Source organism: Lontra canadensis, unplaced genomic scaffold, assembly GCF_010015895.1.
Source record: "Lontra canadensis isolate GAN:19392208 unplaced genomic scaffold, GSC_riverotter_1.0 scaffold11, whole genome shotgun sequence".
Lineage (NCBI taxonomy): Eukaryota > Metazoa > Chordata > Mammalia > Carnivora > Mustelidae > Lontra > Lontra canadensis.
In genome coordinates, this window is record NW_022631005.1 from 5,889,736 (window position 1) to 6,033,914 (window position 144,179).

Consider the following 144,179-nt stretch of genomic DNA (forward strand, 5'->3'; position numbering starts at 1 on the left):
GCAAGCAAACAAACCAAAACCCAAAATAGTTTAGACCACATCCTCCCATATTTTCTCAGGAATAAGACAGAGGTTCATCAAGGAAAGGGCTGAAGGATGAGGTTATTTGCTTAGATTTGCAGTGGAGCATGGCAGTGGGAGATGGGGATGCCTGGGTGGTAGAGTCTTTTAAGCCCCACACTCTTAGTTTCAGCTCAGGTTGTGACCTCAGGCTCTTGAGACTGAGCACTGGTTGGGCTCAGGGGGGAATCTGCTTGGGACTCTTTCTCCCTCTCCTTTTGTCCCTCCCCCTACATACGTTCCTACCACACCACTCCTCATCCCCGAGTGCATGCAAGCTCTCTGTCTCTAAAAGAAATCTTTTTTTTTTTTTTAAAGATTTGCAGTGTAATTCTGGGAAAACACTTTGAAGACTGCTATAAATGTAAGCATTCCAAATTCCAGCGATTGGGATAGATTGTAGTACTTAAGAGTTTAAGAGCTGGGTAGGATTTCCAAGATCACCAAGTTAGGCATATCCTTCTAATTTGAAGAAACTGAATGAAGCTTTTTCCTCCCTCTTTCTTTAATTCACAAACACAGGTTAGGGCTAAAGAATTTTTACAGCTTTGCCTGGCCCATTTATCTTCTTGGTATGGTCCAAGCTAGTCATATAGCAAGATTTACAGAATATTTGAAGCCTACATGCTAAGAAATATTTATTTTTTATTGTGACCTTCTTTCATTAAAGCATCCATTCTGTTAGTGGAGTCTACTCATTGTGCAAATATTTCTCAAATTTCTGTCCTGTGCACTGTATATTCTTAGCTGATGGGTAAATACTGAAGTAAATAAAATGGGGTTTCTTCTTTCAAGACAATTATTTTCTGGGGTTGCATGGGTGGCTCAGTTTGTTTAGCATCTGCCTCTTGATTTTGGCTCAGGTCGTGATCTCATGGTCATCAGATCAAGCCCCATGTCAGCTCCCCGCTGGGCGTAGAACCTGCTTGGTATTCTCCCTCTTCTCTCTCTCTGCCTCTTTCCTCCCTAAAAAAAGATTATTTTCTAGGTCAGAACAAAAGATAAGAGTAAGTCAAATAGCAATTCAAGAGCTTAGTCAAGAAAGTAAATAAATGCTTCCAAAATGAATTTTAGGTGAGAGGGGTTGGAGTTCAGAGGAGGGAAGGAGTGCTGTAGGAGCATTGAGATAGACTGATCCATGACAGGGCAGGGCAACTGAGGCTGACATGTAAAGTATTTGAGTGAGGAAAGTAGAACAGAAGCACAGAGCATGGGCAATAAAAGGACTCAGTACCAACGGATGATTTATTGGAAAGAGGACAGAGTCCAGGTTTAGTGTGTGATACCTACATTAAAGCCATAGTCATCCACTAATAAGCTGATAGGAGCAGTGATAACCTCTTATGGTGGAATGGCCCTGAATTTGTTGGGGGGGAGGAGGGGAGATGGTCAGGAGACAGAGGTTCATCTCTCCTACACTCCAGAAATAACGGTTTTGGAGGAGAAGTTAGACTTTTCCTGTCTTCATATATCTTTTCCATTCTTCAGATGTGAAATAAGGGGTTTGCGTTGGGTGGTTTCCAAAATCCCATCCATCTCATTGTTTCTAAGGGATCCATTTTGATGAAAGGAGGATAGTGGGGTAGTTGCCGAACAAAGGGATGGCAGGAGTCTAAGGAAAGGGGGTTCTAAAGAGGACCAGAAGGGAGGGGGAGTGATTGGCAGCACACCAAGAAGTGGTGAATTAAGGAGAGGCAGGTGTGTCTAGAGAGGCATTTCTGGAGTTTGAAATGGCATCTGGGTCTGGCCTGAGAATTGGCACCACTCTGTCAGACTGCCTTCTGTTATAGTACGCCTGTTCCCTAATACTTTCTTCTCTCTCCCGCACTTCCTTCAGGGTCCTTTCTCTGCCCCCTTTTTTCCCTCCCCAACAATGTAGTACCAGACAGTAAAGATGAGAGCACAGAAGAAATGGTTATGTGCTTTTCCCTTTTAGATTTGCATAGTTTGAATTGCTGTTGGTGGTGGTAACTGCAGCTCTGCTACTTTGGTTTGCATGTCCAAGGCCCATAGCTCCAGGACTATTTCCTTCAAAGCTTCCCAGTCGCACCTAGCAACCACATTTTCAAGTATCTCCAGCTCTGTGTGGGACAGAGGGAAGGTTAGTTAGGAGCAGGGACCAAAAAGAGACCTAGTGAAGGTGCCTCTAGGGATCCCAGGGGAAAAGGACTGCTTATCAAAGAAGTAGTAGCAGCTATGGCTTGGGAGCCGGCCTCAGTATGCAAAGCAAAGTGTTTCTTTATTTGCTAATTGCAACCGTATGTGGTAGTTCCATTAACATCTATTTGTTGAGTATCTACCATGTGCCAGATACTATTAAAGCTGCTGTAATTCTCTCTTAGGTCAAGTCATTATGTTAAATGAAAATGGAGTGGATATACTTTCTTTAAAAGGGATTAGTATTTTAAAATCTCTTTGTATTTCATAAGTTAGCATTTAGAACATTCACCATTGTGAAACTCTGTTAATATCCTTTTTTTTCTCCTTGGTCATGAGCTATATATGTTATTGAAAGCACCTTGATAGATTTTGTTAACACTTCTCTTTTAAGTGATCAATCTTTAAAATATTTCTGAAGAAGTATTACATGGATATGCTTGCCATTTACTTTTATTGTGAGAGAAATGGCTCCTGAAGTTAAAAATCATCTTGTTAATGTCTCCATCTCATCCCTGGTCAGGATCCTCTGTACTCCATCAATATGAACTGGCTGCTGTTCTCAGAACATACTGTATGATGTTGTGCCTCTGGATCTTTGCATATGCTGGACTTCCAGTGGGGAATGCATTTCCTTGCATGGAAAATGCCCATGCGATGTTCTTATAGTTCAAAAATCTCCTTTGGCCAATTCTTTCACCCCCAGTTAGATTGCCCATCTCCCCACTGGGGCCCAATATAGTCTATATTAACTTTTATTATCCTCTCACATGCTGGACACAGTTACTGGCTCAGTTTTCTTTCCCCAGCCAGATTTTACGACCTCCAGGGCAGGGACTATGTCTTATTTGTGGTTGTATCCTCAGGACATGAAGAAGAGAAGCTTAATATACATACATCTAATAATTTAGATGAGTGAATAAATGGATGAGTGGATGATCAAATAAACGACATAGGCGTGCATATCTTCACCCCCTAGGAACACATTGTGCTAGTATTGTGAGAAATGCAAAGAAATATGAGATGGATCCTGTCCTGAAGGTGCTGTTAATATCCTTTTTTTTGCTTACAAGACGCAATAGGGATGCATTCTAAGACATGCATGGACTGGTTCCTGGATAATAGGTCTTAAAGGAAGAAGCCTTCCTTTCTTAAAAATACAGTTTATTATAAAAAGTCTTGGTAAGGTGGAATAAATATTTTAAAAAAGCAGAACTCTGTGGTTAAAATTACGCAGTCAGAATGCTTCACTACTCCATGTGTGGAAGTAGTGGGAACACTAAGCCGACTAGTGTTAAACACTACCGTTGACTTCTCAGTTTTACTAATTGGTGGCTGACCTGAACTTAGCACGTTCTGTGTTAGATTGCTCAACCTGTCTGCTCCACACAAAGCCGCCTCCCTAACCACTACTTGCTTTCTTTTTTCGAATTAGCCTACACCCAAAGCCACCGTCAGATGTCACAGGGATGAGACTTCACAAGGTAAGTTAAAACAAAACAAAACAGGAACAAATGCTTTTCAAAACAGAATCTGGTGAAAGCACTGGCTCAAGAATGATAAGCACCACTTTGCAGGGTTCCCTAGTTTTGGGGTGTGGAAGGGACATGTAGCCCTCGATTTGGTGGAATTAAAGATGGTGTGAGTGAAGTGAGACAGAGCCTGGGGTCCCAAGTGGCGTGTCTGAGAAGGAAGCAGGTTATGTTGTCTAGACAAGAAGAAATGCGTTATTTTTTTGATGGAAGATGATTGGAATTTTAAAAGTCAAATGATAGGACTAGAAAATATAACTGATGTTTTATTTCTTCTTTTTGTTTCATTCTGAAAGTCGGTCTTTAAGTCCAAAATGGAAGTTTAAACTTATAAAGTGATCCACAGAGACACAGGCCTCTTGCTCAGCAGGGATCCTCTTTTTCTTCCCACATCAGGAGTTGTAAATTTGCGATGGATTCAAGACCATGTCTAAGATTTTTCTTACTCTCCTTTTGGTGAACACAGAGTACATAGATATTTTAAATGGGGGTTTGATACTCATTTAAAATGCTGTGTATGTTTCAGAGTTTGAAATCATTTCTTTTTTCCATATTGTCGGTATTAGGTTACTAAGGCATCCTTAAACCTTCTTTTTCATGAAAAAGGAACACAGACTTGGCAGGTTATTTGCGGTTTGTGTTCTTCAAGACCCTGTCTCCCATTGAGCTTCAGGGCTTTTATGCTTTTTCCAGGCTGCTTCCACTTTTCCCCTTTCGTCCCTCATACAATGTAAGGTAGATCAAGTGAGAAAGAAATCCAGAGGTTCTGTGTAAAGACGACAATGATAATTACAAAGGGTCCTTTCAGTGTTGATATTTACACATCTTACACATTTTTATTGCTATAAACTAGTTTATTATCATTACACTTGAAAGTCCACATTTTGGCATATTTCAAAGACTATTTCCTACCAACCCAGACAATTATATCTTGTGTTGATACGTGTTGGGCCTTGTAGCAAGCTCTCCTGGCCAGGAGCTTTGTGTTATATTTGTGCCAATTTAAAGTCTCCAGTTCTGGCTCTGGTATCTATTACTACAAAGGCCAATGGACCTGAGATGACACCAGAATTTCATTTTTATTCTCAACCTGAGATGATACTGTTGTTCACATAGTGAAACTGTCCTATTTCTCACCAGTGGCTCTAATATCCACACCTCTCTTTGGGTTTGACGGACATGATAAGCTAAGGAGAAGAGTCTGCATGTGTATAGCTTTTCTGTACATGTTTTCTCTTCTTCTAATACTCTTTCAGGTTATCAGCAGATTTTATAGAATAGCAAACTCAAATGCCTGGCAAACAGCTGTGTGGACTCTATAGAGCCAGGCTGCGTACATTTAAATTCCTAACCCACTACTACCTAGTTATGAGACCTTACACAAGTTACTTAACTGCCTTTTGCCTTAGTTTCCTCATCTGTAAACTAATGGTTTCTATCACACTGGGTTGTTAAATGAGAAAATTCATGTGAAGTGTTAACAACAGTGTATGTCACATAGTAAGGACTCTTTACCTTCTTATCAAACAGAAATAAGCAAGTGTTCAACTTCCCTAACAGATGGGGAAATGAAAGTTAAAGTAACAAAAGATACCACTTTACACACATCAAATTATTAAAAGTTAGAAAATTGCACTTGGTATCAGAGAACCATTATACTTATAAACAGCTTGTAGAAATGTCAATTGTGACAACCTGTTCAGAAACCAATCTAGCAAGATCTGTGATGTTTATTGTGGCATTTTCTTAAGTGCCTACCATAGCCTACCACGCCCTACAGCATCCGGGCCCTGGGCGCGATATCTTGCTGATGCATTTGCCTCCATCCTAGTGCTCATTGCGCATCAGTCACAAGGGCATTGCCGAGTTGCCCTTTGTCTTCAGTCACTCTGCGCATGCTCTCCCTTCAGACCCGCCATGCTGTTCTATTCTCAGTCACTCTGTGCATGTGCTCCCCTTTTTAGAGACCTGGTGCTGTTCGGTCTACTTGGTCGCTCTTCTCCTAACACTCCTCCTTGTTTACTCTCTCAAACCTTTCAGGTTTCTGATCATTTGTCTGAGAGCAGTTCCCCCTAACTCTGCGTTTAAAGTAATAAGTAATTTCCTGTAACCTTCTATTTCCTTATTTAGCTTTAGAAAAATATCACATTATGTTACATAATAAAGCGTTGTCCATCCCCTCTTCTAGAATGGATGTTCTGTGAGGGCGGGGACTTTGTTCACTGCTGTTCCTGGAGTCAAACCAGATGGTACTAGGGGGCCATCTGATAAAGACATGTTGCCTGAATGAATTTTTTGTAGTAGCAAATGAACATATAAACAAAAGGTAAGAGAATGGTGATGAATTGTGACATATCAATAACATGAAGTATTACCAACTCCTGAGAAGAATGAATTAGAGCTATATCACTGAGGGGTTTCTAAAATGTATTAAGGAAGAAGTCAGGAACAGAAATGTGTATATAATACGGCCCCAAGCAGTGATCAAACCTTATATCTATACATGATTTCATGGGAATGGGTACAGAAACACACTCACCAGGTTGTAAATGTTGATTATCTAGGGAAGAGTGTACAGGATGATTGTTGAGCAGGATGTAGAAAGGGAGCCAGAAGGCTAAAAGTTGGAGGAAAGACAAATAAAATGATTGCCAATATGGGATCCAGCTTCACACCAGCTTCGGTCACATCCTTCTCCACCCCCACTCCCACCGAGGCTTAGTGTCAGGCTCTGACACCAGGTGGCTGATTCACCCCAGTTCAGTACTCTCCTTTGGGAGTCAGTGTTGATGTTCTGGTAGAGGTTGCAGGAAGTGTACACAAGTCTTGCCCTTGCCTATCACTTGAAATCTTGATTCTCTGAGTAAGCTATTTGTCTTTTACTGAGTACTTTACTTTTGTTTTTCATGCAAGGAGTCCTTGATGCTCTGTGGTTGTTACTTATCACCTTTTGGGGGTTCTGAAGAAACACTATGAAGTTGATTCCTGACTGCTTGGGCCTTTTCTGTTCACTAGGGCCCATAAGGCTCCTGAGCCAGGGAAGTGTACCTGGGAGGATGACAGCATTGATTAATGGTAATGTGCTTTGCATACCTTTGCATACATATAGGGAACTCTATGGAGCTCTTAGAAATTTTGGGAAAAAATATCAAATAGAAATGATAAACATTTTTTATTTATTTGTTTGTTTATTTATTTATTTATTTGACAGAGACCACAAGTAAGCAAAGAGGCAGGCAGAGAGAGAGGAGGAAGCAGGCTCCCCACCGAGCAGAGAGCCCCATGTGGGGCTTGATCCCAGGACCCCGAGATCAAGACCCGAGCTGAAGGCAGAGGCTTTAGCCCACTGAGCCACCCAGGCACCCCAGAAATGATAAACATTTTGAAAATAAAGCAGCATTACCTTAGAAATACAAGAAAGCAGAGGCAAAATATATGGTTTAAATCATTAACAGTACAATTAATGACCAGGAAAAAAAACCCATATTTTCAGGTAAGAATATATCCCCTTTATCATAGGGTTCAGTCATCTGAGCTTTATATTTATTAGTCTGATTATATTTTCTACCAGCTCTAAGGATGGGATTGTGTCCCGTTTTTACTGACATTGGACGGCAGTTTACATTCATCCATTTGTCTTCACTTTAAATATAATAATTTAGGGATGCTAATTCTAAACTTAGGCTCCCTGAAGGCAAGATAACATTTCATAGTGACTGATTTTAGAAGACACAAATGGTTTTGTTACAATATAAGTGTGCTATTACTTCTATCTTTACAGAGTTTCTAGCTTATTACTGTCTTAAAGATGAACATCAATGGTATAACTTGAGAAAGACATCAAAAATTATCCTAGTACAAAAAGAAACTGGGCCAACACATGCCACAAGCCATTTTGGACATTTTAAGTTAGTTCAAAAATTATTTTCCTAAGAAGAGAAAAAGATGTTTGAATTCTGAAGTTGAGAAAAAATTCCCAAGAATATATATCTGAGACATAGGTTTTCTTGAGCAGTTTCTTCCATCAACATATTTATAAAACTCAACTCTTTCTTTTTCTAAAAAAAAAAAAAAAAGAAAGTACATAATATGAAGAGGAGACATAGGGGGTGATAGACAAACATCATGTAAAAATTCTGAATTTCAAACATGCATGCTTAATAATCATCAACCACCAACAAATTGCAGTTATTAGTAGTTGTTTTCTTTTACTACAAATGCTGGGATTTGATAGTCACTTGCTTAGGACAGAAGTCTCTTGATTGTGTGAACTAGCAAAACTCAAAAGAAATATATTAATAAATCAAAAAAATGGAAATACCCTTTTCACTTTTTTTTTTTTAGTTATGTTGGAGGAAACCAGTATATAAAGGGCAGTAGGTCAGACTGCTGCTCTTTCTGTGGTCCCATGATTGATCTTTCACCTTCTGTTGCTTTAGGTTAACTCCTCTGAAAAGCTGTTTGTATAGGGGTAAGGAAGAAAGGGCTGGGGGGTTTTGTAGTGTCCTTTTCAAGATTCATGAGCTAGACTTGAATAAGAAAGCCACGCTGAAAGCCCATGCTATTAGAATTATGGGGGAAGTTTACATGTGTTGATTAGCTGAGAAGCTCACTTTCAGTATTATCATGCTACAGTCATTCCACTTGTGTTCTGATAAAAGTCAGTATAGATATTAGACATCAGCTCAATGACTCCTGACAAGACCTGTTTCTATAGAGCAAACCCTCTAGCACCCTAGGGTTTTGCTTCATTGTAAAGTCTAACATCTTTACCCTTTTTAAGATCTTGGAACCTAAAACAATTAAATAATGTACTTCAACCTTATTAGTAGAGAAAATAGTAGAGAAAATTAGTAGCGGAAAATGTATTGACTAACTACAATGGCCTTTCATCCTGAACACCTAGCGTCACCCTGGAGAATCTTCACAGTAATTGAAATAAAAGCCTTAGCGAGCTCTTCCCTGTATTATAAATGTGTCTGCCAAGCAATACGCTCAGAAGCATATTAATGGACAGCTGTTTAAGATAATATTCTTTATAAATGTCATTGACCTATCTACTCCATATTTCTAGTCTCTTCTAAGATTTATAATTTTCTGTTCTCATGTTAAAACTACATGAATATAATTCATTTCCAATAAAATGTCACCAAAGAATAATAAACAGAATGTCTGTCTTTTAACTATACATCTGTACTGATGTTATCTGCTACTCTAGAAACAATAGGAAGTGCTGAGAAATAAGTTGAGAAATAATTTCACTTGGAGAGCTCACTAAATGTTTTAACATGATTCAGATATGAAAATCATGAAACTAAAAAAATAAAAATAGGCAGGTTACCAAGAACATAATGAGCAATATGTAAGTATTTTCACCTGTGAATATGGAGATCTTGAAAATAAGCATTTAAAAAATTCATAACTAAAATTTACTGAGTGGAGTAAAACTTTTAATATTTTATGATCCACACATCATTTTATTATAAAATTAATTTGCATAAATGTTTAATTTCTGTACCATCTCTTAATTCCATTCTCTTATATTTTCTTTCTGTATACCGACACATACACACACACACTTTTCTCTTTACTAAATACAAACATGGTATATTCTGGTGAAAATTGAAAGATTGAGGTCAGTATATAATTTCAGATAATGGCAGCTATAAACACTAGAATTTTATTTAGAAAATACAAAGGAAGTATTCCTAAGAAGTGAAAAAATAATTACTTTGTGCAGGCTAATTTTACATGATTATGGAACATATGGATACAAATATACACCAAAATTATTCATAAACTGTGATTTTGATGACGAATTTCTTCAGTGAATAACTTTATATAGAAATGAAGAGCAATTTGCTTTTGTGACAATGAGACACATTCTTCCATTAGTGGCATCTATGTGAATAAAGACTTTGCAAATCCTCTGGGTTCCCTAACCAATAAAGTGGATCTCATTGTAGATCTATCTGGGCCTTGTCCCCGGCGGATGATGCTGCAAGAGTCAGCATGTTAAGTCGGCTTCATCTACGACAGTGACGAGTCCCTAAAGTGAGGAATAGAGCTTCTCTGGGCTTCAGCATAATGCTGTAACCTCTGGTTGCAGATTATACCTTCATTTACTTTTGTTTACTTTCAACTAGACAGGATGTCTGTAAGATTCATGTAGAATGAGCCCTGGCTCTTGGCCACGAGAAAGTTCAAATCCTTTCTTGTATTTTACTTTCTAGAGCTCTCCCCCACAATTTTTATGTATTGCTCCGTAACCAACAACCACAAGTTTATATTTGCTTTTTTTTTTTTTTTTCTGAAATCCCCCCAAGTAAATGTGTTAGAAATTGGAACAGATTGTCTGATTGTCACTTGCCCTGTGATTATTAGTTTATTATATTTATTATTTTGAATGGTCTGTTTGTGCTGTTTTGCTTTTACTTAAGATTTACATTGGTATCTGTTTCCACTGAGAGAAATCCGAAAGGAATTTTTGCTTTTACAAAAAAAAAGGGGGGGGCAAGAAACAAAAATAGCGTTCAGCGTTTGTTTTGCAGTGAGTGAGGCAGGATAGATAGAGGCCGTGTTTACCCCAGCTGCGAGAGCGACCCCACCAGCTTCTCTAGGAACCACACCCAACATCTCAGCGTCTGCCATAGCTTTGAACTGTGTCTGAGAGTATCTGACTTCAGATTTGTTTTGTGGTTCCATCAGTAAGATGTGGCCTAAGAGAGGTTTTTTGGGGGGTCTGGAAATGCTCAAAATCTTTTCACTATAAATTAGTAGTAATTGCATCTTTGCCTTTTCTCCATTCTGGCTTATAAAATTTCATGGGCACACTCTACTTTAAGGTAGTGGGGGAACCTGTATTTAGTGAAGTTTATCCTTTGCTAACAGACTTGCTTATTGTTGAGTGGACATGACTTCTAAGCCATTAAAAATAATGTCTTGATCTGCATCTTCCAGATCCAGTATGAATTAGCCAAGCAGCTGGGCTGGGCAAGGGTGTTTCTGGCTCCAAGAGAGAGAACAGTCTTTCTTTCATGGAAATGCACATAACTTATGAAGCTGGAGGGAGAAACATGGACAGGGACAAGATTGTCCAGGAAGAGGGAAGATAAAGAAAAGGGTACAAAGTAGCAGTCTGCTGATTCAAAATTTAAGCTGAGAAGGAAAGACTCAGAAACTGAAAAGGAATAGCCAGCACAGAGAGGTGGGATCCCAGAAGGACGAAGGGAGTTGTGAGAAGATTGGAGCCATCTGTAGTGTCAAGTGTTGCAACAAGTTTAGGAACGGGAGAGCAGGGAGAACAGACAAGCAAGCTCAGGGAAGCTGGTGCCTGAGACTTCACGGGGGGCTCCCAGAGAGCAGTTTCAGAAGAGATGAGAGGATTGGGAAGTGAAGCCACGGGCCACAAGCAACACCTGCAGAAATATCTGGTGATGGGGAGGAAGAAGTAGCGTGGATAGGCTGAGATAGAAGCCTGAGGGAAGAGGTGCATTGGATTTTTTTGTTCCTGACAGTAAAATTCCAATTCTGATAAAAATATGAGGATTTCATCTAGAAGGTCTCAGGGCTTTTGCTTTAATATAACAAAATAGAAATGAACAAAATAGGAAAAGTTAATTTAAGTCACTTGACAAAATTATATTAAGCTTAAACACAATATTTATTTATGAACTCTAATGAGCTTAATTTAGGATACACTGACACTTAGGAATATCAGTTAAAATGACAATGTTCACACTTTCTGTTTCTGTGAATACTTTGTATCAGTACTCTGTTGATGATACATGACAAATATAATGCTCTTAGTTCAACATTAAATTAAAATGCATTTTGTCTTCGGAATATGCTAGCATGTTTCAGGGGCACCTGAGTGGCACAGTTGGTTATAGCACTGACTCATGTTTGCAGCTCAGGTCATGATCTCAGGGTCATGATTATAGAGCCCCAAGCTCTATGTGCTCAGTGTGGAGTCTGCTTAATATTCTCTCTCCTTCTCCCTCTGCCACTCCACCCTTGTGTTCATGCACTCTCTCTTTCTCTCTCTCTCAAAATAAAGAAATAATTCCTTTAAAAAATATGCTAGCATGTGTCCTAGAAATATAAGAAAATATTTTCTCTATAATGGAGAGTTTCGAGTGGAACTTCTGAAAATAAAATTGGCAGGGGGGGACAAAAGGCAACTTCTGTAAATTAAGATCAATAATAGTGTTAAATAAATACTAGGGACTAACAAAAAGGAACACATGTAAAAAGACACAAGAACGGTTAAGTTTTACGTTCTCTTAAATAAATCTATATTCCTACTGGTTCAGCCTGTATGATGATGAGATGCTTTAAACTTGATATTGGCTGGATTTAAGCAACTTAAAAAAACAAAGTGTTTGTCAGGAGCTTCTTCCTCCTAGACATCAATTTTTGGTTTTTCTTAAGGCAGTATCCTAGGTCCCCATCTCTCTTGGGAGTACTCCTTCCATGTGTGGCTTCATTTGTTCCCAAGGTTTGGAGTATTGTCTACACACTAATGACTACCACGTCTGTATCTGCAGCAAACACTTCTGCGCCAAACTCATTGTCTGCTTCCTTTTCCTCCTTGTCCTCCTGCATCTCCTCCTTTTTCTTCTCACAGCTTAATCAAGAAATAATAATTGGCAAGCAATAAATGGCCCATATTTAAAATGTATAATTTGGTAAGTTTTGACATATGTATTTGCCCATGAAACCAGCACCACAAATAAAATAGTGACTATAATGATCCCTCCCAAAACTTCCTCATGCCTTTCCCCCACCCCCTCACTAGTCCTCAGGTGACCAAATACCTGTTTTGTCACTGTGTATTGGTTTATGTATTCTAGAATCTTACACAAATGCAGTGATTTGGTATAAACAGTGGAATGATCCTTTAGCATTTAAAAGGTTTCAGTGCTATAGCTTTAAAATGACAAAGCACAAATAAGCAAGGTTACTTTAAAGAGCTATTTGAAATAAATTTTTCAATCTTTTTTTTAATCTGGCGTTTTTTCACTCATATTGATTACTCTGATTCATCCATGTTGCTGCATTTACCAGTAGTTCATTGCTTTTTATTGCTCAACAGTAGTATTCCATTGTACTGGTTTTCCATTGTATGAATATCCATTTACTTACTGATGGGTATTTGAGTTGTTCTAAATTTTGCCTGTTACAAATAAAACTGCTATACATATTTGCATAAGCCTTGGTATGGACATACGTTTTAACTGATTTTGGGTAAATACTGAGGGTTGGAATGGCTGGATCACATGGTAGGTGTATGTTAAAAATTGGGGGAAGCAGCCGAACTGATTTCTAATGCAGTCATACCATTTTTTTTTTTTTTTTTAAGATTTTACTTATTTATTTGACAGACAGAGATCACAAGTAGGCAGAGGCAGGCAGAGAGAAAGGAAGGGAAGCAGGCTCCTGCTGAGCAGAGATGCTGAGAGATGGCGCAGGGCTCAATCCCAGGACCCTGGGATCATGACCTGAGCTGAAGGCAGAGGCTTTAATCCACTGAGCCACCCAGGTGCCCTGCAGTTGTGCCATTTTTAATCCCTCCACCAGGGTATGAGAGCTCTAGTTATTCCTCATACTTGTCAACACTTGGTATGGTCAGTGTTTTTATTTTAAATCTAATACGTGTGTACTGTTAACCTCATTGTAGTTTTAATTTGTATATTCCTAGTAACATGATGTTGAGTGTCTTTTCTGTGTTTATTTCCTACATGTATATCACTTTTGGTGAAGTATCTGTTTACATCTTTTGCTTATTTTTTAATTGGGTTGTATCTTACTGAGATACAAGTCCATTACTAGATACATGATTTGCAAATACTTTTTCCCAGTCTGTGGCTTGTGTTTTCATTCTCAACAGTGTCTTTCAAAGAGCAGTTGTCTTTTATTTTGATACTTTTGGTGTCATATTTTTAAAATATTTGCCTAAACCAGAGTCACAACAATTTTCTCCTATATTTGCTTCTAGAAGTTTTATAATGGTATATTCTACATTTAAGTGTAGGGTCTGTTTTGATTTTTTTTTTTCCTTTTTGGTATAAGATATTGATCAAAGTGCATTTTTCTGCATATGGATATCTAGTTTCTAGATATGCATGGGACCACTTTTTGAAAGACCATCCTTTCTCAATGAGATGCCTTTTCACCTTTGTAAAAACAAAACAAAACAAAACAAAAAAACACTGTCCATGTGTAGATCTATTTTTGTACTCTATTCTGTTTCATTGACCTATTTATTTTCATGCCAATATGACACTACTTTCATTAAGTAGTTTATATCCATATTGAAATCAGGTAGTGTTACTCTTATAACATTTTACCCCCAAAGTTATTTTGGCTTTTCTAGGTCTTTTCATTTCCATATGAATTTTAGAATGACCTCAGTGAAACTGTTTATTTTGTGATTCTCTTTTTTTCTCATTCCTTCATTTTGATGATTCTTATTAGTTGCCATATCTTTCAGTCCACTGTGCCTTTTCTTTTGCAAAGACTAACCTCCTTTTCATACAATTCAGAATATTTTTCATCACAGACATTGTAGTTTTCATCTCCAGAAGTTTTGTCTTTTATTATATCTTCATATCTCTCCTTGAGTTTTTGAAAATATGGAAAAAAATTCTATAATAATCATTTTAATATTCTTGACTGCTAATTCTATCATCTGTGTCATTTTTAGGTTAGTTTCATTGATTGGTTTATTTTTATTTTTTTCCTTATGATGGATGAGACTTTCCTGATGCTTTGCATGCCTGGTAATTTTTGAATTGATGCCAGGCATTGTAAATTTTACCTTGTTTATGTGAGATATTTTTTTATTCCTATAAATAATTTTGAGCTTTATTTGGAAAATATTTGATTCTTTTAAATCTTAAAGATTTATTAGAAGGGATCAGAGCACTGTTGAGGGCAATGACCATTACTATAGCAAGATACTTCTGCGTACTTACCTAATGCCCCATAAATCATTATTTTCCAGTCTGTCTGTTGTGTACAGGACTATTCCCAGCCCATGTAAACTCTAAGTTAAATTACCTCTCAACCTTTAGGTGGTTCTTTCTCAGTGCTCAGGTAATTTCTTCAAATGCATGTGATGGTCAGTGCTCTACTGAATAAAGGAATTCTCTGTAGATTTCCAGGATTCTCTCTCAGTGCTGCTGTCTTTTCTTCAGTTTTTTTGTCCTGTGAACTCTAGCCTTCTTGATTTTTCTGGACTCTTAGCTTCATTTGCTCCACACAGGGCATCTACCAGAGTTCCCTTCCCTGTGCCATCTTGTGGGAACTCTCTTGGGGATTTAAGTAAGATCATCTTAAGACTTACCTCATATATTTCCTTTATCCTAGGGATTACTCTCCTGTTGCCTGATATCAAGGGTCTTGAAAACAGTTCTTTTATGTATTTGTTAGGTTATTTTGTTCTATTTTGGTTGTATGTGGAAGCCTTCTCTAGCTAGCTTTTGGATCTCTCTCCTTGGTTGATTCACATTAAGTTTCATATTAAACTTAATATATCCAAATGAGAACTCTACCTTCCATGAAAACTCTTCTTTTCCCATCTCAGTATATATCATCAACCACAAATTGCTCAAACTTAAAACCTAGAAGTCATTTTTAATTGCTCCTTCTTCATGACCAACACCCAGTCCTTCAGCAAGACATAGATTACACCTCCATATTATACCTTCAATCCATTCATTTCTCATCATTTCTACTCCGTGATCTCATTGAGGGTACAGTCATCTTTCATTGAGATTCTTGTAATAGTCTCCTAACTGATCTCCGTGTTTCCTCTTTGCTTCTTCCTTTATCCCACCATAATCATTCATTATATGGCATTGTTGTGAACTTTAAAAACTATAAACTAAGTCAAATCACACTTATAAAAATCCTTTAAAGTCCTCATTATACATAAAATAAAAATCCAATCTCCTTATAATGTCTTACATGATAAAAAAGATTGACCAACTTTACCTTGAACTATTCACATCCTTCTTAACTATGATCCAGCTACACTAGCATTTTTACTTTCTAGAAAACTCCAAACTCTTTTCCTACCTTAGAGCCTTGCCACCACGTGGAATGTTTTTTCCTTAGTTTTGTGGTATGACTGATGCTCTCTTATTTTTCATGTCTCAACTTAACTAATAATAACTCTGCAGACAAGCTTCCACTAACTTTTCCATTTAAGTACTTTGTTTTCTATCATCATACCCCACCTGTTATCTTCATGGAACTCGATCACCTTGCACTTATATTCTGTAATTATATAGCTATTAACATATTTATGTCTGTTTCTACTAGATTGTAAACTTTGGGAGGTCTGAACCATATTTCTTTGCTCATTTCTGTATAGCCACTACTTAACACTGCCTGTCACATAGCAGGTATTCAATATATTGCTGATCAATTAAAGAAAATGATTGAGTTGAAATCACATTTGTTGTGGTTTCCTAATGCTAGAAAAATTATTGTTGCTACTTTTTATAAATTGCTAAATTCCCACAATTAGAGAATAATCTCTTTAAGAGTTAGTACTTTGGGAAAAATTTTCACTTTTTAGATTTTCATTTAGGAGATCATTTCCTTAAGATTGAAATCAGAGGGTAGAGTAAATATGTGAATACTGTAAATATGTGAAAATGAGGAGGATATTCAGGGGAGAAAGAATGGGAGAGTGGAAGAAAGAGGCAAAAAAGATTTGGGGACATAAAATACAAACACAAATTATGTCATATATACTCACTTAGGTGAATCCTAATCATTATATTATTTTTTAAAAGATTTTATTGATTTGTTTTAGAGGGAGAGCAAGCATGAATAGTGGGAGGGACACAGGAAGCAAGAGAGAGAATCTCAAGCAGACTCTGCTGAGCGTGGAGCCCATCATGGGGTTTGCTTTCATGACCCTGAAATCATGACCTGAGCTGAAATAAGAGTTGGGTGCTTAACCTCCTGAGACATCCAGGTGCCCCATTATATTATTTCTATATTTATATTTATATATTCCAATGGCTGTAGTATAGTTAATGTTTATATAATAGCTACTATATCTCATTTAATTTTCATAACCCAGTGAAAAACTTAGTTTTATTATTTCCATCTTATAGATGGGAAATGAAGTTCAGAAGATTATTCTCTTCCCTCAAAGTCATGAAACTAATACTTGCCTTCAAAGTATGAGCTTTTTGTTGCTCAGTCCTAGTGCCAGACAACCTGGAGTTCTTGAAGTCTTTTTCCAGATGCCTACAAAGAATCTTCAAAATATAGGTACTATGACAGACAAGAGACATGGCTTAGAGATCAGGCTGTTGTTTGTGTATGTTCAAGAGCACTGCTCTCATTCTAAGAGAGCTCTCATATTAGAAGTGCTATTCATATGTGTAAAAATTGTCAAGATTCTGTTACTTGCCAAATCTTCGGTAGCTAACATTAGCTAATTACAAGTCCCACACTCCTGTGATATTTAGAATTGCTAAAAGCACAATTATTAAGCTAACATCAGCTTTTGTGCTGAGTATTATTAACTTTTAATATCTGAAATTCTGTGTGGACCTTACTTTGTCAAAGTTTTTTATCTAAGTTCTTGGCCCTTTCTTCCTTTTTGTACATAACAGATTGTACTGACTAGATTAGAAGTAACCATGGTTTAATCTTTATTCACTCTGAGATACCTTGATGCCCAAGAAGCTTTCAAACTGCTACAGTTGGGTGGGCTGATCTTATTGCCAAGTTGAGGTTGGTATCTCTGTTGTATAAAATTGTAATTTCTATTTTCTCTCTTTCCTACCTTACTACATTGTCCATCAAGTTCTAGCTGCAGGGTGACCTACTTTAGTTTCTTGTTTTCCCATGAGGTTTCATCCATTCATAAATTATCTATGGAGTGAGTACCATGTGCCAGGTTTTTAGTGCTAGATACATGGGTAGTAAGCTAAAAGATAAAAATATGTGTTTGTGGTTTATATTCTAGCAGGGAGATAAACATGAAAAAAGACAAATAAGGAAGTGATGTAGCATGTTAGAGAGTGTTAATGTTAGAAAATATAGGAGGAAGGGGGAATTCAAGAGCCTGGAGTGGTTTGAGATGGGAAGAGCTGCAATTCTAAATAGGTTAATCAGGGAAGGCATCACAGAAAAGATGACGAGAGGTAAGGGAAGGCCCCATGTGGGTGTCTGGGCAAGAGCTTTCCTGTTAGAAGAAACAGCATGTGCTCTGAGGTCAGTGCATGCCAGGAATATGCCAGATGCAGCAAGGAGGTCAGAGGGGAGAGAAGAGTGAGCAAGTAGAAGGAACTATAAGGTGGAGTTAAGAAAACACACACACATACACACACACACACACACACACACACAGAATAGTAGGTGGTTTGGCTTTATACAGCATTGTAAGTACTTTGGCTTTTACTCTTGAAATAAGAGGCCATTAGAAGGTTTTCACCAGGGGCGCCTGGGTGGCTCAGTGGGTTAAAGCCTCTGCCTTCGGCTCAGGTCATGATCCCAGGGTACTGGGATCGAGCCCCACATCGGGCTCTCTGCTCAGCGGGGAGCCTGCTTCCTCCCCTCTCTCTCTCTCTGCCTGCCTCTCTGCCTACTTGTGATCTCTGTCAAATAAATAAATATCTTTAAAAAAAAAAAAAGGTTTTCACCAGAGCAGTGATATAATATGAATTTTAAAGGATCACTTTGGCCTCTGTGTTGAAAATAGACTCTAGGGGCCAAGGTTGAAGTAATGAGACCACTTAAGAGGCTATTTTAGTGTTACAGACAAGATGAAGGTGGCTGGAGCCTGGAAGGCAACAGAGAAAGTCATCAAACGCAGTGAGCTTCTGGGTATATTTTGAAGGTAGAGCTGACAGGATTTGCACTAGATTTGATATGGATACGAAAGAAAGGGCAAGGCAAGAATGACTCCAGGATTTTTTGTTTTGATCCACTAGCAAGGTGGATTTGCCATTAACAGAGGTGGGAAGACAGAAGAGTAGCTCTCAGAGGGGAGGCTCAGGAGTCCGGACATGTCAACGTGGAAATAACCCACCTGGATTTTTGTTGTTGTTGTTGTTGTTGTTGTCTTGTTGTTTTGTTTTGTTTTTAAGGTTTTATTTATTTATTTGACACAGAGAGAGAAAGAGAGAGTGAGAGAGGGAACACAAACAGGGGGAGTGGGAGACGGAGAAGCAGGCTTCCTAATGAGCAGGGAGCCCAATGTGGGGCTCGATCTCAGGACCCTAAGATCAGCGTCTGAGCCAAAGGCAGACACTTAAAGACTGACCCACCCAGGTGCACCTCACCTGGATGTTTAATAGGTCTTAAGTCAGCAGTTTTTCAGTTAGAATTTGGAACCAAGCGAGGGGTCCAGCCTGAATAGATTGTATTGAGAGCTGTGAGACTGAATGAGATCACTTAAAAAAAAAAAAAACATAAAGATAAGGTGTCTAAGGTCTGAGCTCTGGGGTGTTCCAAGTTTGCAAAGTCATCTAAATAGATGAAGGGGAAGATTAGTGTTGACTTGAAAGCAAGGTGAAGAAAGGAGGAAGAGGTGATCACCCTTGTAAAATTTTGCCGATAGAATCAATGAGAAGAAGCTAAACACTAACCAGTGCATGAGGCAATATGGGGGTCCTTGGGGGTCTTGGAAATAGCGGTTTGGGTAAAATGGTCGAGGCCAAAGCTTGAGTGAAGTCAGTTGAAGAGAAAATGACAAGAATATGCATATGAGCCCTTTGATTTTTATTTTGATTTTTTTAAGATTTTATTTATTTGAGAGAGAGAGGGAGAGAGAGAGTAAGCGAGCACGAGTGCATGAGTAGGGGGAGGAGCATCAGGCAGAGGGAGAAGCAGGCTCCTGATTTGGGGCTCAATCCCGGAATTCCAGAATCAAGACCCGAGGTTTAACCTACCAAGCTACCCAGGTGTCCCTGGGTCCTTTGATTTTTAAGCATTAGGGTCATTTAGAAGATTCTTATTCCTGACAACAATAGAATCCACACAGATAGCTCTTTTCTGGAGTATTTTAGCTTATCCATCACTGCAAAGCAAATTTTGGGCTCTCTTTCTGTCTGATCATTGTGCATGACCTCTGCGCTGAATTAGCTGTTTTTCCCTTGAGGAAATTCCTCTTTCCCCCAAACTGTGGAGCTTTCTCTCAGTTTGCAGTGGCCACTCTTCCTTGCTCAAACAGAAGAAATATCTATTTGTGCCTTATAGAAAAGTATATGCCAAATAAAAGAATAAGAATATCCATGTATTTCTATATTAGTGGTATTTGTCTGGCCTTCTTTTGTGGATAGAACTTTTCTTCAAAATGGATAATGTCGTTAGCAAATGACAGAAATTAATGCAAAACGGTTTCTACTCTAAGGTGGTATTCGTATATGTCCACAAGTTTCGGTGTGAAAAACTAATACATTTTTTCCAATGTTAAGTGCAAATATTTGTGAGAGAAAGAAAAAGACTAGTCAAAAACTGACTCTCAAGTATTTCCTGTGTGTGTGTCTGTGTGCGTGTGTGTAGGTATACCTACATATATACACACATAAATATGTGTATGTGTGTAAGTTTATTTTGAAATAATTCGGAATTTACTGAAAAGTTACAAGTCCAGTACAGAGAACTTTTCTGAGAGTAAATTGACACCATGTTGCAGCATCACCCCCAAACACCTTAGTGTGTAATTCAGATAAACAAGGATATTCTCCTGCATTACCATAGTACAACCATCAAAGTCAAGAAATTAACACTGATATGTTACTACCATTTAGTCCACAGAACCTATTCAAATCTTACCAGTCGTATCAGAGAATCCTATGTAGGGTCATGTGATATATTTAGAGGTCACACTTCCTGAAGTTCCTATCTGGAAGAGTTCTTTAGTGATTCCTTGATTTTTGTAACCTAGACACTGGTCACCTATTTTGTAGACTGTTTTCCAGTTGAGTATGTTTGATGTTTCCTCAATATTAGATTTAGATTGTGCAGTTTTTTAAAAAGATATTATTTTAGAGATAGAATGAGTGGGGCAGCGGGGAGTGTGTGGAGAGAAGGAGTCTCAAGCAGACTCCCCACTGAGCTATGCCCAGCAGGGGCTCAATTCCAGGACCCTGTGATCAGGACCTGAGCTGAAGTCAAGAGTTGGATGCTTAACCAACTGAGCCACCCAGGCGCCCCTAGCTTATGCAATTTTGGTGTGAATATCACAGAAGGGATGCTCTGTTTTTGTACCCTGTTACAGGATATTGCATAGCCCAGTGCTTCACATTATTTATCTCAGTACTGGTGATGTAACTTTGGTCTGTTAGTTAAGGTTGTGTTTGTTAGTTTTCTCTGGTGTGAAGTTATTCATTTCCTTTCATAATTGAATCACTATTTGTATGGAGATAATTAGAAACTATGCAAATATCTCATTCTTTATTGAACTCTCTCTTTCCCTAGCTTTAGCATTCATTCATGTTTGTTTTTTAAGATTTTATTTATTTAGGGGTGCCTGGGTCCCTCAGTCATTAAGCATCTGCCTTTGGCTCAGGTCCTGGGATCAAGCCTCACATTGGGCTCCCCGCTCAGTGGGAAGCCTGCATCTCCCTCTCTCACTCCCCCTGCTTATATTCCCTCTCACTGTGTCTCTCTCTGTCAAATAAATAAATAAAATCTTTTTTAAAAAAGGATTTTATTTATTTTTTGATAGAGCGAACAAGCACAAGCAGTGGGAGAGGTGGGGAGAGGGAGAAGCAGACTCCCTGCACAGCAGGGAGCCAGAAGAGGGGCTTGATCCCAGGACCCTGGGATCATGACCTGAGCTGAAGACAGTTGTTTAAACCACTGAGCCACCCAAATGCCCCTCGTTCATGTTTCTTTACTGAATTACTATAATGATGGTTGACAAATGGTGCTTTTCTAATTCTACCATTTATTCTGCCTTTATTAGCTGTAGTCTACCACAAGAAAAATCTTTGTTTTCCCCCATTTAATCATTTATCTATTTTTATTACTATGAAGTTCATGGGTTCTTATTTTATTCAATGATTTATCATTTACTAATATGATTACTTATTTTGATGATTATTTTGTCCCAGATTTGGCCAGTGGGAGTCTAATCTGGTTTCTATGTATTTTTAGCATATTCATTTAATTCACTGAGGACTTTCTTACTTTCTGGCACAAGGAGGCACATCTTGTACTTTCTCTGCCCTGGCCCTGGAGTTAGCTTTTCTCTAAGCATCTCTGCTTCCTTTTATAAAGGGTGGTATTTAGAAACCAACACCTGGGTGTTAGATGTGTTTATTCTTGCTGGAGTGTCAATTCTCCCAGGTTCTCCTAGTCAAGAGTATTAGGGAATATATGCATATATGTATTTATTATAATCATATATAATAAATTATTGTGTATTTGCACTTATTTTGTATTTTCACATCTGTCAGTGACTATTGAAAACCTTGAGTTTGCACTGATACTCTAATTCTAGTCCAATACCATGAAGTTCATTTCAGTGTTCTCCCTTTCCATATGGAAATTGTACGTATAGTGAGAAACCTGGCTCACCATACTAATATGATCTCCCCTCTATGTAAAATCTCCTACCTCCATAATCTCACTACCACTACCCCCTAAACAGTAACTTCCTTAACTTGTCCTCAGCCTCCAGCTATGCTCCAGGCTGGTGACCACCATTTCCCCTTCCTCCTAGTCAACCTCCTAGTCCCTTCTGGGCTCCAACACCACAATACCGTGCACTGGGCTGGGCCAATATGGTCTTATCACTCTCCTATCAACTCCTACCTCACTAAGAAGGAAGGAAGGAGGCAAGGAGAGAAAGATTAAATGTATTCAGGTATAGAATATATTCCATGACCTTTTAATGAACTGTTAACATTCATAATTCTGAGTGTTCTTGAATCTACAAGGATGACAAATTTAAGAAGCTGATGCAGTTTTAACTCACATCAGTCTTATGATTACATTTTCCATAGTAAATTGTGTAAATGTAATCTCAGATACATTTATTCCTTCTCAGCTTCAAAGTCTTTTTTCAACTAATTTTATGAAATACTTGTATTTTCATCTTTGAGAGAAAATAAACATTTTGTCCTTTTATCCCATGTAGTCTGATACTTTTGAGTGGAGGCACTTCTGGGAAGCCATAGCAATTTCTGTATGAAGTTTATTATCTGAGAAGACAGTGACATATTCCTCAATTTTAGTAATTGTGGAAAAAATGCCACCATTTCCTCTGGCCCCAGTCCAGCCAAAAAAGATTAATGTCTCTGTCCCTTGATAGATCAAAAGGAAAACCTGGGGATCAGTGTCATTTTGACTATGAACACTTATTTATTATAAGTAAATAATACTTATTTGACTATGAACACTTTGTATTTTTTATTCTTTGTAATTCCCTTTTTATTGTTATTTCCAAGTGTAGGTAATATGCTTGCTCTTTAAAAAATCAACAAATGTTAACTCCACATATAATACAAAAATGAATCCTATAACTTAGCAGAAAATTTTTTAAAGACAGGTATATAATTTTAAACATTTTAACTAAATTTATAATTTTTTATTAATGTCATATACAGTTAATATACTACATTATATATTTTTTAAAGATTTTATTTGTTAGAGAGGGAGAGAGAGAAAGAGTGTGTGTGTGTGCATATGCAGGAGGAGCAGCAGGCAGAGGGAGAAGCAGGCTCCCTGCTGAGCAGAGAGCCCAATGCAGCACTCAATCCCAGGACTTTGGGATCATGACTTGAGCCAAAGGCAGACCTTAAACGGACTGAGCCATCCAGATGTCCCTACATTATATGTTCTACATGCAAACATACCTGTGCTATAGAAAATCAACATAAAGAGGTGAGGAAATAGTTTAAATAATGAATTTTAAAAGGAGGAGAGTTCAGAAGAGCCTAGCTTCTATTTGGAAATTAGGTGATGGTAGGAGTCCAATGACAATGCCGGTTCAGTTGAACAGTATGGAGAAAAGCCACATTCTGGGAGATAGGTCAAAGTGGAAGAAATAAAGATCGAAACTGTTCCAGATACTACTTAAGTTTCAGGTGACCGTTCCAACACCACTTCTTACAGGAAGCCTCACCTGAGCCCCCTGCTGGCCATTGCTTCCTTAGCAGCCTGCTCTCTTTCTACCAGATCACTCACTAGATCTTTTGTTTTGTTTTTTTCCTGTAAGTATAGAACAAAGACCGTATCTTCACTCATAAATCTCGTAACACAGTGCTTGGCCTATAACAGGTGCTCGGTAAATTAATTTTAGCTTGAAAACAATAGAAGAAGAGTTTGAGAGAGCAACATGGTCCTATATTCAACTACAATGAAATAACCCAGAAAAACGCTTGGTTAATTTCCTCCATTAAGATCTTCTAGATACAATGGAAGGAGAATGGATTTTAAAAAATTAAAGTTTCCTAATCAAGCAATGAAATTAAGCAAAACTTGAGACCCTGTCAGTGGTATTGTAATAATGTTGTATGGTGACAGATGGTAGCTACACTTGTGGTCAGCATGGTATGATATCCAGACCTGTGGAATCACTATGTTGTACATCTGAAACTCATGTAACATTGTCTGTCAACTATACTTAAAAAAGAACAGCTGAGACACTAATGCTAAATGTTGAGGTTATCATAAATGTTAAAATGAAGCAATATACAGAAATGAATGAGAGAGCACTGGGGAATCAGATCATGTTGGTTTGAATTCATACTGTACTTATTAGACCTGTGATCTTGTGTTATAACTTGTGTACCCTACAGTTTCCTCATCTTTAAAATGGAGATCATAACAATCCAATGACAAGATTGTCATTAGGTGTGGGTATGTGCGTAACTTGTATATATAGTAAAATCTCAACAAACACAAGGTGTTCTTATTCCTACCTCGGTTTTCCAATCTAGGTTCTTTATTTGGTTTAAAATGATTGAATTTAGTACAAGAAAAAAATTCTCCAAATGTTATTGATAACTAGTACACAGAAACGTTCATATTTTGGACTTCTTAGTAAAAGAGGCATGAGGTCCTAGAGGGAAAGAACGCTGTCTTGTCCTCCAGGTTATTTCGTGTCTGGCACACACTGTGTACTACATATAGAATTTTGGCACCAAATAGATAATAAATATAAAAGAATTCACCTTTTTAAAAAAAAACTTCTGGTCTCTTTTTCTGTAATTGTGCTTTCATATGTAGAAAAAATTAAGCCTGAATGCGAGAGTGCAGTTCCTGATGAAAAACTGAGATTAGTGTGGAGTTAAAAATTTGAAGGACTTAAAACTGAAGTACTGAAATAAACCAGATATCTGGTGGTTGGTAGGTCTGCATCAACATTGTTTGCCAACTCCAGGTTTGATCTGTTAGATAGTGCAATTACCCTATCTACCATCTAACCTCACAATCTCACTTGAGTATTAGAGATAGCTCAGGTGTCACTTTTTAAAAATTGGAAAACAAATTGATTTTGTATGTCTGCACTGCCACCACCAAAAAGCAGTCCCACATGCCTTTCATTAGTAGAACTGTGTATTTAATTTACACATAAAACTATCATAGAGTTATCATCCTAGACAGTGTGCCTGGGGATAATGTGGGAATTACGCTCTTTTGTGTAACTGGGAAGGTCTCCAAGATGAGTGCCATTTCTTGGAACAGCAAAATTCTTTTCTCACATGAGCTACATGACAGAGGAGTGTTACATAGCTCACCCATGGATGCTGGCAGCTAAGTGACACCCAAACAGAGTTCTGATTCTGCATTATGTAATTGGAAATCCCTGCAGTGCAATAACTTTCAATGTGCACAATGATCTAAATTAATGTATCACTTCTACTCAGGGAGAACTAGGCTGCCAATGATTTCATTTCTTTCCCCCCTCTTAGTTGAGAGATACAATTTGTCTCAGAGAAAATTGTCATGGATGTTCCTGCATGTCTGTTTTGCAGAATGAAGATATGTTTTGGGCTGTCCTTTTTGTTTTTTTGCTTAATCCTTTGATATTTGTGAGCTTCATTCATTTCAGTGCTATTTGTGTGTTGGTGTGTGTAGGTGTCTGTGTGTGGGGGGGGGGATGTGTGTATTTCTGCATTAATTCAGTGGGTGTGAGATACTATGAAGGTGCCGTGGCTATTGTATATGTTACTTTTATGTCTTAGGTATGGTTGCTTAGTGGCCAGACTATGGGAGATATTTTTCCTATGGCAGTAGATAGTCTTCTGGCAGATTCTCAAAATGATGCCATTGGCTATTTTAGAATTATTACTCCTGGATCTGTTTCCTACAATCCTTTCCCTTTCCTGAATGTGTTTGTCTTTCTTTCAGCTTCAGTTCAAAGGTATTACTGTTCTTTGATCTCGTTTTTCATAAGCGATTGTTTACCCATGGTGTTTTGTGCTAAAAAGAGTATTTCAATGGAAATTACTTCCTTTGGTTCATTTTCAGTACGTGTTTTACAGTAATACTTTGGCTTTCACCAAAGGGAGATGGTACTGATTATTTAGAAATGGGCATTTCGATAGTTCCCTCGTTGAACTCAAATGTCTGTAAAAATCCTTTACCCACCATTAGCCTTTAGTTGGATTCTCTGGAGGATTTCAAAAGAAAAATGTCTTTATATGAAAAATGTGGCTGTGCAATTGGAGAAGAACGTATGTTTTCTGGGAAACCAAACTCTTCCTTTATCACTTATAAACACATCGAGCTCAGCTGCCCTAATCTAAGCTTTCATATTCTCTTTCTTGAACCCCAGCAATAGTCATATAAATGGTTCTCCACATCTGCTCTGACCCCCTCTAAACTGTTCACACACATAATTCATATTGGATCCTATCAACCTCTTCCTCTCCTCAAAACCAACCACGTACCCAGGCTTAAAATTCCTCAGTGGTTTTCCTTTGTTTCTTATCATGGCTTTCAGGGCCCGGCTCAGCCCCCAGCTTCATGCCATCCACCCCATGCTTCTCCTTCTCCGAAGTCAACTCTCCCCATCTCCCTTCAGGCCCACAAGGGCCCAAGGTCCCTCCTACCCATACCCAGATCCTTAAAATTGCAGTGCAGTAGTTTACACTTCTCCTGTTAACTCTACTCTTTCTTTTGATATTAACTCAATTTTCATTTCCTCAGGGAAGCTTTCCCCATGGATGTAATTTGTTTCTTTTCCTTTAATGTCAGACTCCTACAAGCACTAGATTTTTCTCCTATACAGTACATTTTACATTTTATATTCATTTTGTGGAGTGATTTGGATTAATATCTATCTTTCTTAAGACAGGAAGGCAGAAATTATTTTTGTGTGACTTTATATCCCAACACCAAATACAGTGCTTGGAATGTGACAGGGGGCTCCAGAATTTTTTTTTTTTTTTAAATGAATGAAGAAATGAAGCCACATGGCAAGAATTTGGAATAAACATTTACTAAGTCTGTTGTGATGGTTTAAGACTAGAAAATATGACTGCTAAGCTATTAAAGTGTGTAGAGCTTTTCTTGGTGAGTTGATCTTGGTTATCAAGTTCACTGGCTACAGTGGAAAGCAGGATCGCTTAGATTTCATCTGAAAAGACTTTACAGGGCAAGTGCCCCAACTCATGAAAGAAAATGAATCTGGGGTGCATTCTTACCTCCTTGGTGTTTACAAATAGAGTTTGAAAAGCGGTCAGCATGTCTGAAATGCCTATGGGAGGAAATATATAATCATATTGTAACAAAAAAACATTTATTGAGATATTACTAGGTGTCAGACAGTGTACTAAACTCTAAACCTTTGATAACTCATTTATATTCATAAATCTTCCGAGGCTTTGGTACTATTATTTACCTGCTTTTCACAAGTGAAGAAACCGAAACATGTTAAGGAATGTACCCACAGTCACAGAATTAGGAGGATTTGAGAGGTTCGTAAGAGTCAAAGACCCAACTTCTATGCTGCCTTATTAAAAATAACATTACTAATATCTGTTTTGTTGAGCAAGTAGAAGATGAACATTTTGTGTTTTGCCTAAGAAGTAGGAGTAGGAGATGAAAGCTTACCTTTGAAAATAAGTGCGGTGCCTGGGATGAAAACTTATCTTTAGGAATAAGTAGGGTGACTCAGTTAAGCATTCAACTCTTGGTTTCAGCTCAGGTCATGATCTTGGGGCCGAGAGATCCAGCTTGCTGAGCAGTCTGCCTGACATTCTCTCTCTCCCTCTGCCCCTCCCCACTGCACTCTCTTTCTCAATCAATCAATCAGTCAATCTTTTAAAAAAAGTGCAGATGTTTTGCTCTTCTCCCAGTATGAATATCATCTGTATTACATTTAAAAAAAAAAAAGAATAAAAAGGAAAATAGTAGCCTATTTTATTCTGTCTACTCACTTTTAACATTTTTTGTATTGTTTGAATCTGTACAATACAATCCCAATATTGTCCTTGGCTTTAAAATTCAGGTATTATTAATAATATGATACCTTCCATTTATGTGCCACTTTACAGTTTATTACGTATTTTCATTTACATGCTGAATTTAATTCTTCCCACTACTGCCTAAAATAAGAATTATGATATCCATTTTAAAGATGTGAAGGTGAGGATTCAGCTCTCAAGCATAGAGTGGATGGCTAGATCAGGGCTGCACTCCCCATCTTCTGACCCCAAGATCAGCACACGGGCTCGTTATCACAGGGCCTCTCGGTTACCCCCAGATCCCAGGATAATCTGCTCCTGTGACACGGTTCCAATGACAGGACCTATGTGCTAGTCAACATATGCTGAAACACTTGGTTGCATTGTGTTCTGTTTTGTTTCATCTCTCAGTAGAATTTAAAATTCATTAGACATGGTTTCTTTTACGAAAAAGAGAAAAACTGAAATGTTTTGTTTTTTATCAAAAAACTTGGCCCATCAACTTAGACACACATGCATATTTACTTTATGTATAATTTATATATATGTGTTAACCCACTGAGCCACCCAGGTGCCCCAACTTTATATGTAAGTCTTAGTCATTACTTTACAAGACTGCAATGGAAGTATGATTAGTGACATTTTCAATACAGCTCATTAGTATGACTTCTAGTAAAAAATGGTCTCAAACCGAGCTTGACACTATTTTCTTATTGTTAGCTGCTGGGAATTCATGAATACAAAATGTTTAAATATATGGTAAAACAATTAAAATGGCATTTTTATGATAGGTCGTATTATCAAGGCACAAATGCTGACATTTTTAATGTCGTTTATTGTCTTTCCTTTTCTGAAAGTCTGTTTTTGAAAAGCTTCCTTTTTAATCTTGCTCTGTTTACACCAAATGATTCAAAATACCTTCAGTGTAATATTAGCACAGGAAATTAGTGACAGCAGGGTAGCCTGCCTGACCTGAAGACCTCCAAAGATTTTACTTTGAAGGCCTTGGAGGGTGCAGTGAAATTCTACCAGCATATACCAAAGTTCAGGGCAGATAAACTGAGAACAGACTTCTTCAAGGTTGTATTTTTTTCTTATTTGATTGCCGAAACTATAATATGATTTAGATTTCCCCTCAAGTTTTGATTCTTTTCTATAGTGTATTATATGGATAAGCCTCCATACCATCTCCCATGGTGGCTAGGAAGACGGGAATTTTATGAGCCTGCAGAAAGAGAATAAAGAAACATTTCAGTATTTTTTCATTAAAGCATCGCTAGATGTAAAATGACAAGGTCAGCCAGGAGTTGTATCAGTAGTTACAGTTGGTTATCTAAAATCAAAATTACAGGACACGGTGTTCTTAAGTTCTGAGTTGAAAGTGCAAATGTTGCAATCAATGTGTGTTTCATTTTGCAAAATACTGCAGTTCCTTCTTAACCGTTTTGACCTTTACAAAGAAATTTCAGGAGAGACCAACCAACCAACTAACCAACAAAAATGCTTTTGGAGTCCTTCCTCAGCAGAACAATAAACTTTATTATATATCTTACTTTCCACAACTGTGGAAAGCCTTTGCTGTGTAAGGAAGGAGAAAACTCAGAGGCTGAGAAGACAGGAGGTGTACCAGAGCAGTGAACAGGAGCTCAGAAGACCTGGCAGGGAGTCTTACCAGGCCTCAGTCGTGAGTAGGCCTGCCACTTACCAGCCTTGAAACCAGCACTTGACCTGCTGCATAGTTCACGATCCCCAGCCTCCCAAATTTCCCGAGTTATGACAGGGCCATGAGGTTTTCTAAGTGAGAGTTCTGTGAAGCCTTATGCCAGTGTTAGATGGTATCTTCATCATTTTTACCCTTTACACAAATTAACAGTTCTTTTTTCGCATGTCCTAACATCAGAGTTGATGAGTTCTCAGTTGCAAAGTCAATGTCTCAGGAAGTACAGATCTGAAAAAACCAGATAACTACACGTAAGTTTGGCCAAATCAGCAATGTTGTTACGGTATATGTTCTTCATTGACATCTTTGTTTTTACTTCCAGCCCTTTTTGGTGCTTTAGGTAGCAGAGTTTTTAAGAATGGGTATCCATATTACCTTGCTGAGGGTCAAGGTTAAGCTTTTATATAGGATGGTGGTGATTACTTGTTGGTCGTAGCAGGTTTCCTCCTTATGTCTCTTAGAAATTGTCAGTAGTATTTATGATTTTGCTGATCAAACATGAGCACCCAAATGTCTTGTGGTGGTCTGATTTGGCTATGTTGTTATCATTATTAACATAAAATGTGAGGGCACCTGTGTGGCTCTGTCTGTTAAGTGTCTGCTTTCAGCTCAGGTCATGATCTCAGAGTCCTAGGATCGAGTCCTGTGTCTTTGATCAGTAAGTGGGAGTCTGCTTCTCCTTCCCCCTCTGCTGCTCCCCTGCTTGTGCTCTCTCTCTCTATCAACTAAATAAATAAAATCAAACATAGAATGTAGTGTGTTTTCTAACTTCTGAGAGTTAAGAACCCTAGAACCCAGTGTCATCAAGGGCTGGCAGTGGTGGTGGAATAACCCAGTAAGAAGAGGCATCTGATTTTGCTATCTTTTTGCTCTTAAAACTCAGCTGGCATCACAGCGAAGAACACACTTGGTCTACATTTCTTACCTACTCCACACATGGATCAAGAAGATCTTTTCTTCTTCTTCTTCTTTTTTTTTTTTTTAAAGGCTAACATGCTTTTTTAGTACATAATACATTCAAATGATTCAAAAATCAGAAGGTATACAAAAACACATGAAAAGTCATTTTTGGCTTCCTGCCTGCATGCTTAATTCACACACATCTTTTTCTGCCATGGACACAAACAAGGTAACCTTGTCACAGGTTTCTTGTGCATATGTACAGTGATAATAATATATATATTTTTTCTTAAACACACAATTGTCAACATAATACACATGGTTTGGCACCCTTACTTTTACTTAATAGCTTACTTTTTCGGCAATACTCCCTCCTGTGTTTGGGTGTGTGAAACTTTTCCCTTGAAGGGTTAGGTTTCAGGATATACTCTGTAATTTTTTGTCATTTTCCTCAGTGAAATAGGGGAAAGCAAGGTAACTGGTTCTTCCGGAAATTGATCAAAAAAGTAAAAAGAGGCATTCTGTTTTAAGGATGGGTCTTCCGACTATGGTGTTTGAATCTCTTGGGTGCCCACTGAACATCTTTCCTGTTTCCCAAGAAAATGGTAATGGATATGTTTGTATCTCCTCTAACTCATCGCAATGTAGGTGTAATGATCTGACATTCAAAAAAAAAAAAAAAATCAGAAAGATCTAGTCAGATGTTCCTGTAAGATAGACGTAAGACAGGTCCTGGGCAAAATTTGATGTTCCTCATAGAGTTTGAATTACTAGGCATTGCCTGCCTTTCTCTGTTTTCTGTAGGTATAAGATCTGTGAAGAGAAAGCATAAGGTTTTTCTGTCTTGGTCCTAATGTAGCACATGAGCACATGTTTTCAGCAAAGCTTGGCATAACTTCCTTTCACGAAGGATAGAAAATGAAAGTTTAAACACAATTTATAAAATTCAGAATTGATAATCCTAACTAATAATAAAAGTATATTGTAATTAAATTAATATTTTTACAATATTTAATCTGCTGGAAAAAATCACATACTGGTCATGAATACTGTTTCAGATGGTTTTTAGTTATGTAAATTATTTCTCTCCTGACTGTGTAATTACATGATGGACTGTTTTCTAGGGTATCATATACTTAATGTGAGTTTCTAAAAATGCTTTAATCATATAATTGCTAGTTTATCAAGTAGAAAATACAGGTCTGAGAACACTATCATTATGTCATTATTCTCCACAAAAAGACTGTGAAACACGCTGAAGAGGCCATTATGAGGCAAATAACAGTTTTCTGTGGTGTCTAAATTTGCAAGGATTAAAAAAAAAAGAAGAAAAGGAATAGCAAAGAAAATGCCTCAGGGTAAAGAGTTTAAAACCTAACCAGGCAATTTATCTTGTGTCTCTATCTGAAAAATCAGTGTGGACAAAGGAAGTGAATAGGTAATACTTAGAACAGTGAAGCTAGTAGATTATCTCACTCCACGAGGGACACTAATATTTAATAATTGATTCACTAAATTCCATGTAGATGTCTAAAGGAAATAAACCCAAGGCTTACTGTTTGCATTAGAATCTGGTTGTACTGTTCCATGCTTGTTCTTATTGGGTGTACTGTGGTCAAGGGTGAATGCAATAGATAATGATTTATATTCACTTGGTTTATACCCAATAGGAACCCAGAAATGTAATCTGGAATGGCTAAGTGGTTAAATTCATATCTAATTTTATAGAACTTGAAGATTAAAAAAAAAATCTTTTTTTGACTCAATGGGTGTCATGGGCCAGAAAATCTATTTTCAGCAAAGTCTAGTGAGGTCCAAGGTAAAACTGCTTCATTTGTGGGTTTGGTACAAGAAGACAAGGCCTGTAAAAAGTCCCTCTCTTTCTGTCAATGTATATTTGTTAAACACACACACACAAACACACACCCACCCACCCCTATACCTTTCCCTGCTCTCCCATTTAAAATGGTGACAGCTACAACTCTGAGAGAGAAGAAAACCAAAGCCTGGATGTTAGCTCTATAGGTAGATGGGAAGGGATGAAGTGGTTCCTATGTTGTAACCTCAGAATCCGGTAGTTATTCTGTTATTGTTGATTCTGCTCTCGAATCTGGTTCATGATTAATATAGCCAGCTGATTTGTATTTTCATGCAATAAAATCAGTTTTTCTCCATAAAGGTCAGGGTTTAAAGAAGGTTGTTGAAGCACATACATTTTGCTGTTGAATCTTTTGCTTTCCCCTCACCTGTTAAAAAGCAACTAAAAGTTGCTTTTAAAAAAATGTGATTTTTTAAAATGGTAAGTTTTAAAAGATTGTAGTTTGATGAACTGATTGAAAATGGGTTAATTCCTAACCACTCAGGTGTCTCAAGGAAACCTGACACTTGATGAGTTCTGTTGGTGACTGGTGTGCTTATGCTGGCAACAGGCTAGAAAAGCACTTTAGTCAGAATCTGCCCACCCAGAATGTGTCAGAATGCGTGGGTTTGAATCCCGGCTCTGTCACTTGCCTCTCTGTGACTTTGACCCTCTTAGTTGGCCTCTCTGTGCTTCAGTTTCCCCATTCCTAGAATGGAGATGGTAATATTAAGTATGTCATAGAATATTAAAGGCCAGTCTCTCTGCGGCCCTTATAATACAGTGGGGCATGTAGTCCACCCTCAGTCAGTGTTCTTGGTTTTTTTCCTGATAACCCCTCCTGTTAGGACCTTCTTCGCAAGTCATTGCCCCTTTCAACAAAATAGTCAGTACTCAAAATACAACCACAATTTGTTTAAAAAGTGTCCCTGCCACTCCGGGGTGCCTGGGTGGCTCAGTGGCTTAAGCATCTGACTCTCGGTTTTAGCTCAGGTCATGACCTCAGGGTCATGAGATGGAGCCCCGTGTTGGGCTCTGCACTGAGCTGGGTGCGCAGCTTGCTTGGGATTCTCTCTCTCAAAAATAAATAAATAAAATTAAAAGTGTCCCTGCCACTTAACATCTGGGCAATCTTAAGACATTTCTTTTTATTTCTGAGGCTAGCTTTTCTCATTTGTGGATTCTCTTTTCTTGAGAGGATCAAAAGACATATTAAATGAGAAAATGCTTTAAAAGCTACAAATCAGTAGAGCTTATAGTAAGAGGTATGAACTACAGAAAGGTAAAAATATTAACCTTATTCATTTCTTTTTTTGAGCAGAAGTAATTTTTTCTATTTGAATAGATCTCTATTTTGGAAAACTGGAAAATCCAGAAAATCAGGAAGAAAAAAAAAGCCTATATTTCTTTTCTTTTCTTTTCTTTTTTTTTTTTAAAGCCCATATTTCTTACACTCAAAGAGACATTAACATCTTAGTGTAGTGCATTTTATTATATTATTAAGTTATACCATAGAAATATAATTTGGTTTTATCACATCTTACTTTGATTTTTGCATATTGCTAGTGTACCATTAAAATGTAATCAAGGCCCTATTTCTTTAAGTCACTACTGTCAATTTCTTTTTATAGCATTTATATGTAGTGTGTATGTACAATGCAAGTTTTTTTCCTGTCTTATTTGTATGTTTTATATGCCTTGTAGAGTAATATATGCATGGCTTTTATATTGTACTTTGGGAGGTGAAGAATTTTAGATGCTAAAAACTTTCATAAGAAGCCATATTTGGCTTTAATTTAATCACCAGATCAAGTACCTTTCTGCACTGCTGTATTATAAACAATCCAAATGTTCTGCCCTTCGGTGTATTTGTCTATACGCCTTAATTGCTGCAAAATTTGTTATGAAAATTTGGGTTGAGGAAGGGTACTTAATGAAATCCTGAGCTATAAGAATGCAGAAATTTGAAATATCCATGGACTAACAATCTGAAACCAATAATCAATAAAACTGATTTGTAAATTGACATCGATTTTTGAATCTATAGGTGGTCAAAATGGGTGTGGATGCACATGCTTTGAAATTTTAAGTTGGTTAAATCACAGTTATCAAAACTGCAGAGCATTTACAGCTATTTAAGGACAATTGTTAAAAAAAACATATGTTGTGTATTTTTTGCCAACCATTCTACTCTAAACTACATAATATTCTATGAGAATTTAGAGAAAAAAAAATGAGGGGGGAAAAAAAGAACCCAGACAATGTTTGGTAAGGTACAAAAACAAAATACAGAAGGGAAAAACAAACAAACAAACAAAAAAAAACCCACCCCAGACCCTCAAAGAAGCAGAACAGTAGACAATTAAAAACAAAAACAAAAACAAACCACACAGCTTAAAAGAGATGCTCAGTAGAAAGGAAAGCTGTAAGACCAGATTTGAGGTGGCAGCAACCACAGACATGCATATTAGTGGAGTTGAGTTAAATCTGGATGGTTCAGATGAGCTTACTCTGAATATATTTAGTTTTTTTCATTGGCAAAATATCAATTGCTCTGTGCCAGAACATCTAAGACATTCAGATTTAAAAATAAAAGACAAAGTCAGCCCTCCAGATCACAGTGTAATGATGAAGTCAGATTCGTACACAAATAATTAAAATGTAACATGGCAAAGGCAGTGATGGTGTTAGGCAAAGGTTATTATGACATCCAAGGGAGAGAAATTGTAGGCACATGCAGCTGGGGTGGGGGGGGTGTTGGTGGGGGTGGGGGAGGTGAGGATGTGGAGAAGGATTCCTGGGGAGGTGCCATTGAATTGTCTGACCTTGAGGAGTTAGGCACCATGAAGGGTGAAAGACCCATAAACCAAGCCCAGAAGGGACAGACTGTCTGCTGTGGTAGTTCTGTATTGTCAGTGCAGAGTCTGAGGTGGGAAGACTGGATCAGTAGGCCAAGAATAGATTGTGGAAGAGCGTGGGGGTTATGTGGGACTTTCTTTGGAAGGGGAAGGGGAAAAGTGTTTCAGAGTTTTCAACCTGCAACTTACTTACATGTCAGATAGGTTATCCTGCTGTCTCTGTGGAGGATGGAATTGAGGGAAATGATGCAAAAAACGGAACTCTTATTTTCGAGGACAATCTAGAATCTCCTCACAGATCTTCAGAAAATTAAGGGAGGAATCGAAAAATGGCCCTGTCCTTTTTGCGTGATAATTTTAGCTCTTCTCTGTGGATAGAGAAGCTTATGGAGGGTGGGGTGGGGAGAGAACACAGTCATAGGGAAAGTAATGAGATTTTCCTCTCAGGCTTCACCTGTAGTTAGGGAAAAATTGACACTGTGTTCTTTGGGGGACCACATAGGTGAAAATGGCTTAACATTTTCTGAAACAGAGTGGCTGTTTCAGAGGCTAAATCTTGATTTGGGGAACTTATTTAGGGGTCACTAATTTAATTGATTTGGTAATCCAGTTTTTACTTTTTAATCAGATGTCTTTTTTTTTTTTTTTTGAGACTTTATTTATTTTAGAGATAGAGAGTTCAAGTACGGGGAGGGGCAGAAGGATAGGGAGAGACAGAATCTCAAGCAGGCTCCACGCTCAGGCCAGAGCCTGACACAGGGCTTGACCTTATCACCCTGAGATCCTGATCTGAGCCAAAACGAAGAGATGCTCAACAGACTGAGCCACCCAGAAACCCCTGTCATTTATGTTTCTAACATTCATATTGAAGACCTAGAAAGGATAAATGTACAGAGTGATAAAAGTAAGGTAGAGGAGTCTAAGTTAATAAACTTTTTTTTACTGACCATAAAGAATTGTAAGCTATCCTATGGCTAATAATAATAATAATAACAAAAAGTAAAATAAAATAAATTGCCTAAGAACAAGTATGAATCTTGTTACTAACAGTGTTTTTCATTATGAACAAACCAATTTACAGAGAGCCCTAAATTACATGAGATAAACATCTTCTAAAATTCTGCAGCTTTCTCATTATACATTTCAATGGTAATACCAAAATATTCCCCAACTGTCTCATTCTCTCTCCCCATCATTCCTCTGGTTTTGTGTGGGCACGAAAACCCTCTACATATGTTGGAGAAGCTATTTTGTCAGTGGTTGGTAACTGGCTTTAAAAAAGAAAGAAATGATTTTACTTTAAATATAAAGCACTATCACTAGCATCCATTATAGATTAGTGATGGCGATGTTGTTTTATTGAGTACTGGAGTAAAGAAAGCAGAGTGAATGTTCAAATTTATGTATGGTATAGTCTTTTCTGGCCAGGAAAATCTGAGAGAAGAAAAAACTGCAGACTCTGAGAGTGAGCAGATTATGGCCAGTGGCTTTTGTATAGACAAGTATTAGGCTGTATTTGTGGAGAATAATTAGAACTTGATTTCTGAACTGATGGACATCTTGTAGATGATTTTGTTGTTGTTGGTGGTGGTGGTGGTGGTGGTGGTGGTCAAAATTGACTCAATATTCTTTCACGATCAAAAGGAAATCCTGGAAGTTATTAGAAAAGCTCTTTGAAGTCAGCCAAAGTATTTTTATGAAAACATTCTAAAAATGAAATTTTGAAACCTACGTTATCTATATTTTGGATGTTTTCCATCAAGAAAGCCAATGAATTGCAGAGAATGAGGGGTCATTTCTTATAGCTCCACGCAAGAATCTTGAAGACCTAAAGAAATTAGTCAATGTTGGAATGGTCCAAATGGTGGTGGTCCAAACTAAGACAGTATTAAAAAACATTGTTTAAATGTTGAGGTAAACTTATAATGATACATCGTGGTAGACTGTTTAAAGACTCCAGGCCAATAGAACCTTCCTGTGCAATGGATATAGGCTTTCCGTTTGGGAGTTAGAATGAATTGTATTTGAGCAAGTTACTCAAACTAAATTAGAATCTTCTTTTTCTTGTAAAGTGAAAATAATGAATAGTGCCTACACAATAGGGTGAGGATTTAATAAAATAATATATGTAAAGCTGAGGTTAAAGGCTTGTATTTACCACTTAAATATAAGCTTCGCACAGAACAAGTACTTTATAGAATGGTAGCTGCTGTAATTATTACTACATCATCCTTATGTAACAGCCCTGGCACAAAAGTGAGACAGGTACCTGAGCTAAATGGGCCACTGATTTGGTTTAATAAGCCATTTCTTAGGTATACTCTTGTATGAGTCTGCGCAGACTAATTGCGCTAATGAATGACTCCCAGATCTGAGTGGCTTCACACAGCAAAGGTTTATTGCTCAAGTTCCAGTGCAGTGTGGATGGCATGGTCTTAGTAGAGCAGAATATCTAATTCATGTAGTTATTTAAGGACATAATTCTTTTTGTTTAGTTCTGCGCCCCTTCCCCCGCCCCCCTCAAGGGCTTTGGAATCCTCTCTTGGATCTCTGGCATTGGAACAGCTGCTAAGGGAAAAAAGAAAAATGGAAGGTGTTGTGGGCCAGCCCTGAAGAAGGCTCTGTGCATTAGTTCTGCCCACAGTTCATCATCTGGAACTTTAAATACCTTGCCCACTATAACTGATCTGGATGCTGGGAAACATCGTCTGACTATTGACCCAAAAGGGAAGGAAATAACTGTCACAGATTTCTTCCTGAGCTTTCCTTTACATGTCAACCAGGATAGAAAATGGAAAGAAAAAATGGCTACTGTGCATTACCACATCATGCTCACAATATGAAGCAAAGGGTTCTTTGATTGTATTTAGTGATAAATAATTCTAATCACTAACCCTTGTATTCAATTATAACATTTAATAAAGTTCTTTAATTTACAAAATGCCGTCATATCCTTTAGGTAAGGTGGCATAGTGAAAAGAGCATAGTCTTTGAAATAAAATAGGTTTGGGTTTAATTTATGGCTCCCACACCCACCACCTGTGTGAGCTGCAGCTGATTAGTTATCTCTTTATGCCTTCATTTCTCATCAGAAAAGTGAAATCTGAAGAACCCTTACCCTGGGAATTTCGAGGTTTAAAAGAATTACAAGAGTAAAACACCAAGATTAGTGCCATTCTTTTCTTTCTTTCTTTTTTTGTTTTTTGTTTTTTGTTTTTTAAATAGTAATTATCGGGGCACTTGGGTGGCTCAGTGGGTAAGTGGCTGACTCTTGATTTTGGCTAGGGTCATGATCTAGGGTCCTGGGATCTAGCCCCTCTGTGCTTATAGGGAAATCTGCTTCAGGATTTTCTTTCTCCCTCTGCCCCTCCCCCTGCTCATATGTGTACTCTCTTTCTCTCTCTCTCTCTCTCAAATAAAAAAATCTTTTAGAAAATATGTTAAAAATTTTTAAAAAATTAAATTGTGATTATCATCTGACTGACTTATTCAACAATTTTGAGAAATTTTATTAACTCCAAGAAACTTAGATTCACATAAAATAAATGATTTGTTAGAGTTTGGCCAGAACTAAACCCACTTTTCCTGATTTCAAATCCCATGATCTTTATTTTACCAAGAACATATATCAGAAATGTTTCAATTACCATGGTAGAAAAGAACCTCAAAGGCAAGCACCTAAAATCTTTATGGAAATTTATCTAACTGTAGCTTACTTTAAAAATTAAAGCAACTCTAAAGAAAAGAACTAAAAATTTCAAATATTTACCCATCATTTAAAATTCTATGTTCCACACTCCTTCCAGATTATAAATTAAGTTGTGTCTTCCTACAGAGACATACTTTCTGTCTCTTGGGAATGAAATGGATAGTGTGATTCTTTGTGGTTCAACTGTAAGTCAAACACAGCAGAGTTCTGGGATATCACAATGGCCCAGCTGGAAGCTCCAGGCGGCTCTTAGTCAGTAACCCAATGTGGATGTGTATAGCCTTTCAAAGACTACTATTACTAGTATCACTATGGAAATTACATTATTTCTGAGTAGGAAGTATTTTTAAGGCCCAGTGATTCTTAGTGTGGTTGGCAAGAGTTTTGTGTTTTTTTGTTGTTGTTGTTGTTTTTTAGGAATCACAGCTGTAAACATGCATTTGATTATTTTACACCCTGTTTTACACTTTTTTCTGCAAGCATTTTAAGTTATATTCACACTTATTAGTAAACTAATGCCTGCATATCTTCTCATGCTTGCCCTTGTATTTATTTTGTATACATTTTTCTCATCCACTTCTAATTTAGCTTCACACTTTTTTTTTTTTTTTTAAATACTAGAGCTTATTAGTTTTACTTCCTTTATACTCTGCCTGGATCAATGCTTTCATGTCCAGTGAAATAGCCTGCTCTACAAAAAAGCAAAGTGGAAAACGACATTTCCATTTGAAATCATTGCTATATATTCTATACTATTATGAAATGGTAAAAATAAGAAAAAAGAGCCCATTTCTGGCAAGTTAAAATCTCAACTTAAAAAATACAAAACCATCTTGTCAGAAGGGAGACAAACCATAAAAGACTCTTAATCTCAAAAAACAAACTGAGGGTTGCTGGGGCTAGAGGGATAGGGAGAGGGTGGTTGGGTTATGGACATTGGGGAGGGTATGTGCTATGGTGAGTGTTGTGAAGTGTGTAAGCCTGATGCTTCACAGATGTGTACCCCTGGGGCTAATAATACATTATATGTTAATAAAAATAAATAAATAAATAAATAATACAAAAAACAAAACCAAGCATCAGCTTATCCAATAAAAGTTTCAAATTGTCAAATTTACATTTTAAGTCTTCTTTGCTGGCAGAGAAAATGGAAACCTATTTGTGAAAGCAGGTATTTGGATATCCAAGCTGGTGCATGCCTATTAAAAATCAAATGATCTTTTTAAAGCTGATCTCAGTCCTTTGAAATAAAAAGTTCTTGAATAAAAATAGCCTTCAGTCTCCCTTATTTAAATACTGTGTTCCATTAGACTGTGTACTTTTATCTGGGCAGAAACAAGTTTATCCAGCCCAAATATTAAATTAACCTGATGTAGATTAAAAATGAATTAAAGGTGCCACAAAGAAAAGATATGCTATTATTTCTAAACCAAATGCTTAAAATAAGTGTGTTAGGGCCATTTATTAAAAAACTTCAGCTCTACCACACAAGCACAGGAAATTTGAGCTGTATATATCATGCAAAAGGGTTACTAGTAAAAACACTTACCAACCAGTATAGCACAGGAAACAACTAATCATAGCGGATACATATTATTTGCTGTATACTCTTCTGGGTGATACTGTTAGATCTCCATCAACATCAAAAAATTAGCAATACATTTGCTGGCAAGTTATCATATTTTTATGTTACCAAACCATAGCTTAACATTGTTTTCAGTAAAATGACTAGTCTTATAAGGAAAATTTTATTGTATCTTTCCATTGTAATTAATACAATTTTCTTTAACAAAAATTATTGCCACATCTGCTATTGGCAGAAATAGTCGTAGTTCTTCTAGGGCGGCATAATTAACCGGATCATTATTAGTTAGACTTGTGGGGAGAAGCAATCATAATGTGAGGTGCTATACAGATCTGGTACAAGGATGTTTTCAAAGTATGAGATAGGACTAAAATGTACTGACTCCCATTCAGTTATATCTACAGAACACCTTGATTCTCAAGACTTCACACTTTCAGATTATTAAATATATAAATTTCTTAGACATCAGATGCTGTAATTATATAAGCATTGCATATATAATGTATGTATTGGATTAAATTTATGTAATTTCTAATGTTAAATATATAATTTCTAATTTAATCTTATATAATTTCTAATATTTAATGTGATTCAAAGTATAACATACATATTATATGTTATAGGAGTATATTATACACATAATTATATGCTTCTAATGTATGATTATAATGTATATTATAATTGTGTAAACATACGTAGTTTACATAGTTTACACAGACATATATGCACAGAATTTGAATATTCTATATTACCTCGTTCTATTAAAGGAGAGACAGTAGGGGAACAGTTTAGTGTAAGTAACGGAATGTTTCAGATCTTAGGTTTGCCCTTACTAGGTACACAACCTAACTTGCTTTATTTCTCTAAGTCTTCGTTTTTTAAACTTTAAATGGGAAAAATAATACCATGTTAGAATTGTGAGTCTGAGGTATATGGAAGACTTACTGGGGTAGCTGGTATTGGATAAGCATAAAACACATTGTCTGGTAAAGCAGAAGAGGAGGGAGGGTATAGATGAGAGCAGCAAGAAGCAGCTTTTAAGAGCTACTGTGTTTACTTAGTTTCAATTCCAGCGATCACACTGAACTACTTTATAATATATAACTGGAGTTTCAAAAGCAGAGCTGGATTTAAAATTTTTAAAATAAGAAAAAATAATTTGATGATCTCAAACCAGTTGTGAGGGGCTGTTTCTTGAATCACTCAGGGCCGTGAGACTTACGAGGATGAAAATGACCAACGTGAGGGAAGCTTTGCAAACACATCAATTGTAGTGTGTGTATCGCTTCTCGGCCTTTTGGCTAAGATCAAGTACAATTGTAGTGTGTGGGTTGTGATTACAGAATTCTTACATGGTGGGAAAATGCTGATTTCAGATGACTCTTCAGTTTTACGGAGTTCACAACAGGGTTAAGACTAGTGAACGTAACATGAGAAGGTTGATGTAGAAAACCAAGCCGCAAAGTCAAAGCTCCCCAAACAGTATTTGGCTGAGCCCTTTACAGTTAACAGAATTCTCCACAGGGCCTTCTCAGTCCCGCAGTCAGAACTCCCACCAGAAATGCTAATGGAGATTCCCGGAAACAGAAACAAGCATCATTGTGAAAAGATTTCTGCTTACTTTGCTTCTCAAACTTGGAAGTGGGTTAGCATTTCTGGTTTGACCACCAGATGTTTAAGAAAGGAAAATAGTCTTCAAGAGTCTTAGCAAATATTCCAAGCATAAACGACACTTAGTATTTTTGTTTCATAAAGGATTAATATTTGTGCCAAGAGAAAACAAAAATATCTGTTTCAGATTTCTCAAAAAAAAAGTTAATTCGGTAGACTTAGGAAAGGGAAAGAAAAAAAGGATATAGCGATGTTTATATTGATTTTTATCATCATTTTGAACGTGTCTAGGACATGTGGATTATTTAGGGTATCATTTTATCTAAATATGCTATATTTGCATGATTATTTTGTCGAAATTCAGAACACTTGATATAAGTTTAAAGCTCTATGTTTATATCAGAGTGCCAAACAGTTAAATTTTTTTAACATTGCTGTAAACAACATTCTGATGTCCTTCTGCATAAGGCTTTCAAGATATTGAAGAAATCCCAAGCCCTTTCTTTTCTTGCCTTACTCTTTAAGGGAAAGTATCGTCTACTTTCTTGCTGGTGGGATATTAGAACACTCCTGAGGGCGGTGACGTGTGTCACGTTCATAAAGGCAATGGCATAATCATGGCAGGTATTTAAAAGATATAAAAGGTGGGGGCGCCTGGGTGGCTCAGTGGGTTAAGCCTCTGCCTTCGGCTCAGGTCATGATCTCAGGGTCCTAGGATCAAGCCCTGCATCGGGCTCTCTGCTCAGCAGGGAGCCTGCTTCTCTCTCTCTGATTCTCTGCCTACTTGTGATCTCTATCAAATAAATAAATAAAATCTTAAAAAAAAAAGATAAAAAAGGTGGATCCCCAATCCCATAAGGTCTATAAACATGTTGACATAATGGATAAACCAGCAGGTAAACCTTACGATACTAAGTGGAGGATGGAGAGTGCTTTATATAAACAGTTATAAATCGACAGTTTTTGAGGCAAGTTCAGAAACAGATTTTCTGTGGGAATCAAGCTCGGGTAAAGCAGCAAGTAATTCTGTACTTACATGGCATTCATTGGCATGCATCCCCCTGTATGTATCTTATCTTCATTCTTTTTTTTTTTTTTTTTCCTTAAGATTTTATTTATTTATTTGACAGAGAAAGCGAGAGAGCACAAGCAGGGCAAAAAGAGCAGAGGGAGAGAGAGAGGGAGAATCAGGCTCCCCACTGAGCAGGGAGCCCTACACATGGGAATTGATCCTAGGACCCCGGGATCATGACCCAAGCCGAAGGCAGAAGCTTTAACCCACTGAGCCACCCAGGCACCCCTTGTCTTCATTTTTTAAAGATATTTTCACTAGATATAGAATTCCAGTGTCACCAATTATTTTCCCTTCAACTCATGAAGGAGGAAGGTTGTCCGTATTCCTAGCCCTAGTGTCTCTGCTAAGATGTAGGCCATGATTTTAATTGCAGGTTCCCCTATATGAAGTGAGGGCTTTCTCTCTTAATCCATCCCCACTTTCCAGCAGTTGTAATTGTCCTAAAGTTTGTCCAGTGGTTTAAGTCTTCAGACCATGCCTTTCTATCTGAGTTATAGCCATCCCATATATTATGCCCCTCATAGCAGCAGCCTGCATTTGGGTTAAAAACAAATAAGCAAACAAACAAAACCAAACCAAAAAACCTGTTTAAAAAAATAGGAAAGATATCATGACATTTCCTTCATCTAAGTATTGAATCCTCTTCACTAACCATCTTATTTTTGTTCACTCTCCAGAGCCTTCAAGTAGTTTTATTTTTTGTTTTATGCAGATTTTTGTAGTTTTATCTATGGAAGGGTTTACCTGAGAGGAGCTTATTTGGTCATGACAGGAAATAGAATGTACACAGTTACGTGCATGCTGTATTTCTCAGACTAGACTAGATAAATGATTAAAATACAGTCATGGCAATAATTTTAAAGTAATTTCTAGCCACACCATCTACTCAGGGGGAATTTTAGCCCTCAATTTAGCCCTCAATTTTCTCCCAAATTATTTGGAAATCCTCAGTAGGTGTTTCATTTACTCTCAGTAAACGGTATTTCATTTGCTTTTCTCTTTCTCTGGTTTGCTTAACTCTTATCCTTTGTGAGAATGTTGGTCCAATGTAAGTTAGAGGAAACAGTTCCCATATGATGCTACCCTCACTTCCGGCACAAACTATAAACTTAAACTTGAGGGTTTCCCTCAGATTTGATAACTTACTAGAAGGGCACCAAGAACTCACTGCAAACTATTATGGTTATATCTTATGTAAGAGAGGGAAAAGATACAGATTAAAATCAGCCAAACGAAGAATCCCACAGGGCAGAATCTAGAAGCACCACCAAACACAGAGCTTCTGTTTTCTTTCCCTCTGGAGTCAGGATGCCTTACCCTCTTGCTATCAGTGTGTGTGATGAAGTTAACACTTCGTGTTCTTAATAATCCATGGAGATTTCTAAGAAACAGTTTTCTTTATTGATTATGTTTTTTCTGATTTTTAACCTCTTATGTGAATTGATGGCCCCAACACAGAGGGCAATCCCATGGTAGAAACTGTTGTCTTCTCTCTGCCATATTTTGTTTTGTCTGCTGGAGGTGCTCTTCCTACTTATTTTTGCCTGGATAACTCTTGATTCTGTCTCAAGATTCAGATCAGAGGTGACTTCCTATTGGAAAGCATCCTTGACGGCCCCAGTGTTGGGGAGATGCTGCTCCTAGTGTTCTCACAGAACACTTGGCTTGCTTCTAACCCCCACAAAAAGTATGATGATATGACACATTGTAACCTTCCCAATATTCTGGACTGTGAACTTCTTAGGGCAGAAATGGCTCCTATTTACCTTTGCATGTCTGACATCTTTCATAACATCTGATAAAAAATAAGGGATCAGTAAATGATTGTTGAATGAATGCTATACTTTGAAACTTTGCTCCTCTGGAACTGACATACTGTTCTTAAAACACAGCTCTGCTGTCTTTTCTCTTTGATTGTTTACTGAGAAGATTCTTAGTCCCTCGGCTAGGAGGGAGCGTTCCTACAAATCCCTAATATGCCCACTCAAGCTTGAATCCTGGACTGAGCAGAGTTAATATCAGTCTGGGACATGTTCATTGACCAGAATTTATGCCACCACTGTACATTAAAAGATAAGGAAAAAAAAAAAAAAGAAAAGAAGAAAGAAAACACCTGGACCTTCACAGAGAAACTTCATTTTCCTCTCAGAAGTAACAGGGCCACTCTAGTTCAAACATTACAGAAGAGGTTCTCAGAATATAGTGCTTTACATCTCTTGATGATATTATGTTCAAAATTACCGTGACATGAACATCCTGTGTAAATCATATTTATTTTTGGCAAGTAAAGAAATATAAAATAATCCCAATATTCATTGGAATTCTTTATTTTTTCAAGTTCTTTGCCCATTTTTAATTTTTAAAAGTTTTTTATTTAAATTCCAGTTAGCTAACAGTGTAATATGAGTTTCAAGTATACAATGTAGTGATTCAGTACTTTCGTACATCACCCTGTGCTCATCACTAGTATATTCCTTTTCTCTATCACCTATTTAACCCATCCCCCCACCCACCTCCCTCCTGGTAACCACCAATTTGTTCTCTATAGTTAAGAGTCTGTTTCTTGGTTTGCCTCTCTCTCTTTTCTCCCTTTGCTTATTTGGTTTGTTACTTAAACTCAACATATGAGTGAAATCGTATGGTATATAAGTGAATGACTTATTTCCTTTAACATTATACCCTCTAGCTCCATCCATGTAATTGCAAATAGCATGATTTCATTCTTTTTTTATGGCTGAATAACATTCCTATGTGTCTGTGTGTGTGTGTGTGTACCACATCTTCTTTATCCATTCATTAATTGATGGACTTAATGGTCTGTTTCTATAATTTAGCTATTGTAGATAATGCTATGATAAACATTAGAGTGCATGTATCCATTTTGAATTAGTGTATTACTAATACCTAATAGTGCGATTGCTGGATCATAGGCTAGTTCTATTTTTAACTTTTCAGGGAAACACCATACCATTTTTCAGAGTGGCTACACCAGTTTGCATTCCCACCAATAGTGCAAGAAGGTTTCCCTTTTTCCACATACTCACTGACACCTATTTCTTCTTGTGTTGTTGATTTTCATATACAGACAGGTGTGAGGTGATATCTCATTTAGTTTTGATTTACATTTTTCTGATGGTAAGTGATGTTGAGCATCTTTTCATGTGTCTGTTCACCATATGTAAGTATTCATTGGAAAAATATCTATTCATGTCTTCTGCTTATTTTTTTAAAAGATTTTATTTATTTATTTAACAGAGATCACAAGTAGGCAGAGAGGCAGGCGGGTGGGGGGGTGGCAGGGAAGCAGGCTCCCTGCTGAGCAGAGAGCCTGATGTGGGGCTTGATCCCAGAACCCTGGGATCATGACCCGAGCCAAAGGCAGAGGCTTTAACCTGCTGAGCCACCCAGGTGCCCCTCTTCTGCATATTTTTTAATTGGATTATTTGTTTTGGGGGATGTTATTTTATAAATTCCTTATGTTTGAATACTAACCCTTTATCATAGGTTGTCTTTAGTTTTGTTGGTTGTTTTTCCTTCACTTGCAAAAGCTTTTTTATTTTGATATAGTCCCAACAGTTTATTTTTTTGTTTCCCTTGCCTTAGGAGATGTATCTAGAATGTAGTTGCTATAGCTGATGTCAAAGAAGTCACTGCCTATATTCTCTTCCAGAATTATTATTGTTTCAGGTCTCATATTTAGGTCTTTAATCCATTTTGAATTCATTTTTGTGTATCGTGGTCCATTTCATTCTTTTGTATGTTGCTCTCCAGTTTTCCCAGCACCATCTGTTGTGGAGACTTTTTCCCATTGGATATTCTTTCCTGCTTTGTCAAAGATTAATTGACCATGTAATTGGGGGTTCATTTCTGGGTTTTCTATTCTTTTCTGTTGATCTATGTATCTATTTTTGTGCCAGTACTATACTGTTTTGGTGATTATAGCTTTGTAATATAACTTGAAGTCTGGAATCATGATGTCTCCAGCTTTGCCTTTATCTTTTCAAGATTGCTTTGGCTCTTCAGGGTCTTTTGTGGTTCTATACAAATTTTAGAATTGTTTGTTCTAGATCTGTGAAAAATGCTATTGGTATTTTGAGAGACAAAATTTAGGTTCTTTGGGTGGTATACATATTTTAAAAATATTTATTCTTCCAATCCATGAGCATGGAAGGTCTTTCCATTTCTTTGTGTTGTCTTTAATCTCTTTCCTGGTATTTTATAGTTTTCAGAGTATAGGTCTTTCACCTCTTTGGTTAAATTTATTGTATCTTATTGGTTTTGGTGCAGTTGTAAATGGGACTGATTCCTTAATTTTTCTGTGTGCTGTTTCATTGTTGGTGTATAGAAATGCAACAGATTTCTGCATGTTGATTTTGTATCCTGCAACTTTACTAAATTTGCTTGTGAGTTCTAGCAGTTTTCTGGGGGAGTTTTGTTTTGGATTTCTATGTAGAGTGTCATGTCATTTGTGAATAGTGAAAATTTTACTTCTTCCTTTCCAATTAGGATGCCTTTTATTTCCTTTTGTTGTCTGATTGCTGCGGCTAGGACTTCCAGTACCGTGTTGAATAAAAATGGTGAGAGTGGACATCTGTCTTATTCCTGACTTCAGGGGAAAAGCTCTCAGTTTCTCCTGATTGAGGATGATCAGGAGAAACTGAGAGCTTTTCCCCTGAAGTCAGGAATAAGACAGATGTGGGTTTTTTTTTTTTTTAAAGGTTTTATTTATTTATTTGACAGACAGAGATCACAAGTAGGCAGAGAGAGAGGGGGATGCACGCTCCCTGGCGAGCAGAGAGCCTGATGCGGGCTCGATCCCAGGACCCTGGGATCATAACCTGAGCCGAAGGCAGAGGTCTTAATTCACGGAGCCACCCAGGCGCCCCTTGTATATGACCTTCATTACATTGAGGTAACTTCCCTCTAAACCTACTTTGTTGAGAATTTTTATCATTGAATGGATGTTGTATTTTGTTCAGTGTTTTTTCTGCATCTATTGAAATGATCATATGGTTATCCTTTCTTTCATTAATGTAATGTATCTTGTTGATTGATTTGTGAATATTGAAACAACCTTGCAACCCAGGAATAAATCCCATTTGATTATGGTGAATGATATTTTTAATGTATTGTTGGATATGGTTTGCTACTATTTTATTAGGAATTTTTGATATCTGTTTTCATCAGGGATATTGGTCATTAGTTCTGTTTTCTAGTGGTGTCTTTATCTGGTTTTGGTATCAGGGTAATGCTGGCCTCATAGAATTAGTTGGAAATTTTCCTTTCTTTTTTATTTTTTGGGAAAGTTTGAGAAGAATAGGTATCAATTCTTCTTTAAATGTTCTGTAGAATTTGCCTGTGGAGCCATCTGATCCTGGAGTTTAGTTTGTTAGGAGATTTTTGATTACTGATTCAATTCCTTTGCTGGTTATTGGTCTGTTCAAGTTTTGTATTTCTTCCTGTTTCAGTTTTGGTAACTTATACATTTCTTCTAGGTTGTCTAATTTGTTGACATATAGTTTTTCATAATATTCTTGCAATTAATTGCTTATATTTCTGTGATGTTGGTTGGATTATTATTCTCTTATTTGTGACTATTTGGATCACATCTCCTTTCTTTTTGGTAAGTCTGGCTAGAGGTTTATCAACTTTACTAATTTTTTCAAAGACAGCTCCTGGTTTCATTGATCTGTTCTATTGTTTTTGTTTGTTTGTTTGTTTTAGTTTCTGTATCATTTATTTCTGCTCTAATCTTTATTATTTCCTTCCTTCTCCTGACTGTAGGTTTTACTTACCGTTCTTTTTCTAGCTCCTTTAAGTGTAAGATTAGGTTGTATATTTGAGATTTTTCTTGTTTCTTGAGTTAGGCCTGTATTGCTCTATCCTTCCCTCTTAGGATGGCTTTTGCTGCATCCTAAAGGTTTTGGACTGTTGTGTTTCATCTTCATTCATTTCCATGTTTGTTTTTTTTTATTTCTTCTGTGATTTCCCAGTTGACTCATTCATTGTTTAGTAGCATATTGTTTAACCCCCATGTACTTGTGGGTTTTCCAGGTTTTTTCTTGTGGTTAACTTTGAATTTCTTAGCATTGTGGTCAGAAAAGGTGCATGGTATGACTTCAATCCTTTTTTACTTGCTGAGGCCTGTTTTGTGTTCTAATATGTGATTTATTCTGGAGAATGTTCAATATGAAAAGAATGTGTATTCTACTGTATTAGAATGAAATGTTCTGAATATATCTGTTAAATCCATCTGGTCCAGTGTGTCACTCAAGACCACTGTTACCTTATTTATCTTCTCTTTAGGTGATTTGTCCATTGATGTTAATGTCACCTATGATTATCATGTTAGTATCAGATAGTTCTTTTATGTTTGTTATTAATTGTTTTATGTATTTGGGTACTCCTCTATTGCATGTTTCGGTACATAATAATAGAGCTGTTCTTTTTTTGTAGCATTAATTAGTTCATATTCTTGTTCTATAATCGCTGCCCATTTCACAAAGAAATGTTGGATCAAACTCTTGATGAGAAGTTATGTACGTTTTGTCACATCCGTGCTTTTAGTAGTGCTTTGGAAAGGAAATTTATTATTTATTTATTTATCATGTATTTTTAGCTGGATTCTAGAGTATAAATGAGGGGCAATGAGAAATGAAGACAAAGTGATGAGAGTAAATTATGATGGACCCTTCAGTGACATGCTAATGAAAGTAGATTTTATTTGTAAGACATGGGGAATAATTGAAGGATTAAGAGAAACATTGAGAGCAAAGATGAAACAGTAGAGGTCTGTTAGCTTTATATAGCCTTCATGTTATGCCTGGATAGTGTTTTAAAACATAACGTCCAGCAAGAGTGATGCTGGGTTGAATACAAGGTAGTTTTGTTTTATTTTTTAAGATTTTATTTATTTATTTGATATATAGAGAGAGGTCACAAGTAGGCAGAGAGGCAGGCAGAGAGAGAGAGGGGGAAGCAGGCTCCCCTCTGAGCAGGGAGCCCAATGTGGGGCTCCATCCCAGGACACTGAGATCATGAGCTGAGCCGAAGGCAGAGACTCAACCCACTGAGCCACCCAGGGACCCCACAAGGTGTTTTGTACCTATTGTGTCATACCTGGTACACTACCCACATTTATGTTTATTGCACAGCTCCTATAGACATTAGTGTTTGCAATTCTTGATCTAGAAGTATGTCCTCAAACTCTGTATAGAAACACTGTATCTTTACCTTATAGAAATATTACCTGGTCTGACCAACCTGTAAGTTTATATAAAGTCTCATTAACATTAATGCTAAATAATTATGGTTCTTCCAAATGAAGGGCTGATGGAGGGAGGCAAGTGGGGTCTGGCCTACATGGGTGATGGGTATTAAGAAGGGCACTTGTTATGATGAGCGCTGGGTGTTTTATGTAAGTGATGAATCACTGATTTCTACTCCTGAAACCAGTGTTGCACTGTACGTTAACTAACTAGAATTTAAATAAAAATTTGACAAGAAAAAAAATAATTAAGGCTCTTCTATATGCATGACTCCCCATCTTCAGCACTACTTATTTCTGAAAAAATCTCCACGATGTCTCATATGTCCAAGAAGAAAAAAAAAAAGAAAGCCCACTCATTTCTTTAACCATCCTGCCAGCAAGTCACTTGAGGTAGGGATTGCGTTGTAACCACTGCAGTTGAAGCCTTTCTGGGAAAGCAGCTTTTGGGCTCTCTACTGGCCTCAAGGGTGTCTACCACTGCTTGGCCACTGCTCTGCAGGCCTCACCAGATGTGGCCACTCTCATTTAGACCAATGATGGAGTGGCTTCTTTTTCCATATTAATTTCAAATTTTTATTTAGATGCCCGAGCCTATAATCTCAGAGCTTTACTGGAAAATACCAGCGTTAGCTCTGAATGTAATTTTTCATCCATATGCATTACAAGACCTATCCTTAAGACTGTCTGGCAGCGTGACACCAAGGCACCATATTATTTATCATTTTTTTCTCTGATTTTCCCTAGGTTCTTCCAATCCCCAGCTCCCACATACTTCATATTTCCTTCTTCTCGTGAAAAAATACAAAAGCTCTAATGCATTTCAACTTGTCCAAATGGGCCCTCAGTGTGGAAGATGACTTTAGTTTCTCAAACAGGTAAGGGAAATCACTTTTGAAGTAGCAAGACACTGTACTAGATTAATATGACTTAGGGTAAATAACAAACTGCATTTATTTTCATGTTTTTATAGTTTGAACGTGTACCCATAATCACATCAATTTAAATATATCCACAAGCACAATCTTTGTGAACCTCTGTTTTAGAGATTCTACTATTCCTCACTCCTCTAGTAAGTTCTACCTAAACACTGCTTTCCTGCTAGCTTTGGTTTACTGATACCACAATGGTCAAGCTAACCTCTACTCCACTCTTTGTACCTCTACTATGTGAGAGTTAAAGAACCCTTGACAGTCTTGCCTTCCATCTTCTCCAAACATGTCAAAACTCAATTCAGTACTTCTGTATGTGAATCTTTTCTTGCTTAATTATGTCTTGTTTTAATCACTGCCATTATATTGGTTCATCACTTTCTGAAAGGTTTTTTTTTTATGGAGAACTGTTTTCTTGAAAGATTTTAAAAAGTATTCCTTTGGAGGGGTAGGGAAAGAAATTCGTGGTCAACTAAATTTGGGTAGTTCTGCTCACTCTATCCATATTTTTCAGTGCACTTGAGTGTATTAAATGTTCTAAGAAGTTTTCCAGTAAAGAAACTAATTTTGTATCCGGTGTTATTCATAAATGCTCCAATACTCATGTTACATTGGTTACATATTGCAGTTTTGTTAAAGTGCAAATTTCTTAATAAATAAATCTCCTCAATTTCTGTCATAACTCTCCTAAGTACCTGAGTCAACACTGTGTATAATTTAGTTAAACTCACATATTATAAACTAGACACCATGTTAGGTCCTAAAGTTCAAAGATGGATAATTTTTGTAAAGATTTATGGAATAACAAGTAGCTTTCAGTGAATAGTATTTTGCTGATATTTAGCATTTATTTTATTGTGGTAGACTTGGAGTTTAATTTTCAGTTCTAACTGCAACAGTTTACTCTTTATTTCTCTGTCCCCATTTAAGGATCTGTTAATCTTTTTCTCCCATTGTTACGTATGAAAAGACTTTTAAAGATTTGAAAACCAAGGTGCAATTATCAAATGTTACATAGGGATTTATAATTTTGAATAAGTAAAGTAAGTTTACTTATTCTTTGGAATCTAATATTAAGTTAGAAATAGAAAATTTCTAACAAGAGGAATCAAGGGATGGTGAAATAGTCAAACAAGGATTTAAAATAACATTCCTGAAACTCTGACTTCCTCAAAGCAGGAAGCAATAAGAGCTATAGGTAATGGCAGGAAGAGGTGAATGAAATATTTTTTTTCATTGCTGGTAAGCTTGTCGGGGTGCTCTTGTGGTTATTGAAGGAGTTTGGGCTCAGTGGATGGTGCACATCAGTGCTAATTCCTTTCTTTGTTTCTTTTCTTTTTCTTTTTTTTTTTTCCCTAGATAGAGAAAGGAGGGGGGGGGCAGTGGGAGAGAATCTTTCTTTTTCTTTTTCTTTTTCTCTTCTTTTCTAGAGAGAGAGGGTCGCGGTGGGCAGTGGGAGAGAATCTTCCAAACAGACTCCCTGCTGAGTGCAGAGCCCAATTGCTGGGCTCAATCCTGCAACCCATGATATCATGACCTAAGCCAAAACCAAGAGTTAGATGCTCAACCGACTGAGTCACCCAGGTGCCCTACCAGTGCTAATTTCTAATATTCAGAAGATTAATAGCTTCTGGACTTTAGAGGTAGACAGTTAGATTTCAAAAGGACCCCTTATTACTTAGGAATTTTTAGTAGTGTTTGGAGTGTTTAACCTATTTGGAGCTAAAAGAATTATGGCCGCAAAATAAATAGTTCTTGGTTGTTTTCTAATTCAGTGAACACCTGTTGGCTCTCAGTTTGATGTCACCAATGTGTTAGGCTCCGTAGAGGTGTTGGTCGTCATGGTGGTTTTAAAGTTAAACAATATATTCTGAAGAGAATATAATCTTTTGGGAGAGATGGGAAGCTTCATGATATATGGAAAGCTTAAAATATATGACATGATAAAGTATGTAAAAATTTTAGCACGGGGCACCTGGGTGGCTCAGTGGGTTAAGCCTCTGCCTTCGGCTCAGGTCATGATCTCGGGGTCCTGGCATCAAACCCCGCATCAGGCTTTCTGCTCAACAGGGAGCTTGCGTCTCCTCCCCCGCCGCCTGACTCTCTGCCTACTTGTGATCTCTCTCTCTCTCTCTGTCAAATAAATAAATAGAATCTTTATTAAAAAAAATTTAGCATTGTGTGATTGAGGAAAACACAACAAAATGTTCAAAAATATCTTGAGGAGTGAACTGGGTTTGCTCTAATTCATTTAAGGGGATGATGAGCTCCTAGATAAAATGTTAAGACACCAAAAAAAAAAACAAAAACAAAATAAGTAATAGTTTGAGAAAGTGAAGGAAAACAAATATTAAGGTTAACATCTTGGCAAGTGAATGCACATGTTATGTCAAAGAGAAAAAGTTGAAGAAGAAACTACTTCTGGAGTCAGATGAGGGTCTTGTCATAAAATATGAACTCTAACCTTTTCATGAAGCAGAACCTTCCCACATTCTACAAAATGACAGCAGTCTTTGACATTAGCTTTAGGGAAAAATTTTGTGGTCTCCATGGCAAATCACAAGATATGTTAAGATTCTTACAACTCACCACCTTCTACATGCTTCTACTAATACACCAAGAAGAAAATGATACTACTGAGAAAAATATGTAGAATGTATTTTTTATAAATTTTAGTTCAAACAGAAATGGAACAGTTTGGGTTTACAGACAGAATTGAAAAAAAAATGTCTTCCTGCTTTTGAAAGTCAGGAGTTTGGAGTAAAAAGATAAATAAGGGAAATGAAACACTGACTTCACAAATAATGTTGAAGAACATAAATTTTTTGATACCATTCTTTGTGATGAAAAACACGTGGTTCCATCAAGAGGAGGAAACATCTCATTGCAGCATGCGAGGCTGTCAAGATGATCTCGGATTGGAGAAGAAAATTTCAACTAAAATTTGAGAGCATTTTGGCATAAGAAGAGCAAAAGGAGGAAAGGTGCCAAATGTCTCTTGGGAGAAACTATTATCAGAGGGTCATATATCTATGCTCCAATTCCCAAAATAGAATCACTTACCAAAATAAGAAAAATATTTTAGAAGAATGCTATCACCTGGCTGTCCTCAAGGACTGGCCTGCTTGGAACTCTTGCTTGCTTTCTACTACGGTTTTAGTCCCTCTGCTTATGGATGCTAACATGGGCCTCTCGTGCCCTTTTTGGAGTCTCACTTAGACTTTTGCCCTTGTCCTCTGGAACCATGATGAAGTTAGTTTCATTTCTTTGTCCTAGATCTGCCTTGTTCCAGCATCTTCCTTTCTCAAACAGTTTAAGTTTAGGCAAGTCCATGCCAGATTGTTCTTATACTTCTGAACCAAACATATTACATAGATATGTATTCTAATATCAGAGAGGTTCTAAACTACAAAGACCATACTTGTGATTTTGTGTCCTTGGTTGAGAATGTGGGTATGATTAATTTAAAACTGAGACCACTGGATATTTCTGTCTTTAAGGATAGTCCCTAATAATCTGCCAGTGGCTCATTACTGGGAACAGTGTAAAGAAGGTGTTTTCTGGCCTTTCCTAGGCAGTAAGGGGAGTCCTTTGATCTGTGAAGGAAAGAGTACGGGAGCTGGTGGGGATGGTAGAGGAGGAATAGGGGAGGAGAGAAGGAAGAGGAGGGATGGTTGTCTCCCTTTCTTTTCCCCACTTTCCATCCTAAAGTGACCACATGCCCAATATTTAGATCTGCCCTTTGTCCACTACTACCCATCCAGGCTTTCCTCTGGTCTGCCACTTAATCTCATTTCCACTCCAAATTGAAGTTTTCAAAAGAAACTATTAGTTTGCTGAGATCAGATGTGTGTGTGTGTGTGTGTGTGTGTGTGTATGTGTATGTGCGTGTGTGTTTTTATAAAAATGGCAAATTGGGAAAGATCTGTTAAATATTCTGTATATTCATAAAGATATTTGTGGCACTGTATTTTAACCTAGATACAAGAACAAAGCTAAATTGTGTATTTGTGTTAAAATTGTTTCTTAAAACAAAAGATATGTAGGAATAGTGAAGTAAAATAATATTTCATTAATATTTTAAATAATTTTAAAAATCAGAGTTTACCAAAAGGCCCAGTATAATAAAATGGGAAGTACTTTTGCCTTCTCATATTTCTCCAGTTAAAAGTAATTTGCAGATACTGAGAAAACAAAAGCTTTTAAAGATTAAATTCATATCTTATCTATAAGAAATGGGTATGAAAGATGCCATGAAATTATGTGTGTGTATGTTTTTTATAATGTCTTGGTTTAGATTATGCTCAAGGCAATATTTCTGTTTATTCAGTCTAATATTTGGTTTTGATATTTACTCTTCACTTCCTGAGACAGAGCAGTGTGGATGAATCTGTTGATTGTTACATGTGAAATAATTTTCTTTCGGAGCTAAGAGTTGTGATTTCTAGAAATCAAAGGTCTTAAATCTAAGTATTAACTTCAAAAGGGCGCAGGAAAAGGGCTAGTCTTTAAGCCCAAGATTTATGTACAAAATATTACTAAATCAAATGCATCCATGAGCTCATAGATCATTCAAAAAAGGTAAGTGAAACCTGATTGTCCAATCAAGCAAGACCATGTTATCAGAGATATGGCAAAATAACACATTTGTTAGTTGTGTTGTGATGCCATAATCACAGCCTAGAGATAAAAGAAAGTTTAAGATATTGCTTCTCAAACTTTAAGGGCATATCGATCTGCTGGGGATCTTACTGAAATGCAAATTCTGCTTTAGCAGTATTCAGTGGGCCTTCTTCAATTCTGCATTTCTAAAAGCTTTCAGGAAATGCCTGTGCTCTTGATCTTTGGATCACACCTCATAATGTGGATGAGAAGTCAGGGTAAGTTTCATGATTCTACTTCGTTTTTCTCCAACAGTGGGCCAACCTGCTCATGTGCACAAGTCAGAGTGAATTATGGTACTAAAAGGATAAGGTGAGGCAGTTTCTGTAACACTTCACTGTAGGTAAGTCAACTAGAAAGGAGTTATATGTTCTTTCACATATTAGCTTGCTAAGATCACTCCTGGGCCACAACAGAAATGGTAGGATTATTGGTAACATATGTACTCCATGAGATTTTCTTTAGCTTTATGTGGTTTTGTTGATAGTTAAAGGTAGGAAAGTTGGGATTTTCTACTGAACTCTGTATTTAGCACTAATACGTCACTTAATAATTTGAAAAGAAAGAAAAGTATTACCTGGCTTGAAAAAAATAAAACACATAGGTTATACATAAATGATTCGACAGCATTGTAATTAAATGAATGCTTCCATTTCTTTTGGTAATTGCATAGTTTATCATTTCTTACAAATCATTGTGTGACTTCCTCAATGGCAAAGACTGTTCCTTGTATGCTGTGTGTTCTGGAGGGTGCGGGGCAGTTCTGGGTGCCCCTGAGCCTTCATCACATGCAGCTTTTTCTGCTCCTCACTCTGTATTCTCCTGTTTTGTTTTGCAAACAAGATGCCTGAGTAGAAAGACTGTCATGCCCTGAAAGCTATAGTTCAGGGTGCACATGTGGTTCCGGTTTTCATTTCCTGAGGATCATTTGTTTTGAGGTGACTCTCATTCTGTTTACTTTTACAGAGAGCCTTGTCTAGCAATTGAAAAGAATCTTGACAAGAGCTGTTGTGTGATTCTCTGGGAACAAATTACGTCACTTTTCAGATTGTCAACATCTGCCAAATTATTGTTAAAATTTGGGGATGAGTTGATTATACTCTTCTGTCTTGTGTATGTTTGAAAATCTGCATAAGCAAAATCTGAAAGAAATAGGAATGCAGACAAGGGAAAATAATCTTTTCAAGGTCAAAGTTGTGTAAGAATAGAGAACCTAAAATGAACACAAAGACATGCATATATGTATGTCTTTAGAACTGTAAATTCAAAGTTTTACCAAAAGATTTGGTAGAACTGTAAATTCAAAATTTTACCGGGGCATTGGGTGGCTCAGTGGGTTAAAGCCTCTGCCTTTGGCTCAGGTCATGATCCCAGGACCCTGGGATTGAGCCCCACATCGGGCTCTTTGCTCGGTGGGGAGCCTGCTTTCTCCTCTCTCTGCCTGCCTCTCTGCCTACTTGTGATCTCTGTCTGTCAAATAAATAAATAAATAAATCTTTAAAAAAAAAGTTTTTTACCAAAAGATTTGTTTGAGTAATTATTCCTAGAGACTAAAAAGGGTCAAGTTTTTAGAAGCTTATTACTATCTTGATCTACTCAACGAGGTTACAAAGGATCCAAGGTAAGAGGATATTTTAAAATGTTACAGTTGGGGGGTGTGTAGGTGGCGCAGTAGGTTGAGCCTCGGACTCTTGGTTTTTGACTTAGGTCCTGATCTCAGGCTTGTAAGATCAAGCCCCACATGGGTCTCCACACTGAATGGGGGAGTCAGCTAAAGTTTCTCTCTCCTCTCCTTCTGCCCTTACCATTACCACCTCCAACCCTTGCCCCAATCTCTTCTACTATCTCTCTGAAATAAGTAAATAAATCTTAAAAAAAAAAAAAAAAAAAAAAAAAAGGCTACAGTGCCTAATGAAAGTTCCCTGCTGATGATTAGGATAGAGAATAAGGCTTCAAGTTTGGTGGTTACATGGGTCTCTTGGTTGTCTCATCAGTGCTCATGTACTGAACTTGATTTGTCATGTCAAATATTAGTTATTGAGAAAGACTACATGAGAGCCTGGACTGATCTGTATAAAACCAATACTACGGTTAGTGAAACAACTTGAAGGAAATCAGATCGGGCATTCATGCATTTGTTTGAGTAACAAACATTAACTACAGGCATATTTTGTATAAGACATTATTGTAATAACTACAGGAGAAACAATTTATACTAGTTGTTTTTTCCTCCAGTGTCTTGCACTTTAGTTGAGAAGATTTGATTTATGTATTTGACTGTAACACAGAGAGTCTGTAGTAAGTTCTACTGGAAACACAAGTGAAGGTCTAATCAAGTTAGCAGGTAGTCAAAATTACTTTTGCCTAGGAAGGAATCCCTGTAGTTGATGAGTTAATAAGAGTCTTCATGTTAAAAAAAAAACTCTGGATAGGTCAGTGTGAAAAGGTTGTTTTCTGACTTGAAAATATCGTAGCCCTTTAGGCTTTACTTACTTAGATAGACATTAATAAGCATAAGGTCGAAACTGTGATTTAATATTTTAGTACCAGGTTATTTTTTTTTTAAGATTTTATTTATTTATTTGACAGAGATCACAAGTAGGCAGAGAGACAGGCAGAGAGAGACAGGGAAGCAGGCTCCCCACTGAGCAAAGAGCCCGATGCAGGGCTTGATCCCAGGACCCTGGGCTGGATCCCAGAACCCTGGGATCATAACCTGAACTGAAGACAAAGGCTCTAACCCACTGAGCCACCCAGGCTCCCTGTTACCAGGTTAGGTTATAACCTGTTGAATATACAAATAAAGTTATGACCAGATTGTAGTATGATACAGATTTTGTAACAATTCAGGTGTATATTCATGTACATCTATATATGTGTATCCAGATTTGGAAAATTTTGGGCAAGATGTACACCAAACTTTAAGAGTCATTAATTCTAGGGGATAGAGCTGGATGGGTGGAATAGGGAGAAAATTTTACTACTTAGGTGAACTTTGGGAGATTTTTACTTTTTTTTTCTCTTTGGTATTTTTCAAATTAAGAAGTTATCATTTCAGTTCTAATATAGAATCTTTAAAAAGGATCGAATCCTGTCTGTCTTTAGGTAAAATAATAAAATCATGTGTTGCCCATACCACAGGAGAGGAGAGCTGGGCCTTTTTTTATTTTTGGTTTTAGATTTTCCTTTTATGTAAACAAAGCCGCTGTGGTATGATTGCGTATTGTGGCTTATATCACAATATTAGGAGGAAAATATACCACAATTGAAACTGTGGTTGTGTGAGACTAGAAAGGTTATGGGCGACCTGTAATGGACGACCTGTTTTCTTTTCCTTATATTCCAAATTTTCTATAATATTTTTTGATGTTTGGATTGATATTAATTAGTTCAAAGAATAAAATAAAAAGTTACCTAAAATGCATTAGCTTATATAATGACATGCATGTACATTTTAATACCATTAAAGGATTAAATTTCAATGCATTTTGAAACTGTCACAAGAATAAGATTACAACTAGATATGTCTTCTTTCTAAAGTATAAATCAGTGAGATAACATCACTTATAAATTATACCATATGTGAGTCATTAACAAATTAATGATGGCCAGCTTCAAGGATACTCTTGCTTTTGTAATACATGTTGCATTCACATTAAAACCATAACACACAAAGGAGGATATTTCACAAACATCTGCTCAAAGTGTCAGGATGTTTGGTTATTTTTTTCCCTAAAAGTCAATAGTCTAAGTAGGGTTGTAACATTTCAGATATCAAGATGTTTACAGGGAAGTGTTCATCATGCATTTCCCCTCTTAGCTACATGGCAGCACCACATAGTGAAAAGGCCCCGGATGCTGGTTTTAGACCCAGGTCCACCACATGCAAACCAAGGGGAGTGTTGTTGTTGGGTGTCACTTAAGCTCTCTCGCTATTAGTCTCTTTGTTCGTTTAAAAAAAAAAAAGGAAGGAAGGAAGGAAGGAAGGAAGGAAGAAAAAGGAAAGAAGAGAAAAAAAACGATTCCTTTCTTCCCCTGGTGGATAGATTTCTGCTATATTTTGTCTAAGAAACCCCATGCCTTCAATCAAGTGGGTGAGGTTCTTAGAGTGAGGAGATGGCTGGCTGTCAGCAGGCCTGGTTTCATGGGCACGTGACCAGTGAAGTCGTACAGAGCTCCACATTCAGCAGGGTCTCCCACTTGATTTCAGGTTCTGTTGTCACCATTCTAAAATTCTTAGTTATTTTATCTTGATTTTGTGATTTATAAGTGAAGTTGGCTATGACACTGGAGAAGGACTGGGGTCTCCTAACTGACTCCCTGCCACCCCAAGGTGGATCTTAGCTGCTGGTTCCTTTCCCCCCTGGACTCTGACTGGTCTCCCAGGTCCTCTTCCTTCTGCAGGGTTCTGGGGACAGGTGAGGAGAGGCTCTTGCCCATTCCATAGGTGAGAAGAGCTGGGCTTGGTGCATTGCATACAGGGGGATGAGCCTATTATCCACTCCCTATCCAAGTAGCTAGTACAACCCATCTCTTTTGGGCTGGGGTGCTGAGCTTGTAAGAGTGAACGTGCCTGGTTCAGTACTCCTGTCTGCAACTGAGGCACCATGTCTGTGTTGGGTGGCTGGTAGAAGATATACCTGGCAGCTGATGAGCTGTCCACATGTAGGTGTGTGCATGTTCCCTGTGATGGGTGAGGCCCTGGCTCTAGCCAGATGTTTCCTCAGCCCAGGGGAGCTAACATTGAATAGCAAGTAAGCAAAAAAGAAGGATGAAGAAGGACAGAAGGGAGGGAGGGAAGAAAGAAAGAAGGAAGGAAGGAAGGAAGGAAAAAAAGAAAGGAGGAGAGAAGAAGGAAGGAAGGAAAGAAAGGAGGAGAGAAGAAGGAAGGAAGGAAGGAAAGATAGGAAAGAAGGAAGGAAGGAAGGGGGGAGGGAGAGAGGGAAGAAAGTAGGGAGGGAGTAAGGGGGAGGGAGGGAGGCAGGAAAAAATAGGGGAAAAAAGAAAAACAAAAACCCAGAGAGATCAACCATGAGTGAAAAGTAAAGTCTTCTCTTTTAGTGTCTATGATGACATTTTGTACCTGCTTTTTGAACCACGGACCCCACATTTTCATTTTGTGCTGGGCCCTGCAAATTATTTAGTCTGTTCTGTGTGTAAGAGGTTGCTGAAAAGATTGGATGAGGTAAGATACAGTGGGCACCTCACAAAGGGTCTGGTACATAGTAGGTCTTCACTAAGTAGAAGACTTAGGAAGTAAACTATCTTCAAAATATAAAAAGATTAGGAAAGAAATTCTGGAAGGGACAAATAATCCACTAGTGAGGAATCCTTCCATTTTACTTTTCCTCCTTTTTCTCTATCTTCAGTATGGGTGGCTATTTCTAGAGTATGGCTTGCTCCTTTGATAATAGAGATTTTGTTTTGAGAACTCATTCCACAAGTTTTTGATATCATTATTGGGAAAATGGTTTGCAATGCAAGAGGCCGTTTCTAGAGCCATGTGAGGTGGGATGATCAGCTAAACACATTATGTGTGGTGCCCCTCCATCCAGTCACTGGAGCAGTACTTTGATATGGGTTAAAAGGTAGCCTGGGGGATGTTAGGACAGGAAGCCCTTATAGAACTTTTACCTCAGCCCTTCTCTCCCAGGCTGACTTGTTCTTGTTCTCTATATGTGTGTTTAACTTCAAGATGGAGCGTGGCAAGAGCAGCAGGCACCTGTTAAAGGTTGTAGACTCAGCCGGAGAAAAAAATCATCATAGCCTCTGGGACAGGAAAATGCCCTGTTTGTTTTTGTGTCTTAAAAGTTTATTGAAAAGGAGTTTATACAGCTCACTGAGAACCATTTTCCAGAGAATTAAGTCTCTGTTTTCTCTTATCTCATTTTTACCTTTGCCACTAACCCATGAGCAATAAAACTCCAGAACCTTTTAAAGTCTTATGGCCAATAAAATAATTCAAGAATGTAATATGTTTGGTCTGGGGAAATCTATTTTTATCCATTACATGGTACATGGAGTGCCCTGTACTTTCTTCCAAGTAACTTTTGGAGGATATCTGGTAAAATAATTCAGTATGACTAGCAGTTATTTTCTGGAGACTACTATTGTTTTGACATGGAGAGCATTGAAAACATATGGTCTTTCATGTCTTTTGCCTTGTGCTTTCCTGGAAAATGTTTATATTTGCTTGTGGTAAAATGCATTAAGTTTCATAATCCTGAACAACCTTCTGGTATGCAGATTCACTTTCAAGCCGTGCAACTGGGGAAACAGAAGTTTTTACAAAAAGATGAGATTTTCTTATGTAGCTGTGCATTTTGTACAACACAGGTGCCAAATTTTATTTTATTTTTTTCTAATGTTCAAATTCCAAAGCAACTGCTAGGCTAGATTATCTTTAGGCTGCCTTCTTGATGGCTTGTATTCTTCCAGAATCAGTGTAAGTTTGGCCAGAATTTGTCAGCCTGAAAGAGATGGCAAGGTCTGTACTCGTTTAACCTCAGAATGTGGTTTCTACACTGTTCATTGACCCTTGTGATGATGACGATAACTGTTTCCTGTGCATAGGGTGGAATGAGATGGCTTGATTGAAGGCTTTTTCTTGACATAGGATGACTATAAAAAGTACATTTTCTTCATACGCTAAGATAAATCTACTGGGCATTATTGCTAATGCTGTTTCATTTATGTCCAGAATCAGTAATCAATCTTTCTTCTTAGCGTTTGCCATATTTAAGTCAAGGAAGGAAGAGGTGGTTTTGGCTGTCCTCACTAACAATGGAAATCCAAAGCAAAATTTGAAGACATCTAAATATGCATATTTAGAAAAGAGATGGTTTTCAGGTTTGCTGAAATTAAATCTTGATTAGAGATTGCACACTAGTTGTTTAAGATTTATATTTTGATTTATTTTGTTATATGCATTATTATAATGGACTATATGCCATCTTTTTAAGGTATATGCATACCTTTGCTTTCCTGACCTTTGTTTTCAGTTGATGGCAAGTCCGGTCTAAAACATTGGTTGGTACTGAATTTATAGTTGTGTCTCTTAGAGAAGTTCAGCATACCAAAGAAGAATTGGAAAAGACACTCTCTTGCCCCCAAATTTATGACAACACCAATTAAAATATCAGAGTAATTATAATGCCCAAAAGCTCATTTATAATCAGTGTGGTTTTCCAAAATATACAATTTTCCGGTACTTTGGGCCAATTTTCAAAGAAAAATTATTTAATCTTTATTTGAGGTATTAGTTAAAGGAAAAACAGCTTGACTCTAAGCACTTTGGAATTCATTCAAGACTCAGATTGTTAAAAGTGATTTCAATCTGTTCACCGTCTTGGGTTTTTCAGAGATTATCCACCTGTAATAAATTGAAAAACCAGAGAAGACTATTGTTAGAACATTTTCCAGTTGGCCCATTAAGTACTTTATGGAGATTTCTTGTCTGAAAAAGATAGGCATGACATGCACTGTTTGTTCTATTTGTTTTGAGAAGATAATAGCAAAAAAACTCCAATCATCGTAAAGGTGTACAGATATTCCCATATGGACAGCACGTGAATTTTCAAGATGAAGGTACTCTGAAAGGGATTTTGACTCTATGGAAGTTACTTGAGCATTGGGATGGGAGAATCAGGCCAATCCTTATTAGTATGATTAAACCATTCTTACACAGGCTCTACCTAGAATAGAAACAAGTCATCCAGAACCTGATTGAAGTAAGGTAATGAATATAATAAGCTACGGAAGCAAGAGAAGTCAGGGTGCTTCCAAATGGTTTAGTTTGATTAGTATTAAAATGAGAAGGCTTTGATTTTGAAGGGAGTATTTAAGAGCATCAGTATTTTCAGACACTAAAAATTCCAAGTACTGTGTGATGCAGGCAAAAGGCTGAGAATAACTCTGATTATCCAGTTTCGCTGTGAGCATTTTATTCAAGGAGCAAGCACTAGAACTTGTGAAATGTACATACCACAAAGTTGTCAGAAATAATATGACTGTCTTATAAATTCTTGATATTCCGAATATACTCACTATGATCTGTTTGGCACATGTTGTGATCTCTCAGGGGTCCTTCCCCATCTTGAGCTGATGAAATGTTTTGTGTTTTGAACCTATTTCTGTTTTAGTGTTAGATTCAGCGAGATTTCTGAGTCTGATGTTGAATGCTTTCAGTTTGGAGTTTTGCAGACTGGAAACACTTTTGTAGTAAAAGCCACAATGGAACAGAGTTTTGCCCTGTGAGTGTATATTCAAAAATCAGTCAAACTTTGATTTAGGTCAAATATTTAAAAATAAATTATTCAACTTTTAAGTTATAAAAATTATTATAAAGATGTTGAGAAATCCTTTTTTTTTCTTACTACAAATCACTTTTCAGTATATGAAGATGAACAGAATTCAGGCAGAGAAGAACAATTGATGTATCTTTTGAGGAAACACAGTTCTGATGATTTTATTTTATGTAGACCTGTCCCAGCTGATTCCAGATAATGTGTGAGGAGCCTAGAGACCAGGCTGCCCTCCCTCTAACAAGGTTTGGTCAAGAACTGTAACTGAGCCATTAAAACAGATTATATATCCTAATTTGAGGCATTTTTCAGTGTCATTTTGGAGAAACTTTGCACCACTGCCTCTTACTTGAATAAGGGAATTTGACGAACCCACCCAAGTCCAAGTAGATGCTGGCCTTTGGTGAGGAGCTAGTAGGAGCTTAAGGGTCTACTTGGACTGCATGTAGGGAGTAGCTAAAAGAGGTGTCTTTTTGTAATTCTCTTGGCCAGTTAGAAATTCCTCAAAAATGTATCTTGTTTCTAGGAAGTGATCTCAGCCTAACCTACTGAGAAGGCTTGGAAAATTGCTTTTATCCAGTGGCTCCATTTAATTTATTTTTTATTTTTATTTTTTCTAAAGTTTTTTGTTTTTTTTTTTTATTTGACAGATCACAAGTAGGCAGAGAGGCAGGCAGAGAGAGACAGGAGGAGGCAGGCTCCCCGCTGAGCAGAGAGCCCGATGCGGGACTCGATCCCAGGACCCTGAGATCACGACCTGAGCCGAAGGCAGAGGCTTTAACCACTGAGCCACCCAGGCGCCCCCAGTGGCTCCATTTTAATCAGTCATTCTGGAAACTCATACTGGGGGCAATTAGCAAAAATCAAGGTTTTCTGTGAAGCAGATGAAAAAAGCTCTTTTACTCATCCCAAACATACAATTTAGAGATGTGTTTAAAAAAAAAAAAAAAAATGGAAGAATAACACAATATATATTGGAGAATCCACTTCCAGAGGGTGTTGTAAATTGTCAGACCTGGAAGGTTCTCAAAACTAGAGGTCATTTAGTTAAACCCCTTCACCTCCTTTTCTTACCTTAAGTGAACTGAGCACTGGGCTGATTCAGTGACGTAATTGCCAAGGCTTAATATGTGATGAGCTGCAGAAGTCGGTAGCCCCATGGTATACTAAAACTTAAATTCCTGTTTCCCTGCCTAATGATCTAGAGAGTATTTCTCTCTTACAGCCCTATAAAAAGACATACCCATAACCAACCATTACTGTACGCCCTCGATACATGACATCTCCTGATTTCCTAAATTAACAACTTATGCAACTAAGTTTATGCAACTTACTACATTTTAACAGTCTCTTCAACTTTTAACAAAGTTTCTTCTCTTGCTAAATGACTAATTTGTACTCTGACTAAAGTATAGGTGAAGACTGCTCTTCGGTTGCTTTAACTTGCTTCTGTTGAAATGTTCATATTAATCCAAGAAACAAAGTCACTGCTGAATTGACCACTCCAAACTTGTAGACCACCTTTCACTAGAGCCTACTTTCATTGGCTTCTTTGGTTCTATTTCCAGCTCTAGGGTTAAATATCTTGGAGAAGAGAAGTTGGAAATGGTTTGTTTGTTCACGTATCAAGAGAGCCGTGTTGAGATAAAATGATGATACTTAGCTGGGCCTACTCAGTAGCCAACTTTCTCTTTTGTCTGAGTATTACTGACTTTTTTGGGAGGTTAGAAATGCAAAGGTTAAATTTACTGTTTAAGAGTGTATTGCATCTCTAATTAACCTAGGGTAAATTCTTTTGACAAAATCCTTTTAATTTCTGGCAGTACTACACACAATCCATCATCTCCTCTATCTGTTACCCATCCTCTCTATCGAGTAACGACATAACATGAAGTAGGTAGACACCACTGGAGATAAGTCTACCAGTCATATACATGGAAACAAATTAACAACAACAACAAAAAAGAGGCCACCTGGAAGTTAAGAGCAGGTGTGTTATTTCCCTGAGAATTTTGGTCCCTAATTCTTCACCCAGTAACTGTCAGGCTATGCTGAATCCAGAATCACCAAAAGGTTGCCTTAGTTATCACTGCATTTCTAGGTGTTTTTTGGCAATATTCCTATCACTATCCTCTTTTTGCAGTCTCTTTTCAGTTGCTTGATCTTTCTTCATCTCCTCCAGTGCAGTCAGTTGCTTGCTACTATCTTTGCAGTATCTCTGACATGTGTCTTTTCCCCATTGCCACTCTTGCCACCAAACTCCAACCCTCTTTACCTCTTACTTGGTTGATGAATTGGTCTCTCATTATTTTTTTCCACCTCAATTTTCCCTCTGCAATTAATTTTCCTTTTATAGAATAAGCTTCTTAAGACACAGGCCATTCATCCACTTAAATCCTCAAAAAATTTCAAAGCTTTGGGGCGCCTGGGTGGCTCAGTGGGTTAAAGCCTCTGCCTTCAGCCCAGGTCATGATCCCAGGGTCCTGGGATCGAGCCCTGCATCCGGCTCTCTGCTCAGCAGGGAGCCTGCTTCCTCCTCTTTCTCTGCCTGCCTCTCTGCCTACTTGTGATCTGTCAAGTAAATAAATAAAATCTTAAAAAAAAAAAAATTCAAAACTTTGCCATCAGCTACCAAATGAAGAAAAAGTGCTTCCAGCTGATGTTCAATGTTTTATTTTAGGGTGGAGGTTAAAATAGCCCAAATACCTATAGGCATCAGACATATGTGAAGCAAGGTTTAAGAAAAAGTTTTGTCTTTACTACAAACAAGAGGGCAGCCTAGTCATAATAATAAACAGTATCTGACATTTGCAGAAACAATAGGAAGTGATAGGAACTGTGGCCAATGACAGTTTCTGCCCTGTTCAAGAGGTCCACCTCTCATCTCCACTGATAAGTGGGAATGAAAGCCCAGCATAGATGCCAGAACCTTAGATTTTTTCAAGAGAAGCTAAACATTTAGAGTTTTATGTGCAACCTCCTATTATTTAAATACTGATAGCTTATTCAAATAAAACTCTTTCTCTTTGGGTAAAAAGGAAAACTAAATACTGACCAGGCCAGACAAGTCATCAGGTAGCTAAATTCAGCTCATGGTCTGAATGAGCTGTCTGTAGTATATTTTTCCCCCTATATAGACTTTATGTTCAGTACCCTACCTTTTTCCTCATCATGACCTCCATGGTCTTGCCTCTTTGCCTTTGTCCTTGTAGCTCTTATACCCAGGAAAGGCTTCTTAACATCCAGTCTATTGAAATCTTACCTATCATGGAAGCCCACCTCAAATTCTATATCCCCTAAAACTACCTCCTCCTCCTCTCAGCCAGGCACTTACTTTCTTACAAACCTTGACTCCTTTCTTCTGTGGCCCATTCCTTAACTCTACCTCACACATTAGCTGCTTCTACTTGACTCTAAGACCCATGAGGTAAGTCTGTCTCTAGAACCCCACAATCTTTGCAAATAGCACCTAAATAGAGCTGAAGCTCAATAATTTACCAAGAGATGGGGGAAAGAGTGTCCGTATTTGGATATTTCTGTTTCAATTTAGAACTTTCAGTTCATCTGCTTCTTATCAAAAGAAAGTGGGTGCCTTCAGGCCTCTCCCTCCTTCCAGTGCCCAGGTACCCACGTCCACAATGTCTGCAAATACTCACTTTTGTGGCACAAAAGGTGACCTGGAATCTGCCTACTTTAAGGAGGAGAAGCCTCACCATGCAAGAAGGTCATCTGATAGGTGGACAGTGGGTCCTGGCCAGGATGATGCTCCGATTCCTTTCTCAATAAAAAGACAATGGATTTGCTCATTCTTGTTCTCAGCTAGAACTCTTCTAATTCCTCTTTCAGGCACCAGACAGTAGAACTCCATCTTCAGAATTAGTGTTCTGAACCTGAACTTTCCCTGTCCTTCCAGTGTTGAGTCCTGAACTGCTTTTACTGATCAGATAGGCAATCAGGCAGGCTGCCACAAAGCAAATAAACAACCCCTGGGAACTTAGTCATGCATATTTAAAAGCACTCGGCCTGAGCACAGTTTTTATTGATGAATGATAAATGCTTTGGCATTCCCTACCACCTTAGTGCAATTTAAAAATAAACCAACTATAGTAGACCCTTACCTTTCAGACATAGAAAAGCCTGTGTAGAAAGCAGACTTCTTCACAGAGCTGATCCTTATTAGGAGTGTCGTAATTCTTGTGCTATTGACTAAATTGGTTGGGGGCTTTTGGTTATACTCTAAGAAACTCAAACTAAGGACAGGTCCTTAACTATATTGTAGTGAGCAGATTTGTACTTTATATCTAGCATAATAAACATCAAGAAACTATTAAAAATAAGAAGTGTTAGAATAATCACTGAAAGATTTAAGGAAATCTAAGAGAAAAATGCCCATTTTCCAGCTTCCTTACGCATAATCATTAATTTGATTTCTTGTTTCCTTCTAATATTTCTCCATATCTGCAAATACCTTTTACCAGTGTTAAGCATACTTGCTTATTTTATATATTTTTTTATGTTTTATATGTTTTTTATTTTATGTTAAATATTTCTTCACCTAACAAAAATGATTCTGGTATATTTCAGTAGATTGTTGCATCTTTTAATGAAACGTGATCTAGAGATATAATAGGAGCTAAATACGTGTATTCTGAGGTATTTGGTTTTCTGAGAGATTTAAGAAATATAGCATAGAATCATAAATCAAGAACAATTTCACCAACCACAAATACAGGCTCTCCCTTAAATGGTTTATTAACGCTGATGCTGGAAACACAATCCTGAGATGAGTTTGCAAAATAGAGATTCATATGAAAACTAAAGAAATATTGCAAGAGAGATACTGGTCAGTATTCATCTTTAAATGGGGTTAACTTGTATTTAGAAAAATTTACTCTTAAGAAAGAATAGACACTGTTGGCTTATTGGCCAATTCTGAGTCATATGTGATTCAGGAGGTTTCCTAAAAGAATTCTCTAAGTGGGGAGATAGGGCCTTCCTCCTAGCTTGGTAACCTTCAGTATATCACACAGTATTGGAATTTTATGCATTCAATTACATAGGTTTATGGATTATATTTTTAATTAAGAAAAATATACTCTGACAAAATGGACAAGTGGCTTATAAAATAGTTCAGGAAAGAAGCAGAGGGTTGAAGATAATATGATACAGTACAAGTGAGGCACATTTTAACAAACGTACAAATTTCTTGGGATACTCAGTGGAGAATAAGAAAAAGAAAAAGTATCAAGATTTATTCTGCTATATTATTAAGCAGTGCTCTTCATTCTCAATAATTCCTTTCTGCACTATTTTTAAAGGCTACCCTGCCCCTTGAACATCATTGTAAAGAGGGCCAGAGTAGAATATGGCGTGGCCAGGAGCCTGAGGGCCTCTGTGGGTGGGACAGGGCAGCTGCCTGAGGGTCTCAGAAACTGACATGGAGAAGCCATGTGTTGAGCCAGACTCAGTGGAGCCAATGTGGATAGAGATTAGGTGGAGATGAGATGGAAGCTCATCACTACTAATCCTTCTCTCCTGCTTTGGTACTTGATAATTCTCCAGCTCCAGTGAAGAGAGAACAAAGGGAAGAAGTGAGAGAAACTTCAGCCACCTTGTGCAACTGGGGGGCTCCATCTTCAATTTCCAACTCCATCTCCAAATTCCCATAAAAGGGAATTTATGGGGCACCTGGGTGGCTCCCTTCGGCTCAGGTCATGACCCCACGGTCCTGGGATTGAGGCCCACGCTGGGGTCCTTGCTTCTCCTCCTCTCACTCCCCCTGCTTGTGTTCCCTCTCTGTCTCTCTCTCTCTGCCAAATAAATAAATCTTAAAAAAAAAAAAAAATGGAAACTGTGGTCATTTATAGAGAAACAAAGACTTTTTTTCTCTCTTAATACATCTGAGTTTGTAACCTGAAAATGATAGCAGGTCCTTTATACAGAGATCATTTCCACTTTGTCTTTATCTTCCTTTTTCTAGATTGGTGATTCCCAAACTTGTCTACACATTAGTGATACCTGGGGAACTTAAAATAACTGCCAATGCCTGTGTTCCATCCCCAGAGGTGATCATTTAAGTTGTCCGGAGTGCAACCCTGGCTTTGCAATTTTAAAAAGATCCTAGGTGGGACACTAGGGTGATTCAGTGGGTTAAACTTCTAACTCTTAATTTCAGCTCAGGTCATGATCTCAGGGTTGCTAGACCAGCCCCAAGCCCCGCATGGTGAGTTGGGGGCAGGGGGCATCCACTGGGTGCTCAACATGGACCTTGCTTGGGATTCTCTCTCCCTCCCTTACCCTCATGTGTGTGCTTTCTCTGGAAAAAAAAAAAAAAAAAATCCTAGGCGATCCTAATGTGCAGGCATTGGTTTACTCTTACACAGAACACTTCAATTTCAGAATGTTTGTGGATTTAAAAACAAAAAGATTTATTTATTCATTTGACAGAGGAAAAAGAGCAAGTGGGAGGCAGAGGGAGAGAATCCTCAAGCAGACTCCCCATTGAGTGTGGACCCCAACACAGGGCTCAGTCCTACAATCCAGGAGATCATGAACTGAGCCGAAAGCAAGAGTTAGACATGTAGCCGACTGAATGCCCCACCCCACCCCTGCCAGGTGCCCTGGTGTTTGCGGATTCTTAACATTCATACTGCTGCAAGCATTATTGCTACTTCTGTCATCGCCCATAGCTCTCCACCATCTACATATCTCTTCACTGGAGAGCAGCCCCCACAGGACTGGAAGCTGCACCAGGGTGGGGCCTTGCCATCCTTGCTGGGCATTGCTTTCCAGTGTCCAGCGTGGTTCGTGGCACGTAGAAGACACAGAATAAATATTTATTGCATGAAGGAAGGAATGACAGATAGGTCTTTGCCCCTTTCTTACTCATTGTACCCTCCCAGCTCCTCTTGAATTAGAAAGCTCTCTGGCGAAGAGCAGGAGCAACCATGTGAGGAAACAGATGCACATGTGCTCCTCAGCTGAACTCCTCAACATCACCAATTTGGAGATTTTGATCAAATGCCAAGTCTGTTGTCATAGCCTTAAAAGTCCTGAGAGGAGGAAAGTGCTGCCTTTTAATTTCTGTAATCAGTCAAGACCATTCTATGTAGAGTGAATAATTAGATATTTAGGAATGGTTTTTGTTAGGTTGGCTCAGTTCAGGGTTTCATGTCCTTGTAGTGATCTGCCTGTAGTGAAATTCAATAAAATTGACGTTTTATTGAATTTAACTGCATCTGTAGATTATGTATGTATTCTTGTTCAGGTGCCAGAAATTCGGTTGATCACAATAGCGAATTTTAAATTATCAAGTGCAAATCTAAAGCTGTGCTTTAGTTGTAACATTTTGTGCCAAATGTAGATAGTAATAATTAGAAGATGAATAAGTTTCAGAAGCTTTCTTCTTGAATATTTTTTTAAAAACATTTTGTGCCCTATACTTTTCTCTCCGATGGTGCCTTAGCTGGGTATGAAGGAGGACTCTTGTGTTGAGCAGCGGGTGGTGTACATAAGTGATAAGTCACCAAATTCGACACCAGAAACTAATATTATACCATATGTTAACTAATTGGAATTTAAATAAAAATTTGGGAGAAAAAAGGGAAAGGCAGCTTCATATTTTAAAAATTGGATGATGGACTTGATTCACCACTACCTGATCTGTACTTATCACTAGGAACACAGAGCTTAGGGCATGCGCAGACACAAAAATATGCCAAATAAAGGTGATTGGCAAGAAGAGAAGAAAAGCAAATAGGCTTCTCTAGTTTTGTTTTTTTTTTTTTTTAAATAAATCTGTTTGCTTTTTCTGCTGTCTCATTAAATTGCCCAAACAGTTGGTGGATCTTTGAAGGCATCAGCTCTACACTCCGCTGCCTGCCAAGCAGCAATCACCACAGCAGATTTTGTAAAATGTGAAAGGAAATGTTTTTCTGTTCCATAAAACTCTATCTTTTGACATTTATTACAAAAAGACAAAGTAATGACATGTGGGGTGACTCTCGTAAGATCCTCAGTATGACACAAAATACAACAAAGTCTGTAAAAGCAGAAAGCTTACTTACCACTAATCTTTTAAAGTCAGTCACCATCTTTTTTGAACCCCAGATGCTTGGAATTGAGTTAATCATTATGCATGGTCTGGGATATACTGTCATTGTTCAAATAAGCAAGACCTTCTTGTATTTGTTTTAATAATATAAAGATGCCCGTGAGTCTATAAGCTAACCCAAGAACCAGTATATTATGTTTCTCTTAAGTTTATATGTACACTCTTTTCTGACCCCCTTCACTTGCCTCCGAGGTAAACAATATCCCATATTTATATATTATCCCTTTTTTTTTTTTTTAAAGATTTTATTTATTTATTTGACAGAGAGATCACAAGTAGGCAGAGAGGCAGGCAGAGGGGGAGGGGCAAACAGTCTCTCTGCTGAGCAGAAAACCCAGTGCAAGGCTCCATCCAGGACCCTGCAATGATGACTTGAGCCAAAGGCAGAGGCTTAACCCACTAAGCCACTCAGGTGCCCCTGTAAAAATAGTTTTATTATATATACATAAGCAAAAATATATGCATATATCTGTACAATACATTGTTTGGTTTTGTTGAATTTGTTTCTTTTCAATGTGTACGTTTACTAAGATTCATCCTTGTTGTATCTGTAATTCATTCATCTTTAAATTTTGTTTTCATGAAAACATACACCACACAACCATATACCAGAATTGATCCATTTTCCTGTGAGTGGACATTTGGAATTTTCAAAGCCTTTGCTTTTGAGAACTGTGGTGTAAGAACTCTTTCATGTCGGTGACTGGTCCACACATGCAAATATTTACCTTGCATATGTACCTTGGAAAGCACTTGCTGGCCATTGGGTATACAAATGTTTGAATCTACGAGGTCTACAACTTTATAAACTATTTTCATAAAACTGAAACATAGTCTTATTCTCTAGTACTCGGTATTGTCAGACTTCTTATTTTTGCTGCATATGGAGGATGGAGAGCAAATCTTCCCAGGATTTTATCATTTGGGGATAGTGGACATAATCGATTTCCTGTGGGTCTTCTCAGCCTTTAACATGCGACAGTTTTCAGTGAGTCCCTTCGTCTGCAACCTTGAGCAGTCTTTCACGCATTTAGGTATCAAGGTCAATTCTGAACAAACCCCAATACCTGGAGCCTCGCCAAAGTGGACCTCAAAAATTCCTTGCTTTGGCTTCTCCAGAAAAGTCCAAGTCTCCACCAGAGAAGCCTTTGTGCTAAACCCGTGTGTGTCAGAAGAATTGGTTGCCACACTGTGCTCTCTTTTAGGTAGAAACAAATATCACGTATGCAAGTCTCCACGTAGTATAGAGGAAGGAAAGAAAATCGGGGTTTCTGAAATACAGCTCAAAAGTGAGAGGGCAAGTGAAGCTAAGACCATGGGACTTCTGAGTCTTTATTTGGCTTTTCTGCTGAATTATGATCATAAAAGTTGCTGCTTAAAAAAATGCAGGTGGGGAAGAAATCAGTGTCAGTCTTCTTAAAGCACCCTGAAAGGCTGGATGCATAAATGGCCATCATTTATTATTTTTGTGTCAAGATAAATTAATGTAAGCTTTCTCTTATTTGAAGAAAGCAGTGTGTTGTATTTTTATGTATATATTTTTAATCTCCTGTATTATGTTTTGATATCTTAACAAAAATATTTCTGGCCTGGGAGAGACTGCCTGCCACCCCAACCCCCCTTGGGGCTAGCTAATTCTTCAGAGCTAGCCCAAGGCCCAGCTAGGGCAGGCCTTTGATATGCAAACCAACCAAACCCAGTCGGGAGCCAGACATTGTCTGTCTGGCTCCCAAGCCCCCAGCAGCAATAGTTCTCTGCCTTCATTGTCCCAAGGCCAGGTACTGAGCAACTGGAAAACCATCCCTATAGTCCTACGCCTGCTAAAACTACTCAAATTAGCCAATTCTAAACCGTTTACCTGCCCTGGCTTCCTTTTTCCACAGAAACCCCAGTAAAGGCTGAGGCACAAGGTATGCCCGCACTCGTGTATTCTGCTTCCTGACCACCCTTGTGGGTGCCTCTGGTCTCTAGGATGTGGAAGTATAATCAACTTTGTCTTCCTGAGTTTCTCCTCTGTCTCCTCTTGTGGCTCTCTCCCTGACCAACCACATCGTAAGAGGATAGAAAACAGGTCAGAAATTTGGAAATGGAAAAGCTTAAATCTCAAGTGTAAGAGGGGAATCAGTGCAGGGTTCTGGGGTTGGGAGTCACTTTGCTGCCAGCAGCCCCAAATGTGTTTCCTAGACATTTGCTTAGCAGACGGTGAGCAGCTAAACCTGCCCCTAACTCCCAGCTCCTTGTCCACATGAATGCCACCTGTGGTGGTCTGTGGATGAAGGATGACAACTGTGTGCAGTAAAGACAGAGGATGGTATTGCCTCAGAGTAACACTTCCTGTTAGGATTGGTCCTAGTTCACGTGCTACTCACTTGTAGAGAAGCATTATCATTGAAAAGGACAACTTGCAAACTTTCTGTTTTTCTTTTATTTAATAGGTTTCTTAGTTGTGTTTTTTGATTAAATGCTTTATTGACTCAACACTATTAACCTTGTTGAGTAGAGCAACTACACGTATGAGAAAACTCTGAACATTATCTTACAATGAACTATGAGTGATTTTTTGGCATTCCCTTGTTGGCTTGATGCAGAAGCCAGTACGTTTGGCTTCACAATGGACTTCCTTCCTCTTAGCCACGTCCAGAAATGCAAGCTCTTAAATTGAGCCACAGTTACTCCTTTCGGAGGTCTTAGGTTCTTACACGTAAAAGGTTCTTACTAAGCGTTTGTTAAGGGAAAGATAGAGTCATCAATTGTTCTTAGCCTATGTGATCTTTATTTTATCGTAATATTTTTCTGAACGCTGGCATACTTGAAATTCAAATGGGAAAAAGATCTTGGCTTCTCTATTGTAGAATGATAGCTATATGTTGGGTTTATCCTGAAGCTGCTTGTTACATTCTGTTGAGTTTTACTAGTAAGTAATAAAATCTATAATGTTAAAGAAATAATCTGCAGAGAAGTACACCCATCCCTGTATCTTCCTTTCAAATGGCGTCATGGCTACTCAGGATAGAATTCTAAAACTTTCATGGTGGTTATGTATTATAAATTTATTTGATTATTCACTTGAGGTATTGAAGAGATTATTTAGAGACTCTCAGTGGTTTTTTTAATGCTTTTTTTATGTGTAGTTCAAATGGAATTTTATGTATTTAATAAAGGCATGCTTTGAAATTTTAAGAGCTATGCAAGTCAGGCAAAAAGCCACATTTATTAGTTCTTGGAGATCATTGTAAAACTCAGACATAAAATTAATTTCTCAAGACACACAAAAGATAGAACTCCCTATAGCTTTTGTCAGATGTCAAAAAAGTGATATATTGTTCCTCTCTATGAAGTTGCTCCGCCACCAGCAGGTTTTAGTTAACATTATTATGATAGTGAATGACCCTAAAGAGGGCTCCCTCCTTCATTTAAGGCTCCTTCCTAATAACCTACAGCTGTGTGAACACCATCAGCTGTGGGAGTTTCTGATGGGCACATTAAAAGTGTTGGTATGTCACTCCATATGGTTCTTACAGGCTTTTTTTGACGACTCATAATATTCCATCAGTCTAGCTGTCAGTAGCCAATTCCTCAGCTGGGCTGCTGACTTGAACAATGACTCACCAGTCTTTACTTCTCTCTCATTGTTGCTACTAAAAAGCCAGGAGTTCTTTGTTTGCCGTGACAAAATGGAGAGGAAGGCCTTTCAATATGAAGCAGCCCAGTCTTTGAGTAGGACAGTCTTCTCAAACCTCAGTAAACTTTTGTTTTACACCCTAACGTCCACTTGGTTGTGGGGATACGAAGTAATTTGGAGAAGAAATTGTTACTGCTTCAACTGCATGAAAATGTAATCACACATTTGCAAAGGAGGCCCCAAAAGCAGCATTGGGCGCAAGTTTTAAAAGTGATCCTTTTTTGTTGGCTTATAATGGAGGTATTTAGCTTTCATGCTTGTTTTCTGAAGAAAAGCAATGAACAACATATTTTACTATAAAACTTTAGAAAGAATTCATGAGATCATTACATCTTTTATTTGAGGAAACTAGGGCATTATTGACAAATAGCTGAAAACTCATAAGTTATATATAAAATTAAACAGAATTTAAAGGGAAGAAAGGACAAATATGTAAAGCCTAATTCTGTAATGAGGTAAAACTTTTCTTTTTTAATCTTTTCTTTTGGTACTAAATCTTAATTTAGTCAGTCTTATAGAGTCTTAGCAATTTATTGTTTAAATTGTTAGAGGAAAATTACATGTCGATATTTATATATGACCCTCGTTTTTTAATTTTAGACGTGTCTTTTTTTTTTAAATTGGCGAATCCTACTATTTTAAGAAGTTTTGTAAAAAGGAAGTAGAATTCTAGATTAGAATGCCTGCCTGTGTATCTTTAGGTTTCTCTTATGTAAAAATTAATTTAAATTCTCTGTTTTTGTTTACCAGCTTTCGTAGCAGGCAGGCAGAATACCACATTTACTCCAGGATATGAGGAGCGTCTTTATAAATGTTTATAAATACTTTTCAGTAGTTCAAAGGCCTGTGCAAGTAAGGCTGAAACAAAAATGAGAATCATTATTTCTATTTCATCAGGTATTAGTGTCTGTGAAGTAGTCCTAACACTTCAAAATCCATTAAGGCCTATTTTTATAGAAACTCAAAACTAAGGACGCTAAGGAACATTAGTGGAACTTTGTTTATCCAAAATTAATGGGCCCAGATGCAACTGGAATTCCAGAGAAAGACTATCATTGCATAACACTCCACTCTCTCACAGCCTCTTTGCTTTCATGCTGTCCTCGCATTGCTGAAGGTTCGTTTATATTGTGCTACCCCCTTACTACTGCCTCTCCCTACTCTGTCTTTCCACATATACCTCATGTCCTCAGCAAGGATAGGGATGACACAGGATTTCTTAAGGGACATTTTTACTATACCTTGCAAACAAATGTCAATAATTGGGCCCTCAAATATTTTCTTACATGGTGGAAGAAATGTATTAATCCTTCTTTAAAATGCTCTCTCAAAGTTGGAAAGCAAGTAGGAAAAAGGTGCTTTATCACTTATTAAACTGGTTCCTACACTGTTGACTTATTTAAGTATCTTAGAAAACATGATGCTAAGAAATGCCAGAATCAGGATAGAAGAGTAACATTTGAAATGTGATAATTAAGAGGGTTTATTAAATATTGGTAAACAGTACTTAAGTGCAAAATATAGAGACCATATATATATATATAGAGAGAGAGAGAGAGAGACCATATATATGTAGAGAGAGAGAATATATATATGTGTGTATATATGTGTGTGTGTATATATATATGTATATATGGCACAGTAATCTCATTTCTTAAATTTTTTAATCAGGGTTTAGTTATCAGGCCTCTTTATGGTTTTATTTCATAAAACATTGAAAAATAAGAGAAAAGATGAAAAATGGGAAAACTGTCCAGCACAATAGTTTATTATTTTTTTATATGATAGTATTGGGTCTGTTTTATCTGCAGTTGGAATGAAATTATGGCAAAGCCAGTGAGCACCTCCCTCCTATCCCCATGTTCCCTAACATGTTCTAATGGAATACTTACAGTAAGGGAGTCTCTTACTTCTTTGGATCAGTGAGCTTTGTTATAGAAATGAGGCCCTCCAGAAGAACTGAGGAGATAAACAATAGGGAAACTCCTTTGCAATAAAAAATAAATATGGATTTTGGGAGCTGAGGGAAGCTAGAAATGCAGTCATTGAAAAAAATGACTGAGGGTACTGGAACAACTGGACATGAACCTGCTGGAAAATGAGTCTAGACAAAGACCTTATATCCTCCACAGACATTAACTCAAAGTGGATGCTAGACCTAAACATAAAATGTGAAACTATAAAACTCCTAAAAGATACTGTAGGAGAAAATCTATATAGTCTCGAGTGTGGTGATGACTTTTTGGATACAACACCAAAGGCAGGATGCATAAAGGAAGTAATTGATAAACTGGACTTCATTAAAATAAAAAACTTCTCTACAAAAGACAATGTCAAGAGAGCGAGAAGACGGACTGGGAGAAAAAATTTACAAAAGACACGTCTCGTAAAGAACTTGTATCCACAGTACACAAAGAACTCTTAAAACTCAACAATAAGAATATAAACAATCTGACTAAAAAATGAGCAAGAGACCTGAACAGATACCTCACTGAAGATTTACAGATGGCAAATATGCAGACAAACAGTTCAACATCCTATGTCATTAGGGAATTAGAAATTAAAACAACAATGGGATACTACTATATACCTATTAGAATGGCCAAAATTCAAAACACTGACAACACCAAACGCTGGCCAGAATGTGGACCAAACAGGAGCTCTCATTCATTGCTGGTAGGAATGTGAAATGGCATAGCCACTTTGGAAGACAGTTTGGCGGTTTCTTATGAAACTAAACATATTCTGACCATATGATCTAGCAGTTGTGCTCCTTGGTATTTACCTTAATGAACTAAAAACTTATGTCCACACAAAAGCCCGTACAGTGATGTTTATAGCAGCTTTATTCATAATGACCCAAATTTGGAAGCCACCATGTTGTCCTCTGGAAGGTGAATGGATAAATAAACTGTGATAAACCCAGACAGTGGAATATTCTTAGGTGCTAAAAAGAAATGGGTTATCAAGCCATGAAAAGATACAGAGGAACCTTAAATTTATATTACAAAGTGAAAAAAATCTAACTGAAAAGGCTACATACCTACATACAGCTACATACAGCTGTATGATATCAGCTATATGACATTCTGGAAAAGACAAAACTATGGCAATGGTAAAAAGGTCAGTGGTTTCCAGGGATCGGAGGGAGGGAAGGATGAATTAGAAGAGTACAGAGGAGTTTTAGGACAGTGAAATTCTTCTGTATGATAATACAGTAGTGGATGCGTGTCCTTACACACTTGTCAGAATCCATAGAATGTGTAACACCAAGAGTGAACCCTAATATAAGTTAGGGATTTGGAGTAGATAATGATGTGTCATTGTAGGTTCATTGATTTTAACAGACATTCCACTGTGGTGCTGGGTGTGGACAGTAGAAGGGGTTGTGTGTGGGGGGGGGAACAGGGATAAAGGAGATCTTTCTGTACTTTCTACTCAATTTTGCTATGGAAGTAAAACTACATTAAGAAATTAAGCACATTTAAATGGCTGGGGACATTTAAATGCCACAGACCTTTTTTTTTTAAGATTTTATTTATTTATTTGAGAGAGAGAGAGAGCATGCAAGCAGGGGGAGGGGCCTAGGGAGAGGGAGAGAGAGAAAATCTCAAAGTCTGCCCTGGGTGTGGAGCCCAATGTGGGGCTTGGTCTCATGACACTAAGATCATGACTTGAGTCAATAATCAAGAGTCAGGGGCTTAATGGAGGGAGCCACCGAGGTGCCCCAGTGCCACAGACATTGTAAGAAAGCTGCTCTGTGTATTCTCAGGTTGGTGGTAAACTAGGGGAGGAAAGAGTTTGGGATTGTGCCAGTAGTGAAGCGTGAAAGGGCTCACAAGAAGCATCAGGCCAGGCTGAAGGACCTGTCAGAGAAGCAGCTGCTAGGTGGACGGGATGGTTCAAGAATGAACCAACTCATCTTTCCTCCAGAAAGGTATTGGGGAAGGTAACTGTTAGTTGGAGATTGCATTTGAGGGCTGGGATGGTAGTTGGTAGGAAAGCAGACATCTGCTTCCATATCTGTGCAAAGAATCTATTTTGCATTTTGTAATGCTTCTTTTGGGGTAGGTTGGAGATAATATACTGATATATACTGAATGAAACAAGTATTAGGCACATAATAGATACTGTATAAAGTTGTAAGTGAATAGAAAACGTATGAGGTAAACTTGACCGGAAGTGCATAACGATAGAGTGTTAAATATAAACATTATATGAAAATATTTTATTAATTTTCCTTTTTTTTTTGGAAAGGACTATAGCAATTTTATAAGGAGGACATGAAAGTGAGCAGATTTCAAGCTAATGCTTACATGAAAAAACAAAGAATATTAAAACAAAAAGATTTTTTGTTTGAATTCTAAACTGTGACATAAGGAAATCTCATAGTTCAGTCAACTAGAAGGGAGACAAAATAGTGTCCAGGCATTTCTTAATTGGAAATTTCTTTTTCTCAGCCCAAAAAGAAACTTTCCATCTGTTCCAGCATCTGCTTACTGTGGTTCAAGAATTTCTCCAATTTAACAAGTAGGTGTGACAATTGTGACATCTGGGGATTTTTTCTGAGGACACACAAAAAGAGTTGAGGTGGCTGGTAACTGGTTTCATAAGCTTTTCATAGACTTTTTTTTTTATGTATACATAGAATTAAAATGGGTGATCACATAGTACTTTTATAGTTTTTTTCTTTTAAAAAAGAAGCTTTAAATTGGTGTATCATTAAAATTATACTTTTTGTTGTTGTTATTTGTGTGTTTTCACTCATTTATTGCAAGAAGAGCAGAAAAAAGTTTGCCTGATTGCAGGCCAGTAGGATTTGGGAGCTGTGACTTCCTGGTTTGTTAAGTGGGGCTAATCCCCTTTGGGCTTTTGGAAAGTGATACTCAATTTGCCCAGTGATAACAAAGTGCAAATTTAAATATCTGCCCATTCTGAAAATACTAGAATGCTGAAGAAGAAAATATATGAGAAATATAGTTGCTATAGACTGACTGTTTGTGTCCCCCTCATATTTCCACGTTGAAACCCTAATGTCCAGTGTGATGGTATTAGCAGACGGTGCCTTTCAAGGGTTCTTAAGCCATGAAGGTGGAGCCCTCATGCATGGGATTAGTGCCTTATAAAATTGGTTCCCAGGGAAATCTCTAGCCCTTCCTTCATGTGAGGACATCATGAGAAGGCACAGGCTATGAACCAGGAAGCTGGGCTTCACTAGACCGCAAGTATGCTGACACCAAGGTCTTGGGCTTCCCAGCCTTAAGAACTGTGAGAAATAATCTTATGATCTAGAAGTTATTCAGTCTCTTGTATTTTGCTATAGTAGCCAGAATGGATTAAGATGACAATCTATGGATACAAGTGAAGACCATTACAATTGGACTTCCTCCATCTCTTATGCCTTTTTTGGTAACTCTGAATTCTGAAGTTTTATTATTTCTTGCTCTTATTTGAGGAGAAAAAAAAAAACAACATGATCCAAAAAGTTTAGAGATTTCAAATTTGCCTTGAATGTATAATTTTTTTTTTACCTCTTAAAAATTATTTTTAGGGGTGCCTGGGTGGCTCAGTCAGTTAAGCATCTATCTTTTGCTCGGGTCATGATCTTGGGGTCCTGGGATGGAGCCCTGCATCGGGCTCCCTGCTCAGTGGGGATTCTGCTTCTCCCTCTCCCTCTGCCTCCTCCCCCCAAACCTCAACTCATGCTGTCTCTCAAATAAATAAGTAAATAAAATCTTAAAAACATGTTTTTACTGTTCATGTTAAATTTATTATTTTTGTTTGTCTTTATAGCTATACAGTGTTTCCAATATTTCACTGTGCTTTTCAACAAGTGTCAGACACCCAGTGAAGCAAGGAGTTTTGTGTAATCATTATCTTTCTTTCACATCTGAAACTTGAAAAACTGAGAGTGTGACTATAATTGGTATTATGCGCTTAAAGCAAATGTTGCTTGGCCCTCTGACTGTAATGTATATTCAGTTTGATTTGAAGAGATTTTGATTTGAAGTGATTTTCTGTAGTCTCACAGGTCATCCCAGTGTGGCTATCAGGGGTGGCTCCAAGGTGACCTAAAACTTTTGTGTTCCTGGCCAGCCAACTGGTGTTTAGACCATGACCAGAACTCATGAGCCTTTCAGTCACTCAGAGTCATTTTGTGTGAAAGGAGCCTTTTGTAGCCACACTTTCTTCTTTTGATTTGTTTGGAATTATGTGAGCGATAGGAATGAGTTGATGTGTGGGAAAGGCTGAAAAAATGGAGGAATTCTAATGCAGAGCTGCCTAATGTAATATAAGGTGAGTAATAGTTGGCAGTTAATATTTCCTTACTAGGCCAAAGCAGCATAAGTTTTCTTTCATATATTCCCCCAAAAGCAAAGAATATGAGAGACTTTTAAGTGGTCTCTCATATTTTGTTGACTTGTTAGCATCTTTATTTGCTATTCTGATTTCTTTATCTATATCTATAATGTTAAGGATTTTAACAGTCAGAAAAGGAGAAAAAAACCCACATATATTACCACAAAATATAGGAAGAAATGCTCAACCTAGGTTTAATTAGGACAACAAGACCACAGTGAGCTAACATTTTATACACAATAGACTGGAAAAAATTAAAAAAATTAAAATTAAAAATTAAGTGGTCTTATAATATCAAGTGTTGGTGAGGATGTGGATCAGCTGGATTTCTCATTCATTTTAGGTAGGAAGATAAATGGAAGATATTTTCTTGTAATCATTATTTGGGACCTCCCCTTGTAAATTAGAGCATTGCATACCATTTGACTCCACAATTCTACTCCTTGCTCATATACAGTCATATGTACCAGGAAACATGAGCAAATATTTATGATCGCCCTCCACTGGAAACAACCTAATTGTGGCCCCCAAATGAATCAATGATAGTGTTGTGAGCCAAGGATAATAATTCTGCACAATGAATTGCATCCAAAATAAAAGACTAAATAAAACCAGAAAGACAACAAGCACCTAAAAAAGCATCTAAAACATAGAATGTATGTAATTACTTGCTGAATAGATGAATGATTAAAGTCATTGATTTGGGGGTACTCTGTGACTCTAGGTATTGAAGAACATTTAAGAAGACTTTGCTGACTAATTTTTCTCTGATAAGGCAACAAATATTTATTAAGAGCTTCTTTACCAAATAATTTCTCATCACTTAATGATTCTGTATTACATTAGTTTGTATTTTGCTGTGTAAACTACTAAAATATTATCACCCTGCCCATTTTGTAATGAGAATCAGATTATAAATTTCTAGAGGGCAAGGAGCACATTTCTCAGTTTCCTTTCTCTTTTGTTACAAAACTACATGGCGTGTGCCATCAGTAACTGCTTTTTAATGGTGAAACAAAAATCCATTCAGATTTTCCTCCATTCCAAAAATATCTGTTTTGAAAAAAGACAAACCATGGCCAAAGCAGGATCTTTCAACCAGGCTAAGTGCTCTTAGACTTCAAGTGGCTTGATTCATTCATTCATTCATTCATTCATAGTATACAAGTAAGCGGGGTGGGGAGGAGAGAGGAGGAGGGAGACAGAGAATCTTAAGCAGGCTAGAGCCTGAGGTGGGGCTCAATATCATGACCCTGTGATCATAACCTGAGCCAAAATCAGGAGTCAGATGCACCAACTGAGCCACCCAGGAGCCCCTAAAGTGGATACTTTAAAGAAAAGTTAAACATAAAAAAGAAAAGCTTAACGTATATGGTGAAGTTGTGGCAATTATCTCTGTGCGTAGGAATATGTTTGTGACAAATACAAAGAAAATCTTATATGGTAATTTTGAGATATAATGAAATTCTTAGCACACAAGGCATCAATGATAGAAAAACACTGTATATCTGATATTCATCCAATTAAGAACATGCTAAACAGTATGCTATGCTCATTATCTTGCAAAGAAAAATGGAATCCAGGAAGCTGTTGATATTTCAGTTCTAAGAGGTTATTTTTGTTGTTGTTGTTTAATCAAGTACTAATCAGGAGAGATGCACTTTATAACAAGAGAGCCAATTTATCTGACTTCAAAACTACCTAGGCAGTTAGCCTTAGATGATTATTCTTAGAAGTATGTTAGCCCATTTCCAATTAAACTGTACTTCCTGTTGTTATAGTGGTTACAAGAGGCACAAATTGAAAGAGAAAAGGAAAATACACTTCCCCACCCTTTTCCTTCTACCCAGTTCATCACCAATTTAAACCCTCTGATAATGCTAACTGGTTCACAGGTATCAGAGGAAACTCTTTGAGAGAAAGCAACAAAAATCCCAAACCAAAATATCTCACCCAGAAAGGGAGTTTATTGATTCATTAACTGAGTACTCTTTATCTGCTGTGACCAGGATTTATAGCTAGTTATATTTCCTCTGGGTTGACTCCATTTTAAAACAGGCTTTTTAGTAGTGGTTCTGTGTCTTGTCTAACAGGAAAGAGAACTACTGTCCTTCAAGAGTAGAGCAAAAACTAGGTTCTGATAGGCTCATATTGAGCCATCCCTTAATTACTGTGTCCAGGGAAAGAGAATTAGTTTAATGATACATGCTTACCTCTTAGCTATGCGAGTAGGGGGCATCAGTTGATTGCAAATCTGTAGACTGAATGTAGTACAACCTGATATTTGGACAAAAATTTGTGTACTATTATCCAAGGTAACTATGCTAAATGTTGCCATTATCTATTACATTATACTCTTCAAGTTGATGGTACATTTTCTTATAGCTTAAAAACTATGGGCTATATATTTTCCTGGACATAGAGGTATGAGATATACCCAGCAAGATAGAACAATTTTTTGTTTCTTGGTTGGTGAAAGAAAGTGCAAGCAACTTTTTTGCTAGGTGACTTACAAAGGGTCAATTTGGAGCTGTTTTTCTTATTTCTGAACCAATGTGTCAGAATACTTTGTGGCTTGATAAAGTTTTCTTCAAAGAACCTTTGCAGTGCAGGCTTGAGGAAAACTGAAGTAAATTTGCGTTGTCAAAGACTTCTCAGGGGGAAATAGAATCTTCCCATTCCAGTGGAGACCACCTATCAGAACATCAGATAGATTGAAATGATTTCCAATAAGTTCCCCTGTGTCTCCAAAGGAAGATTCACCCTGAGAGAAGACAGGTGTTTGACTAGCAAGTAGTAGGAAATCATGAAGCAAGATTTATTCCATAACAGTCTGTGGCTGGAAGATCTCTCTTTCACAGTGGGTGCACTGTAAAAACAATGGCCCTTGACTGAAAGGGTAAAAGGAGATCTGGAACTTCAGAAACCTGTGCATGATGGACCTCTGCAGCATGTGCTGCATCACTGGCGAGGGTAGAAAGGCTCAAATGATGCACTAGATAAGATCTGTTAAGTGCAATAATTTTGTATGGCAGTGACAACAGAAATGACGATTGTTAGGGCTGGCATGAAACTGGTCAGACAGCTTGAGTGCCTGCCTTCTCTCCTCCTACTTTAGTATTTCTCTTTCCCTCCATCCCTTCCTCCTTGTCTCCCTCCTTGCCTCCTTCTCTTCCTTTGGTAATTCTGCTAACAACAAGTAGCTGAGAAACAGGGATGTCCCTTTGGGTTACACAAGCATCTGTAGTTCTTGACAACTTGGTTAAAGGAAAAGGTTTCAAGAGGTAGCCATTGGATTTCCTTTTAAAATGGTCCTGTGAGGAATTGAGTGTTTAATTTGAATATTAAAAAGATTTATTATCTTAATTATACCTCAAGCTGGTAATGCAGGCCACATTGATTTTACCAGATTAATTAAAAAAAAAAAAAAAACACAAAAACAAGACCCAAAACTTAGAGAGTAATTCCTAAGAATTCTGATACTCCTTCTACTTTCTAGCTTCCAAATCTGATCAGGCTTAAAATTATCTTTAAAATAAATTATTCCCATACCATCAAGTGTGGGTGTGGGTAGTATAACTAAAGAAAGAGTAAAACAAGTGGAAGAGGGGAGGGGTTGTCATAATAAGGGAAAAACTGTACTCTAAGATGGCCGACCAAACCAGTAAGGGAATTCCAGTTCCTGTCTCAGAGCCCTTCCGGGTTCTTTTTTTACCCTGTTTCCCACGCATGCCAAAAGTAGCAAGTATGTGGAAGTAGAAGGGTATAAATTACCCTCCCTGCTTGTGCTCGGGGCTCAGACCTTTGGAGAACAGTCCCCTCTGAGCCCGCCTGTGTTAAATAAACCTTTGATCCTCCAAAGGCTCCAAGTGCTGGTTGGTTCTTCCGTCAGGATCCAGTCCAGGTCCATGACAGTTGGTCAGCAGAGAAAAATGGGGGCCCATGGAGTGGAGAGTCAAGCATTGGCACTTCTCATTTCTGCAGAGGGAATGCTGCTCATGGAGCTGGCAGACATCTTAGTGGGAGTATCTCCATTCTCAGTCAAGTTTCCTTAGCCAGATACCATTGAACAATCAAATCAAAGAATTAGTTCCCTTCATTTTCAAATTCCATGTTCATAAAGCAAACTTACATGTTAGCTCTCCCTAGGAAAATTGTTTACTGAGTAAAGTATATGTTCAGCTGGACTCCTTGGTGGCACAGAGGATGGCAACATTAAACTGAGCTTTGAGAACACCAAATTCAAAATTAATGGAATGAGCACATTGGAAAATGTAAAAATAAATGAAGACAATATCGTTCTCAGTTCAAACTAAAATGATTGATTGAAGGATGTCAGCTTTCTCACAAATACTGTCAAAACTGCAAAAAGTTTATATTGGACTTTTATTCTTCATTTTTTGAGATACTGTTATGTGAGATGTGGGGTACACACCACAGAGCATGAGACTCGTGTTTTCTGCCCTGTTCTGATCTGAGGGCTTCAAGAAGTCTTCCTTGGGGAAATAGCATGTGACCTGGGATATGGGAACATTAATGGTAGCAGAAGACAGTGGGGAAGATTTCTAAATTGTATCAGTCAGGGTTTTAGATTACAAACAATAGAAGCCAACTGACTATCAGATTAAAAAAACAAATCACTGAAAAAACATTGGGCAGGTCGCAGAATCAATTGGGAGACTGGGAAATAGGATTAGAGAACAAGAATCCCCCCAAAAAAGTTAGACAATGGAAAATAGTCCAGAACACACCATGCTAATTTTTGCTTCAGATGCTGTAACTGGTGCTGTTTGCACCTGATATTTGTGCTGAGCTATAAGTAAGCTGACGGGTACTGTGTCCTTGTTTCATTTCTGCAGTTCAGAATCTGGCAGGAGCATCTGATTGGCCAAGTATGGTAGCCGTTTTCTGAGATGGGCTCCTATGGATGATAATTACTTGGAGTTCTTCCTTTTGTGTAGTTCCCCTCCTCTCCACCCCATCCCAATATCATATTAGTGTTGATCTCTGTGACCAGTAGAATATAGAAGAAGTAATGTTATGTAATTTATGAGGCCAGATCATAAAAGAAAATGTCATTTCTGCCTTGTTCTTTCTTGGACCACTTGCATCAGAGGAAGCCAGCTGCCATATTCTGAGGGCACTTATACACTTCTCCTTTTGAAGAAGTACACATGATGAGGAACTAAGGCCTCCTGCCAAAAACAGGACCAACTAGTTGGCCATGTTTGTGAACTATCTTGGAAGTGGGTCCTCCAGTCACAATTAAGATTCAGCTAATGCCTTGATTATAGCTTCATGAGAGATTAAGCTGGAATGCCCCAGCTAAGCTACTCCTGAATTCCTGTCCCACAGAAACTGTGTGACATAATAAATGTTTATTTTGTTTTAAATTGCTAAATTTTATGCAAAAATAAGTCACTAAGATACATGGCTGATTCTTGTCTGGAACAGAGAGAAAGCATTTCATTTAAGAGATGAGGAAATTAACTCATTTAAAAAGTCTAAATTTTTTTCAAAATCACTTAGTAAATATTTGCATGGGCCTACCATATACCACTCACTGTTCTAAATGCTTTACAGATATTAACTCATGTCATTCTCCTAGTAACCCTGTGAAGTAGACACTCTGAATACCCTATTAGAGACTGAATTGTGTCTCCCCAAAAGCAGTTATGTTGCAGCCCTAGCCTCCAGTGTGACTGTATTTGGAGCCCCAAAGAAGTAATTAAGGTTAAATGAGGTCATATGTGTGGGGGTCCTAACACACTATGGTTGACGTCCTTTTAAGAAGAGGAAGAGCCACCAGGGATGTATAAGCACAGAGAAAGAGCCATCTGTCAGTCAAGGAGGGTAGGCCTCAGGAGGAACCAAGCCTACTAACACTTTCTTCTTAGACTTCCAACCTACAAATGAGAAAACAGCTTTCTATTGTGCAAGCTATCCAGTCTAGGATGTCTGGTGTGGCAGTCTTAGCTAATACTAGTCAACACCATATGTTGGTGTGACTCGGACTATTCTGATTGCTGCTTTGACTCTGCTGTGCATTACACCAATCACCCCCACTTTGTCTTTACTGGTTGAGGTTGTAAGTAAAGAAATTAAAGTAATCAGGGAAGTGACTAGTCCACAGTCACATAGTTAGGAATAGTAAATTGGGATTTGAACTCGCAAAATGAATCCACTGTACTGCACGTTAGTAAATCCAGGCAAGAAGATTTTAACAGATACACTTTCCCCTGTGAATTTTGTGTCCTGTACATTTTTTTATTGGAAATTATTGACATAGATTCCAAATAAGCTTAAGAAGTTTTAAAGATTATTTTGGTCTCGGTGTTGGGAAAACTGGACAGCTATGTAAGAAAGAATGAAACTGGACCATTTTCTCACACCATACACAAAAATAAACTCAAAATGGATTAAGGACCTAAATGAGAGACCTGAAACTGTAAAAATCCTAGGAAAGAACACAGGCAGTAATTTCTTTGATGTTGGCCATAGCAACAGTTTTTCTAGGTATGTCTCTTGAGGCAAGGGAAACAAAAGAAAAATAAATTATTGGGACCACATCAAAATGAAAAGCTTCTGCACAGCAAAGGAAGTAATCAACAAATACAAAAGATAACCTATGGAATGGGAGAAGATATTTGTGAATGACCTGTCCAATAAAGGGTTAGTATCCAAAATATATAAAGAGCTTATACAACTCACCATCAAAAAACCAAATAATCCAATTAAAAAACGCACAGACGGCAGGAACAGACGTATCTCCAAATTAGACATCCAGATGGCTAACAGACTCATGAAAAGATGCTCAGCATCACTGATCATCAGAGAAATGCAAATCAAAACCACAATGAGGTATCACCTCACACCTGTCAGAATGTCTAAAATCAAAAATACAAGAAACAATAAGTATTGGTGAGGCCGTGGAGAAAAAGGAACCCTCTTGCGCTGTTGGTGGGAACGCAAACTGGTGCTGCCACTGTGGGAAGTATCCCATAATTATGCTACTAAGTTATTTACCCAAAGAATATGCAAACACTAATTCAGAAAGACATATGTTCCCCTATGTTTATTGAAGCATTATTTACAATAGCCAAATTATGGAAGCAGCCTAAGTGTCCATGGACAGATGAGTGGATAAAGAAGATGTGGTATATGTATATATATGATGGAATATTACTCAGCCATAAAAAAGAATAAAGTCCTGCCATTTGCAACAACATGGATGGATCTAGAGAGTACAATGCTCGTAAGTAAAATAAGTGAGAGAAAGACAAATATCATGTGATTTCACTCATATGAAATTTAAGAAACAAACAAAAAGAGACTAATGAAAGAGCACTTTTTAAGTATAGAGAACAAACTATTGGTTACCAGAGGGGAGGTGGGTGGGGGATACATGAAATAGGAGAAGGGGATTAAGAGTATATGGATCATGATGACCCCTGGGTAAAGTAGAGCATCGCTGAATCACTAAATTGTACACCTGAAACTAATATAACCTGTACTAGAATTTTAAAAATTGTTTTGGTCTTCATTGGAACAGAATAAAAGATCCATTCTGAATTTTCTGGACTATTTGAAAAATGTCATTTATGACTAAATGTTTGCCTGGAATGCACTGGACAGTAAATAAGTTCTGACTGTTACTGTGTCCTTCTCCTTCACCCTCTCAAGCTTCCAAAGGCCTGCAGCAACATCGGATTGGCTGAGCCTTGATCATGGACCCAACACCTTTCTGCTAGTTAAATGCAGGTCACTTTCTTAGCTGTGTGGCAGGAAACTCTCATGTCATAGCTTAGATGGAGAAAGAATCCCAATACTCTTTTGTGTTAACCCAAATGTAGTTCAAGATACCCTCAGTCCTTGCTTTGTACTAAGACACTCAGAACTTGCTTGGTTTTTCAGAACATAACCTATTTTTTTCATACATTTGTGAGGTATTAATATTTTACTAAAACCTCTGTACAGAGGGCAGGATTTCCTTTGCCCAGAGTCTAGCAGAACCTTCATGTGATTGGTTTGCATCCTCAAAGTTGCTCCCCTTGCCATTAGTCTCAACTGCCATTATATCCCCTTCTCTTCCCTTCCATAGACCCTAAAAATCCCCTCTGCTGTCCTGATCATTTTCGTTCCATGCAGACTCCACTCAGCAAGACAAATGCCCTGTCTCGATTGGAGCAGCAACTACTATTGCAGACTCCGCTGCCTGTAGTTAACACTGGTGTGGGAAGATTTGTGTAAAGAGAGAAGGAGTAGAGGAAGCCATTGATGGGCTGGGGCTGCCTGGCTTGCTTTAAAGATGCTCAGATTTAATGAAAAGCATACACACACACTGTGAAACCACAAAGACTCCTGTGCTAGCTAAAGAAAATATTTCTGTAAGCTGTGTTTAGTTGGTTTGCTGCTCCTTCAGTGTCCTCGCCTACCTTAAATGACTTTTTCCAAAATATTCACCCCAGTAACAGGAAGCTGAGATAGTGTATAATGACTTGTAGAAGTGATGAGAGAGTTGGATAAACCACCAGTGATGTCACGGCTTGTAGATAGAAAAACTGGTGGATTCATACTGAAATCACAAGAGTAAAATTTCAGCTCAAATCTGAAAACCAACTGTCTATTTTATAATTTCACTGACAGCCTGCATCCTTATCCTGCACTTACTTTGCCACGTGTCATTGGGTTTTCTACTCCAGGACAATGTTCGAGGCTCTAACCCAGTGCCAGCTGATGGAGAGGCTTAAATTAAAAGCAGAGATACACATGCAAATTGGTAAGGACCTGGCATTTTGGCAATTTTCTTCTTCTGCCAATTAGAGCATTGCCATTGTTTGAGCCACTTCAGGGCCAAAATATATGTTTCACACATATGTGAAACAAAGTAATCAAATCTTGGTGGGAGATGGTATGGATTAACCTATTCTGTTTAGCGCCCCCCACCGCCCCGTCCTCAAGTAGTAGATTTTCAGTAAGAGATTTTGTAGCAGCTCTGTGTGTGGTGTTTTCAAAGAATGCTGTAAGTGAATAAAGTATTAATGCACTTAAAGCTAAACATTGATGATATGTAATGAACAATCTGCTAAATGCTAATATAATTTATCCTTTTTAAAATTTATAAACATGACATATTGCATGCACTTACTGCTAATCTATTTTAGACATTCATTTGGTTTGACCTATGACCATAATACATTATGTTCCTTGAGATATTTATCTTGTCATTTGGAAACAAGATTACAATTAATGCGACACACATGACTTTAAATTATTACCTCAACTAGAGATGTGTGAGTAATGAATTAGCCACAGCTTTGAACCCTCTGCTTATAATTTAAATTACAAGCCCTTAGCTGATGCCTCATTGTAATCCATTAAACAAGTCATGGAATCAAAGAACCACATCTAGTTTTTGATACTAGACTTAGCGATATTTTTCCATTTAGTTTACCTAACCCTAAGCTGATGTATTCAAATTCGTACAAGGAAAATAATTGTAAAAAAGAGATTTACTGGGGCACCTGCGTGGCTCAGTGGTTTAAAGCCTCTGCCTTCGGCTCAGGTCATGATCCCAGGGTCCTATGATCGAGCCCCACATCCGGCTCTCTGCTAGACAGGGAGCCTGCTTCCCTTCCTCTCTCTCTGTCTCCCTCTCTGCCTACTTGTGATCTCTCTCTCTCTGTCAAATAAATAAAATATTAAAAAAAAAAAGATTTACTAATGATCTTAATATTAGAATAAAATCATAGCCAGAGTATATCTAAACTAGATGTACAAAAACATTATCCCTTTTTCCTGTATTCCACTTTTAAGGAGGAAAAAATACTATTGGAAAAAGCTCATCCCAAGGATTTAGTGCATGAAACATTTTTCAGGAGAGGGCTCCATAAGAAAAAGTCCAATTTGTTATGTTTTCTATACCTCCTTCTTGGCATTGACTTTGTCAGACTGTAAGTTCTGTTTAGAAACATTCTAAATATTTGTTGAAGTGTCTGTGGTGATAAATAATAACCATTTATTATGGATAATTGTAGATTAAATTTTGCCCGCTATCTTCCATTTGCTGTGACTGGATGGATACTTTAAGAATAACTGACAGACAATGTTGTATTAGTTTCAGGTGTACGACATAGTGATTTGGTATTTGTGTACCTTACAAAATGGTCACCACAATGGGTCTAGTTAGGATCTGTCACCATACAAAGTTGATATAGTATTATTGACCATATTCCTTATGCTGTACATCATATTGCCATGTCTTTTTTATTTTCTAGCTAGGAGATTGTACCTCTTAATACCTTTCACCTATTTCATCCATCCCTCCATCCCCTCCTCTTAATAAATTATTTAAGCTCTTACTGTAAGCCAGGCACTGTACTAAATCATATTTTATGTATAAATTCATGCTTTTTATGTTTACTCGTATACATATATAGCATATATACTTACATGTAATGTATACTTAAATATTATATACATACATAATTTAATATAGGTAAAATATCTCTCCAACAAAATACTAACGGTCTTAAGAGTAGAGACAGTCTTAAGCCTTTTTATTATTTTCCCCCAGGTGCCAGGCAAAATGTTATCACACAATTGTCACTCAATAAAGACTTGGTGAATTAAGATGTTCCTTTGGAACTTCACATTTTATACTGCACTTCAAGGCAAATAGTTCCACAGGGTGACTAGAACTACAGATAACCCAAAGCAATGGCAAAATAGTAATCATCTGAGAAGCGTAGCTTTCTCTCTGATATATTAAAATGCTGTCAGTGAGCTAGATTGAATCTATCAACAAGTGAAATGCCTGGTATTAGGCCTGAGTGTTGGGTTAATAAACTTCTCTGCATTTATGGTCTAACTGAAGAGCCCAGAGTAGTATATATGAACACAAGAACTATTAAGTACTGAATCATTTGCTACTATCTAAAACATGAGTTCAGATAGGAAGATATTAGAAAGGGAACAAAATAACTGAGTAATTCCTCAACTACACAGGTATTTGGATCAGCTGGATGGGGCGTGAATCTGGACTCTCCTACTTTTTTACTGTGTATCTTGAGGCAGGTGACCTAACTGCTCCGAGCTTTTTGCATCTCTACCTCCATGCAAAGCTGTGGTAGATAATATCACGTATGTTAAACACCTAGAACATTGCCATACGCATGCTAAACAATCCTTTGGATTAATCAAAGGTTTCAAGGTAAAATGATACTTTACCTAAATCTGAAAGAGTAAATCTGAAAGAATGCGGGCAAAGGAAGAGCAGAAGCAAGAAAAGGCAAGAATGAGAGCAGTACATACTAGCAAGAGTCAGGGAGTCTTTTATTTTTATTTATTTATTTATTTATTTAAGATTTTTATTTATTTATTTGACAGAGATCACAAGGAGGCAGAGAGGCAGGCAGAGAGAGAAGAAGGGAAGCAGGCTCCTTGCCAAGCAGAGAGCTTGATGTGGGGCTCAATGCGGGGCTCAATCCCAGCACCCTGGGACCATGACCTGAGCTGAAGGCAGAGGCTTTAACCCACTGAGCCATCCAGGCACCCCTCAGGGAGTCTTTTAAAATTGAGTGGAAGAAGTTAGCAGCAAGAGAAGCATGAAAATTTTTTCAGTAAAATGGGTTCTGCTAGTTGGGAGCCTCCTAGAGGTGTTTAGGTGGGAAATGACACGCAGATAGAGACTCCTCAACTGGTCCATTCTCTGCCCGTAGTATCAGAACGTACGTTGTGGATGGCACATGGTTGTACCTGAATACTCCTTTATCTTTGCTTTTCTTCCCCAGAACTTGGCATGTTGTCTTGTATTATGGGAAATAACTGTATTTTTTATATAAATTATTGAGTTTGCATGCTGACAGTCCCTCTTTGCTTTTTGTTGGATAGTTCTACAAAAGAGAGTAAGTATATACATATTAAAGATGACCAATAAGGGCTTAGGCATCTTAGACTTAAAGCTCTATGAAAATCTAATATGAATAGTATTTAATGAATAGTATCCAATATGAATAGTATTTACAAAGAGTATATCTTTGTAAATGCCCTCCTTCACAGTGCCAAATTCTTTGGTATGACTCATAGTATATTAAGATAGTACTCTAAAATGTTTTAATAATAAAATTAATTATAGTGAATATTGACTTAGAATATCTATATCAAAGCTTTTCCTTAATTTTTTTAAAATAAGAAGTTTACATCTTTTGGCAATTTACATTTTAGTTTATTGAACTTATTGTGAAGTTTCACAAATTAAGGCCACTGATAACTTCATCTATAGAATGACTCAATATGACAAATTGTAGAAAAAGAAAATAGGACATTTTCCAAAATACCAGGCCTTATTTTAAGTGAAATTAATCTGTTAGCTGCCTGTTAGGTAGCTCGGTTTTCCCATTCCCAAAGAAGTGGGAATAATTTGTTTTTATTGAACTCAACGATTGTATTCTAAGAAAAATGTCTTTGAAAAAATAAATTGTTATTTTCTGTCCTTTAGAAATAGCTATTTGAGGAGTTTATAGGATTTTCCTAGGTGTCTGATTGAAGCTGTCTGATTCTTATGTAGATTTTCCCCAACATACAGCATTTGGTTTGCAGAATGGTGGCTCACAGGAAAATGGCTACCTAACAGACGCAGAAGTATAATTATGATATCATTAGAAATATTTAAATATAAATAACATTCTATATTTGTCCTTGTCACTTGTCTAGGTTTTGACAGGAGGAGCTGGTTTTGATGGGATTCCTGTGGCCCCATAGATTTTATCCTGTTATCCAATTTTCCGCTGCACTGATCTCCTTCTGTCAAACTGACTGCCAGCCAGCCTTACATTTTCCCGAGAGGAGGAGCAAAGCTTTGTATTATAGTGGACAGAAAAAGGAGAACAAAAAACTGAATTATCCCCTCCAAGTATTATAGTCGCTCTTTCTAATGGAAAATTCCACCATCTGAGGGGTTGGGAGGATAGGGGGTTAGGGGACAGGGAAGATGTCACCTTTTCTTTCAGTTGTGCAAGATAATGTTGCAAAGCTGACCGGACACCAAGCTGAGCAGCATACAGATCAGCAGAGTTTTCCAGGATGCTCAGAGTCACAAGAGTGGCTGAGAAGCTGCCAAAACTGGTTTATGCTGAGTATTTCCTCACATTTCAAATATTGATTTGCTATTGTGTAAAATGAAAGCATACTTACGAGTCACAGTGCAAGGAAAAAGAATTGGGGCGTTTTCCCCTCCATGTGAAGATGTTGCAGTGGATGGTGTTTTACTTTGAGGTTTTTCCATTGACATTGGCTCATCGTTCAGGGACTACAGCAGAGATCAGACAGATTAGAAAAATGAGTGGATTTGACGGAATGTTAAATAGTAGGGAAAAGTGAGAAGTGGGGTGAGGTAGCAAGGTCAGGCCCCAACTAAAAGCCTTCAAAATACCAAATTGCAAAAACCAAACCAAACTGAGAAGAAGTCTTGATGTCACACCTATTTTTAATCAGTGTGGCCTATGGCATTTTGGATGCAATCTCTGGATTAAAGAAAGAATGGTCCTATATAGGGCTTTCCAAGTGATACTTTCAGTGATACTGAAAGGACAGGTTTTTAGAACTATGATCACTAATTGTTTAGATCAAGACCTTATCAAGTCTCAGGAACTGTACTTATCCTTTATTTGTAAAATTTAAGACTTAATAATCTTTGAAAAACTGATTGATTACATGCATAAAAAGGCATAAAGTTCATGAAATATTTTCCTTCTTATTTACATTATAAGGAAAATGTTTGTGTTTCTATTAGAATCTTGGGACTATATCTAGCATCATGTGGGTCAGTTTCTATAGCTGTAAGTACAAATGTGTTATACAGAATGGAAAATGTTGAACTGAGGCACCTGGGTGGCTCAATTGGTTAAGTGTCTACCTTTGGGCTCATGTCATGATCCCAGCATCCCAGGATCAAGCACCACATTGGGCTCCCTGCTTAGCAGGGAGCCTGCTTCTTTCTCTCCCTTTGCGCCTCCCCCCAACTTGTGCTCGTTCTATCTTGCTCTCCCTCAAACAAATAAAATCTTAAAAAAAAAAAAAAGTTGAACTATAAAATAAAATAGTTTATTATAAGAAATTCTCATGTCAACCATTAAAATGTAAAGTTCCATTCTGAATTTAGTGAAATGCCTTGCTGAATAGATATGATGTCCTCTCAAGGGCATGCATAGTTAAGATAGTGGGAACAAATGTGAAAGAAATTCATCCATCTTACTTTTCTGGGGAGTCTGTTCTTTAAAATGGAGGTTGTACAACCCTATGGATTAGAGATATTTGTTTTTACCCTCAGTAACATAGCAAATGAAAAAAAAAACTAATTTACCTTCTGATATCAAAGGAAGTTGTGATGTCTATCAGAGTTCTGGAGCTTTGGGGAATTAATTCTTGAGTATTTGCCAATTTGATATAGGAATCAGATCATTTAAATCCATTGTATCCTGCTTGTGAGTACAAATACAGTATTCATGGCTATACTTTGAAACACTTTGAGCACATTCAGTAAAATTAAATTCTTACAGTAATTTAGAGTCTTAGGTCGGTCCAGTGTGTATGACTAATGTTTTGAAAAGAGTTCAACACCTGAAACCCCACCTAATTTGCTTTTTGACTCACATTAATGTATCTAGTCACTCATGTACCATCTTTTCCCTCTGTCTTAAGAGACATGGTTATGAGACAAATTAAGAAAAAAGGAAGTTGTGGTTAATAACAGTATTTTAGTGTCCACACTAACTTTGAACAAAGCTAAACTCAGGTAAGTAGTATATCTGTAGTAGAAGAAGCTGAACATCAAACTATTGAAAAACACTATAATTTCTGGTGTTGTCAAATCTACATACCTTAGCTCCTGAAATTCTGTTCTATTTTAGTATTAAAGTTAATAAATGTGCATATATTCTCCTCTTTCCTTATAAAGTATTCTGCTCAGTAAGCACCTATAATTCATTAAAAACTATAACACATTTACCAGGTGAATAAGATTAATCAAATCTTTAGGTAGGTAGGTAGGCAACCAGATTGAATTGCTGGTTACCTAGTTGAGAGTACACTGAATGGATGTATATAAATAGAAAACAACAAAAAACTAAACATATAAAATCACCAGAAACTACTTCCGTGTGTGGGTATATTTTTTAATAGAGCAGAGGCCATGGAAGATCCCCTGAAGATCTCCTGGCTTCTTGTTTGTGTCCTGCCTGTATCATTACACTCTTTAGTCTGCACCATTTTTTAATTTATGGCTTCCCACGGTATTTTTAAAAATTTAATTTAATTTAACTTGTGTGTGTGTGTTCCAGCATTCATTGTTTGTGCACCACACCCAGTGCTCCATGCAATATGTGCCCTTCATAATACCCACCACCAGGCTCACCCAGTCCCCCACCCCTCTCCCCTCCAAAACCCTGTTTGTTTCTCAGAGTCCACAGTCTTTCATGGTTTGTCTCCCCCTCCAATTTCCCCCAACTCACTTCTCCCTATCTCCCAGTGTCCTCCGTGTTACTCCTTATTGCTCAGAAGTGTTCCGGGGTGCACCTTGCCTGGATCGTGGTTGATACGATCAACCACTACGCCTCCCCTCAACCACCTCTCACCAAAATGACTAGGAGGAGGAACACCCAACAGAGGAAAAATTCAGAGATTGTGCCCTCTCCATCAGAACTATTGGATATGGACATAAATAGTATGTTGGAAAGGGAATTCAGGGTAACAATTATCCAGGCAATGGCTAGGTTGGAGAAAAACATTGGTGACAAAGTGGAATCTCTAAGGGCAGACGTGAAAGCCACCCAAGAGGGAGTTAGAAATGCTATCAATGAGATCCAAAGTAATCTAGATACTCTAACAGCTAGGGTAACTGAGACAGAAGATAGAATTAGTGATCTAGAGGACAAACTGGTGTCGAAAAAGGATCAGGAGGAGGTCTGGAACAAATAGCTTAGAAGCCATGAAAACAGAATTAGGGAAATAAATGACACCATGAAATGCTCCAACGTCAGAATTATTGGGATCCCTGAGCGGGAGGAGAAAGAAAGAAGACTAGAAGATACAGTTGAACAAATTCTCAATGAAAATTTTCTGATGGTATTTTAATGGTGTCTTTTTTTGCAGGCCCAGATGGAGGACATTGATTTTGTTGTTCCAATAACAGTATGAGATATGTTTGTGGTTGCATTTTGGGCTAAAAGAAACTTCATTACAGCTTCCTGTTCCTCTCTATGTTGCTGAAAATGTTATTGTTGGTCAGGTGAGATACCTTCTGTATCGTTAATATTTCTTTTAGATCTTCACATCACATTTTATACATGTAGCAAAATTTGTTGCAATGGTTGGACTTAAAATAATCAGGACTCTCTCTACCAAAGACAGAAAAGCAATCAAATTAACCTTTTGGGAGTGAGCAATTCTTCCAGATTTCTAAGGAAATTCTGTGTGTGCAGTTCTCTTTATGTACTAAGGAATATAGATGAATGGAACACTTAGCTAGTCTCAAGGTTAAAATTCTAAATGAATCCATCTCAAATTGTAAAGAAAGAAAGTGGGAAATATTTAATGAAAAATTCTAGTTCTCTAAAGCCTCATTACTTAAAACGTGCCCTGCTGACAAGCACCTTCAGCCTCACCTGAAATGAGTGACTGAAATGGTGAGGCTTAGACTTTACCATGTAGATCAGAATGTGTATGTTAACAAGATCCCAGGGATGTGTGTACAACATTCAGGTCCCAGAAGCACAGAGTTGGTTTCTGTGCAGTCACTACAGTAATTCAAAATTTGGACTTCTTGGTGATGTTTTCAGAAAGCATTAAGGTTTATAGAGGTACACTGCTTTGTAAATATAGCATGAATTATTTCTGTTTCAATCTGCAACACAAATAAATTTACCTCTCCAATATGGCCAGTTTAATTTTTAATTACTGTTGGAAGCTGAAAGATATATAAGCTTAGAACACAAAATACAAAATAAATGAAACCTCAAAGGTCACATTTGAAAAGCCAAAATACCTACAAACATGCTGCAGAATGTCCATGTGTTTTTAAGTGTATGAACCTTTAAAATCATGCATTTTTTTATAGTATTGAGTTATTGACAGAATAGTTAGTTTTGACTTATTTGAGAGTAAAAATGCCACTGGGGAAGGAAACATATGTTCTTCTCTTCTCCACATTCGAAACTGGGTGAATGAACTAAACTCAAACTTATGAAAATAATCCACCTTCAGGCTGAGCCTTTCTTATTACAGCGGCAACGCTAGTTCAGGCTGACTTGACAGGAATTTGTCAACACCTATAATCAAAGGCTTTAATAAGGCCATTTCCCCCTTTATCATCATGCCCAAGAATTGATGGTATAGGTGATCACTGATATTTGCCCTCTTGTTTGGGTGCCTCTTGATCTGATGGTAAAGATGTGTTAGTTTTCTTGGATATTCTCATTTCCCCCCTCCTCTCCTCTGGACTTTCTTCCTTTTCTCTCTTTCTCTCTCTCTCTCAGTGAAGTATTTGAGTGCCTCTTTGTTTCAGTCTATAAAAAGATTCAAAAGGAACAGAAGACATGGCTCTCATCTTAGAATCTTCTAAGTTTCTAATATTCTGAGATAAAACACCATCTTGACATGACCTTAGTGTTTTTCTTGTTGTCATCATATAGTCAGGGCCAGTTACTTCTATTTTTTACTCTAGTTTCTTTTTCTTTCTTCCACAGCACTTGTGTTTCTTTGTAAGTATATTGGTTACTACGGAAACATCACTCTTCTGGGTGTGGTGAGCACCACAATTTATGTATGATTCTCACAATTTGAGTCTGTGAAACCAAGATCACATAACACTCTTCCATTACACTTCATGCTTTGTTTATAGATATACTTGACTTTGATGAAGATGGCATCCTCCTGTAAAATAATTTTTAGTTGGTTCAGTACATTTGAAGTTTTAATTTAGGCATACTTAGCAAAAAAAAAAAAGTTAACCACAAACATTTGTATTAAGCAAAAATTCTTTTTTTTTTTTAACATCTTGCAAAAATTAACAAGATATAATAGAGGCATGCTGATGTGGTCCTTGAATAGGGGAGTAGCATCTTATCCTGTAACAAAACTTACCAAATGCCATAAACTTTGAAAAAAAATCAAGACAAATGAATATAAACCATTAAAAAGTTGTTTAAAGTATAGTTTTCACATCTATGGTAGGTTGCCTATAGAGTAAAGGGGAAGAATTTTTTTACCCCCTTATTTCATGTCCCAAAGTGAATGGTTCCAATTTAGGTTTCAGTCGTGGGGCCCATGAATTGTCAATAGACAGGTTAACAATAGAAGAGTTTATTATGCCAGTGAGAGAACTCTGTAGTGAGTAACTAGCAGAATAACCAGAGGTAAGTATTCGTATATCTGTGTGTGACATGTGTGTGAGCATATGTGTGTGGGGCAGGGCTTCAGTGTGAAAGTATAGAAGGTTCTTTGGGGCAGCCTCCTTCCTGAAAGGAGGCTGGAATCTGCCCTATAAGGGGGTTGTGGCAACTATATTTACAGGAGGCTCTACTTTTATAAGCTAAGGAAAATTCTGATAAGATTTCTTTATGATGATCCCTTCAATGACTTTTCCAAACTTTCTCAGTGTGCTGGTATTTAAAAAGTTATATTTAGCATTTGTAATATGCATGAATCCTCATTCAATTCAAATGTAGAAAATGTGTCTTAGGATATACTTAGAAAGTATGTCTCTATCTTAAAAAAGGAATGTGAGATTTAGCCTCTATGCTCTCCTATGAAATATTAGAACTAATCTGAGTGGTTAGCATAGCCTGTTTCAGTTATCGCATAATTAATTGTACATCATATAGCCATTGAGCAAATGTGCCGCATTCTTCACCTCACAAAAGATACTTTAAAAAGGGAAATGTGAGCTCCTGGGTGGTTCAGTCGTTAAGCATCTGCCTTTAGCTCAGGTCATGATGCCAGAGTCCCGGGATCGAGGCCCACATTGGGCTCCCTGCTCAGCAGGAAGCTTGCTTCTCCCTTTCCCACTACCCCTGCTTGTGTTCCCTCTCTCTCTGTGTCTCTCTCTGTTCCCTCTCTCTGTGTGTCTCTCTCTGTCAAATAAATAAATAAAATCTTAAAAAAAAAAAAGGAAACTTAAGGAATGATCAGGGAATCATGAACACAAATGGAAAAATGGGCAATGGTAGAAGCATTTGTGTTTGGCTTCCATCTACCAACTCCAAGTTCCCCTGGATTTTTGGATTGTGCTCCCAGTCAGTGTTTTCTTCTTGGGTCTTTGATTGCTGGCTTCTTTTCCTGATCCCTTAACTGTCTACATGCCCATCTTTCTTCCATTACACTGAAGCTTCTCAATGGAAAGGAAAGGGGCTCTGCTCATCTCTTCTCTCCTGTATATTTTGCCTAGTCCATTGTAAGTGGACTACATTTTGCACCAAATATTTGAGGAACCAAATTTTTATTTGTCCTGCCCCAAATCACCAGTGATGGGAAAGTTTAAGGATTGGTGGATACTTTGGATCCTGAAATTATTCCTTTTGGATGATTGATTCTCTGCTTAGGCCCGTCATCTGGAATGTAGGCCAAGGGTATTCCTCCTTTACTTGTTCCTTTCCCATACATACCTGTATTATGCCAGGAAAAGCTGTGAGATACAGATAACTGCCTCACTGAAAGGAATCCAGGGACACTGGGGAAGGTGTAGATATTATAACATCTTTTTCCAGTTGGTTTCTCCTTAGAATAACTACTACCAATGTTTTTTTTAAAAATCACCATTGCAACTGTAATTACTAACTATTACAAGCATTCACCATTTACCAAGCACTGTGCCTGGCAACTGGTGTATATTTCTTGTTTATTTCTTCCTACAGCCCTAAAAAAGGGAAGATAGTGTCTCCATTTTACGTTCAAGGAAACCAAAGCTCGGAGAAGCTAAATCACTTGACTGAATTTACATGGCTCAGTAGAAAAACATTCCAAAGCCAGCTGCCCCAACACAAAGTTGAGGGGGATGACTCCCCCCGCCGCCCTATATAGCAGCACAGGCAGTCAGATTGTTCTACCGTCATTGGAGAACTAGTACAGTTGGGAACACAAAGTAGGTTTTGATTGGTTGTTTCATGTTTGTATCTAGCATATGCATGGCTGAGGAATTTATAACACAGAGAATGGGCTCACATGTAAGCCTCATTATTACTATCATTTTAAAATCTCCAATCACACTTAATTTGCTGTTTAAAGTCAAGTCTTTGGGAGAGTAAGTTGAATTACCTATAATTTCACCTTTCATATTGAGATTGGCTCTCAAGAAGTGTTCAATTATTAGACTAGTGTAACTTTGGGGGGACTTCAAACAATCTAGATCAAAGTAATATGTAGACATGTAATATTACATATTACAGACATGTCTGTAGCTCTCCTGAGGAAAAGGGTAGTCATCCACATTGAGAAATAAAAGTGTTAAATAATTAAAATAAGGCATGTAAAAATGATGATTCTAATGACTATTTTCCTTTGGAGGTACTATGCCTTTATCTGTCAGCCTGGCTTGCCTACCTTATTTACAACATGCTTTTACGTTTGGAAAAATTGAGACTGGTAACATTATCTGGAAGGAGATAGAAACTGCAGAATGTGTTCCATTGTATTTATGCCACTGGTCAGTGCTCTCTGGTGACAGGAGCAGCCGAGGGGACTGACACCCTCCTTGTGGATCAGCCTTCGTGTCAGAGGCAGCAGGAATGGAGGGCTCCGGACTCCTGGGGAGCAGGGCCCACATTGTGCTGCAGAAGATCCCTAAACAGCTTCCGTCCTTGGATAGAAGCACCTAGGTCCAAAACAGGATTTTGTGGACATTTTCTTTGAACAAAACTGTTGCTTTCAGTCAGACAACATACAGTGTTTTATTAAAACATGTATCTTTAAAGTAACCCATTTTATCTAAGCGTTGCTTAAATTGTAGATTTCTAGATTACTTTTAATGCGAGTAAGTTGACAGCAGAGTGAAGACAGTGCTAACACAAGTTTGGTATTTGGAAAATGAAAGAAAATTGGAATGATTTAAAAGTAATTTTTGAAATGTTTATGTTTAAGAAAAACAGCATATCAGTTTCAAGTATATATATTTTTTTATTTGTTCAAGTTTTGTTTAGGACTTGGTCAATAGCTATTTCAATGATTTGTGACTTTTTATTTTTAATTTTGTTTATTTATTTGACAGAGAGAGATTTGTGACTTTTTTAAAAGATTTTATTTATTTGAGAATGAGAGAGTGAGTGAACACACAGTTGGGGGCGGGAAGGGGCAGAGGGAGAGGGAGAGGCAGACTCTCCCTTGAGCAGGGAGCCCAACGTGTGGCACAATCCCAGGACCCTGGCATCATGACCTGAGCCAAAGGCAGACACTTAATCCACTGAGTCACCTAGGTGCCCCTTGTGACTAGTTTTTTTTTTTTTTTTAAATATATGCAATTTAAAAAGTGAGCGATTTATGGTAAGATTACAACCAAATATGTTTATTCTCTTCTCCTTTTTTGGTATCCATTACTGATTCTTTATTATACTTCTTCGTATCAGTTATTACCCATGTAACTGGCATGTTTATATAATGCAATAATTGTTTAATTCTCCAAGATCCTGTATCTATACATTTCTAAGAGTTAATCAAGATTAAACTCTTTTCCTTTCTCCCTTCCTTCCTCTCTCCCTTTTATTCCCTCCCTCGACCAGCATTTCATCTGAAACCATTATCAAGTACATGGAGGCATACCGAGTTATCCTTATTCTCTATCAAGGAGGATCACTAGAAAGAGGGAGAGAGCATGTGTTTGGCTTCCTCTCACCACCTCTTTAACACAAGCTTCCTCTACAAGCTTGGGTACAGGGCCTGAAGCTGGCTTCTCTGCTGAGAGTGACAGAAAGTCCTTTATCCCCAAACATGAGCCTTTGTCTTTTATTCCACTATGATTGCTTCATTCTATGGGGTCTAGAAAGTTTTCTGGGGTTCCAAAAGAGCCTTTAAAATATGCAGATTCTCTTGAGATGGCTTAGTTATCATTGCCTCTTTAATAGGATCAGTTAATAGTAACAGAGTAAGATGGCATTTAAAACAGACATAATGAATGGGAGGGTCCCTGAAGAGTTGAAAAGTTCTGAGAAATGAGGGCTGATTCGGATAATTCTACATTGTGTATCAGTCAGCACTTTCTAGGCAGAATTGATTCCATTGATAACATAGGGTTTGACTGTTGAGTATATTTGAAAATGTATTGGACATAATCTTATAGAAAGTACCTGATGTGGAACTGATGTCATAGTTACACAGGGGGCTTTGGGGGCCCTACCTGGCTCAGTCACAGGATGCACACTGGCCCAGACAGGGAGAAGCTGTGGGCGAGCTGGCACTCTGCAATTCAAGCCAATCCTGGAGGAGCAGATTGCCAGAGGTCGCCCCGAGCCCACTTCCTGCGGCTGTGCGAGGGGATGAGGGCAGTGCGTCTCCGAGTGTTCAGGAAGTCCAGTTCTATGATGCCTTATTCAGTCCCTCATCTCTCTCTAACCGGTTGAGTATTAACTTAGTGAGTTTCCTAATCACCTTATCCTATTGGTTTCTTTCCCCACAGTGCTAGAGCTTATAGCCACTACGACCTGTGTGTTGCGTAGAGTTGAAGAGTAGGGTCTTTGCCTCCACCGCCTACTAGCTCTTTCACCCGGACTAAGTTTCTTAACCTCACTAACCCTCAGCAGCCCCACGAGTGAGTCAGTGGATGATTAAATGAGGAACGCATATATGAATTCAATGGCTCAGTATCTGGCAGAGTACATGGGCCCAATGTTAGTTATTAGTGGTAATAATGTTTTTGTTATCATTATTCTCTACCCTCACTTGATCCGGAATTGAGAGGCTGAGACATTTTCCAGAGGCACCGGTCAATATTAGAAGAAGAAACCAACTCAGAAATCTATCTGCCTATTAAGCATCATGGTAGCAGAAGAAAAAATAAGTTAAAATAATTAAATAAGTGCAAGGCAAGGGGTGAGAGAAAACACCATCTGCCAGCTCTCCGTGAGTCATTTAGGAGTGAGTTGGAAGATAATGAAGGCTATTGCATTCTGGTCATGGATGGGTCCTTCTGCTTGGCTGGTGCTATCGCCTTTCTCTGAATAAAAATAGCCCATGCATCCTTTACTGCAGCTCAGTAAACACAGATGATGTGAATAAAAATAAAAGGATGCACAACAAAATCTTTGGGGAGATTTGCTGCAATTTATTTTGCTTCTTAGCAAACCCATGAATTTCGGTATAATCAACAGTTTAATCTGAACAGCAAGGCATTCATTTTTTGGCTGTTTATAGTGAGTTTTATACTACTTTCTAGCAGCACTGATCATCTGAAATGCTCATTAGAGCCACGAAACCATCTTCTCTAAAGCAATGTGTTGGGTTGAGTGCGACACCGCACATGTCACAAACAAAGGCTCAAATTTGGGTTCGGCCACCCACTACCTGTGAGGACGGTTTGTGTTTCCTAAGGCGTGGTTTCTCTTTAACCAAAAGGTGATGCTAATCGACCTTGTAATGTTTAAGTGAGATCATATGAGAGATGAGTAAATGTTCTTTCTAAAATGCTTTGGAAATACTGTTTTATCTTGATCATTTATGGGAAGCTCCTTTTGAAGGACAGTTTCACAATTTGATTTTTTCACAATTCAACTGACTACCAGTTCCTAGCCATGCAAAATTGCTTGAATTGAAGGGATTGAGGAAAAAAACTTGAATTTTGGTGGCTTATTTTTCATTTCCACAAAATGGGAATGATAATACACTGACCTCATCAAGTAGTTCTGAGGATGCACTGAGATGATCTAGACCAAATGCTCGGAGTACAGGGCCTGGCACAAAGGGCTTACTTGGCTGCTACTTTTCTGATTTAATCCGAGAGCAATTGGGAGTCATTTCTTAGTGTGTGGCACTGTTAAAGCAGTACTTTTTTGGGCAATTCTGGAATGGTTTACTAATATTTTCATTCTGATTCTGGAGTTATGTAGTAGACACCAGTTAACTTGGAGTTGGTATTCCAGAGAGATTATATTAATAGGAAAATAGAAGATAAGAAGAGGCCTTTGGAAAGGGGAGAATAGAGAGTGGATCTAGGTTTGGTTTTGTTTTTTAAAACATTTCTGTCTCCCATGGATTCTGTTTTTTGTTTTGCTTTGTTTTTTTAAAAGCACAGATCCTAAGAGGTATATAATATAAAGGAAAATCCACAGGCAGGGAGGTCTAGGGCCTGACGTTATAGTTGTGCCTCTGTCACAAACACATGTCTATGGACATTGAAGAAAAAAATTTCACATTGCTGGCACCAAAAAATATGGGTCAGCAAGATTGGTGCTTCTCAAGCGTGGCCACACATAGAAATCATAGGGAGTGCTTTGAAAAAGAATGTATCTGTCTACATCAGGTCAGTCGAAATGTAATCTCTCTGGGGAAGAACCAGTCCCTCACCAGGTGTCTGGGATACACAGTGAGGCTCACTGACCACTCAACTGGATCATCAGTGGGTCTCCGACTCTGAAACCTTGCACATCTGTACATTTTTCTGTGCTGTCGTCACGTCCAGAAAGAGTGCTTCTTAAACTCAGAGCAGTATCTAGGGAAGGTTAAGGAATTTGATTTCAGCTATTAGCTTCTGAAAAAGAGCAAGCTATTTTCTAAGCCTCAGTGTAAACTATAAAGCTCTCTCCTTATGAAGAGATGGGGGTCACTGTATGTCACCTATATAGGCTTCATACTGGATTCAGCTACCTTTTCAGTTTACCTGTTCTTTGTGTGGAAAGTTGTACCATTGGAGAACTTTGGTTCCAGTTCAAGCAGAGACTTCATACGACATTTAAAAATCACATGTAAGGCCTCACCTCTGCATATGGGCAATAAGAAAAGAAAGAAAAAGAAAAAAAAAAAAAAAAGACCGTTTCCAGAGAGGCATTTTCTCACTCACTGATCTCAGCACAGAGCGTCAGCCTGGAAAGAACATTTTTGTAATAGAAATATTCAGTGAAAAGGCACCAGTGATTTCCATTTATATCCTTAAAACGATAGAGGGAACATATGGCTTAGATTAGGAAAGTGAGAGTTAGCTATGAGGGTGCATTTGCAGGAGACATTAATTAGGACTGAGAGTACCTCAAGTACTTGGGAAACAAATTTGTTTAATAAGCTTCATGGTTTGCAGATGCCTTTCCCTCTTCCTCCCCCATGATTCCAAGTGAAGCGGTTTTATCTGTTCAGAGCTAAGCACACTTGAGAAGCCACGTGAGTTTTGTGCTTCACCCCGTTCATGTTTGGAAGCAAGTTGACAGGACCTTGCAGAAGTGAGATCCCTCTTACCACCGTGTAAGAGTGAGGACATCGTCATGCTAAATCAGGATCTTATTTTCAGGGCTTTGCCTTTCAGGAGCCCTCCATTCATTGGACTCCTACGTGGAGGACACTGCACGCGTCCTGTCTTATGTTTGCCTCGCCTCCTGCTGCTTCCTTTGATCAGTGGCTGATGAAATATCTCCTGAGTTTTGTGGAGTGGATGAAGGCCATGTGTCTGAGCTAAAGTATTTGAAACTTGTTTTTTGGCATTGTCATAATGTTAATATTCTTTAGGAAGCTTTAAAACATGAGCACCAGGCCTTAGATACATGGAATTCTCTGGTGAATACTGGCTTGGGCAGCTGACATAAGGGTTATTTTGAATCCTCAAAAGCATATACTGTATCACTTTCTTAAGCTAGGAGGGCCATAATGACTCTCTAGGGACAAATAAACATTTCCTGTGAGGTCCCTACTAGCTTAATTGCTAGCCTCAAGTTTTAAAATCCTTACTACCCTAAGTGAACTCATTTTAATAAAATAAAAATTTTTGGCTGTTTTATTGGTGCTTGTTGGAGAAGGCAAAGATCAAATGGGAATTGAGGAAGAGCTTGTTCTCTCATTGAGGCAACATTTGTGAGGTAAAATAGAAAGGTGAGGTATGTGCCAGTAGACCAGGGTAAGTGTTTAAGACTAAAGATTCTGGAGCCAGACTTCAGGCTTTGAGTCCTAGCCCTACTACTTGCTTGCTTTAAATCTTGGGCTAGTAAAGCAGATAAACTCTGTGTATCTGTTTCCTCATCTACAAAATGGGGATAATGACAGACTGAATGAACTAATGCTCACAAAGCAATTAGTTTTTGCACATCAGAAGTACTTAATAAATGCAACTGTCCATTGGACGGAGCCCCATGCTGGTAGTCATGTTAATTTCAAGTGAATGTCTGCCTTCAGAACTAGTTTGAGTCTATGGGCTTAATCTGTGAATCTCCTTCTTTCCTGAGGCTGGTGCTAAATGGTTTTCTGATGCTAGATAAGGATGTGAAACTCAAATACCTACCTGTCCCTGTTTATAGAATATAGACTAATTCAATGCTGCTTATAGCTACGTTGGGAGAAAAAAATAAAACAATTTTTATAAACACTTTCCGTTCTCCTGGGATGGTGTACAGCAGGGCCAGAAAATGATTTGTATATTAACTCAACTTGTTAATCAAAATTTTTCTAAAATAATAACATTAATGCTATGATATAAGATACTTTCTAATCAACATTATTTTTAGCATCTAGATACCTGAATTATAATAATACGTAATAATATTGAAATATAACTGATTCCCAGATTGTGTCCACTAACATTCAGTTTTGGTCAGTTATTTATTACAAACAAAACTAAAATTCATTTGTTTTTTTATTTCTAAGTTACCCCGCCTAGTTCCAAAAAGGATTTAAGACCACTGAAAAGCACTAGTTGCATGTGTTCGAAAAATAGGAGTTACTTTTATCATCTGTTGCTTTCAATATTAATACTCAATGGAAAGAAGTCAATGATATTTTTCTTCTCAGTTTCATCTGAACACATCTTTGCTGCATGTGTCATTCATTAAATCCAAAAGAAACTGGGTAAGAAACTCTTTCCTAAGAGACTTGTTAGAAAGCTTGGGATTAAATAGCCATGTTCTTTATTTTTAGATTATGAACTAACTATAAATTGACAGCAAGGGGTCATGTTATCATAGTCTTTGACATGTCATGGGAGGCCCTTCTTTCTGACCCCACCCAATCTTCAGTTCCTCTAATGTGTTTGTGGTTACTCCTCTCATAGTTCAGTAGCTGGGATCCTCAGATAAGAGATGAATGTGTGTGTGTGGGGGAGCGGGTGGTGAGGGAGTTATTTCCCTTCACATATACCAGGATGTTAGTACATGTTGGTGATGGTCTAAGTTTCTTTTCTACAGAACATAATAAATTTGAGGACAATCAAGGTAGCACAGGAAACTTGAATCATAGTGTTACCATCCAACTAAGTGTGGGAATTTAGGCCACTTCGTTTTCTTCAAACCCTGCTCTTCATCTGTTAAGTGAAGAGGATGAGCTGGTTCTAAACTTTCCTTTCTAATTATTGTGCGATGATCGTAAGATACTAGGAATCAGCATAATTGTAGATCCTATAGCAGTTGTTTTACAATTTGAGTGGATAGTTCTTTAAAATTGTGTTTATTTTATTCTTATAACACAAAACTAAAATTTGGAGATTTTAATATATAAGGTATCTGACACCGGTATAACCAAAGCTTTTCATTGTGTTTTGTATCATTTTAGTGTCCTAGTCTTATTAACATCTGCCCCTGGATTTCTGTCTTACTCACTCTAGGGGGTAGGTGCATTTATGTACTAATTTGTTTTTTGCATAAGATGGGAACATATAATTCATTGAGAAGGAATATATTCTTGTCAGGCAACTTGCTAAAAATTAATATGGATTAGTTCAAGAAATTTTTATTCAGTAATCTAGTAAATAGGACACAATAATGCATAACACATGGGTCTTACCTCAAAGAAGCTTATGGTCTAGTGGGGATACGGAAAAGTAAGTGGATAATTATAAAACTGCACGATGCAGGTGATGATTGGAGAATGTATAGAGTGCAAAATGAGCATAGGTGGGCACCTGATCCAACCCAGGGACATCACTGAGGACGTCCCAGAAGACTTGACATGTGAGTGGATGTCTGGAGTTAGGGAGAATATGGGATTGTTTCCGACAGAGTAAAGCAGCATGTGCAGGAGCCTAGAGATGAGAGAGAACCGTAAATGTCCAGGAACTGAAAGTAATTTATAGTATGTATCTAGAGGGGGGAGAAAAAGGAGGAGCAGCAGGGAAGGATGAAGCTGCAAATGAACACAGAGAATTTGAGTTTGATCCTGAGGGTAAATTGAAGGGTTTCCACAAGGGAGTGACATACAATATTAGCATTAGAAAACAAACGAAACAGGGGAGCCTGGATGGCTCAGTCAGTTAAGCATCTGCCTTCAGCTCAGGGCATCATCCTGGGGTCCTAGGATTGCACCCCCAATAGCAGGGCGCCCATTTCTCCCTCTGCCTCTGCTGCTCACATTCTCTTACTCTCTCTCTCTCTCAAATATTTAAAATCTTAAAAAATAAAAACCAAAACCAAAATGAAACACTGATTGCAGTGTGGAAAATGATTTGGATTTGGAGTGGAGCAGAACTGGAGGCAAGGAGGTCGGAGTGCCATACCGAGATAAGTTAGGGTAGAGGCAATGGTGGCAGAACCTAAGGGGGAGGCACTAAGGAAGAAGAAAAGATCGATTCAAGGAATATTAAGATGATAAAATCAGTAGAATTTGATGATTAGTCATTTAAAAAATAGTCATTGGATTTCTGTGTCTGAATGTTGTGGAGTAGCTGGAGTTAGATACACCTGCTCGTCGTAAATGACTACGAAAGCGGGACAAAATGAATACAATTGTATCTGCAGGTATCACATAGCAGCTCAGTGCTGGGCTATAGTGTTTGGGAAAGGGGAACACATGAGGTCAGCTCTAGACTCACACAGTTCCTCTCGAAGGCCATTGTCCAGACTATCATGCTGGGGGAGAGAACTCAAGCGGAGAGCATCAGTTTTGCCGAATGAAGGATGTGTTGGTGGCTGTTCTGTTGGCTGATATTTGGGTTTAGGACATCAAATATGGGAGACAGGGAGGGAAGAAACTCAAGAAATTTGAGTGGAAGTTCTTCTCAGGTCCTTCATCAACTCCTGGACTATACACATGTGCGTCAAAATTCCAAAAGGTCTGGAAGAGAGCTAAGGAGACGTTTCAGTGCAGGGTGTACTGGAGTGCAGGCCTACCCAGAGTGAACATTCCCCGGTGAAACCCCTCGACACTTAACTGGACCCTAGGAAGCACACAGTAGGAGTAAGTATTATGTCTTCAGAGTGAAAGGAAAATGAGAATAGACTAACAAAGCCTAAAACCAGGTCTCAACAGGATAAGATACACCTGCAGTAACGTAACTGCCATGACAAAACTCAACCATGTGGAGAAAAAGACAAATCATGCAGAGCCTCTCATGTATATTATCCACAAGGTTGAGCATTCAATAAAAAATTATGATACATTCAAAGGGATAGGAAAAACACCTGATAATCAGGTGATAAAACAATAAAAGTGAACCTAGAAGTTAGGCTGACAGGAAGTTTATAGAGTTTACTACATGCAGATACTACTTTAGCTGTGTGTGAGACCAAATCAGAGAATTTATATCTTAGCACAAACAGACCATAGACAAGATGGATCAGTAAAATATTTAGTATGTTAGATTATGCAAAGTTCTTTGGAGAAAAAGAAAGCATGGAAAGGAGATAGGGAGTATTGAGAGGGTGGAATTTATGTCAGGGGCCAGGGAAACAATGTGTTGGGTTGATGGAAAGGGAAATTAAAAGATGACAATCATGTTTGGAGCTTATGCTTTTTTTTTTTTTTTTTTGGGAGCTTATGCTTTTATATCGCCTTGAGATGGGCAACACAAGAGGAGGAGCAGGATTATTTGTCAGAAGATGGTATTTTGGGAATGTTTCATGTGAGATGTTGGTGAGACTTTAATTGGACACATGAATTTGGAGAGCAGAAGATGTCTATTCTAGAGATGTTAATTTGGAATTGATCAGCATGTGATAAAAGCTATGACTAACAGATAGTGTAAAGTGAGAAGGGAAAAACCATGGAGTACTTCAGGATTTAAAATACAGACATGACCAAAAGAGAGGTGGCAAGTTCAGGCAAAGAAAGATGGGGCCCTGTGCAGAGGCCACTTCCAAAGATGACTCGGTGAATTGAAACTATTCCCCAGACACATCTTGAGAAGAGAAAGCTGAGAATGGCAGGGCCACATTAAGGAGAATGACACATCAGTGTCACCCCCCAGAAGAGCCGATTGCCCCTTCTAGGACACTGGATTAAATGTGGGATGCAGACTGCACTGACATCCATGAAAACCTCAGACCCTGCCAGGTCCACCGTTGTCTCCTGTGTTGTCACAATTGGAAATAAAAGCTCTTGGTTGATATCTCTGGGGACACCCTTCACTTCAGAGTGCCTGCCCTCCACGACCCCCAGCCCCAGCCTTGGGCAAAGACTAGGATAAGAGGAGTCTCCGGCAGATCCTTGGAACCTTTGTTGCGACACCAGGCTTCTGTGAATGGGGGGCAATGAGCCTTACCCAGGGACAGGTCCCCCTGTGTCCAACACACACGTGTGGAAGAAGGAGATGGTATGGCCCTTCAGGTGTGCTGTAGGGCCCGGTGAGCCAAGAGAGCCAAGAGAGACCTCCAGGCTGTAGTCAGCCAGTGGACATCCCTATGAACCATGTAAATAGTCTCCCTTTCTTTCTATGCATCGAGCAGAGCAGAGGAAGGCAGCAGGGTCTTCTAGAACCCAGTTGCCCCCTCCCCAGTGCAACTGATATTAGCCCCGGTTGCCGGGTGCTGATTTGTATTGGAGACGAACCCTCCTTGGGGTTCTGAGTGGTCACCTGTGGCCCAGAGGACACTGTTGATCAGAGGCAAAGCATGGAGGCCCTTCAGAGAATGAAGGGCCAGCTGATAGCCACCAAAAGGTCTCTCCAGCCAGTCCTGGGAAGCTCTCCTGGACTGCTCTCCTGGTGATATACAAATGTGTGACACATGCCAGGAGTCTCTGGGTGTCAACTGGGAGATCCTGGTGTGCACTGTGATGATAGTGTTCATAGTAACTAGTCAACACGGTTCAATGAGAAGAGAGGGGCTGCTCAGGAGTGATGTGCCCAGGGTGACGTGTCTGAGAAAGGCAAGGAGAAGATGGGACCAGAGAAGCAAGACCATGAAGCTCTCATGTCACCTGTGGGGAGGCCAGTCCTCTCGCATTATAAACGCTCGCTCTGACCACCCTTAATGGAAATCCCAGCTGGTCTTCAGTGGAGCACATGGTGCAACAGCTTAAGGAAGGTCAAGGAGGCCAGCCTGCTAACCTTTCCCAGGTGAAAGCTTGTCTTGGGAACATCATGGAGAACCTTATGGGAGGAAAACAACAGATAGCTCCAATGACAGCCCTGATATGCAGGGACATCCAGACCCACTGGTCCAAGAAAATACCAGTTAATTGCTGGTGTAGAATACAGGCAAAGGCAGAGGAGAAAGGAAGGCAGATGCTCCAGAATCCAGGAGGGCAGCAGGCCACCAGCGAGGACAGAGGGCAACTCCAGACCATGGGCCAGACCATGCTGAAGATGCTGCATGTGCTAGAGCTCATGAGATGTCACACACAGGGTGGGGGCTCAGAAGGAGAGGGGAGCAGGAAGGCAGAGACTGGTGATGGCCCTCTCCTCCTGGCCACAGTCCCTCGGAAGTACACCACTGACCACGGTGACTTCAATGTGCCTTTGGACAGCCCCGATGCAGAGATAGAAGAGCTGTCCAGGGAACTGATGGAGGAAAATCAGAGGACTGCGGTGCTCACAGGACAAATAACACACCTCCCAGGAAGTGTTTTTGCATATCAAAAATGCCCGGCTGGGAGGTGAGATTCAGAAGCTCCCATTGAAGCTTCAAATACAGCCTGAGGTTTGTGAGGAGCATGTCCTGTAACTGGAGAGAAAGTGGGCTGAGGAGGCAACACACCACATGGAAATAGAGAAGCAGCTTCCCAAGGCAGGCAGGAGCAGGATGCTACCCATCATATCCGCAGCCTTAGGAAGACAGCAGAGGACGTGGCAGAGAACCAACCCCTCTCATGATGAGGAGGTCCTTCTGTAGAGGAGGGAGGTCAGAAGAGCCAGAGGGCCACTGTGTTGGCAGAGAGAGCTCCAGGAGCTGAGGAGAGAAAGCCACAGCCTTAGGCAGAGGTCACATCAGGTCAAGGGTCCAGCCTGTCCCACAGGGGCCTCATCACCTGCTGCTCCTCCTGCCACCCTAGAGGGCCGGGGTCTCCCCTCCATCCCCAGGTGCCCCAGGAGAGGCACAGGTACACTTGCTGGGCTCCAGGGCTTGGGGTCACCTGCAGGTCTGATTAAGCTTCCCAGTAGCCAGGCCCCGGATGCCCACACCCAGGGCATAATAAAGCTCCTGGGCTTACCCCCAAAGCTATGGCCATTGCTTTTTTTTTTTTTTTTTTAAGATTTTAATTTGTTTATTTGACAGAGATCACAAGTAGGCAGAGAGGCAGGCAGAGAGAGAGAGGAAGAAGCAGGCTCCCTGCTGAGCAGAGAGCCCAATGTGTGGCTCGATCCCAGGACCCTGGGATCAAGACCCAAGCCAAAAGCAGAGGCTTTAACCCTGTTATTTAGTGGATGCTACATAGTTCTCTGTGAAGTTTCTTCTACCAGATGAGTGTGAGATGGTATTTTTCAATAATTGTTTATTAAACATAAAGTAAAATAAAATACAGATATGAGACATAAAAGTGTATCAGTGAAACTAAGAAATAACTGGATAGATGGGATAATCTAGTAGACTATATTTTCACAGAAGTCAAATGTTTTTCCGGGAGGAAGTGGTCAGTGATACCAGACACTGACAAATCAAACTGTTTTCTTGGATTTAGAGACAAAGAAGTGGATAAAAATTGATGAGAATTAAAATTAAAATGTGAGACAGGATTCAGAGGGCATTGAAATGAGGAGAAAATAAGAGGTAAACTTGTTAGGATATAAACAACTGTGAATCTGGCTTTAAGGGCAATAGTTGAAGAGGATTGTCAGGTTCTGGGAGAGAGAAGAGTGTGTGTGCATGTGTGTGTGTGTGAAGAATGAAAGACTTAAACACATTGAAGTGTACTTATACTTTTTGAAGGACTACTTAACTATGCAGTATAGATTGGAAAAAGATGAGAGCGTGATGATGTCTAGATTAGGTACACGGTATTTTAATTTCTAGGATGATTCTCTAGTGACACTCTTGAGTCACAGAGGAAAATTTTAAGTCTTGTTCCACAGTTACTCAAGTGATATTAATGTCAAATCTTGCACACCAGAACTTCTAGCTTTATCTCAGATTCTCTCTCATTTAATTAGTTATAGGTAGTTTTTTTATTCAAAATATTTAAAAAGATACAAACTTTTTGGCAATTTTTCTTTATTAGTTTATTTAACATTGGCTGAAATGAAGTTTTAGTTTAGCTCAATTTATTTATATCTGAAATTAAACTAAAAACATTGCTGTGATCACAATTTGTGAGATTGGAATCTCAAAATTAATTTTAAATGGCTGCATCTTTTATTATGTACATAGTTAAAATCTCTTTTGTGTGCACATATTTGTCTTTGAACAGAATCCCTTAAAATGTTTTTCATGATCTTTAACTACTGAGCCCAAATTACAATCACTGATATTTAGTTAGTAATTATTTCCAGAACTTTTAAAGATTTTATGCTAATAGAATTTCTTCTATTAATGGATGTTTATGTATAATGTGTACATACTTTTAGAAGTCCATTATTTTCATTCTTCAAGTTCAAATAAAAAATACTAATTCAAGATGGTCCTGATTAAACTTCCAGTTGTTATTCAGTGGTAACAAGTCCTAATATTTCTGAGAACTTGTGCCATAGTACCTCCCCAAAAAAAGAAATTTTGAAGGGCATTTTTATGTCAGTGGAAATGAATTGTGATAAAAACATACTCATTGAATGTATTAAAATTGAGTGTATTAAAATGGGGTTACCATTTTAATACATTTAATACAATAGATACCAATACTAAAAACTGATAATAATTACAGAAAGATTTACTAATAGAGATGCATATTTTCCTAAGGCTCACCAGCTGATGTTTGACGCATTCAGTTTTTCAGACTAATTTGGAAACTTTTTTCTGAGTTTTGATGGTTTTACAGACAATTTGTTATTCATTTTGATATCTTTTGCACTGAAAACATCTTGTTATCCTAAAGTGTCTCTTTATTCATAAAAGGAGATCAAGAAAGATAAACCATTTCAAGAAGTTACTTTGAAGAACTAATTATTGTTTTATTATACTTCAACTGCTCAAAGTGATCATATGACACTTAGCCTATCTTGGTTCTGATAAACTTAAAACAACCAAAAGACTTTAGTGGGAATAACGATACTCTGTTATGTTGCTTGAGGGAGTATATTGAACAGCATGACCTGCTACGCTCTTCAAACCAATGAGTGAAATTATTCTTAGCAGGGTATGAAACCAGATATTGATCTGTGTTCAAATAGCATTTCTGAAAGTCTAGAAACATCTTGAAATATATAGTATAGTATGTGGTTTATATTTCATAAGGTTCATATTCTAAAGATGATATGATTTGTTACTTGGGAATTAAAGTCAAATTTTCACCTCCATAGGCTAAAGGTAGCTTAGAGAGATGCACAATTCATATTTTGCACATAACTACCTCTTCTAAAGGAACTTGCATAGTTGACCTGGTATAATGGAGTATTTGGGTTTGACGTTAGACTCCCAAACTTTTTCATCCTTATGTGGATGGAGGCTGAAGGAAAGAAATACACATCTTTTTTACCCTGCTGTCCAGTAGTTTTTTCATCTGAGGGGTGGTTGCTTTCCATCCACAGAAGGTCTGACACAGTGGCCATGCCTCCCTATAGGTCAAACAAACCAAGGCTACTCAAAGAAAAGCTTCAGTCTTGGTCTTCCCTCCCTCCCCCTCATACCTTAGTGAGAGTACTACTGGGTTCTTTGTCTTATACTTTCGGGCCTTTTGGATGGCACTAAATAGCCATGCTCTTAGGAAATTAAATGTCTAATTTCCATACAAGAACTAGGTCTGATAAAGGAAATAAAGAGTAAGTCACTTTACCTGCCATTGGGAAGGTATTTTACACAGGGTCTGCTGGATTATAATTTCCTCTTCCTGTTTGGAATGGAGGATCTGAGCTTTATGTCTTTGTTTACCAATTTCCATGGGTCCCTGCTTTTTCCTGGAGTTTTGTGGTAAGACACATTAAAGAAAATTTATAGCTCTTTACAACATTAAAGAAAATTTATAGCTCTTTACAACTCTTCTGTGTACATGAAAGTGACTAATGAATCCCCTTCGGTGTTCGTGGGCCCAAGAGAATGAGTATACCAATGAGTCATCCAGTCAGGCATCATCAGTAATAAAGGTACCAGAAACTTGTTCTTATAATTTAAAGGTAAACTTGATTTCAGTTTAAAGACTGCTCCTGATCTAATTGTGGCCTTGCTTATGATGGCTAATTTTATGTATCAACTTGACTGGGCCATGATGCCCAGATGTTAGGTCAAACATTATTCTGAATGTTTATGTGAAGATGCTTTTATGGATGAGATTGCCAGTTAAATCTGTGGACGTTGAGTAAAGCTCTCTCCATAAATGGATGAGTTATAGCCAATCAGCTGAAGGCCTTACTAGAATGAAGATTGACCTCCCAGGGCTAGAAGCGATTCTGCCAGCAAACTGCCTGTTGACTCAATTTGCAATCCTTCCCTTCATCTCCAGCCTGCTCATCAGATTTTGGGCCTGCTAAGCCTGTACAATCAGGTAAACCATTTCCTTAAAATAAATCTCTCTATATGCATACATCCTGTTGGTTCTCTTTCTCTGTACAACCCTGGCCCATTACATAATCTTAATATAATCCCTGGCACATGAGAAGAGCCTAAAATTATTGAATGAATGGATTAATTAATGACTAAAAATACGTATCAGGAAAAATACGTATTTGAAAAAAAATGCTTCAATATTAAATCAATATTGAAGGGGATAAAGAATGATTCTTAACACCTTTGAATCCAAAATAAATTGAAACCAAGGTGCATCCTTTCTTGTACACTGTTAAACTTGGCTTTAAAAAGAAGTACCAGTTTAGGAGACAAAAGATCTGCATTCTAGTCTTGGCATTGCTTATCATTAGCTTTCTGACCCTTGATCTCTCTAGGTCTCCAGTTGTTTCTTTAATTGTAAAATGACAGATGTAAGTTGGTTGATTTTTCAAGTTCCCTTGGTTGTAAAATGTCTTCATTCTGTAATTTCCTCTTATGGACCCTGCTACCATGGTTATTCTGAGTGTATCACTAAGTCCCATGGATTCCACCAACCAGCTCTGGCAATACAGTAATATCATAGGGCACATCAAGTCCTAAGAGTTACATGGTTAAGGGAGAAATAAGAGTACTTTCATTGAATCCACTATGGTGTTTCCTCTTCCCAGTAGGGACTGCAGAGAAAACTTGGAGACAACAGAAGTTCATTGCATTTGCAATTGATAGATGAATATTAAAATCCCTCTCACATTTTTTTTTTTTTTTGAGAGTAAAGGAAAGAAGACCACATCACTAAATTGTATCATGAATAAAAGTTCTCTCATTGACATTCATTGCCTTGCCTGCACAGGAACTTGGTTATTTGCCAACAACTTAATGTCTTGAGAAAGTGATAGGTCATTTTGCAAACCAGCATTTAATACTATTATCTAACAAATCTGATTTAATCTTTTCACTTTGTTGCCAGTTTGAGAGGACAACACCAACTCCAAATAATAAAACTTTGATGACCTGAACAATATTTTGTTTCATCTCCAAACACATTTCTTTTATAGAAAATTCCATGAATTTTCTGTCATACACATTGAATGGAGACTATCATCTGAGCTGTAAAAGAAAAGATCATTGCAATTGTGAATCTTGTCAAAGGACAAATGAAAATGTGTTCGTTTTGGAGAAGGCATAAGTTACAAAGTGCATGCTTTCATTAAATATCGTGGGAAAAAATATCAGCAAGATCAACACTAACTGAAATTTCAGGGGGTTTTTTCTTTTCCCTGAAATAAAGTTGCTTTTTTGTTGTTGAAAGCTCAATACTTGATATCAGAAAATAAAGACAAAACAACATTTCAAGTAATGAGAATCCTACCCACCCAACAATAGCTGTGCATAATGCACTGGTATTTATTTTTTCTAAGTTTTTTTTTATACACACCTCTCCCCCTTCCCAACTCACAAACACAAATCTGCACATAAACCAGATGTGTTCAAGACTGACTAGTCTGTGACATCAAACTGAGGCCATGTCTCCTCTAATATTAAAATGATGAACTTCCAATCCTCCATATGCCTGTAGTTAAAGAACCCTTGTCTTTCTTTGCTTCTTAATGTTTTACGGGATTGGCCAAGAATTCCAATGTTTTTGACTCAAGGTGGAGGAGTCCTCTCATGCATCTCACCTTGATGCAGAACCTGGCCAACCCCTGGCATGCCCCATTCACCTCCCTATACTTACTCCACACAACATTTCCTTGGTGTACTGGAGAAGGAGGCACCTTCCCTGGGTGCTAAGTTCAGTTATGGACATGCCTCTCCCAAACTGGTAAGCCCCAGAGGGTTATTTTTTTTTTTTCTTCTTCTTCTCAAGGTACAATTCTAGGTACTCAAGGGACTGGATCAGGCATTAGTGTTACCCTGTTGGCAAAACCAAGTCTCTTCTGATGTCCTAGGTCAAGTGTTGAGAGAAGACTCTAGGTCCAGACCTGCTGGCTATAGCTTCCTAGGCTTTTTTCCAGATTCCAGTTGTTCTTTCTTCCAATCAGGTCTCAGTCAGGGCCCCCCCTGCTTCAAAAGAGCAGATATTTGAATCATGAAATGGACTGAATTTTGACATAGATCCTTTTTCTTCTAGAAATCATTTTGACTCCTATGTAAATTTGTGGATATCATTGAATGCCTGGGAGGAGGGGCCCATCTGCTTCACCCATCAAGAGCATCTAAGAGGTGGACCTTATCTTGCCAAATATACCTAATTGCCATTTTTTCCTCTGAACATTGACTAGGTCCTGGTCTTGCAGCGACCTTTCTGCTAAGGAAGATGGGTTACATAATGGTTATGTAATAACCACTGGATCCAGACAGCTCACATTTAAAGCTCTGCTTCATCATTTGCTGGCTGATGACCTTGTGAAATTTACCCCACAGCCATCCCCATCAATAAAACAGGGCTGATGACAGTTGTACCTTTCTCATATGTAGTTATGGGGACTATATGTACGGATACTGTTTAACATTGTTCCTGGTTCATAGGGCTCAATTAATGTTAGCCATTACTACTTCAGTGATTCTAATAATTAAAAGGGTTTCCAAAAGTTGTTCCATCCAGAACAATCAAAAGAGAAATATCTTTACTTAAGCTAAAAATTGATGTAAATTTTAAATATCACTTTTCCATTATATAATAAAAATGAAGTCTTAATCCATTGTTGCCCTGTTTTGCATTACCTAAATCTATATACATATAATTTTAAATGTTGTTTTTTAAGCCCATACTTGTTTGTACTTTTTCTTAACTTCCCACAATATATTGTGAAACTCTTCTTCTTGGCAATAGCTATACTTCTATAATATTTTTAAATTTATTATCTTATTTAGAGAACTGTGTTTTATCAATCACTTCTTGTTTTCTTATTTCCAATGTTAAAAATTTCTCATGAGTAGGTAGTCACATGGCTTCTTAATCATTTTCTTGAGACAAATACCAGGAAAGGAATTTTAAACATTTTAAAATATATTGCTAAATTTGCCTCCAGAAACACTAGTTTATACCAGAGTCAGTGGCCCTGCCATTTCACCAATAGAGAGCTCTTAAAAATGAAATGTTTAATAATTTGATAAAAAAAGCATATTGCCATATGTGTATTTCTTTACTAATAGTGAGGTTGAATGGTTTTTTAATAGAGTATTTTTTAAAAATAGTTATTTATTTGTTTTAGACAGAAAGAAAGAGAGGGAGAACATGGTGGGCGGGCAGGGAAGAGGGGGACAGAAAAGGAGAGAGATCCTCCAGCAAACTGCTGAATGCCAAGCCTTAGGCGGGGCTTGAAACCATGACTCTGAAATCATGACCTGAGCTGAAACTAAGAGACGGACACCCAACCGACTGAGCCACCCAGGCCCCCTTAGACTTTATTTTTTAGAACAGTTTTAGGTCCACAGTGATATTAAGAGGTAGAAATGTCTCATATATCCCTGCCCCCCCCATATACGTAACGCCTCTCACCATTAATATCCCCCACTAGAGTGGGTCCATTTGTACCAAATGATGAGCATACACTGATACATCATTATCACCCAGAGTCCATCGTTTATATTAGAGTTCACTGTTGATGTTATGGTAGGTTTTTAATCTATCCTTTTTGAGTTAGTTATGTTCCTAGCTTATTTTTCCTTTTATTGCTTTTTTAAAAAGATTTTTTTTATTCATTTGAGAGAGAGAAAAACCACGAGTTGGGGGTGGATCAGAGGGAAAAGGAGAAGTGGACTCCACACTGAGCGGGGAGCTCAAAGCAGGCTCCATCCAAGGACCCTGGGATCGTGACCTGAGCTGAAGGCAGATGCTTAACCAACTGAGCCACCCAGGCAGGTGCCCCTTTCCTTTTATTGCTTCAAAAGAGCTTTTCATATATGTAGGAGAGTCACAAATATCCTTAGTGCTGTCAAGAAAGAAGGAAATTTGGCTTATTAATTTTCTGTAACTAGTCCAGTGTTTCCTTTGAGCCCTCACTCTTTGGGAAGTAGATTGGTGAAAGTTCTGGAGAAGCAGAACTTAAACTTATCAATGACTGTCTCTTAGGTCTAATTTAAACATTTATTCTTTAGATAAATATCAAGTAAATACTCAGACTTTAAGGTCTACTTTTGTTCTCCTTGTTCCTTCACCAAGGTGGTAACCAATTATGTTTGTGATTGGCAGGGACAGGTAGTTATGTGATCCTGTAGAGTGTAGGGGTAGCTTGACAAAAGGCACAAAGGTATTTGTGTAATCCTTTGTGGCGTTTATTATCTATCTAGTTATTTGGCTCTCTGATGGAATCTTCTACTGATGCTGAAGCTGGGCTTTTGCCTTGGTCAGTGTCTAGAGACCCCCTTGGCTGCCTCAGCTGGAGCCTTACCACATTCCATCTAGTTCTGGCTTAGTTTCTCCACTCTTCTGCCTTGGAAACATTTTATCCTCAGCAAGATCCAAAGGAAGCGGGTACTATAAACTCAGATCCTTTTACTTCTGACCACTTCAGGTGGCCATTTTTGTCTTTTTTGGACTTTCATATTGGGAGTTGGGGGGCAGACCTTTCCTACTTACAGCTTTTCTCTTCATCATTCTAAAATCCCACTCCTGTCAGGGATTTTGGTTCAGGAGAGAAGAGCTAGGATACTTTTATCTGATTCTTTTCTTCCCCTGCTTTTTTTTTTTTTTCCACATTCAGGTAGGGTAGAGTTGGCAGGTTTTTCTTTCTTTTCCTGTCTAGCTGGAACTGCCTTTGGAAATCCCCATATTCTGTTCCTGGGGGTAAGTTTTAATCATGGAAGAAGCCCTTTGAGCTGAGTCCACTAGTTTTGGCAAATGGTAATGGAAACCTTGGGGCAGCTACAAACCAGAACTTGTAAAGGGCAAAATGCATTGTTTTGATATTCCCCAGATGCTGTTTATTTTATAAATATATTTGTACATATAGATTTAGATTTTCAGATCAGATAGAATTGAGGTCTCTCATATAGGTTAGAAAGGTTTTTTGCCCCATTTTTTCCTTTTCATAAAAACATGTTTCTTGTAGTAGAGAAGTTCTGCATTTTCATGTGGTCAGTCCACCAATTACATCTTTTATGGTTTCTACATTTTGTAAAACTTAGAAAGTACTTTCCCTCATCAAGGAAAAATTATGTTCACATTTATTTTCTTCAAATATTTTTTGACTTTTTTTTTTCTTTACCTGGAGGCATTTGGTATAAAGTGTAGTATAGCCATATATATTATATACATGATAGCAATCTAAATCTAAGTATATTTACTTATATATAAATATATGTAAATATAAATATTTGTAGATGCACATATATAGACATGCATGTAAATATTTAATAATCAACTCCTGCTCAGTATATTGAATAGTCCATTTTTTCCTTACTAGTTTGAAGTGTTACCTTATCATATGCTAAATTCTTATTTGCTTGTCTTTGTTTCTACCCTATTCCATTAATATACCTGTGTGTTTCTTTCCTACTTCAGCAGTATATATATATATTTTTTTTTTTTAAAGATTTTATTTATTTATTTGACAGACAGAGATCACAAGTAGGCAGAGAGGCAGGCAGAGAGAGAGGAAGGGAAGCAGGCTCCCTGCTGAGCAGAGAGCCCGATGGGGGGATCGATCCCAGGACTCTGGGATCATGACCTGAGCCGAAGGCAGAGGCTTTAACCCACTGAGCCACCCAGGTGCCTCTCAGCAGTATATTTTTAAAGCTAGCTTTGCATATTTGAATATCTTTGTTCAGACTATTTCCCTCATTGTTTTCATTTTTCTGCATTTTCTTGGATTTTTCATGACTTTCATTCAAGAGATTTTTAGAATGATATTTACTTTACCCCAAAATTGATTGTCATTCTATTTGGAGTACATTAAATTTAGATTAAGTTACCTTAAAAAAAAAAAAAACAAAAATCTATTTTTTTCATTAATGAGTTAAGACTCATTACTTTAGGGCATGGCAATAATTACCTCAATCTCTACCCTTCCCATCACCCAAAGTACAGTTTAAAAATTACCAAGTATTGGCACCTGGGTGGCTCAGGGGGTTAAGCCTCTGCCTTCTGCTCAGGTCATGATTTTAGGGTCCTGGGATCGAGGCCCACATCCGACTCTCTGCTCAGGGGGAACCTGCTTCCCCTTCTCTCTCTGCCTGCCTCTCTGCCTACTTGTGATTTCTCTCTCTTTTTCTCAAATAAATAAATAAGATCTTAAAAAATAAATAAAAATAAAAATTGCCAGGTAGACTGAGGTGTCAAGGTTTATCTAGGCAACAAAAGCCAAAAAATATTTATGACTTAAGTATTTGGGAATTGGACAAAAAATTGTTTTGCCTTATATTGTCTAGATAAATAATATAGATTTATAAATGTACATTTACAAATTCCAAGATTCCCTTTCTTCTGATTTCAGAAAGTTAGTGGTTTTCTGTTATTATACCTATCAAGTTGACTATCAATTTTACACTTTTTCTTTTTCCTCTTATTTCTTATGTTTTAATTATATCAAAATTTCTTTATGTGGACTCTAAATTATAGTTTTCTTTCAGTCAGTATTATCTTTTCAGGGCTAAATTTATGAAAATAACTCACATTAATCAGTATACTCATTTTCTCTGTGAGTATGGATGGATAGATGGTTGTACTCCCTTTGAACTAAATCCTTTCTCTCAAGAACTATCTATAGTATGTAACTTGTCAATGAAGATTGTGTTTATTGGAGGGACTTTAGGTGTTAGATTTTGCACGGTCTCCTCTAATGCCCTTCTCCACTGTGAAGAGTCAAGGTCAACTCCTGACTATTGGCTATTTTGCCACTCTCATCCTTCATGCCCTTCAAATACTTAGGTTTGAGGGAATTAAGAGAGACAAGGATGGGCTGATGATTTGGGGGATGTGTGGAAAAGTCACATGTAAAAACTATAGAAGTTTATAATCCTTCATCTTAGAGCTCACAAGCAAAGTAAAGGGTCTAGCCTCTTGACACGTACACGTCTTCGTTGCTCTGAACATTTCTCTTGGCTCACTAGTGGGAAATAAAGGAACCAACCAGCCAAGCTCGAAAGGGGAAAAATAATGAATGCCAAGGAATAACTTGACCAGAAGAGAACCGAAATTAGCCATTCCGTCTTTAGGTGCCCCAATTGCAGGCAAATGATTATAAGTTTTCACTCATCTATAAGGATTTCTATGCATTTTTTCATCTAAAATATTTTTACACTAATCCTTAGAATATTTAATTTTACCCAAAATAAATCATGATACTATTTCTTCATGTAAAGTTATATTCTATGCTTTTAGCACCTTAAGTTATTTTTAATGAAAGAATTGTGTTAGAGCTTTTAGCTCATGGCGGTAGGTTAGCAAAAACTGAGCTTACTTGATACACCATAACCACCTACATTTAGCACAGATGTTCAGCAAAAGATTTAGGAAGTGTTTTGGAAGCTCTCATTAGCTGAGATAAATTAGGAGAATATCTATAATATTAAACTGTCCAAGTACGTATTTTCTTTCTTGATCATTTTATTGAGGTCTCATAAATATCAACAGTTGGCATGCTTGTCTTTCAGGAAGTTCTTAGTTGTATCAGTAGCACTAAAACCCAGTATTTTAATAGTTCTAAATGTCAGAGCAGTTGGCTGGCCTTAGGACACTTGAGCAAACCCAGCCAAACTTTTGTTTCTCAAGGTCCTCTCATCTCCAAAGTCCTTTTGTTTCTGAAGCAGCTCATGGGACCTATATAGACCAGAGTGGTTTTTCCTAAGGGAACAAATTGCTTACAAGAATAATGATGAGGGTAAATTTGAAGTCTACCATGACCTTTTGAGCAAGAGGAATTAAAAGAGCAAAAATGCTACTGCAAAATATAAGTTATGCTGGAATGGGTCTGGCTTCCAGAGAAAATCATGACTTTAATCAAATAATCATGGGAAGGGTTCCACATGAAGATGTCAGATATTACGATAGTGAGTTAACTTTCTGATTACTTGCCAGTGTGACATTTTGAGAAGACTCGGGCTAGGTAAGGACAGAGCATGGGTTATCACATGCTGACACTCTGAAGCCACTTGGTCCCTGAATGGAAACATGAAGTTAGGATGTGGACACAGAATGAGAAAGATGAAATACTGGAAAGCAAAATGGTTGCATCACACTTGTGGCAAGGGAAGCCCTGACAAATGGCATTTGAACTAAAGAGTTATGTGTGTGTGTGTGTGTGTGTGTGTGTGTGTGTGTGTTTAAAGAGTTATATAGTGTGAGTAAAGCCAGAGAATAAAGAAGCCAATGTGAATATTTCAAACAGGGAATTTAATATTAGACACTGTTTACATAGGTGATATAAGGGCCAAGGAGCCCCATAGGAGATGGGGAGCAAATTGGGAGCTTAACAACAGCAGGAAATCACCAGACCCCTAGGACTGGAGGGACAGAGAGGAAGTAGTATTACTGGAGCCTGGAGGCTGGGACTGTGCAGTAGAAACTGAAACCACAGAGTGAGGAGCTATTTGCTGGGAGATGGAATCAGGAGACTCACTCTAGTTATCAGAACGCTGAGCATCTGCAAAAAAGAATAGTTCTGCCATTTCTAAAAGAACAAATGAAAGTTTTCCACGATGCAAGAGTGGTTTTCAAAAAGACAGTTGTGCTCCTCCTATTCTTTAATTACATCTGAACTTTATTTTTTATTCTGCAAGGGATTTCTGGTCTCCTAGCCAGAGGACTAAAAACGATTTCTATTTTTAGATGCTTTACCTTTGACCTTCTATAGGTTTCTATGGGATTGTGTTTATCTACAGAGAAATAAGAAAGAGTCCAAAAACTCTTTGGGAGATACAAATAGGACCATCGCGGTGTGTGCCCCCAATTAAGAAACCGCTGTTCTCTGTGTTACTTGTTTCAGTTCCCCTTTTGTAGCACCATGGTACTGAGTCTAGTATTTGGTTGAAAATAAAAATTAACAATTATTGAATACTAACTATTTGCTAGACAAAATTTTAAATAGTTCACAAATCTTACATCATTTAATAATCAAAACAAACCTACAGGGGTGGTGCCTTTATTACCCTGTTTTATAGGTGAAGTAAACCAAGGAGTAGAGGGGAATTTACTCACAGTCACACCCCTACCTGGTATGTGTCAGGGACCATACTTGAACTTCACAGTTCATCCACACAGCCCGTGCTTAACCTTCATGGTACGCAGCCCACTCTCTCAGGTAGTCTCAGGGAAACCTGGAAGACTAGTAACACGCCCACAGACTTTATCAAGAGCAAGAGGTGCTGATCTAAGAAGTGCCTTAGTGAAGATCTAAGGCTCTCTTTGGACAACTGTGCTTGAACATTTACCAACAAGCAGGTAAAAGAATTGTCTAGTGTCTGGATGGGAGTCATGAGAGTGCAGTGGTCAAGCACACGGAGTCTGGTCTGTTTGACCTGGCTTCTTAGGTATTTTGCATAGATTTGGGGTATTAGTTACTTTCTATGAAATAATAATGAGTATTTACCTCATCGGGCAGTTGTAGGAATTAAATGAAATAATACAGGTATAAATAATATAAATGAAATTATATAAGCAAATGAAATAATATGTCACATAGTTATTACCATACTGAGTGCATAGTTATCAAATGAAGGAGAGAATCAATTTGGAGCCCAGATTATCCCCTTCTTATATTACTATGATAAGTCTTCATTAACCCCTCATTCATCCCCCCAAATCTGTCTTGCCATATAGGATCCTAATATTAACAAGTCCTATCAAAGACTACAGCTTAAACTCTGGTTTAGTTCTAAATTCTCTACCCTGTTAAATACAGCAAAGTAAACAAAAATTAACTCCCCACTGAAGGCCCTCTTTGAGGCCTACACAAATAAAAAAAAATCCTTTAGAGCTTCTGGTGTCTAAACGGGTTGTCTCTCCAATCAGATGGAGTCCCCCAAATGTGGGGCAATGATTGGGTGGAAGCCAATGGCACAGGCAGTGAAAGAATTCACCTGAGGCAGAACAAGGCAATAGAAGTTTATTGAATATACTGCAAGGGAGTGGGTGGCAGGACAGCTGAGGAGAGGCTGTCTGCAAAGAGACAGTGGATGGGAGCTGTTTTTAAAGAGGGGAAGGTGGGGAGGTGTGGCAATAGCTGGAATTCTGCCTTTTTGGGTAACTGTACCTAGTTGTAAGTAGCCCATTGGTTAGTGAGGGCTAATGGGTACTTTGAAGTGGGTCCTCTGATGGGCTGGTCTGTGTTCAGCCAGGGAGTCACCGTGGGCCATTTTCTACATTCCATCACTCACGCCTGTTTGCCTAAAAGTGGCCTCTACAGAACTCTCTCAATGCTGTCTCCAATATGACCCCCAAAATATGTTGTAATAATAGCTGCCTTTGGTCTTCCTCTTTTTAAGTTAGGTTCTTAGAACATTCAAACTATGCAGTATCCCCTAGACTTGTCCCATGTTTCTGTCTTCTTGGGCATGTGGTGTTTCCCCTCTTCCTAGGACATCACTTCCTCCTTCAATCTACTTATAGTTCTCTATCTTAGGTCCATCTTACATGAATGTATTCCAAAGCCTTTTCTTATTTACTCAAATAAATGTGATGTCTTTTTGATCTCTAAACTCCACAGCTGAATCTCTGTTTCATCTCTGAACTCCACACATTTGCTCCTCATCTGTGCAGGTATCATTTAACTTTTTATTTGTGAACTTATCTTACCCTTTCTTGTTAAGATAAAGACTCAGGAATTGATCTTATATCTGTAACTTGCAACGTGCCTTTCACAGCAAAGTCCGTCAAAAAATATTTGTAGGATTAAATTGAATATAGAGAAAATTTTGAGGAATACAGTTTCCACTTCAGTTCTCAGTCTTGGTCCTGCTTCTCTGCTCAGCTGTTTCTGACCAAAGACTTTCTTCCCTGGTTTCGGATTTAGCATTGTTCAAGTAAACTGTACATTGAAGAGGCCTTTGTTGAAAAGAAATCTTTAATTAGAAACATTGTGTCATTCATTTTGCTTTTAAATAAGGCCAAAAGAATTTTGCATTTAAAGCGAACCTACTATAGGGCACCTGGGTGGTGCAGTCGGTTAAGTGGCCAATTCGTGGTTTCGGCTCAGGTCATGATCCCAGGGTCTTGAGATCAAGTCCTGTGTTGGGGTCGGCGCTCAGTGTGGAGTCCGCTTGAGATTCTCTTTCCATCTGCCCTTCCTGCTCGTGTTTGCTTTCTTTCTCTCTAAAATAATAAATCTTAAAAAGCAAACCCAAACCCAACCTACTATAGCCTTTGGAATGACTCCTTAATTGACCATTAAGCATGCGCATGCGCATGCATGTATAAACTCCTCAGTGAATTGAGAAACATTCCACCAAACAAAGCGTGCTTTTTCCATTCACCAAGGGGATAGGCATCTTTTGAAGGAATCAAGACCTTCTTCACCAACTCTTTTCCTCTGAAGAAGATCCTCTTACTTCAAAGAAGATAGAACATATAAAACTCATGCTCAGAACACACATACACACACAAACCAGGTTTCACTTCCTTTTTCTTTTCAAATTCATAGATACTATGGAAATTGGTAACATGAATCCAAGGAGAAAAAAATCTGATTTTTTGAATTTTGTGTATATGTCATGTTAAAGAGGAATGTGGTAGAGAAGTGAAGACATTTTGAAACTGTGGGCCATAGATGCTTTTGTTGACATCATCTGGCAGTAGGGTTTGCTGGGAGTATATGAGTATGTATTAACAGTGTGGGGAGTATCCAGTGAGGGAAACAGGATAAAATGCAAAGTCCCAGCTTTTTAGATTTGTGCCTACTGAGGGTTTCTGTAACAGTGTGGCAAGGCTTCAGGCTTGAAGCACTTAGCCATTGCATTTGGATTTTAAAAGATCCCACACCATAAAATCTGGTTGCAATTAGAGCTGGTAAAAAGAAGAATACCCTAAGATTTATTAATATGTAAATCTAGTAATTTGAAAAATTGAATGATCTCAGGTTAAGGTTTCTGAATTCATGAAATCTAATTTTGGACAAAATGACATCACACTTTCACAGTTCTGCATAAGTTGACAATAAATTACATAATATTTCTTTAAAATTAATGCAGAGAAAGAGTGTTTAAGGAGAGCATAAAGTAAGAACACAAATGTGGCTACAGTGCATCTTACCAATGATCCACATAGTCTGAACTCTCATCCCCAAAGTAGCCAATATCATGTGTTAGTAGGAAAAACAAATCCAATAACAAAGGAGATCGCATCTTTATAAATGGGGCAGAATGGTTCCTTTAAAAATGTTCTCTTTTATCTCTGTCAAACTTAAGAGTGTTTTATCTCAATACTAGTGCAAGCAGAATAACCAGTCCTTCTTATCTCTGCCATTGAGAAGGATAGTGTTGATAGGTGGAAATGTTTCTTGGAATTGCTCAATGGCCAAGCGGGTAGACACAGCTGGAATCAATTGTGAAATGAGATGCATGGCTAATCAGTTTACAATATGGACATGAGATTTGACTGCTCTGACCCTGCTTACAAGCACTTAAAACAATCTCAAATAATCTGAAATAATTGATTTGTTTTGAAACCTAGATACACAGTTCTTTTGCCTGAGTAAAATAATAAATTGGTATAGTTAGCAGGCTACATTAATCAGTTTATGTTCTTTTAATACCACAAACACCAAGGGGCACTCCATGTTCTTTTATCATGCTGAAATCTGGTTCAGACCCAGATTCTTCAATTTCAGTTCTCACGTGAAGGGCAGATTTGTAAAGAAGAGCATGGCTCTCTCAAAGTTAAGAATTGTTTCAATATATTTTGTTTTACTTTAATAATCTTTTATGAATGTGTCATGTACAAATATGTAAATATTTTCATGTAGCTATTTATATTTAATCCTATTACAGTTCAGCCTTTGTGTAAGGAAGTAAGCAAGCCTCTTGCTTTTCAAAGACCTTGTTAGAGCTCCCAAAGCGTCACCTGGTTTGAATATGCAAAGTTTGGCAAATTCAAGACAATTCAAGTTGTCTCTGTGGGAAATGAGCATTGGCTTTGGAGTAAGAAAAGTTGGGTTTGATTGTTAGCTCCTCTGATGAGTTGACTGAATAGAGCTAGTAATTTAAATTCTGAGCCTCATTTTTTTTTGAAACTTGAAATTAGTAGTCTCTACCATACCTTCATTCGTTCATTCTCTCATTTTTCCTATATTTATTAGATGCTTTCTAGGTCTTAGGCACTTTAGTAGATTTTAATGATACAAAGAATGAATAATGACAAGTCACAGCAGTCCAGGGACTTACTTACAAGTTAGAGGTGTGTCGTAAAGTACTTAAGGCACCATTGTGAGGGCTATCATAATTGGTATAGGACTAAAGTGCTAGGAAATTGAAGATGAAGTGAATTTATTTCTCTGATTTGGGGGAAGGTTTAAAAAGAGATAACATGTAATATAGCCCCAAGGCCAAATGAAGATGAACAGGCATGGGCATATGAAAAAGATGGCTTATTTCGAGAACTGTGGAGAACATTGTGAGATTGTTATAGAATATGGGGGATGGAGTGAGAGGAAACATTCCTTTGGCACGGAAATCTAACTGTAGTGTCTATTGGTCCCACATCACTTTCATGGTTATCTATCCTTTCAAAGAAATCTAGTGGATTATTCAGGCATTTTTTTTTCCTCTTTGAAAACATGTTCCACCTGTGTGTGTGTGTGTGCGCGCGCACGCACGCGCGTGTGTGTGTTCACTGCAATGTTCAGTAGTGCTTTTTATTATGAGTTCTTTTTATTATGAGTTTATTCAAATTTCCAGATGTGGGGGGAAATCTCACCAATCTGTTTTCCAGAGTTTTCCTTGGAAAGTAAGTATCTTAGGGTAGGGAGTTGTACCGGCCATCTATCATTCTTTTGTAACATGGTGACCTAAACTGCATAGATATGTTGGTTAATGTTCTATGATTTCAACACTTAGTTCTCATAAAATTCTTAGGTGGTTACCTTTCAGCCCCATCCTGTGAACATTCACGTGGCAAAAAATTATTCATAGCTGTGTAACCCAAGAAAGTTGTGTGAAATATGAAATTTTATTATCTAGGTCTTAAAGGATAAATAGAAAGTGAGTGGACATTCCAGGCAGAGGAAGCTTCATGAATAAAGTAAAGAGGCAAACTCAGGGAAGGGAATAAGGAGGAGGATAGAGGAAATACAAAGTCATTGAATGGGACATGAAGATTGCCTACTTGGATCTGGACTTTATTCAGTAGATACTTTGGACTAACCAAAGATTTTACATCATAAAAATATGACTAGAGTTGTTCTCTAGGAAAATGAATTGTAAATCAGAGGGTAGAGAAGATTGGGGATAAGGAATGCAGCTAGTGACTACTTAGAGAATAAACACGTGGTAAAAAAGGAATTGTGATTGCGATATTGAAAACAAAGAGAACAAATTAGACATAAATTGTGGAAGTAGAATCAATCACCAAAGAACTGATGAGGAAAAGAGGCTAAAATGATACAAAGTTTTGGAACTGAAGTGATGCTAGTTCCATTATTAGGAAGTGAGGGCACAGGGGGAGGAGGAAGAGACTTTCAGGGAGAATACAATGAATTAATTAGCTACAGATATGTAATTTGTTTTAAAGATTTTATTTATTTTACAGACCGAGATCACAAGTAGGCAGAGAGGCAGAGAGAGAGAGAGGGAAGCAGGCTCCCCTCAGAGCAGAGAGCCCGATGCAGGGCCCGATCCCAGGACCCCAGGATCATACCTGAGCTGAAAGCAAAGGCTTTAACCCACTGAGCCACCCCGGTGCCCCCAGATATGTAATATTAATGGAGATAATAGACTACTAAAATTAGATACATTGGGTCAGGGGAAATAAAACCTTTTCATTTGTTTAACATCTGTGTCTGTTTCTTTCCTGGTTTTTGACTATAAATAGACTAAAATGAAGGGTGAATTATGATTACAATCCTATCCTCCCAAGTTACTGGGAATTGAGTACAGTCTTGTTCTAATCTAATCATATAACATCCTCCTCAGTGTAGGCTTCTTCATGCTAATAGGTGTTCCCTCACCTAGGTCTTTAACACAGCAGTCTCAATTAGATTGTCAGCAAACAGAGAATCTCTGTCTCTCCCCTTTTCTTCTATATGACAGCTGGAAAAGGTTATTGGTTCTGAACCCAGATAGCTTCTATGTAAGTCTTTCTAAACTCCCATAATTAATCTTTTGCAGACTGACAATAATTCTACTGTCTTCATTTTGCAGACACAAACTCATTTGGCTTTGCAATACTTCAGATAGCTTGTTACTATGTTAAAAAAGAATGGAGATACTCCTTCAGGTTTTTTCAGTTCTACTATATGCTGTCAGGTCGATATTCTGAACACAACTAAGCAGAGACAGATGGTGCCCATTTCCTTAGTGATAGAATCATCCAGCAATGTCAAAGGCATTTACATCCTTGAGAGAGGGAGGGATGCTTTATGACTAAAAGTTTCCCACCACGTATATTTCAGAACACAGAAATTAAACTTCAATAAAAATTCATGTCCAATTATGTTAAAGTATAATTACATGAATCATTTAGAAATAAACTCAGTTACTTTGTTTTATTATCAATTCTCCAAGGACCTTTCTGGAAGGACATTAGTGTGCCTGACTAGAAGGTGTCTGTAATAATGATTGTGTAAAATTCAAAATTGGACACAGTGTCCTCTAATGAATCCTATGTATTTTAAACCACTGTAGTAAAATTGAAAAAGGAAAACTGAAATATTGTTTGGGAAAATGGTAACAATTTGGATAACATAAATTGTGTCTTATGTTTCCTTAATCACTTTTCTTATCTTTTATATATTACTGCAGTGGGTTTATCTGTATCAGTTCTATAAATAGGACCTTAAATTATCTGCTTAAGTAACATAAGTTTGATACTAAAGGCATTTTAAACTTTTTCCTATCCTATCTATTTCCTTCTCTACTGTAAAGGTAACTAGCATTAATTTTATAAACTGTAATTTAAAACTCCTGAAGATTATAGTGACCTGAATTTTAGTCCCAATTCTGGCATTAACTATTTACAGAATCTTTGCCAATTGTCTTATTTTCTCTGAATTTTTGATTCCTCATATACAAAGGGCAAGGATTATTTAGCTAAGATCTCTTCCATTTTTGAAATTCTTTTTTAAAATTTTTAATTTAATTTTTGTCAGTGTTCCAAGATTCATTGTTTATGCACCAAACCCAGTGCTCCATGCAATATGCACTCTCCTTAATATTCACCACCAGGCTCACCCAATCCCCCCACCCCTCTCCCCTCCAAAACTCTCAGTTTGTTTCTCAGAGTCCACAGTCTCTCATGCTTCGTCTCCCCCTCCGATTTCCCCCAATTCACTTTTCCTTTCCTTCTCCTAATGTCCTCCATGTTATTCCTTGTGCTCCACAAGTAAGTGAAACCATATTATAATTGACTTTCTCTGCTTGACTTATTTCTATTGGTGAGTGATTTGCTCAGGTGAAAACAGTAGATAGATAATGATATAAATATAAAGCATAGTTTAATGAGATACATTTACTTTTCATTAAAGTTATATTTTTTGATCTAAAATTATAAAGTAAAAAAACCTATAAATTTGGAAATGATAATATTTTTATCTTGAAAATATCAATCCTAGGAGCATATCTTCATATTTTATGATTTCTGCTTCCAGGATTTTCTACCCATGGGGATTATAGCCTTTGAAAACATCTACTTCACTGGTTGAACTATAATTATGTTGAAGGAAATACATATTCATTGCCTTTATTTATTCCGTTACTCTTAGTTTGTTGATTTTACCCTCATAAGTATGTTTGAAATATTTAGGGGCATACTTAGGAGTAAATATTTAGGGGTAACAAGGAACAAAGTTGGAGCTCTTATGCAACTAATGGATTGTTGAACACTACATCAAAAACTAATGATGTACTATATGCTGGCTAATTGAACACAATCAAATAAACAAACAAACAAATAATGCCCAGATACCTAAGGAGTAAGCTGAAAGTGAGCTTTTTGTTTACAGTATATTTATATTCCACTGTGTTGAAATGGGTCAACACTTTTCTTCATTCACTCCAAATCCTGCCCTTGGGTCTGTCTTGTGGTCTGACATTGTGAAAACTCACCCAACTGACTGACAGGTTTTTGGATAGTGGTGACATCATAAAATCTGTCAAAGGCAAAGCTCAGAAAGATGAATTTGAGTTATATCATGAATGTCTTTATTATATAAAATCAGAGGTCATTGAAAATAAAATATTTCTGAAAAATTTTTATGTCATAAATGTATAATTGATTTTCTTTTTACTTATTTATTTATTTTTAAAGATTTTATTTATTTAGTGAGAGAGAGAGCACAAGCAGAGGGAGCAGTAGAGGCAGAGGGAGAAGCAGGCTCCCTGCTGAGCAATGAGCCTGATGGGGGGCTCGATCTCAGGATCCTGGGATCATGACCTGAATCGGAGGCAGATGCTTAACTGACTGCACCACCCAGGCATCTCTCTTTTTTCCGTTTTAATGTATAATTTACATACAGTAAAATCCACGATTTTTAGTGTATAATTCTGTGACTTTTCACAAACTTTGCACAGTTGTATAAGCACAACTCAAGTCAAGATAATTCTGTCACCATGCTTCCCAGTTTCGACATTCTCCTTTGTAGTCCGTCTGTCTACTGCCTCCAACAGTCACAGATCTATTTTCTCTGTAGTTTTGCCTTTACCAGACCATCACATAATGAAATCATACAATATGCAGCCTTTTGTGCCTGGATTCTTTCACTTAGCATAGTGTACCTAGCAACATCCACGTTATTGCATCTATTAGTCGTACCTTCCTTTTTATTGCTGAGTTGTACTCCATCTTGTGAATGTGACCTGCTTTGTCTACCCATTTCTTAGTGAAAGGTATTTTGACTGTTTATAGTTTAGGGGGTTATTAGTATAGCCAATATAAACATTAGCATCCACATTTTTATGTGATCATAGGTTTTCATTTTTGTTGTTATACCAAAGAATGAGATTTCTGAGTGATGTGTTAGTTTTATAGGATACTATTTTGAATATCTACCACCAGTTCTGGTTGTTCTGTATCTTTGTCAGCAATTGGTACTGCCATTTTTTTAAAGGCATTCTATAGGTATGTAGTGGTATACAAATGTGGTTTTAATTTGCACTTCCCGAATGTCTAATTGTGTTGAATATCTTATGTCTTCCTTTGCCACTTGTATATCTTCTTAGGTGATATGTCTGTGCAAATATGTTGTATATGGTGTGAGATACAGATTGAAGTTTTATTTACTGAACAGGAATATCTAATTTTTCTAGAACTATATGTTGAAATGACTATCTTTTCCCGTCAATGTGTTTTACATCTTTGTCAAAATCAGTTGACCATGTCAGAGTTTTTTTTTTTTAATTTTTAAATTAAAAAAAAATTTTTAATTATATTTCTTTTTTTTAAAGATTTTATTTATTTATTTGACAGAGAGAGATCACAAGGAGGCAGAAAGGTAGGTAGAGAGAGGAGGAAGCAGGCTCCTTGCTGAGCAGAGAGCCCAAAGCAGGGCTTGATCCCAGGACCCTGAGGTCATGACCTGAGCTGAAGGCAGAAGCTTAACCCGCTGAGCGACCCAGGCACCCCTAATTTTTAAAAATTTTTAAAGTTTTAAAAAAATTTCTGGATACTTTATTCAGTTCCATGGATCCATATATCTGTCCTTTCCAGTATTCTACACTGTAATGATTTATGTATGACAGGTCTGAAAAATCAAGTAGTGTGAGTACATTGTGAGTACAAGATGGTTTGGGGTATTCTAATTCCTTTGCCTTTTTATATAAACTTTAGAATCAACTGGCATATTTCTTTCAAAAAAGAAATACTTGCTGGGATGTTGATGGAATTGCTTTGACTCTAGAGATCAGTTATTTAAAATAGCTTCATTGAGATATATTCCACATACCATACCATTTGCCTAAAGTATACAATTCAGTAATATTCAGAGTTAGACAACCATTACCATAATAAATTTTAGAACTTCTTAGCACTCTATAATCTTAGCCCCCCTAATCTCTCATTTCTCAACTCTAGACAACCACTAATCTACCCTCTAAAGATTTGCCTATCCTGGACATTTCATATAAATGGAACAATATAATATGTGGTCCTTTGTTACTGGCTTCTTTTATTTATCATGTTTTCATGGTTTATCCATGTCGTGGAATGTATTAATGCACTTCATTTTTTATTGTTGAAATACTCGACTTTAAGGCTATACAATATTTTATTAATTAGTTGGTAGACTTTTAGGTTGCTTCCACTTTTTAATTGTTACAAACAATGTTGCTGTGAAAATCATATACAAGTTTTGCATGGACATATATTTTCCTTTCTCCTGGATATGTACCTAGGAGATAAAATGCTGCTACTTGCTAACTCTATGTTTAACCATTTGAGAAACCACCAGATTTTTCCCCAAAGCAGCTACTTCATTTTACAATCCCATCAATGTCCCAGAGTTTCCAATTTCTTTACATTCTTACCAACTCTTGTTATCTTCTATTTTTTTTTTTTAAACTATAGCTATCTTAGTGGTTGTGTATTGGTATCTCATTGTGGTTTTAATTTGCATTTTCCTGATGGCTAATGATGTTAAACATTTTTTCATGTACTTAATTTACTATTTGTATATTTTCATTGGAGAGGTGTCTATTCAGATCCTTTTTCCAGTTTTTAATGGGTTCTTTTTCTTTTTATTGTTATAATAGTTCTTTATATATTCCAGATACAAGCTTTTTATCAAATATATGATTTGTGAAATCTTTCTGCAAACCTTTGGGCTTTCTTTTGCACTTTACTGATAGTCTTTCAAAGACAAAAGTTTTTCATTTTGATGACATGCAATTTCTTTTTTCTTTTTTCACTTGTGCTTTTGTTATCGTATCTAAGGAAGCATTGCATACTCTAAGGTCATAAACATGCACAGCTATGTTCTCTTGTAAGAATTTCACAGTTTTGGCTCATAAACTTAGTCTTTGATACATTTTGAGCAATTACTTGTTAATACAGTGCAAGGTAGAGGTCAAACTTCATTTTTTGAGGGGTGTTTAGTTGTTCCAGCATGATTTGTTGAAGACATCTTTCCCTATTAAATTGTTTTGGCACTTGTGTTGAAACCAATCGATCACAAATATAAGGGTTTAATTCTGGACTCTCAATTTTTTTCCATTTATCCATAAGTTTATATGCCAATACCACATAGTCTTGGGTAGGTTTATAATAAGTTTTGAAATTGGTGAGTATGTATACTCTAACTTTGATCTATTTCAAAAGTTTTGGCTATTCTAGGTCCCTTTGATTAGCATATGGATTTTACAGTTAGATTGTCAGTTTCTGCAAGGAAATTAGCCGGGACTTTTATAAGGATTGCATTGAAACTGTAGAATGGTTGGGGGAGCACTACTATTTTAACAATATCAGGTCTTCTGATCCATAAAGGTGGACCATGTTTGCATTTATTTAAGTTTTCTTTAATTTTTAAAAATTTATTGTAGTTTTAGAATATAAACTTTATTCTTTTTGTTAAATTGATTTCTAAATATTTTATTCTTTTTATGGGCTTGTAAGCAGAATTGTTTTCTTAACTTCATATTCAAAATCTTCATTGATGATGTATGGAAATACGATTATTTTTGTATATGTGTCTTCTGCACATTTGTTGATCTTGTTTATTAGCTGTAATAGGTTCTCTGTATGTGTTTGTATGTGTGTTCCTTAGAATCCTGTATCTATGAGATATTTAATTCCAATTTGGATGCCTTTTTTTTTCTTGTCAAATACAATGTTGAGTAGAAGTTGTGCAATCAGACATCTTTTTTCTGACCTGAGAGAAGAAGCATTTACTCTTTCACTATCAAATATGATATTAGCTGTGAGGTTTTTTAATCAGATTAATTTTTTTTATAGATTCCCTTTTTGAAGTTAAAGAAGTTTCCTTCTATTCCTATGTTGTTTAGTACTTTTATCATGAAAGGGTATTTAATTTTATCAGGTGTAATTTCTCATCTATTGAAAGAATCAAGTGGGGTTTTTACCCTTTATTCTAGTCAGATAGCGTATTAAATTAATTGATTTTTAGATATTGAAGCAGTCCTGCATTCCTTGGATAATTCCACCATATATATTGATTTATTTTATTTGCTAGCATTTTGTTGAGGGTTTTTATGTCTGAAGTTTTCTTGTGATGTCTTTCTCTAATTTTGTTAACAAAATAATACAGATCTTGAATAAGTTGGCAAGTGTTTTGTCTTGTTTTGGGGAGAGGCTCGTGAAGAATTGGTATAAATTTTTTAAAGTTTCAGTAGTATTCACTGGTGAGACCATCTTGACCTAGCATTTTCTTTGTACATAATTTTAAAGTTACTGATCCAATATCATTACTAGTTCTATAACTCTTCAGATTTTCTCTTTTGTATTGAGTCAGTTTTATAGTTTCTAACTGTAAAGAATTTTTCTTATTTCATCTAAATTATTTAATTTGTTGCCATACAGTTGCCTTTAGTATTCCCTTATAAAACTTACTTCTGTAAGGTTAGTAATAATGTCCCTTCTTTCATTTTTGATTTTAAAAATTTGAGTCTTCCAGGTTTCTTTTTTCTTGTTTTCCCCTTATCAGTCTAGCCAAACTTTTCTCAATTTGATCTTTTCAAAGAACTAAGCTTGGGATCTTTCTTCTTTTTTGATGTAGGTATTTGCATTATAAATTTTCCTCTGAGCACTTCTTTAGTTGCATCCCATAAGTTTTTGTGTGTTATATTTTCATTTGTATTCATTTTGAGCTATTTTCTATTTTTCCTTGTGATTTATTCTTTGACCCATTGGTTATTTAATACTATGGTGTTTATTTTGTATGTGTTTATAAATATGCATAAATGAGTTTTGAGAGAATTGACATCTTAAAAATATTGAGCTTTTTCATCCATTAAGATGGTATATTTCCCACTTATTTATGTCTCCTCTGCTTTCTTCCACCAGTATTTTATAGTTTTCAATGGGCAAATCTTGCACATAATTTGTAAGATTTATATCAAATTATTTAATATTTTAGAAGCTATTGTAAATCACGTTTTTTATTTCAATTTTCAGTTGCTCATTGATAGTTATGAACTTATTATTGATTTTTGAACACTTAACCTATATTCTGTGACTCTGCTTTGTCTTTTTTAAAAATATATTCTTTTTTTTTTTCCATTTCATTCTTTATTTTTTATTTTGGAAGATTTGATTTATTTATTTGACAGAGATCACAAGTAGGCAGAGAGGCAGGCAGAGAGAGAAGGGGAAGCAGGTTCCCCACTGAGCAGGGAGCCTGATGTGGGGCTCGATCCCAGGACCCTGAGATCATGACCTGAGCCGAAGGCAGAGGCTTAACCTGCTGAGCCACCTAGGAGCCCCTAAAAATATATTCTTTAAAATTTTCTATTTAGACATCATGTCATATGTAAAAGAGGTATTTTTATTCATTCCTTTCAGTTACCAGTGACTTTTCTTACTTTTCTTACCTTACAATTTTGACTAGAGGTTGTAAAAATGGGTATCTTTGCTTTGCTCTCTATCTTAGGGGGAATATAGTTTTTCTCCTTTAAGTGTAATGTTGATTATGCATTTTTCTAGGTATCCTTTATCAGCTTGATAATGTTTTTGTCTACTTCTAATTTTCAGACTTTTTTTTTTAAATCATGAACAGATGGTGAATTTTATCAGGGACTTCTGCATTTATTGAGATGATCATATGGTTTTCCTCTTCAGTCTATAGATATGGTGGATTTATTATTTGATTTTTAGATGTTGAACCAGTCTTGGATTTTTGAGATAATATTTCATTTGGTCATGATATATTATCCTTTTTATATATTGTTGGATTAGATTTGCTATTATTTTTACAGTTTTTGGTGTCTATATTTACAAAATATATTGACCTATAGTTTACTTTTCTTGTAATATCGTTTCTAGTTTTGATGTCAATAACATTAACTTCATAGAATGAGTATTAATTTTCTGAAAGAATTTGCATAGAATTGGTATAATCTCTTTTTTAGCTTTTTGGTAGAATTTGTTAGTGAATCCATTTAAGCCTAGTTTTCTTTGTGGAGAAATTTTAAACTACAATTTCAATGTCCTTACTATATGTAGGGTTTTTCAATTTAACATTTCTTCTTTAGTAATGTTTGACTATTTGTGTCCTCAAAGGGATTTATTTAACTCACTTAGATTTTTCAGATTTATTGACACAAAATTTTCACTATTCACATAATCCCGTTAATAGCCTAGAATCTGTAGAGATGTTTCCTTTCTTATTCTTGCTACTGGTAATTTGTGTCTTCTCTATTTTTTTCCTTGTCAGTCTGGAGGTTTATCAGTTTGATAGGTCTTGTCAAAGAACCATCTTTTGGGGACTTTAAAAGCATGCTTGAGGGTTTAGGAGGGAGAAGGGATCGGACTTGCTGCAAATTCGCATAATTTCATGCTTAAAATATTAATGATCTGTGAGGGGAATGCCCCATAAGAGAAGCTTCTGTTCACGTTTTATCTACCTTGAGTCAATGACTTTTGCTTTCAAATTTAATATGGAAGAAAAATGCATCACCTGTGATCAAAGGCAAAGAGAGATCTATCTTCTTAAAAAAAATAGTGTTATACTATGATTTCCTTGAGAAGATAATTTGCTGAAAACAACAATAATGAAACAAACCACCTAAGGCCTTTGTAAATCTAACTGCAAATAATAGCTCCAATAGAGAAAGGTTGATTGTATTATTTTAGAACTCCTCAAAATCAAGTGTGTTTTTAGTACTTAGAGAACCCTAGTCTCATGGTAACTGTCTGTTCTCTAAAAATATCATCGTACAAACCATAATTTTTTTTTAAGATTTTATTTATTTATTTGACAGAGATCACAAGTAGGCAGAGAGGCAGGCAGAGAGAGAGGAGGAAGCAGGCTCCCTGCTGAGCAGAGAGCCCGATGATGATGATGATGATGATGATGCCAGGGCTCGATCCCAGAACTCTGGGATGATGACCTGAGCTGAAGGCAGAGGCTTTAACCCACTGAGTCACCCAGGTGCCCCAGAAGCCATAATTTAATACAGGAGAGCTTACAATTGGAGTATAATAGAAGAAATACTATAATCATACTTGTAAAACACACAGAGATTAATTATTTTTTTATAGATTTTATTTATTCATTTGACAGAAAGAGAGATCAAAACCAGGCAGAGAGGAAGACAGGGCGGGGCAGGCTCCCCACCGAGCAGAGTCAGATTTGATGCGAGGCTCCATCCCAGGACCTTGAGATCATGACCTGAGCTGAAGGCAGAGAGAGGCTTAACCCACTGAGCCACCCAGGCGCCCCTAATTATTTTAAAAGTGAGATAAACAGAGTCCCTTTTCTCTCAGGACAGTATAGAATCTCCAGCATCTTCTTTGCTTAGTCCCAAATTGAAGGAGATATCTTTTCTGATTTTTGTCCAGAGGGTTGGGGAAGATACCACGTAGATGAAGAGTTGGGGTAGAAAATAGTACTCAGATTCCTCTATATTCTCCAGATACAATAATGTAGTTACTTCTCCCTCAAAATAAACCCATGTCACATTAAAAGTAAATAGCTCCATTTGCTTTATGGTCCTGAAGGTGCCATACTGGAAGAGGACTACAAGCTAAGTTTGGGGTCAATTCAGACAATTCAGTTTTCTAGTAGGATAATCATAGTTTTAGCATTTGGATCTGCTGACTGTGGCTTAGGCTCTAAAGGAGATGCAGATTGTAACTTTGAGGGGAGGGAGGCCCATAAAAGAAACTGTCAAAGATCCTAATATTTCCAGGAGCAGCTCTCTGTTTATTGGTGTCACTGTCCCTTTCTTATTTTTAGTCTAGTGTTCTTTCCCTTGATTCTGGGTGAGTCTGAGCCTAAAAGGAATGTGATGCTTCCTGACTTCCAAGTCTTGGTCATAAAAAACCAATACAGTTTTCCCTTGGCTCTTTCTCTTGGGATACATGGAGCTCTGTGATTATATGAAGTACATCTACCTTGAAGCCACCATCCCAGAGAGATCTTTTAGAAAGATTGTATAGACATAGAGAGAGGTGTCCAAGGAGACCAACTCTTCCTGACCCCAACTGTTTGAATCCTCTTACCATCAATCACCAGATACATAAATGAATGAGCCTTCAGATAGTGATAGTCCCAGACTTCTAGTCTTCTGGTAGAGGCCTGGACATAGTGAAACAGAGGTGAATTGTCCCTACTCTGCTTCATCCTAAATCTTAACTCACAAAATCCATAAGTATAATAAGTGGTTTGAACTTGAGACAGATAAAGTAAG

At 37.7% G+C, this 144,179-nt stretch overlaps 1 long non-coding RNA gene across 3 annotated transcripts; it reads left to right on the top strand.

The window, feature by feature from the left end:
- The first annotated feature begins 3,509 nt into the window (after positions 1-3,509).
- On the top strand, positions 3,510-51,611 carry LOC116866838. 3 transcript variants are annotated; one of them, XR_004382482.1, is made up of 3 exons: positions 3,510-3,701; positions 6,663-6,824; positions 51,481-51,611. It is a non-coding gene; the product is annotated as an uncharacterized LOC116866838 (long non-coding RNA). The 3 variants fall into 3 exon arrangements; XR_004382483.1 differs by lacking the exon at positions 51,481-51,611 and adding an exon at positions 16,579-16,618; XR_004382484.1 differs by lacking the exon at positions 51,481-51,611 and adding an exon at positions 10,301-10,387.
- The last annotated feature ends 92,568 nt before the right edge of the window (positions 51,612-144,179 follow it).